General features: G+C 48.6%; 2 protein-coding genes across 2 annotated transcripts; one reads left to right on the top strand and one right to left on the bottom strand.

The window, feature by feature from the left end:
* Window positions 1–6571: 6571 nt before the first annotated feature.
* Window positions 6572–42056, top strand: VPS37C (VPS37C subunit of ESCRT-I). Its single transcript, XM_074336457.2, has 5 exons — window positions 6572–6789; window positions 34680–34778; window positions 37941–38112; window positions 38859–38941; window positions 39725–42056. Exons 2-5 carry the CDS (start codon window positions 34686–34688, stop codon window positions 40454–40456), a joined length of 1080 nt encoding a protein of 359 aa, XP_074192558.1. The 5' UTR covers window positions 6572–6789; window positions 34680–34685; the 3' UTR covers window positions 40457–42056.
* Window positions 42057–45201: 3145 nt separating this feature from the next.
* Window positions 45202–65734, bottom strand: CD5 (CD5 molecule). The gene is made up of 11 exons (XM_019753985.3): window positions 65579–65734; window positions 55419–55457; window positions 52838–53134; window positions 52289–52351; window positions 51221–51556; window positions 49373–49666; window positions 48560–48685; window positions 47708–47761; window positions 46681–46803; window positions 46067–46158; window positions 45202–45655 (listed from the first exon to the last, which is right to left on the bottom strand). The coding sequence occupies exons 1-10, from the start codon at window positions 65628–65630 to the stop codon at window positions 46070–46072; spliced, it is 1473 nt and encodes a 490-aa protein (XP_019609544.3). The 5' UTR covers window positions 65631–65734; the 3' UTR covers window positions 45202–45655; window positions 46067–46069.
* Between the last annotated feature and the right edge of the window lie 46018 nt (window positions 65735–111752).

Raw genomic sequence — 111752 nt, 5'->3', positions numbered from 1 at the left:
GACATCCAGCTGCTCCTAGGGGTTGAGGAGATTTTTTTGACTTCCTGGGGCCTTATCACAGTCAATGAGGATGAAAGAGGGAGGAGCTACAATGAGACACGAAAGGCTTAATGCTCCTGGGGATCCGAGCTAGAGAGGATCCTGGCCTGTCTTGGCTGAGCACTTCATCAGCAGTCACAGCACTTCCCGCATCTTGCTCTGGGCGTAGGTGTGGGGATTTAAATGCTTTGGGCACCACTGGGGTGAAATGGACTCCTGCTCCAGCTGCTAGCACCTCCTCAGTTCACCAGAAATGGCTTCCCCCCTATAATTAGGGTGTCTTTGCCTCTAGTGGCAAGAAGGGGCTCTTCCTGAAGCCTTGGCGTGATGCCTGATGTGATGCTGGAGAGAGCAGAGGGGGTGCGGGCCACCTCCTCGTTATCTGAGGTTGCATTTCCTCTGGGCTTTTGTGTGCTTCTGCTTCTGGTGAAATCTGTGACTTGTCTTTGGAGGATCTAATAGGCACCGGGTGGCCCCAGCCGGTGGGTGTGAGGCACCTGTGGGCGTGTGAGAGCCTAGCGCCCTTGCCTGGGGTTTGGTGTTTTTCAGGTTTGAGTTGTAATATTCCAGAGTTCCCTGTGGAACTTGCCCAAAATCACACCTGAGCTGGACCTCATCCCTTCCCTGTCTTGCTTCCTCCGCTCTCTCACTAATTTCTCTAGGAGCAACTTTGAAATAAATCCCTTGTACATGAAACCTCGTCTCATGGCTGCTTCTGGGAAGCCTGGCCTAAGACCACCCCCTTCTTTAGCAATGGACTGGTTTTATGTTCCCCTCCCATGTGTTCCTGGAGCACCTTGAAGTTTCCCTGGCATGTGGTTTTGCCCTGGCTTGATTTTCTGAAACCCCTGTGAAAGTAACCACTATCACTATGGTGTCTGGATGCCCTCCCCTGTTTCTGGAGGGCAGGGGTCTCACTTGATTCATTCATAAGGAAGTCAATATGGTCTCCATCCATCACACTCTAATTGTCAAGACAAGGCTACCACACAGGTTACATGTTAGGTTCCAGGTATTAGGTTCCAGGCCCAACTGCTATAACCAAAGCTTAATTAACAGAGACTTAAACAAAATACAATTTTATTTCTCTCTCATGTAACAGTCCAGGTGGCTCCACCGTGATGGGGACCCAAATTCTTTCTTGCTGCTTTTCCATCTTCAACATGGGGTAACCGTCTCTTGGTCTAATGTGGCTACTCCAGCACCTGCCATTCCATCTGCATTCCAGCTAGCAGGAAATAGAGAAGGGGAAGCAGGATATGCCCCTTTCCTTAAAGGGTATAACCAGAAATTGTAAATAATTCTTCCACTGATATCTCATTGGCTAGAAGGTAGTCACAAGGGCACTTTTAAGTGAACAAGAAGATAGGAAATGTACTTTCTAGCTGGGTGGCCCTAGACGAGGGGTTTGATTACTAAAAGAAGAAGGAGACAATTAGCAGCACCTGTTACATGCTCCTGCATCAGTGAAGATACGCTGGTTACACTCTGAAGTCATACAATCCCAAATCTCAAGTAGTTCAGTACAACTAAGGTTTAGTTCTCACTCACACCCGCCACAGGTGGGCACGGAGCCCTGCTCATCATAGTCACCGAGGGAGAAAAGCTGACGGATACTTCCTCTTGATGCAGGGGAAAGGGATGTGTGGCAAATTAGACTTTGGTGCTGAAAGACTTCCACCTGGAAGTGACACACCACCCCTGCTCACACGCCATGTGCCAAAGTATCCATGGTCTTGGCAAACCAGGTGGGGGCAGACTGAAGGGTGCGGGAAAGTGTGATCCTGTTCCAGAATATTTATGACAAGCAACATGGCCACCACCCTTTATTCATATGCCTATACTTTATTCTTCTTTGGTCCCTCTCACCCTGCCCCTCAGCCTCTTTTAGTCAGTGGATACAGATTTGGCTAAGATTATATAAGAAGACGTACACAAGGCTGTTAATAAATGGGGAAACCAAGTAAAAAAAAGGAAGAAAAAAATCCAAAAGCTGTAAGAAAGCGTGTTTATAATCACAATTTTGCATTTATACAAGAATATGTATATGTGTGGGTTGTGCATAAATTTAATAAAATAATAAAGGAAAGAAATTCATAAAATATATATTTACCAAACCCAACAAAATAATAACAAAGCTATTATATATATATATATATATATATATATATATATATATATATATATATACATATATACATATATATATAAACATATGTTTTGTTACTTGTTTTATTGATGAAGAGATTTTTTTGTTTGTTTTGTTTTTTAATTTTATTGGGGAATATTGGGGAACAGTGTGTTTCTCCAGGGTTCATCAGCTCCAAGTTGTTTTCCTTCAAGCTAGTTGTGGAGGACGCAGCCCAGCTCCAAGTCCAGTTGCCATTTTCAATCTTTAGTTGCAAGGGGCACAGCCCACCATCCCATGCAGGAATTGAACCAGCAACCTTGTTGTTGAGAGCTCGTGCTCTAACCAACTGAGCCATCTGGCCGCATAAAGCTATAATATATTAATCACATAGTATTATGTTGATGCAAAAGTAATTGTCATTTTTGCAATTATTTTTAACCTTTTAAACCACAATTACTTTTGCACCAACCTAATAATATCAGGTTTAAGTTTGTGTGTACATTATGAAAAGCCTAAAAGAACCATAACTTAAGATAGAACTTGATATTTTTCTCTCACTTAAAACAGATCTGGAGGTAGGCCAACCAGGGCTTGAATGGTTTCTTTTTCCAAGGTCACCTCATGGTCCAATACAACTGCAGGAATTCTGGCCATCACATCTAAAACCTAGATAGCATTTAAGGAGAGGGAGGTGAAAAGACTCACCTCTAAGCTGGATCAGCTCCTTTAAAGCATCCTTCCAAGAAATCCCTCTCAATACTTCTGCTTATATCACAGAGTCACTCAGTCATAACTAACAGCAAAGAAGGTTGAAAAATGCAGTCATAGAGCTACTGGGCACATTGCTGTATAATAAAATATAGTCTGCTTTTAAGGAAAACCAGAGAATGGATAATTTTGTAGGTAACTACCAGCCACTGCCTCAGAGGCACAATTCTTTTCTGGCTGAACTGTTGCACACAGTGTGGGAGCCAGAAGGAAGGAGTGAAAATGGAAATGAGAAATCAGCTTGACGATCTGACTTCCAACTTCAGGAAACACACACACACACATACACACACATAGTTGTCACTGAAGAGCTCTTGAAGAATAAATTGGGGATTATACATACCATATGGCTAAACTTCCTTTAAAAAATGCTTTTCTAACCCAGTTCCCAAATCTTCCTCACTATCTCAGCTTCTCAAACATCTTGTCTGTGACCTCAAACTCTGACATACCTGTCTAGCCTTCTTCATTTCTCATTACATCATTTCTCCATCTAGTCAACCAGAATCACAAGATCCAGTGCCAAGGAGCTAAACAAACAAACAAACAAACAAACCTTTGTAAAAAAGGGTAGGGAGGAAGCATAACGAAAATTTTCTACTTTAATACATTTTGTTCCTGATCAAGTTCATCTGAAGGACTGAGATATCTTGGGATATCTTAGGATAGGAAGATCTGTTTTCTCTCAAATCTCAACCAAGAATGTGACTCTTTTGAGGTTGGAAATGGTATTTGTTCATGTTTGTATCCACAGGTCTTAGCAGTACAGGTATTCAGTGAACACGTGGAACGAATGAATGTCTCTCCATCTGTCTGTCTCTCTCTTCATGTATTAGAGCCACTCTGAATACGAATAAAAATTGGGTGTAATTGAGGCCTGTTATATGGTGACATAGGTGCAAGTGATAGGAGACCAGGACCAGGGGGGTGGGGGTACAGCCAGGGGAATCTGAAAAAAGCCAGAAGTGGAAAACAGAAGGAAAAAAGGCAGGAAGAACACATTTTTCCAATGCCACCTGCCTCAGGTGACTCGAATTTCCTGCCAATTTCTCGTCCTCCCTACTTTGCCCTAAATTCTCTACCTTTGGTTATTCAGGAAGGCCAGCTGTCCCCCACCCCTGCCGCCCGCTATCAAGGAGATCTTGGCAATGACCCATTTGATGTAGAGCATATAGCAGTTTGTCATTTCACCTCAACATCCTCGGTAGACTTATTGTAGGCACAAGTTACTATTTAGACTACTACTAGACAGAAGTCACATTTACAAGTTACTATTGTAATTGTCATTGTTCTCGCATCTATGTAAAATGATGTAAAAAATAGTCTCTTTCGGGCCTTACAGAAGTTACTATCCGGGGGAGTGAATGATTATAGTAAATGCTATGAAAAGAAAATATGTGGGGTGTTTGAAGAACATACAGGGTGTGGGCACTCATCTAGTCTTGGGGATGCAAAAGGGGCATTCCAGAAATGGAGTTTAAGACCTGAAGGGTGTGAGTGACAGAAAATACTAAGTAGTTTATTTCCCTCTCCTGTGACGGTCCAGCAGTGGGCATCCAGTAGTAACCACGGTGGTCCGTGGTATCAGGACTCAGGCTTCTTCTATTTTGTTGTGCTGCCAGGTATAGCCTCTATTTCCATGGTCACTTCACAGTTCAAGATGACTACTGTGGGGACAGAGCCCCAGAGAGTAGTTTACAGGCTCTCGGCCTCATGTGGAAAGGTGCTGGCTCGGCTGTGGCTGATTGGCCGTAGGCTGTGGCCGGTTAGCCGATTGGCTGCTGGTATAACTGCTGCAGCTACGGAGGAGAGCCGAGGACTGCCGAGGATTGCCGAAGAGCCGAGCAGAGCCGAGGAGAGTGGAAGAGGAGAGCCGAAGAGAGCGGAAGAGAGGAAAGGAACAGAGTCGAGGAGAGTGGAGGAGAGTCGTCGGTCGGCTGGAGGAAAGGCAGACGGCAGGTCGCGCGTCCGGTGGGCCCAGCCTCCAGTGAGACCATAGTGGTATGACTCCCCTACCTATGGCCCTGTGGGTGTTCCTTTCTGGCCTCACCATATCCTGCGTTCTTGTGTGGGGAGCGGGAGCAGAGACCCCGCAGGCCGCCCCGCCTGAAAAATGGCGCGGTGAGCAGGCCTCCGCCCACGACACTACTCTAGCTCCAGCTATCACGTCCACATTCCATATGTCAACAAATTACTTGTGAGTGAAAGGCTTGTTGAATATAAACTCAAGCTAACCTATCAATAATGTTTTCTAATCCCTCCCCCCAATTAATATATGTACAGGATGAAAAATTATATAGCACAAAAGGGCTTAGGACAAAAAGTTAAGGTCTTCTGCTTTGGTCCTCCCTACCCCACAGAAGCAGTTTCAATCCAGCTTGCTGGTGGCTGCTGTTAATGCAAGACATGCCGACATTATGTTCAATGTGAAATGTTTGCAAAACCAGCCCTGGCATCCCTCAAATGAGTCACTGGGGTCTCAGAAAGATCAGTAGCTGAGATTGCCTTCTTTACTGAGCTCTACTGCGCCCTAAGGGGTGACCACTGATTGGTGAAGGGTTATCACCTGACCCAAGGATCATTAATCCAGAGGCTACCTGATAACCTATGAGGTGGAAAGAAAGGGAAAGCTCTGTCCAATAGGGGCAATGGTGATTATCTTAGCCAATCAGATACATTCTCTTTAGTATTTGAAATAGATATCTTGCGACTATCTGCTGAATGGAAAGGGTGATAACACAAAAGAGAAAGAACAGAGTCAAACGAGGATGGAGGCCACTGCCCATCCTTCCAAAGAAAAATACTGACTACAGCCCTGGGCTTTATGTTTATGTGATCCAATAATTCCCCTTTTGCGGAAGCTGGTTTGCGTTGGGTTTCTGTCACTAGCAATGATGGTCTTAATTCAGCACCTAAGAAGGTTTTGAATTTGAGGTGTCATGGTTTCCTTGGTCTAAGAAACTCTCCTCCTGGGGTACCTATTTTTACAAAGCTGCAATTATGGACATTGCTAAGAGGCAAAACGGGATGAGATTCACCTCTAGGCCTGGTCGTCCAATACCAGCGCCTGGGGAAGACACCACACATAAGGACGTCTGTAATTTTTAAAGCACTACCCACACAGAATGGACTAAACGTGTATGTAATACAGGGCCTTGGGAAACAGGTTACTTTTGGGGAAACTACTCAGAGTTGTTTTCTGGAGCCTGCCAGTCAGTTCCAGACCGATAGACACTGCTCTTTGCCAGGGGACAGGTTGGTCTGCTGCCACTCCATTCATGGGGCCAAACGGTGTCACAGAAGAGAGCATTTGGTTGGCGTGGGGATGCCGCAGTCTGAGCTCGGCTCATCTACGTGTTGGGATTCCATTAGTTTCCTTTCGGGCTCTTTCTTTGGCGGCTTTGAGGAACCGCCCCTTAGCCGAGCCCTGCCTAACAGCAGCCCCCTCGCCCACCCAAGAAGCCGGGGGAGGCTTTGCGCAGGCGCACTCGCCCAAGGCGTCCAGGTCTGGCCTCAAGGGCGGTGCCCTCCTGGGGGCGGGGCCGGAGGCCCGCGGGGGGCGGGGCCGGGAGTCCGCTTCGCGGGCGGGGTCTTTTGGGCCTGCCCATGGGGAAGGTCCCGGGTGCCGCGAGTGCATCTGGTGGAGGGCCGGTGTCGTAACTCAGAGGCCCACAGGGCGGCCAACGTGATAGCAGGAGGAGTAGCGTGAGCCGCGTTTCCAGACCCGGACGTTAGAAGGGGTGTCACATCCGGCAGGCGGGGGCGGGCCTCACGGCCCCCGGAAGTGTCAGTGTGGGCTGTGGTTTAACCCGCGGCGGCTGTGGCGGCGGCAGCGGTGGTGGCCCCGGCAGGTGAGCGGGGCCCGGGGAGGGGCGAGGACGAGGATGGGGGTGGTGCTGCAATGGCCGCCGGCGCGCCCCCTCCTGCTTGCCTCACTCTGGTAGACGCCGGTGATTGGGCGCGAGGGGCGCGTGACTGCCGCCGAGGGCCGGCGCCCCTGCCCTTCGCAGTGGGAGGGAGTGAGTGAGGGGAGGGCGCGAGGCGCTGCCGGGGCTACCTCCGCGGGTCGCGCCTCCCCACGCCTTACCGCCACCCTTCATTTTCCATCTCATATTTGAGCATTTTGCTGCTCACAGCTCGAGTGACGTTAGAGCCACTTTGCCCATTGTACAGGTGGGGAAACAGGCCTAAGAGTGGGGTCTCACTTGCCAGAGGACACAAGGGAGGCCGTTGGCAGAGTGGGGTCGGGGGAACTGGTGTTTGACTCCCCTGGTCTGTGCCCTTTCCCCAGGGCAGTGAGAGGATGAGGCTGTCGGCGTTGGCTCTGTTCTTATCCTTTCTTCTGGACCCAGACTTGGACCGCCCAGCATCACTGACCAGTCCCTATCCCTAGACCTGCTGGGTACAAAGGGCATTGGGGTGTGTATGTGTGTGTGTGTGTGTAGGGGGGGAGGGGGCGAAGCTAAAAAAATAGTACTTTTCCCCTCACCTAAGTTATAGCTGGGCTAATAATCAAATTAACAGAGATAGATTAACAGGAGAAAGTCAAATTTTGTATGTGCACACAGGGGATTCACATAAGCCATGAAAACTCCAAAGACAGTGAGGTAAAATTTGAGATCTAGTGGGGGTGCCAAAAAAATATATACACATGACTTGAATACATCTTTTGTTATCAGTATATATTATTACAATTTTAATACAGTGTTTTCCTTTCTTAAAATGTGATACATTTTTGGGGGCACCCTCTGTATATCTCCAGAGGGGAGAAAAAAATGTGAATGCTGCTGCCGAGTGCCATCCAACAGAAAGACGGGGATCTTCAATACTGGAGGCAGCACATCAAACCTTAGTAACAGTGTGTGACAAGTTTCATCTTGTTCTGGTGTAGTTAGTTGGGTGTGAGCTACGGTTGAGAGAAGGTATGTTTTCAAGTATGCCGTAAATCATGGATCACGAACAACACATGAACATAAAATGGGCAAACAGTTTTTACCTTCATCATGACAACAGTCCCTGTCACACATCGCTTCTGGTACGGCAATTTCTGTCAAATAAAAAACATTACGGTGTGTCCTCATCCTCCTTATTCATTGGATCTGGCACCGTGTGACCTCTGACTCTTCCCCAAAGTCAAAATGACCATGAAAGGTAAATGTTTTGAATGGATTCATGACATCAAGGCAGCCATGACAGCAGAACTAAAGACACTCACGAAAGAGGACTTACGTTACTGCTTTAGAAAGTGGCAAGATTGATGGGATAAGTATGTTTGAAACCAGGGGGAGTATTTTGAGGGGGATTAATGGCAATGTGTCTTCTGTAATAATTTTTTAAATTTAAACATTCACTGTAGTTTGTGATCACACCTCGTGTACGTATATACGATATATATGATATATGTGAGGTGTAATTGGATATAATATATATGGTATGAGGTAAAATTGGATATATGTATCGTATATATAATTATATATATATTATTTTGGACAAAGGAGAAGTTGGGGAATGGGATCTTAGATTTTAAAAGTGAGAATGGGCAATTTGCAGGTAAGTGAGGAATAATAGAACACACTTGGCAGGTAAATTTTTTCTAGGCAACCCAGAAAACAATTTGGGGGAGGGATTTAGTCAACAAGCTCATGCTTGGAGTCTTCCTGTCTGATGCTAAGGTGATTATGTTAAGGTTCCTGTCCTAAAGCAGGTTTTTCCATCTGAATCTCTTAGGCAGAAAGGAGGGAAGGTCAGAGGGTCATTCTGAGTCTTTTGTTTCTTAACCAGTTTAAAATTGATATCCCAAAAGGCAAAAACTTTGGTCCCCTGGTCGAAAAAACATCCAGCCTAAGAGAAGGGTTGTAAGAGTTTATTTGAGCCAAACTGATGACAGTTGCTGGGAAGCAAAATCTCAGTGGATTGAGAAAATGCTGTGCAAAATGGTGGTTTGCAGTCTATTTTATATATAGAATTAAAGGAGGACGGTTACATGAAATCCATTGGTGGTAGATTAAGGGGGTGGGAAAAAGCAAAGCAGGAAATCTCTGGGATTGGATAAAAGAAAATTGGAAAGACAGGTACTTCTTTCACATAGGTGGGTACAGGAGAGTTAATAGTTCACTTCTTACACCACATAGAGATGGTAATCGGGACAAAAAAAATAACAAGAGGTTCTGTAGTTTCCTACTCTGGTCCGGAAAAAAGGATTACTGACATTCCAAGGGCATGTTATCCTAGATGCAAAAAGACAGTAGACAGGCTGACTTAAGGTAAAGATTGACCTTTGTCAAGGAAGCCACAGGCTAGATGTGACTTCCCGCCATGGTCCACCTTAAGAATTTTATGTTTATGCCATCTTACGTTGTTATTTTCAGGCTCCTTAGCTTGTCAAGTTTAACCTCTGGCCCCTTTTCTGTCCACACCCTTCAGTGTGTATCCATGTCCAGTATGTACCTGGTTCCTCCAGAGTGCAAAGGGCAATGGTGTGTGTGTGTGTGTGTATATGTATACACAGTATATATATATATATATATATATATATATATATATATATATATATATACACACACACAAATGCTCCTCAACTTACAATGGGGTTATGTCTAGATAAACCCATGGTAAATTGAAAATATCATAAATCGAAAATTTAATACACCTAACCATATTGAACATCATAGCTTAGCCTCCCTAAAACGTGCTCAGAACACTTACATTAGCCTACAGTTGGACAAAATCATTTAATACAAAGCCTATTTTAGAATAGTATTGAATATCTCATGTAATTTGTATGCATATCGCTTTTGCACCGTCATAAAGTCAGAAAAGTGTGACTTTGAACCATCAGAAGCCAGAACTGTCTATATCTTCAGTAGGTGCCTGGTTCCTCCTTTTTTCCTCCCCACAGCCAGTAATGCCCACCTTCAGCTCTGCAAACGTCACAGAGTCACTTCCCTTTGCTTCAGCAGTATCCCAGTAATTCTGTTGCTGACTCAGCCCTTTTCCACTCCCTTCATTGGTTCCCTGCCTCTTCTTCAGGAGTCCCGTTTCCTACTGGTGTCTGCAAGATGCTGCCACCTGACTCTCAGTCTGTGACTGTCAGCTCTGGCACTGGAGGTGATGGTGACAGAGGGATTTGGGAAGGAGTGCCTTTCTTTGGCTGTTGTCCAAAGCTGCAACCCTGCACAGGCCTGAACTCTAGTTCTGGATGGGAGTGAGGACTTGGGCAGAATACTGGACCCTGCAGTGAGAGTCATTCTTGGCAGCCACAGCGCCCAGAAAAGCCTTTTTTGCTATATTTCCTGGTTTGGTGCCTTTGTAATTTCCATTAGATAGGAAATTTGCATTGTATACTTCATTGGGGCAGTTTCTGGTGGCTGTTGTTTAGATAGCAACAGCTCTGATTTCTTGCTTGGCTGCCATGTGCTCTTCACACTGTTCGAGGGGCTTTGTGAACATACTGAACTCAGAACATTTTAAAGTAGATCGTGATCTCATTTTACAGAGGAAAACAGAGTCGTGGACATGGTAGAAAATTTGGCTAGGATCACACAGCCAGTAAGTGGCTGAGTTGGGATTTTTAACCTGTTAGTCTCATCTCAAAGCTAATGTGTACTTCCTGGACCTAAAAATCATCTGTGGTGCTTGTTAAAAATCCACCTCTGGAGAATTTCGCTTAGACTGTCTGGCGGGGTCCCAGGACTCTGTATTTTTAATATGTGCACTGGGTGATTCTTCTTGTAAGACAAGTTTGGGAAGCACTGCCTAAAGGAGTTTGTAGATTTGCTGAGCTTGGAAGTGAGATTATTTCTAAGGAATCTTGTTTTCCTTTTGCTTATTGATGTGAAATTGGCTATTCTGACCTAATCTACCATTTAAAGGGCATTGGAATAACTAGTTGTGCCTCATGAATCATCTCCAGATGCTGTTGGCCAGTACTAGTAGGGTTTTTCCAGACTGACATAATCAGGTCATGGAAGACCTGGTTTTAATTTGATTAGATCTCTGTTGTTTGGAAATTCTGTTAGTTTCTGCTCAGGATCTGGAGTTTTTAGAAGGTTCGGATTTGTTCCAGCATGGTTGCCCCCTGTCAGAGAAAGCTCTGTAATGGCAACAGTCTGAGGTTTGGGGAACTTTAAAGGCATGTTTGCTTAGCAGGTGCTTCTTCCACTGCATTATTTTCCCTTTCACCACTCATAGGTTTTCCCTTTTCACAAGTTTATGTGCAAGACTTGAGCAAGTATCAAACAGGTTTGTCCTGAATTGGCTGGGGCTGACAAGTGGTGCCCCTGGGGCTTAGGATGGGCTGGAGAGGAGAGAAGAGAGGAGATACTCAACCTTGTGGGTAAACAGGCAACCCATCAGGTATGCGTAGCACTGAAGACATATGAGTACTTTTTGTCCCACTGCTAATTTAACTGCTCCCTCTGCAGGATTACAAGTAGTAAAAAAGTCAAAGTCAACATTATAGTTATTACTTTATTCTCTTTCTGTCCAGTAAACATTGATTTTTAATTTAATTTCTTTGTAAATGGAGGATATACTTTGTATGATTTGAAGTGATTTGATTTACTGTGATTGTTTTATGGCCCAGACTGTGGTCTACTTTGGTAAATGTTCTGTGAACACTTGTGAACAATGTATTTTTTGCTGTCATTAAGTGGAGTGTTTTGCGTATAAATGTCTATTAAGTTAAGTTGGTTGGTAGTTCTGGTTCTGTTCCAAGTCTTCTATGTCCTTAATTGCTTTTCTATATACTTGTTCTATCAGTTATTGAAAGAGGGGCATTGAAACTAACAATTGTAATTGTGGATTTGTCCTTTTCTCTTTGTAGTTTCATCAGTTTTTGCTTCATGGTTTGCATCTCTGTTATTAAGTACATAAACATTTTGGAGTGTTACGTCCCTTTGATGAATTGATCTCCCTTATCATGAAATGACTCTTTTAATCCCTGGTAATGTTCTTTGCCCTGAAATCTACTTTGTCTCTATTAATATGCCGGTTTTTAAAAAGTTAGTGTTAATGGATTGATATCCAGAATATATAAAGAACTCCTACAGTTCAACAACAACCAAAAAAACCCTGATTAAAATGGGCAAAGGACTTGAATAGACATTTCTCCAAGGAAGGTACACAAATGACCAATAAGCACATGAAGATGCACAACATCAGTAGTCATTAGGGAAATGCAAATAAAAATGACAACGAGATACCACTTTACACCATTTCGGATGGCTATTATCAAAAAAATCAGAAGTGTTGGCTAGGCGGTGGGGAAATTGGAACACTTATTTGTGGCTGGCGGGAATGTAAAATACGCACCTGCTGGGGAAAACAGTATGGCAATTCCTCAAAATATTAAATGTAGAATTGCCACGTGATCCAGTAATTCCATTTCTGGGTATATGTCTTAAAGAAATGTAAGCAGAGACTCAAACATATTTGCACACCCATGTTCATGGCAGCATTATTCACAATAGCCAAGAGGGGGAAGCAACCCAGCTGTCTACTGACAGAAGAATGGGTAAACAGAATGTGGTATATGCACACAATAGAATATAATTCAACTTTAAAAAGAAAGAAAATTTTGACACATGCTACAGCATGGATGAAACTTGAAGAAATAATGCTAAGTAAAGCCAGTCACAAAAGGAGAAATACTGGGTGATTCCTCTTATATAGTGCTCCTAGAATAGTTAAATTCATAGAGACAGAAAGAAGAATGATGGTTTCAGGGACTGGGGGAAAGGAGGAATGGAGAGTTAATGTTTAATGGGTACAGAGTTTTCATTTTGGGATAATGAAAAAGTTCTGGAGGTGGGTGGTGGTGATGGTCGTACAACAGTGTGAATGTACCTAATGTCACAAAACTGTACACTTAAAAATGGTTAAAATGGTAAATTTTATATATATTTTACCACAATTAAAACAATGGATACGGATTTAAAAAAATTAGTGTTAGCATGATGTATTCCTTTACATCCTTTTACTTTTAAACTATTTGTGTCTTTATATTCAAAGTAGGCAGCATGTAGATGGGTTTTGCATTTGTAAAAATCCAATTTTACAGTCTCTGCCTTTTAATTGGGATGTTTAGACCATTTACATTTAATATCATATTAGTATATTTGGGTTTAACTCTTATCATCTTGCTGTATTTTTTTCTCAGTCTGTTCCTTGTTCTTTCTTCCCATTTCCCTTTTTTTCTTGACCTCTTTGGGACTAATTTTTATGATTCCATTTTGTTTCCTTTGTTGGTTTATTAGTTATAACTCTTTTGTATGCGTGTGGTGCTTTAAGACTCATAGTATGCGTCTTTAACTTGTCACAGTCTATCATCAAGTACAAGAACCTTCACATATAGTACAAGAACCTTACAATAGTATACTCTCTTTTCCTCCTTTCTGGCCTTTATACTGTTGTTGTCACACATTTCATTGTACATTTTTCTTTTTGCCATTTTTCATCTTTTTTTTTAAAGTTTATTGGGGTGACAATTATTAGTAAAGTTACATAGGTTTCAGGTGTACAATTCTGTAATATATCATCTATATATCACATTGTGTGTTCACCACCCAGAGTCAGTTCTCTTTTCATCACCATATATTTGATCCCTTTTACCCCTATCTACCACCTGCCTCCCCTTTACCCTCTGGTAATCACTAAACTGTTGTCTGTGTCTGAGTTTTTGTTTCTTCATTTGTTTGTCTTGTTCTTTTGTTGTTTTCAGTTTTACATACCACGTATCAATGAAATCAAATGGATGGTTCTCGACTTTTTCTGTCTGACTTATTTCGCTTAGCATAGTAATCTCAAGATCCATCCATGTTGTCGCAAATGGCACTATTTCATCTTTTCTTATGGCAGAATAGTATTCCATTGTAGATATATATACCACATCTTCTTTATCCAGTCATCTCTTGAAGGGCACTTTTGTTGTTTCCATGTCTTGACCACCGTAAATAAAGCTGCAGTGAACATCGGAGCACATACGTCTTTATAGATAAATGTTTTCAGATTGTTTTGGGTAGATACCCAGGAGAGGGATTGCTGGGTCATATGGTAATTCTATTCTTAATTTTTTGAGGAACCTCCACACTGCCTTCCATAACGGCTGCACCAGTCTGCATTCCCACCAACAGAGTATGAGGGTTCCTTTTTCTCCACAGCCTCTCCAACACTTGTTATTATTTCTTTTGTTGATGATAGCCATTCTAACTGGTATCTCATTGTGGCTTTTATTTGCATTTCTCAGATGATTAGTGATGTTGAGCATTTTTTCTTATATCTATTGGTCATTTGTGTGTCCTTTTGGAGAAATGTCCATTCAGGTCCTCTGCCCATTTTTTAATCGGATTGTTTATTTTTTTTTTTGTTGAGTTGTATGAGTTCCTCATATATTTTGGATATTAGCCCCTTATCGGGGGCACTGTTTGAAAAAATCTTATTGCGTTCGGTTGGCTGCCTCTTTATTTTGTCAATGGTTTCTTTTGCTGTACAGAAGCTTTTTAGTTTGATATAGTCCCATTCATTTATTTCAGCTTTTACTTCCCTTGCCTTTGAAGTCAAATTCATAAAATCATCTTTGAACCCAAGGTTCGTAAGTTTAGTACCTATATTTTCTTCTATGCAGTTTATTGTTTCAAGTCTTAACGTTTAGTTCTTTGATCCATTTTGAGTTAATTTTGGTACATGGTGACAGATAGCAGTCTAGTTTCATTCTTTTGCATGTGGCTTTCCAATTCTCCCAGCACCATTTATTGAAGAGGCTGTCTTTTCTCCATTGTATGTTTTCGGCTTCTTTGTCGAAAATTGAAGAAATGGACAAGTATTGAATTTGATGGCATACAGTCCTTCATAGTATTTTTGGATGATCCTTTATTTCTGTGGCATCTATGGTAACTTCCCCTCTCTCATTTCTGATTTTGTTTATTTGTGTCTTTTCTCTTTTTATCTTAGTGGATCTAGCCAAGGGTTTGTCAATTTTATTAATCTTTTCAAAGAACCAGCTCTTTGTTGCATTAATTTTTTTCTATTGTCTCTTTGGTCTCTCTTTCATTGAGTTCTGCTCTGATTTTTATTATTTCCTTCCTTCTGCTGACTTTGGGTTTCATTTATTCTTTTTCTAGTTGTTTAAGGTATAATGTGAGGATATTTATTTGGGATTTTTCTTCTTTCTTGAGATAGGGCTGTAATGGTACAAATTTCCCTTTTAAAACTGCTTTCGCTGCATCCCCAAAATTTTGGTAGGATGTATTTTCATTCTCATTTGTTTCTATGTATCTTTTGATTTCTCCTCTTACTTCTTCTTTGACCTGGTCGTTCTTCAAAAGTATGTTGTTTAATCTCCACATATATGTGGTTTTTTCCTGCTTTCTTTTTGCAGTTGATATCTAATTTCAAAGCCTTGTGATCAGAGAATATGCTTGGTAGGATTTCAATCTTCTTAAATTTGCTGAGGCTAGTTTTATGTCCCAATGTATATGTGGTCTAGCCTTGAGAATATTCCACGTACACTAGAAAAAAATGTATAGTCTGATGTTCTAGGATGAAGTGCTCCATAAATGTCCTTTATGTCCATTTCATCTAATGTGTCATTTAGGACTGATATTTATTTATTTTCTGATTGGATGATCTATCCATAGCTGTCAATGATGTATTTAGGTTCCCTGCTATAATTGTGTTTTGGTCAATTTCTCCCTTTAGTTCTGTTAGTAGTTGCTTGGTATATTTCCGTGCTCCCTGATTGGGAGCATAAATATTGATGATTGTTATGTCTTCTTGTCGTATAGTCCCCTTTATCATTATGAAATGTCCATCTTTGTCTCTTGTTAGCTTTTTTATCCTGAAGTGTTTCATCTGATATCAGTATGGCTACACCTGATTTTCTCTGAATACCATTTGCTTGGAGTGTGAATTTCCACCCTTTCACTTTGAGTCTATATTTGTCCTTGTAGCTGAGATGTGTCTCTGGGAGGCTGCATATGGTTGGGTTTAGTTCTTTGATCCAATCTGCTACTCTGTGCCTTTTTTTTTTTTTTTTTTTCTCAAAGATCAAGCTTTAATAAAAGTAATCATTGTAACTGCTCCATCAAGGACATTCCTAAGTGAAAGTGGATTTTCTTTGTTCGGCAAGTGTGTGGCAGTACAGATACAAGAGCTGCTAGTGCAGTGCAGGACCACGGCCTGGCCAACACTTTCACCTACCACTGGTTTCCACCCTCAGTGTAAATGTCAACACAGTGGAAAGGGCAGGTAAAGTTTCCATAGTATTATTATGAAAACAGTTTTACTTTGCAGAACTCTCCGAAAGGGTCTCCGGGAACCCTAAGGGCCTGCAGAGTATGCTTTAAAAAACACTGCTGTAAATTAAGAAGCTGACCAGAGAAAATTTATATAAGAATCGCTTTTTAAGGACAGGAATATAAATTTGGGCTTCCGAAACAAATCAGTTAAAAAGTGTCCCAAGGGTTGCTTGTTTTAAGAGCCAAAGGTGACAGAGAAAAGAAAAGCAGCAGTCTTAACCTCCTAAGCAGCCAGACTTTTTAGGGGTCTTTTTTAACCTCCTATATAACAAATGCTTCTGCTACCGTTTCTTCCTCTGCCTGAGAAAACACTTGCTCTAGAGCCCCGAATTTGGCTGTGATCCCTATTACTCCTGAACCACCACTGTGGGATCTTAGTTTATCAACTCATCTCCCTTTTCCCTTCCATTCCAGAGACTGTAAGTAAGTAGATCAGTATCTGAGATGCATACCTCAGGGCACTGTCACTCCCCCAAAACTTTCTGTGACTCTCCACTGACTAACTGCAGTTTTCTCATAGGGTCCCCAGAGACATTTTTGCCTTTAAAATTATCCATATATTACCTAAATTTGATACGTGCTGTTGTATAAAGTACAAAATTGACTGTTAACATTCAAAGCCTTAGAATTTGGTTGGTCCTCAACTGAATTTCTTGCACTATGGCCCATTGATCCTTTTTCTCTATGGTTCTCAAACCTGGCTGTTCATCAGAATCTACTCTGTGCCTTTTTATTGGTGAGTTCTGTCTATTTACATTTAGGGTGATTATTGATATATGAGGATTTCCTATCATTCTGTCTCTAGTTTTCTGGTAGAACAGTGTCTCCATTGTTTTTTGCCTTTTTGTTGCTGTCTATTATTTCAGTGTGGTGGTATTCTATGATTTTTCCCTCTGTTTCTTCTTTTTTTATGTTATATATTGCAATTCTGGATTTTTTTTGAGTGGTTACAATTAAGTTCATGTAAAAGAAAGTTTCATATTTAGAGTATTCCGTTTTCTTCAGCATGCTTACTTTCTCCATTCCCTTGTGCTGACTCAGATCTTTACTCTCTCCCCTTTTATGTTTTTGTTGTCACAAATTATCCCTATTTATGCTGTGAGTTGATATCTGTGCTGCAGTAGCAAGTTGTCTTTTTCCTCTCTCTCTCTCTCTCTCTCTCTCTCTCTCTCTCTCTCTCTCTGTTATTTTAAGTGTTTTTTTCCTTCTTTACCCTGTATGGTATGTTTAAGTGTATAGTGTCCTATTTGGTGTAGGGGTTGTCATTTCCTGCTTCTGTCTGTTGGAAATACTACTCATGGTTTTGTATTCTTTTGCTTTTTTTGTTTTAGGTTGAATAGCCTCCTTCAGCATTTCTTCTAGTTCAGGTCGTGTGTTAGAAAATTCCCTCAGCTTCTGTGGTCTGGAAAGGTCTTTATTCCTCCTTCATATCTAAAGGATATCTTTGCTGGATATATTATTCTTGGCTCATAATTTCTCTCTTTTAATACTTTGAATATTTGGTTCCACTCCCTCCTGGCTTGTAGAGTTTCTGCTGAAAAACCTGAAGATAATCTAATGGGCTTTCCTTTGTAGGTTACCTTCTTCTTTTCCCTGGCTGCCTTGAGGATTCTTTCTTTGTCGTTAATTTTTGACAGCTTCAATATAATGTGCCTTGGAGAAGGCCTGTTGGAATTGAGGTAACTAGGTGTTCTATTTGCTTCTTGGATTCGAGGATCCAGTTCTTTCCACAGGTTTTGGAAGTTCTCATCAACTATTTGTTTGAATATACTCTCTGTTCCCTTCTCTCTTTCTTCTCCTTCTGGTATGCCCATTATTCTTATATTGCTCTTTCTGATGGAGTCAGAAAGTTCTTGTAGAGTTCTTTCATTTCTTTTAAGTCTCAAGTCTTTTTCTTCTTCCATCTGTGTCATTTCCAGGTTTCTATCTTCGATGTTACTGATTCTTTCCTCCATCTGATCAACTCTGCTACCTAAGCTGGCTATTTCATTCTTCATTTCTTCTATTGAGTTCTTAATCGCCAGAAATTCTATTTGGTTCTTCTATAAAATTTCAATCTCTTTGGTAAAAATGTTCATTTTGTTCTTTTGATTGTGTTTCTGAGTTCATTAAACTGCCTATCTGCGTTTTCTTGTATCTCGTTGAGTTTTTTTAAGAACTGCAATCTTGAATTCTCTGTCATTTAAGTGACATATTTCCATATCTTTAAGTTCATTTTCTGGAGACTTTTCATTTTCTTTCTGAGCTACCTTGTTACCTCAGTTATTCATGACAATTAATGAATTATTATTTCTCTTCCTGGACATCTACAGGAGTGGGTTCTACAACAGGTTGATAGGAGGAGGTCTTTCTTTGTTTCCCAGTAGGAATTCATAGAATGTTTTATTTTCTCTCTGACTGCAGCCTTTTATTCTCTCTCATGCTGTAGTGTTATGTTTTCTCTACACTGTTCCGGTTTCTCACACAGTGGGGGTGGGGGCTCCCTGGAAGGTGGGCTTCTCCTCTGTGAGCAGGTCACCTGGGTCTCAGGGCACCACCTCCATGAGGGGATGTGGAGAGCTTCTGAAGTTCCAAAGCTCTTTCTGCACCAGGTACAGAGCCTATGTGTTTCAGCAGCTTTGTTTACTCCTGCAGGGATCCGTCCAGATAGGTGGGGACGGGCCAGGTGGGTTGTAAGAGGTGGCTCAGAGCAATGGCTGTGACCACCAGTATAGCTAATCCTGCACCCAAGGTTCCCTCCCCTTTGCTGGAACTAGTTGGGCTGTGAATAAGTGGCTATGGGCTGGCTGCAGTTCTCAGAACTGCAAATATTCTGTTCTTTTGATCTGACACCGCTACTGTTCCACTTCTAGCACTGGGAAGGTGGGGTTGAGGTGAGCTCTGGGAGGGTCAGGAGGGGTCAGCTAGGCTCGGTGCCTGTGCCTTCTGTCCTCTGCCCGGCAGTAAGGGCTTAAACCACTGTTCTCACCCTTCTTCCCTCAGTCTTTCCTCGAGGTCTCTGCTGTGAGTGTTGGGTTCAGCTGTGTTACATGCTGATCCCTCAGGTGGGACTGTGGGCCATAAGGGGAGCACTAGCAGTCCAAATTCTTCCCATTCCCATGGCTGCAGTAGCTCTGGAATGCAGGGCGCTGGGAGCCCCAAGCTCCGGTCTGCATCCTGTGTCCTGCACGTCCCACGTCTCCGCACTTCCCCCTTCCCTCCTCCCCTGTTCACCGAATTTGCCCACCTTTAGATGATTTCAATCACGCGTCTCTCAGTCTTGCCTGTGTACTGCGCAGGGAGTCCTTTGTGGAGTTATAGCTGTTTAATTTGTTGTAAATTTCAGGGGAAGTTTCAAGAGGCTCACCTCATGCTGCCATTTCTATGATGTCATCCTCATAGCTACATTTTTTATAATACATTGTTGTTATTTTTGCTTTCTTACATGTTTATCATGGTTATCATTTCTGGTGCTCTTCATTCCTCCATATAGATCCAGATTTTCATTTTGTTTTAGTTCTGACTTGAGGACTTTCCGTAGTATTTCTTGTAATGCTGGTCTGTTGGTGACGCATTCTTTCACGTTTTAGATGTCTGAGGAGTCTTATTTTTAAAGCCATTGTTTTTGAAAGTTATTTTCCCTGGATATAGAATTCTAGGTTATATTTTTCTTTCAACATTTTAAGAAGTGGTTCCAGTGTCTTCTGGCTTACGTTGTTTCATATGAGTAACCCTCTGTCATTCTTATTTTTGTTCTGTTCATAATGTGTCTTTTTCTCTTCTGGCTGTTTTTCTTTTATCACTGTTTTTAAACAACTTAATTATGCTATGCCTTGCATTGGTGTAATTTCTTCATGTTTCTTGTTTTTGGGTTAATTGAGGTTTTTGGATCTGTGGGTTTTTAGCCTTTATGAAATTTGGATTTTTTTTGTCCATAGTTCTTCAGATGTGTTCTCTACTTTCCTTTCTCTCTCTTCCTTGGAAAACTCCAGTTATATGTATATTAGGGTGCTTGAAGTTGTTTCACAGCTCTCTGATGCTCTATTCATGTTTTCCCCAGTGTTTTTTTTTTTCTCTTTGTGGTTTGTTTTGGATAGTTTCTATCACTTTTTCTTCAGGTTCACTGATCTCTTCTTCTGCAGTGTGTAATCTGCTGTTATTTCCATTTAGTATACTTTTTATCTGAGACATTTTAGTTTCCGTATCTAGAGATTTGATTTGGGTCTTTCTTGTATTTTCGATGTCTCTATTTAATGTGCTCCATCTTTGCTTCAGCTTCTTGAATATATGGAATATGATTGTAGTAACCATGTTAATGTCCTTGCTTGCTAATTCTGTTATCTATATTTCTGAGTCTGTTTCTACTGATTGATTTTTTTCCCTCATTATGGATCATTTTTCTTGCTTCTTTGTATGTCTGATAATTTTTGATTGGATGTCAAATGTTGTGAATATTACCCTATCAGGTGCTGAATATTTTTGTATTTCTATGACTATTCTTGGCATTGTTTTGGGACACTGTTAAGTTACTTGGAAACAGTTTGATCCTTTAAACGCTTGTCCTTAAAGTTTTGTTAGCTGGGATCAAAACAGCCTTTCGACCAGAGTTAATTTTTCTCACTAACAAGGCCATACCCTCTTCAGTGCTTTACCGATGTTCTGTGAATTTTGAGGTTTTCCCACTCTGACTAGTGGGGACACAAATTATTTTTGGCTCAATTTGAGGTCCAAGCATTGTTACCTGTAATCCTGATCTGTACTGTTTGTACTCAGGTGAAAACTGGAGGGGGACCCTCTGCAAATTTCCAGTGTTCTCTCTTTGTGTAGCCCTCTCCTTTCTGGTATTCAGCCCTGTGAACTCTGGCTCCCTGGGCTTCCTGGACTCCCAGCTCCCTCTCCCCAACTTGGGGAGACTGTCAGGCTCCACTTGGGTACCTCCTCTCTGTGCCATGGCCTGCAAATTCTCTCTAGGCAGTAAGTTGGGGCAGTCATAGGGGCTCATCTTGCAATCCCTCATGCACTGCCTGATACCCATTGTCTGAAACTGTCGTTTCAGTTGTTTGAGGAAGGAGAGTTAATCTGGCCCCTGTTCCTCTGTGTTTGCCGAAAGTGAAAATCTCTGTCTAGTTAGCAGTCACTGAGCGCCTTGCGTGTGCCAGGCATTGATCTAGGTGCTGGGACGCAGGCATGGGGAGACGTGGTTGTGCCCTTGAGGAGCTCTCATTCTTGCTGGATCAACGTGCTGACTCCTACGTCATAAGTGCTACATGGTGCTTACCTGGGAGGGCAGGATGAATTCTGGGGGAGAAGGAGCAAGCAGCGCTTCCCAGAGGAGCTGACATTTGAAGGATGGGCAGGCATTTTTAAGCTGGAGAAAGCATAGGAAAGAAATCCCAAGAGGAGGGGACAGCAAGAGCAAAGGCAGACGGCAGAGCTGGGGACTCCGTGAGGGCCAGGCCCGTTTATATGGCTGTGGAATATTTGCCCACTGATTAGAAGCCTGTTGTTTATTCTGGGCAGCAGGTAGAACAGACGGAGTTGGGGTGGGGTGAGCAGCCCACAGGTAGTGAAGGAAGATCTAACTGGAAAGGGTGGCTCGGGGTCAGCTGATGCAGGGCCTGTTTACCAAGCCAAGGAGCACAAGGTTTTGAATGTAATACCAGAGCACTGGGAGCTATGGAAGGCTTGAAGCAGGGACGTTGTGATTACTAGGGTGCGTGGGTGAGGGCTGGAGAGGGTTGAGACTGTTTGAACGAGGCGGCAGCTGTGGAGAGGCTGGTTCAGAGCGATGTTCTGCACGAGGATGAAAACGAGCTCAGACCTCAGTGCAGCCCTGGCGTTGCCACCTTTTGCACATTTGCTGATGGCCTTCGTGGATTCAGCCTGAGTGCAGAGCAGATATGAGGAGCCTCTGACCTGGTTTCTCCTTTTCTGTGGCTACATGATTGCCCTCAGCACACCTGCCTGCCTCTGCTGGCCCCAGAAGTTCCCAGCGTCAGACACCCCCGACAAGGGTAGGGTCTAGAGCTGTCCCGCCTTACACCAGCCTAAGGTGGCCCCACACGAGAACAGGGAGTCTCATCACCTTGGACTTGACACGTACACCTTGAGTGACCCCGTACAGACTCCTCGATATTTGTCCTGAGTGTGTCTTTGCCTTGACCTTAGTCTTGATCCTTCCCAAAGGGATGGTTGAACCTGCTAGCCTCGCTTGCTCTGTGTGAGGTGGGCGCGAGGACAGACAACTGCAGATGGAGAGCCTGTCCTAGTCATCTGAACAGGTGGAACAAAGGAGAAGCAAAAGCAGTTTGGTGTGAAGTAGCTTAGGATGGTTTTCTTTTCAAGTCGGAGCCATGGACCAGAGAGGGAAGAGGCTTCGCCAAATGGCTGGGTTTTGTTTCGCTGTCAGGAAGTTTCAAGAATGGGCTCTTTATTAAATAACCTGTTTCTTGGCCATCATATTGACTGACACCGAATGCTATTGATCAGTGTTACATCAGCCACTGGAGTTCTGTCCCTCTGTTGACTGATGCCGTCTCTGGAGGAATCTTAAGTTCTTTCTCCTTGGTGTTCAATTGGAAAGTGCTTGAGTTGCAGAGGTAGAAGTGAATAGTTTGAGTGTGTGATGAAAATCATGACCATTTACTGAGCCCAGCCTGAAAGCTGGGCGTTACTTCCAGGCACTAACTCGTTTCATCCTTATAAAAGCCCTGCCTTCTGGAAGAAACTGAGGTATGAAGAGATTGAGTAACCTGCCCAAACTCCCCAGCTGGTAGTGACCCAGAGTGCACGCCTGTCTGCTTTCTAGGTTCTGAGCCTTTAATCATTGGGCTTCCCCTGCAGGCCCAGGTGGGCAGGAGGTGCTGTTCCTGGTGCCATTGGGAGATCTGAGGCTCCAGTGCCCTGTGCGCCAGCCGAGGCGTTTGGCTGGGGAAGGAGAGTAGGTCCCACACTGGTATTTGTTGAGGACAGAGCTGTTCTGAGTTCTGAACATCAACAGGTGCTATTCTTTAGGAGTTTAGTTGAAAGACAGAGGTAATATCGGCCTTTTATTAAGTGTGTACCCACAACTAGGCACTGTGTTTCATGGGCATGGGCTTGACTGAGAGGCGGCACAGGGCTGTGGTGGAGTGTGGGCCCCGAAGCTAGACTGCCGTGGGTGAAATTCAGGCTCTTCAACTTCTCTTTGGCCTTCTCTTCAACTTCTCTTTGCCTTCTCTTTCCATCATCTGTCAAATGAGGAAAACCAAGGGATAAACAGTGGCAAAGGCCTGTTGTGAGAATCACGTGAGTCCTAGGTGTAGAGCGCCCAGGACAGTGCTCTGTGTGTAGTAAAGTGCTCCACACGTTAGCTGTGGTGACTGGCATCTTTGCCCTTTTTACTGGTGGGACATTAAGGCTTGGAGAGGAGAACAGTAGGTGGTAAACTTCCTTCCGCCCCTGCCCTCAAGGAGTCCCCAGCTTGGCCTCCCTCCTCTGCTCTTGCCTTCCCTCTGCCTGGAGGCCTCTTTCCTACTCAGGAAAGTGCCTGTTCATCCTTGAGGCATCAGCTCCTCTGTGATGCTTCCTTGCTCCTTCTCCCAAGACTTCATCCTGCCCTCCCACATGCTCTGTAAGTCCCAGGTAGCTTTTACTGTGCAGAGCCCTTCCTTTCTCTGTCCTGCGGGTGAGACATCACAGCTGACAGGGAGTGGAGGAGGGGGCTTGGGCAGGGGCCAGGCAGGGAGGGTTGGGATCAGCAGAGGTGAGGAGGTAGGGCATTATTCCCTCTCAGAATACTCCCTCTCGCTTCGAACACACTCATCCTATCGTTCTTGCCACTTTCCACAGCAGTTCTGGAAGTCCTCTTCCGTGAGGACTTTAGTTGCGCTGTCACAGCTGCCTTGATGTCCTGAATCAATTCAAAATGTTTACCTTTCTTGGTCATTTTGATTTTGCAGAAGAGCCAGAAGTCGCACAGTGCCAGATCCGGTGAATAAGGTGGATGAGGACACACTGTAATGTTTTATTTTGTGTGACATGAAGCCTTTCTGTTGTGATCACAAAATATGGTTAATGCTGCTGCCAAGTGCCATCCAATGGAAAGGCAGGGATCTTCAATATGGGAAGAGATGTGTTGAACCTTAGTATCAATGTGTGACAACTTTCAACTTGTTCTGTGCAGTCAGTTGGCTGTGAGCTACGGTTGAGAGAAGGTGTGTTTTAAAGGGTGCCGTAAATCATCCTCCATCATGACAGTGCTCCCGTCTCACACATCGCTTCTGGTATACGACAATTTCTGTCAAATAAAAATATGACGGTGTGTCCTCATCCACCTTATTCACCGGATCTAGCAGCGTGCGACTTCTGGCTCTTCCCCAAAGTCAAAATGAATCAGGACATCGAGGCAGCCACGGCAGCGCAACTAAAGACACGAAAGAGGACTTCCAGAACCGCTTCAGAAAGTGGCAAGAACGATGGGATAAGCGTGTTCGAAGTGAGGGGGGTATTTTGAGGAGGATTAGTGGCAATGTGTCTTCTACTGTGATAAATTTTTAAAAATGTAAACATTCATCGTATTGTTTGATCAGACCTTGTTTGTACACCAGGCAAGTGGGAGAAGAGGATGGAGGCGCCATATCCTGACAGTGTTGCCCGACCACTCCAGCCGGAGGCAGGGTGGGTGGGAGGTAAACGGAGGAGGGAGGGAAGAGATGACTACCTTTAGGGAAGGCAGAGGGAGCAGGAAAAAGAGTTTAAAAAAGTGAATCCAGGTAGTTGTAAGGAAGAGACACTGGAGGTGGGAAGCCCCATTTGGAGTTTGCAGAAGGATGAGGATGGATGCATTTAAAAGACTTTGGATATATGGTGATGGAAGGAGAACTGACTCTGAGTGTTGAACACACAATGGGATTTATAGATGATGCAATACAGAATTGTACACCTGAAATCTATGTAATTTTACTAATAATTGTCACTCCAATAAATTTAAAAAAAAAAAGACTTTGGAGCAACGACTAGATAAAGCCTGGTGGCTGTATATCAGGGGGAGGCCTGTGCCTTCGGGATGGCCTAGAGGATTGGAAGTGAGGGTGCTGATGGAAACGGAGGTTGTTTGGGAGGGGAGTCTAGTTTGGGGAGAAAAAAAGAGGTGATGAGAGTAACCTCTGCATTTGGCATGGTGACTGAGCTCATCATTCCAGGGTCTTCTCATTTGGGGGCCTGACTTTGGGAAAAGAGGGCTCAGATGGAATTTTTCAGTGGACTGGAGAAGCATTCTGTCAGTCGTTATGTAAATATTTATGTACAGATGACAATTTTCTGCAAAAGCCTTGTCCTAAGAGACTGGATAATCCCGCCCTCCCACTCCCCCAGGTGTAGGGGCTCGCTTATGTTTGAGGACCTCTGTTCAGATTGGTTTGGAGCCTGTTTCAGAAAGCCACACCTATGCTTTCCTCTGGGACCGGCTCTTTCAGAGCCCAGCCTAACTGGCTGCCTGGCAAGGTTATCAGGCATTTTACACAATAAGGTGTGAGTTAATACTACCTAACACCTGCTTGGTACTTTTGCTAGCACCTTCAGAGGTTCACTTGTTTAATTTTCCTTAAATCCTTAAAACAACCCCATGATGTTGGTGAGATTAGCCTCATTTTACCAATGAGAAACAGAATAAGAAAGACTGAATAATTTGCCCAAGGTCAAATAGCTAGTAAAAGGTCAAGCTGGGATTTAAATCCAGGGACATTCACCTCTAAAGACCTGAACTCTTTCCATTATCTTTCACACTATCTTAACTGTTTAGCATTGGGGGTGGGGAGGGATCTCCAACTCTAACCCTAACTCCAGAAATTCCTTAGAAAGAGTAAAAACTGAAAAGGTGTCCCTTTGGGGGCTTACACACTAACTTTTCAAATTGTGGGACCAATTCGATAATGTTTTGGGCCAGGTGAGGGGAGCATGGTGGTTTGATTTGTTATCACCTCCTGTGGGAAGTCAGGTGACTCAACAGTCTGATACTTGGGTGTGTGGCTGGACTCATTCTATCAGATTGGGTCAACAAATATTTCCTCATTAAGTAGCAGTAGATTAGGAAGGTTTCTAAGTAGCCCTCTTGACATGAGGGGTGGGATGGGGCCAGTTTCCTGTAACACTTGCAGTTTGAACTGTGCAGGTTGCCATGGTAATGACTTCTTAGTATGTTACCATAGGTGGATATGGGAAATTTACAAGAATCTCCTTGCAGTGTGATTTCAGGCTTGAATTAGCTGGCAAGGAAGTGTTTTCTGTTAACGGTCAGGAGGATAGTGATTACAGCCAGGGAAAACAGAAGTGCCTGCCCAGTTGCAGTTCCGTGTTATGATTCAATAATAGCAGTCATTTTGCTTGACTCAATATTGAGCCCCAGGGGTGTCAGGAGTAGCCCCTAATCATCAGATTACTCAGGAGAGGCAGAATAATTAATAGTTGTTGATGCTCAGTAGCCTGCAAAGCCCTGCTCATCCGAGGCACGTAGCCCCCAAGGTGGGAATACCATTATAATGCCCGTTTTCCAGAGAAGGAAACTGAGGTTAAGGGACTTAATCAAGGTCACACAGCTAAGCAGCTGTGGAGCCAAAGTGCAAACCCAGGGCATCTGTCCCCAGATTCTGTCCTTTTCTCCTCTGCATGGTGGCATTAACTGTTTTGACAGAAGAGGGGCACCACAGCCGTCCCTGGGACTGGCGTGCCTCACTCTGATCTGAGCACCGCACGCTTAGGAAATGCTGCATTTTTACTCCCCCCCCCCCCCCCCCCGAGTTTATCCTTTCAAAGGGTCTGATATCAGTTGAAACTATTTGTTTTTGAGCTGAACGATCCTGGCAAAGATCCTCGTTGAGCAAGATCCATCACTGCGTAGCTTTTTCCCCCCATTAAGGGCAGATCTGGAAGGCTGCCCTGAATTTGAGCCCTTCCCAGCATCTCCTCTCCTTGGGGACATTTTGCAGCCCCGCCCCCACATACTCCCTCTTCCTCGCCCCCCAGTGGCCAGAAAGGGCACCACCTCTGGCCTGAATCCACCAGGGTGTATGTAGTGTGGTTGTCTTTGGGCCTCATATCTTCCACTAAATCATGTTCTCTGGGTTCAGGGCACGTGAGATTGATTCAGTCACGACACAAAGTAATGGAAAGAAGGTGAGACCCGGAGATACAAGCAGCACGGGCCAGGGCCCAGAAACTTTGTTTTCCCCTCATCACAGTGTGTGGATTGCAAAGGCCCAGGGGCCGTGAGCCCCTGTGGAATCCAGGACTCCTGTAAAATGTGTCACCCCACCCCGCTGCCCTCCCTCCGTTTCTGTGGACTCTGGCCGCATAGCAGCTGTCTCTCTTAGAGGACATGTGGATTTGAGTTACAAACCACAGTCTCCCCAGGATTTCTGACAACTTTGAATTGGTTACTGCAGCTTAAAAATGGGGAGGTGTCACATAGATCTGCATTTCTAGCTTCCTTTGGAGATCTGGCAGGTCTGGCAAAGCTGGGCCTGCCCTCCTACCTGCAGGAGGCCCTGAGCTGGGCTGGAGCACGTGCTTTCCAGAGGGACACACTCCCCACCCAGTGGCTTGGCCTCTGGTGTGCCTGCCTGTCCCTGTAGGCGGAGGGTTTGTGAATTTGTGATCTCTGGTGGAGGTGAAAACTGTAGAGGAGATAAAACAAATCCAAAAAAGGTGAGGGAGGGGCGGAGAGAGAGGGAGAAAAAAAGAGAAAGAAAAGAAAGCTTTTTTCCTTCTCTGGGGTTGTTAGTGAGGAAACAGTGACATTTTCCTCTCCTGGTGGCGGGAACACAGATTAGCCCTTGCGTTGCCATCCACCTTGTTCCCAGTCTGCTCTCCTTTGAGTTGATGGTGTCGCCCCCCAAAGAGGTACTGTCTCGCTGTACCTGTGAATGCAAACAGACCCTGCCTTCCTCACCAGCCTCGCCTCCCACCTCCCTGCCATGCGGCCCCACAGTGGCTCCTACGAGGCCCTGCGGTCACCTGCTCCGACCCTCTGACTACTGTCCCAGCATAAGCAGCCCCCTTCATGAGGCCCTGCGGGCTCCTCGCACCCCCACTCCTGAGCACTGTCCACCCCCCTAATCCTTACTCCCTGGTCCCCACCTCTGTCATGGCCCCTCTCACCTGTATTCACCGTGATTCATTGTGAACTTTTTTGCCTTTTAAAACCAAACTGAATAGCTGGAGAATTAGCATCAGTTTTCACATTTTAAGGCTGTGTCTGGCACATCGTAAGCACTCCATACAGATTTATTTACATCCCTCTGCCCCCACGTATCCTTCCGTCCTTTCTTTGCGTTCTTATACAGTAATTGGCATGTGTGGGTAGTCATTAATAAACACTAAATGCTTTTTCAGTAAAGGCATGAAGAAAGGAAGGCAGGAATGAAAAAGTGGGAGAAGCCCTGTTTTCACATCCCCTGTCTTGGGTGACTCGGCCGCCCGCTGACTGACTGGGTGGGTGGCCCCCTCCCTGCTTCTGTCCGTTTTTCTGCAGACATTGTTGTGAGCTATCTGTGTGCCGCTGGGAATACAAAAGTGAACAAGACGTTCTCCTTCCCTTCAAGGGGCTTGCCTCTTCTCACCTCACTCTTCTGTCCTGTCCCCTTCCCCCAAAAAGCAGACTCCAGACACTGCCCCCCCCCCGAAATACCCAGCATCCTCCTGGGTACCTTGGTAAGTGGAAGGGGGCTGGCTTAGGCCTGGGTGCCACGGGGTGGGGGAGGTAATTGGACTTTCAGGCCCTCCAGAAACAAAAGCCCAAGAACTCTGGGTCCCCAGATAACTTCTCAGGAACCCCCCAGTTCTCTGCTTTGTGACATCCCTGCTGGTTGTGGCCACTCTGAGAAGTGCTGGTTTGGGTTTTTCTGCCACACTGGGTGACTGGGAGGCTGAACGCTGCCGGCAGCAAGAACGAGGCTTCAGCGGCTCCTGCTTTGTGGGCCTTGTTCTTTCCTCCTCTTCCAAATTAAGGACTCAGAGAAATGTTCGCCACTCTCAGTCTCACTGGGTGGCCCTGAGGACCAGGTGATGCCTCTCTGACTTTTGAAAGAAAGGCACTAGTAGCTTCCACGGGCAGGTGATGCCTTGATAAATCTCCCAGGACAGGCATTTGCCTGCTGGGGCTTGAGATGTTGTCAGACGGCGAGGGTGGGGCAGTTGGCAGGGCTCAGGGGCCTGGGGCTTTTGTGCACCCGTAATCTGCCATCTGGGAGTGTCCTCCTGGCTCCCCTGGGAGGGGAGAGGGAGTACATAGGGCATTGGTGCTTGTGAAATTCAAATACCAACAGCTTGGCTTATGGGACCTTTGGAAATACCCTTGCTTTTCTTTCTGGGCCTCCTTTCATCCCTGAGATAGGGGTGATTAAGCCTTGTGTTCACTTGACTTACTGGAGTAAGTTAGTGGGAGGCTTTGCAAAGGGCTTTGATCTCAGAAGCAAGGGCCACGTGACCATCGCCGCTTCTTCACCCGTTTTATACGTAAGGAAAAGGAGTCCCTAGAAAAGACAATGTTGGGCGTATGTGGTGGGAGTCTGAGCGCCCCTCATTCCAGAAGAGTCCTTTGTGAGGCGCTGTGAGAGGAGGCGCCTGGGGAGGAGCAGCAGGCCAGCGTCAGGGCTCCTAGGTCAAGTGTCCCCTCCTTTGTCACCACAGGCAAGTCACATACCATTCTGCCTTAATTTCACCACCTGTGAAATGGGCATGGTAGATGTGAGAGGGATGTCGAATGAGAAACCAGAGAAGGTGGAATTAGAAGAAAGTGCTACAGCCCACACCCCACTGTGGCCAATCACATCTCAGTTGAAAACTTGCTGCATTCCCACCAGTGTCAAGAACACCAGAATATGCAGGCAGACCGTGAGAGGTCATTTTGATGGGGTGGACCTGTCTGTGAAATGGAGGCTTTTCATACCTGAAACATACCTGGAGTCCTTGAGGCATTTAAGATGCATGGCCTGCAGGAGAGAGGCTTTTTATGGCCACGGGCCTGAGCTGTTTCTTTTCTGAATTTGGGGGTGGTCATCTTTCCCAATCAGGGAGTGCCGGAAATAGTTATCACAGACAGCAGCTAGGACCCCTGTTCTAGAAGACGCATCCCTGGAGTGGGGGCAGCACATCCCCCACACAGAATGGAATCCTCTTCCCCATCAAGGGCCCACGCTCTGGGGGCCTGCTGCCAGGCACAGGGTGGGCTAGTTAGGAGAACTGTGTGTTTCGGTCGTTTTCCACTTTGGGAAGACTTCTCACTGTCTAAAAGACAATGTCATTCTTTGGATCAGCAGGAAAATGTTACAGGGATATTTGCCAGAGGAAGTTCAGGGCAATCAAACAGTCAGCTGTCGGAACATTAGATTGCAGGGGAATATGATCATTTGGGATGGTGGCTGGAGGGGAACGGATCTCAGGGGTCCGCGTGTAATGAATGGTGGGCTGCACACTTCAGCTCACCCCAGAATTGTCTGGGGTGCTCACTTGCTCACTGACTTCTTGATTGGCCTTTCTTTATTTAACCCAGGAAAGTCTCCTTTTTTGCTAAATATCTACAGTCACTTATTACCAAACTTTGGTGACAGTTACATCCTCAGTGCTGCTGCTGTCGTCTCTGTCCCTTGTACAAGCAGCAGCGGCAGCAGCAGCCTCACACAGGTTTCAGCAGCATCGCCCTTTGGGTGACCTGGGGCTTTCAAACCCATGGGTAGGGGGTTTGGCACCTTGGCTTTGACAGACTCATCCATCGAACGCCCACGTTCACTACAAGTTCAAGAAGGATGGACATACACACTAGGCCCACAGAGGTTCATAATGTCAGCCCCGGGGGGAAAACAGTTCAGAATGCGTGGAATACTTGAATGTTTTACAGAGATTTTGTTTTGCTGACGTTCCTATAATGAAAACATACCTTTTCTGAGAGGGGGGGGGAAAGTGGCCAGGGTACTAAATGGGTGCCTCCTCTCAGGTAAGCTCCCACTGCCTGTCCGGTCCCACCTATGCCAAGACGGAGGCATTGAAGGGACATACATTCAGGGTCCTGGCAGAGACTCACTCAGTAGAAACAACGCAGGGGTTGAGCCCCTGCTTTCCCATCCTGCCTCTCGCTGCAGGGACTGGTTGACAAGTCCCATCCTTTCCCAGGTCTTTGCTTTTCCTCCGTCAGATGAGGCCACGCCCACCTGAGTTCCCTTCATTTCTGGAGGAGGGGAAAGTCAGACCATAGACAACTTCATTAAAATGACAACTTCATTAAAAATTAGATTAAGAACCATGGAGATTCTCAAGTTCTGCGTCTGGAGGAAGACGTAGGACTCGGGGTTCCTGTAAGGACTCCAGGTGAATCTGATGCACGTGGTGAGAAAGCCCCCCGAGTGGTGATGGCACTGCCATCTCGCTGCGTGTCCTTGGGCGGGATACCTCCCTCTCTCAGCCTCATCTGACGTTGGGTCCCAGCGATACTCACTGTGCAAGGTGGCTGTGAGGGTCCTAGCAACGGCAAATACTGAGGCAGTGCTAACGGTTACAGGCACGGCTGTTCTAACAGAGGAGAAAGTAAGGCGCTACAGGTGAAACAGCGAGGCTGGTAAGGGTCAGGGGGGATTCAAACCCGGGCAGTCTTGCTCCTGAATTGATTCTCCTAAGTGTGGTTCTCAAAATCCCTGGGGGTTCCCGGGCTGTCATGAGGTCAGAACACTTTTCATAGTCTAAGACATTATTTTCCTTTTTACTCTTCTTGCTTGCGTGAGGATACAGTGGAGTTTTCAGAGGCTACATGGCACATGATCACGTCACCCTTCTGGCTGTCAGTGTGTGTGCTTGTGAATTCTTGTGTTGTGAAAATCTCACACTTTTCATTTTGAATATAGTCAATACTGATAGCTAAAATCCACATAAATGAAGACTCTTTGGGATCTTCTGTAATGTTAGGAGTGAAAGGTGTCCTGAGACAGACTGTGCAGTCTGCTGCTGCCTTAGGTGTGGTACTGGCTGAGCGAGGAGCGCGGCACCTCCTGTGTGTGGCAAGTGGTCGACGGGGAGAGCGGTGCCCACCCTAGGGAACTGCGGCTCTGCCTGGGGCTCTGCTGTGCTGTGTGTGTGTGGTTGGCCAGCTGCCCAGGCTGGGGTTTCCATTCTCGTCCCGGGGTATCTCGGTGCTCAGCCTGGCGTTCTGTGGCAGGTCCCTCCCTGGGTGGAGTAGGGCTGGGCCCTGCTGCTTCGGGGGCCCCACAAGTTCTCGGTTGGGCTGTCATGGAGGCCTTAGGAATAAATGAGTTCTGTGATGCTGAATTCTTTCACCAGCACTTGTTCTAGGCCAGGCCTCATGCTGAGCCAGTGCTCTGCCTGTTATCTCATTGAACCTCGCACCAACCCATTGTACAGATGAAGAACCTGAGGCTCAGGGAGGTTCCATTTAGGTGAGGTCCCGCAGCTGGTTAGTGGCAGGGCCCGGGACTCAGACCAGGTCTGTGACCGAGCCCTCGCCCCTGGCGTGTTTCAGATCTTCAGGATGTTGCTCCGCTAGTCCAGTTCCTGGCAGATGGCACAGTGTGCCATGTACAAGCACCATGCCTGGAGTTTGGCTGCTGCTGCGGGCCCGTGCGGTCTGCTGTACCAGGCCCCAGCTTTTAGACCACAGGTTCAGGAGCAGCAGGGTGAGCTGTGGATAGAGTGCAGATTTGAATTTTGACTGTGGCATCTGGCAGTGGGACGGTTGTCGCCACCTTGCAGGATTAGGGATAGCGCATGTAAAGCTTGAACAGCGGTGCTCAGTAACCAGGAGCCTCTGTGTCACAGGACTAGCAAGGAGCTGTTGTCTTTCTCACAGTCTGGCCCCGGGTCGGCTGCATCAGCATCTCCTGAGAGGGGCTGGATTTCTGGGCCCCTCCCTGACATAACTGACACAGAGCTCCGCGGGTAGGGCTGGGGCACCTGTGTTTTCAGTGAGTGTCTCCTGGGGTTCCAGTGCACACCAAAGCTTGGCATTCCTTCCTGTGAGGTTGGGGGCTCCGTGCATCCCTCAGTGGATGGCAGGCTGTGGAGGTGACCCTGTGTGGATAGCTCTTATCGGTAAAGTGGCTGTATACAGGCGTATGTCACCTGGCTGTGGTTCACCAGTGGGGGTGCGTGTTTTTTGCAAATTGAAGGCAAGATCCCCCCACCAGCAAGATTGCCATTCACTTTATTTGCGACACTCGCTTGTTTGTGGTGGTCTGGAACCGAACCACAGTATCTGAGGCCTGCCTGTTAGTCGTCTAACCTGGAACACTTTTGAACATGAAAGGGGGCACCATTAATAGCTATGTTGTAATGTGAGGAGTAGAGCAGGACTTTCCTGGAAAATGGAGGCGTGTGGTCAGTATTCGTTTCTCTTTCCACCTTTCTGATGACTCTAGGAGATGCCTTTCCCTTCCTGTCACAGGTGGGGAAACAGAGACCCAGAGAAGGTTTCTTCTGGCTGTAACCTTGTTCCTTGATTCCAAAACACGTCCCTGGCCAGGTAGTAGGTACTGCTCAGGGGAGCACGGGGAGTGGGGGACTCCAGATTGCCCGTGGTGTTGGAATTTTTAGAAAATGAACATAACCTTTGTCAATGAAAAAACCAACATTAAGGCTATAAAACGCGTATCTAGAAAAGATAAAACACAGACACAGGATCCTGTCAGCAGAAGGAAGCCAGCACTTGGTGTGTATTCGTGTGTTTATGCTTCCTCTCCTTCTTGGTCCCTGGGGCCTGGCTGAGACCCCTTGTCACACAGACAATCTCTCAGTGTCCCTCTGGGCAGAATGACAGAGGGAGAGGACTGCTGAAACCAGCTTTTTCTCAAAGTAGACATTCCATTCGGGTCTGTCAATTTTTTTCCCTCCTGATTGCCGTAGAGGCCAATTGGTGATTTTTTTTCCCCTGTTAGGATGGGGATGCGAATATGACAGTCCATTTTTGTGGCATGTGGCTTGGACTGCAGTTGCAGAGAACACTTGAGGGGACCCAAGATTGTGGGTCCCCTAAATATAACAAGCAGCGACGCACTTGAGCCTGTGATGCTAGCCCGCAAGGCCCCTGCGTGTGAAGGTTGGGTGTATTTCTGGTTCAGATGGAAATAGACACCTACCAGAGGGCCTGCTGGCATCAGGGCTCACAGGCTGCCTTGGGCCAATTTTGTCTCCGTCCCTGGCTGCCTGGCTGTCTTCTGCCTTTTCCATCTGCTCCTTGTGGAGCTTCATCTGTGTTTTCTCTCCGGCTGCTGGGTGCTTCCACATACCCTGCTGTTCATGGTTTGGGGGGGGAGGAGTGGCTCCTTGGTCTCTGGGGAGAGGGGCTGGGCAGGGCGGCAGGAATACACTCAATGGGACCTTCCCTCCCTTGAGCCTCCCTGTGGAGCGGAAGCGTCCTCGGGAAACTCACGTAGCAGATAAGATGTGTGGGCTCTGGGATCTCTTCCATCAGTGTTATCCTGTGTTCACAGGCAAAGATGGACACGCTGAAAGACAAGACCCTGGAAGAGCTGGAGGAGATGCAGAATGACCCGGAGGCCATTGACCGGCTGGCCCAGGAGTCCCCTGAGGTAGAGGACGCCACCCTGGGCCCAAAGAAAGGCCAGCAGAGGGGACTGAGGCCCTCCTTAAAGCCGCTGGCTTGTTCATCTCCCTATTCTGTGGCCTTCCCCCTGGGTTGGGACCCAGCCAGAGACACCCCTGAGGTGTCAGCCCAGTTCCTGGTGACTCTGGGAGTTCTGGGGGGCAGTGCCGGCGAGTGTAGGGTCCGTGCGTGAACCTGCCCCAGGAGTCCTTGCCTGCCTCGCCCCGGGCCCCTGAGACCCTGCAGCTCAGGAGGAGCCATGCTCCGGCTGGGCTGTGGGCTCACCTGCCGGTCAGATCCTGTTTCCTGCCACTGGCAGCCAAGCCTCTCAGCCCCTCATCACATTCCTCATGGGAATGAAAACTCTTCTGTCAGTGCAGAGCTTTACACTTTTATAAAGGGCTTTCCCTCCCTCCCTCATTCCCTCCCGTCTCCACAACCCTGTTGACTCCCTTGCAAGGTAAGAGAGGCCGGCGATGGGATGTGGTCACAGAGCTGGATACACGCAGTTATGCCTTGAGTGGCTGCAGCCTGTTCACTGTACCGGAAGCCACTGCCTGCTGCTCCTAATGCGAGGGAGGGACAAACAAATCTGCCAAACTCCCTTGGTTAGCATTTGGAGAGAGTGTGTGTGTGTGTGTATTTTTTTTTCCTGATGCACAGGTGTGGTGTGTCTCTTCTGTGAATTCATATGTTCACCAAAACAAGGAAGCCACCCCATCCAGCCCCTCCTTGCGTCCGCTTCCCCAGAGCACTTCCCTCTCTGTAAGGGGATGCACAGTGTGGACGTATTTTCGCTGCTGGCTGTGCTGTACTTTCACTGCCCCCACCCACCCACCCAAATTAGCAAACTTCGCTGGGGCTGGAGGGGCGGAGTGTGAGGAGAGGTCTGGGGACTCGACGTGGCCGCCCTGCCACCCTGAGCTCATTCAGCGGGGACATGAAGCAAGGCTTGTCTTGGTGAAATGCCACAGGTGGCTCCTGTGGTTCATTAGGCTGTGAGCACTGCCAGGGCCTGGCTCTGCGCTGGCACGGCGCAGGTCTCCACTCCTCCACATTCACTTCTTCGTCAGTCGCATTAAGCACCAAGGAAATCTTGAATCTGCCATGAGCGCCGTGTTACAGGAATTCCAAGGCCGGCTCTAAAGCGCACGCTTCGTAGAAGCAACCCTTTACACAATTAGAATTAACTGACACCCAAGCTGGACAGGCCGATCGAATCTGTGGCAGAATCACGGAAAATGTAAGCAGAAACCCCTCTTGGGCAGACGGCAACTTGAATTCTGTGGCGTGCAACCATGCCCGACGATGTAATCAATTTGGATTTTCTGAAGAGAAGAACATTCACAGGATCAAGGGGAACGAAGGAGGGTGGGTTTCTTAGACTTCCAGAGCCCCTCGGACTAGCTTTCTGCCACGGACCGTAGAATAGAACAGTAGTTGAGTCGTGTGGGACTGTGAAGACAGAGATGGGAGCCGTTTAGTTTGGGATGTGGACATTGCTTGGAGGAAAGGGAGTGAGTAGGGGACATCTCTTCACGTAGAAGAATGTGAATGAGGGTTCGAAACATGGCAGGTGGGCCCCTTAGGGCAGGGTTAGAACTGTTTCGCTGGCCTCTTATAAATGACGGGTGAGGGGCTTCATAGTTAACCCCAGTGGAGAAAGATCTGGGGGGCTGTGGAGAGAGGGACAGAAATGGGTAGGACAAGGTCTGGGGGAAATGAAACAGCAGAGATTTATTGGTTAAGACCCAGGGAAAAGACAGTGGACATTCATGGGGCCCCCTAAGGGGTGGCTGAGCAGAGGGCTTCAGGCCAGTAAGGCTCTTAGTAACAATGAGATTGAAACTCACCGGTGTCATTGTCCCTGAGTCAGTGTACTTGACGAGTGACTTAAGGCAGTATTTGTGGCAGCAAACCAGACTGCCTAGTTATGGGGCACTTGCCATCATGGGCAGACCCCACCCTCCCTGGGCCACATCCTTGGAGGGAAGGTTGCTGTGATGTCCCTCTTTCCAGTGTGTTCTCAGGGCCCTCTGATGGGATTGGCAGGAGGGCAGGCCTCCCAGAAGTCCCCACTTCCAGGACGCCTGTGACCTCCTGTGTCTGGTGGGCGATGAGCCAATCCGGCTTGGCTCCTCACGCGCTGCCTAAGGCTGAGAAGCTGCCCTGGTGGCTGCTGTGGGGAAGCTCGTCTTAACCCAGCTGCGTGCTGAGTCCTCTCTCCTGGTGCCACGTGGTGCTGTGGGTCCCACTGTCTCAGGGGTGGTGCGTCTGACTCTCTGCCCTCCTCTCAGTAAAGATGACTCCCTGATAAATGGACGGGGCTTCAGGCCATAGCAGGTCTGGGAAGGGTTCCCGTGGCTGCCACTGTCGCAGCTGGTGTCAACAAAGGACCTGGCTGAGGGACAAAGCGCTGCTCCGCTTGTGGAAGTGCTTTAAGGGGGCACATCCAGGTGCAAAGGTTGGCATTAGGGCCTCAGGTGGCCACAGGTCACCTTGTGTTGGTGGGAGTCCCCTGCTGGCTGTGGGGACTCCCCTCTAGTTCTCGGGGCCCCTCAATTAGCTCATTCGCACAGCTTCTCTGCAGAACACACATGTGGCCTATTATGCAGGGACAAGTCTCCTGAATCAGTGTCACAGCCTGGCCTTGGCTTTCTCACTCCTCAGAGTAACTTCACTTTGGAGCCTTACTGCATATCTGGCTTGTGGTCTGGCCTGGGCCGCCTCAGTCCACCTCAGTAGGTCACTCAACTCTGAATCTTGTGGGTACATGGTTGAGACTTTGGGTCCCTCCCCTGCTAGAAGGCCTGTGACTTTCTCATATAAATTGGTCCACCTCCTCCCTGGAGCTCTGCACAGCCTGTGGCGGGCCTGGCTCCTGCTCACCGTGTGGTCTCGGGCAAGCTGTTAACTTTCAGTGTCAGTTTTCCACGTGTATCTACCACACCGGCTGTTGGATAAAGATGCAACGAGGTGCCTGGGTCAGAGTGCTCGGTCGGGGTTTGAACGCAGGTCCATCTGGCGCGCGCTGAGGGCTGAATATTGTGGTTCCCCCACCACAATGTGTCCCAGAAGCCCCTGGTCCAGCCTGCCACGCGGTGGGCGCTGGTGGTGACTCTTATGGTCAAGTGTCCTGTTCTTGTAGGTCCAGGACCTGCAGCTGGAACGGGAGATGGCACTGGCCACCAACCGGAGCCTGGCTGAGCAGAACCTGGAGTTCCAAGGTCCCCTGGAGATCAGCCGCTCAAACCTCTCGGACAAGTACCAGGAGCTCCGGAAACTTGTGGAACGGTGCCAGGAGCAGAAGGCAAAACTGGGTAGGGGTGGCCGGATCCTGGGAGTGTGCTCTGGGGGGCTCTTCTATTAACTCAGAGTCCCGTGCAAGTTGAACTGCTGGAAGAGCATGGAAGACTAGATGCCCTCTCCCTTCCCCAGGACAGGAAAGGGCCAGCACTTACTGAGGGTCACCATGTCCCAGCCCTGTGCTCAGCGCTTTCCAAACATTTTTTCACAACAGCATCTAAGGGTAGGTTCTGCTGTTACTCTCATTTCGTAGATGAGAAAAAGGAGGCTCAGCGAGATTCAAGAACTTGGCCAGGGTTACACAGCTAGTTAGAGGGGGACTTGGGACTCAAATCAGAGCCTGCGCTGCGGCTGTCACCGCAGCCAGCTCAGCTCTACAGAGCTGGTCCCGCTCATCATCTCTGAAGGTGGGAGGGGCTGTCCCTGGCTGGATGGTGAAGAACTCGGTGCTCAGACAGGTGAAGTCAGCCCCTTGGAGGCAGAGCAGGGTTGGGGGTGGTTGGTGGGCTCCGAAGCCGGGGTCTTGGCTTCCCAGGCTGGCGTTGGGGAGGGTGGTTAGCCAAGGTCTGGGCTGGGCTCTGTTGAGCTCCTCTCTGCTCAGGAAGGTGACCTAAGGGAACTGGACCAAAAGGGGCTCTGCTCCAGGGTGGGGGGGCCTCCCGCAGACAGGACACTCTGCAAGCCTTTGCTGAAACCTCAGCCTCCAACAGTAAATACATAGGCACTTATGAACTGTTGAACTTTCTGCCCTCCTTTCCAGAGAAATTCTCTTCAGCTCTGCAGCCAGGGACCTTGTTAGACCTTCTGCAGATTGAAGGCATGAAGATTGAAGAAGAGTCTGAGGTGAGATGGCCGTTGACACCCTCTCTCCCTTGAAGGGTGTCAGCACCTGGAGCAGGAGCCCTTGTATGCTGGGTGTCTGCAGCGGGGGTGGGGTGGGGGGTGGACATGGGGCTTCAGTAGGTGGCAAAGATGAGTGACACCTTTAGTTCCATTGGAAGCCCTTTTGGACGCAGAGAGCAGGAACCCAGTCTCATGGCTGAAGCAGAAAAGGGCGACTGATCGCCAGGTCATGGGCAACTGGCAGGCCTGGATGGGAGGGCGGTGCTGCAGGAGCCCCAAGGACTGGCGCCAGGCCTGCAGCCCCTCCCACCCAGGCTGCCCGCTCTCCTTTCTGCTGCCCTCTGAGCCTCTCTCGGTCTCTGGGCAGGCTGGCTCCCTCCACTTCTCCATGCACTGGGTGGGAGAAGCTGCCTGGGCCTCCCAGCCCCTGCGCTGGCCTGCACTAGGGACCGAGCAACTGGTATTCATCTAGTTATTCAACACATACATGCAATAGCCACTGGGAGCCTGGCACAGGGCCAGAGGCAGGGGACAGTGTTGACCATGACAGATAGCCCCTGCCCTCCAGGAGCTGACATTCTGCTGAGGGAGACAGAAAACAAATGAGCTCTTTATGTCAGCAGTGATCAGGGCCAGAAGGAGAAATCCCCAAATGGGGGCCAGAGAAGGTAGGGAGTTCCTGAGGAGGCTGAGCTGGGGGGGCGCGGCTGACCTTCATCCTGGGAGTCAGGGGTGGCCTTGTTCCCAGGAGGCCCCTGTTGTCACCAGACCTCTGTCTTCCAGACCATGGCTGAGAAGTTCCTGGAGGGTGAGGTGCCCTTGGAAACGTTTCTGGAGAACTTTTCCGCCATGAGGATGCTGTCCCACCTGCGCCGGGTTCGTGTGGAGAAGCTCCAGGAGGTGGTGAGGAAGCCGAGCGCTTCCCAGGAGCCCGCCGGCGATGCCCCTCCTCTCTGCCCGGTCCTGCCTCCCCGCCCGGTGCCCCAGGCCACGCCCCCTGTGGCTGAAGAGCAGCCCGCCCCGCCACTGCAGCCCTCGGCAGTGCCCCCCTACCCTTTGCCCTACAGCCCGTCCCCCGGCATGCCTGTGGGCCCCAGCGCCCACGGCGAGCTCCAGCCGGCCCCGTTCGCCGTGGTGTCCCAGCCCTCCTTTCCTTACAGTGGGCCTGTGGGCTCCCCTTACCCGTCAGCCCAGCCGGGACCCAGGGCTGCTGCGGGCTACTCCTGGGCCCCACACAGGAGCACGCCACCCCGGCCTGGCTATCCCGGCGCCCCCACTGGTACCCCTGGCCCTGGGTACCCCTTGGCGGGGGGCCGGACACCCAATCCTGGTTATCCTCAACAGCCCCCCTACCTCTCCACAGGAAGAAAACCTCCCTACCCAACACAGCCCCAACTCCCGGGCTTCCCAGGCCAGCCTCCGTCCTCAGGCCCCCCGCAGCCCCCCTACCCCACTGGGCCTGCCCCTCCCTATGGGTTTCCACCACCTCAGGGTCCCGCCTGGCCTGGGTATTAGACACCTTTCTGGCCCTCGGCCCTTCCCTGCTTCCACCTGTACCACAACCTTTGGCCCACCTACTGCTGAGATTCGAGGTGAAATTGGAAGTGGAGTTAGCACTCCCCGTGGACTGGGGGGGACCTAGCAGGGAGCCTGCAGACCCCCGCCAGGCACTGGGCAGTGTGACCGGCTTGGAGGCACCAGCAGCAGTGAGTCACAGGCCTTTCCCTCCCAGGGAAGCGGTGCCTCCTCTCAGTGGCTGGCTTTCACCTGCCTGGTGCTTCCAGGCTGGAGATAAGCCCTGTCTGTGGGTGTCTGTCAGCGAGCCACGCATGTGTGAACACCTTGTGCTCACACTCCCAGACACCTGAACCCAGTGCAGTTACCTCCGTGACGGGCTGGCGACTTCGGCCCCCGCTCAGCCCCCTCCCCTGGGATTTGGCATATTCAGCGTGGTGCCCACACCAAGGGATGCAGTGCTGTGTGTTTCTTTGGTCCATTCAGGGATGGCCTGCCCCACGCACCATGGCTAGGGCTGGATCAGAGGGAGAGAAGAGTTAGGAAAAACACTCCATGATTTCTAAGTTCCATAAAGCCATAACTGAACTCGGATGTGCTGATGACAGATAAGCTTGACCTATGTGCTGGTTTGAGTGACAGCAGCAGGGCCAGTGCAGCAAGAACAGGGTTGTGAAGGTGGACCCCAGACCTTGCTCGCACTGGTTAGAAAATCCAGGGGGCTGCCTTGGACCTTCTGGCTGGAGGAGAGTGGGCAGCTCGGGCCCAGGAGATTGTGGTCACATTGGGGCTCGTGTAGGAGTGCAGGGCCCCGTCACCTCCCCAGCCATGCTCTTTTCTCTGGGCCTTCCTCTGGGCCCTCCGCTTCCGGTTGACTTTTCCTGAGGCCCGCCCCTTCTGCCCACTCCTTTAGTGCCTTGAATCTCATTTGCAGCAGCCCCTTCCTTCATCCCCGTCCTCTGGCTTCCCTGATGTAACTCTCCCCCAGCCCCAATATCCCTCCTAAGACAGACATCAAAAGATGCCCTAACAGTAACCTCCCAAATGGTGCTTTCTAAAACACCATCACTATGCTGGAGTCCATTTCTTTGCATCTCTCTTGTTTTCAGAATGTAAAGGGCAAGGATTGTGACTCCGTGCCACATGCAGCCCTCAACACATTGGGGGTTTTAAGCATATTCAGTCATAAAACTGACAATAGACCAAAGGGGGTGTGATGAGCAAAGCATTAACTTGGTTGTCCCAGGTGTGAGCCAGGTCTCAAGGGCAGACCCTGGAGCTGCTATGGGTTAGGAAGTCATATGTGCCTTGAAATGTCCACTACACGAGTCCCCAGCATCTGGTGGCCTGGGGTGCTGGGGGCCAATGAGGAAACTCGACCTGGTGCCTGCCCCCGCCCGCCTGCGTGCCGCAAGCAGGTGCGCAGACGAGATGCTCCATGGGCACCATCGGTTCCTTGCCAATTGTGCTCGCTTCTAAGTTATTTATAAAGAGAAGTCACTAATGGACTCTACTGGTTTGTGTGCTTCGGAACTGGATGAACAACTGCCTGTATGTTGTATAAATAATTGCCATAATAAATGTCGAGGCGTTCCATGCAGTGTTGTGGCTCCCGTGGATTTGAGAAGTGGAGAGGTGGCTGCTTGGGACAGCAGGGAGGGGCAGGCATTGATTTCTTCCGCAGTCTGCAGGATCAGCTCTGCTGAAAGGCCCCTGATTCGCACCCACAAAGCCCCATCTACTTGGGCCTCCTCATTTGGGCTGCTGCCCTCATGCGCCTTCACCCCCAGGCCTGTGTTACAGCATTTCCCTTTCCTGTTCTGGTTTTCCTTGTTAGGCACTGTCATGCAGGAGCCTGCACGTTTGCCTCTTCCTGGGCAGACAGCTTGGGCCCTGCGAGGCCACGGCCCCTGCTAGATGCTGTGCAGCGAGCACACTCCTGCCACCTGCTGGGCTGACGGGCACCTCTGCTGCCAGCCTGCGCCTTCCCGTCCGGTTTCTGTACTGGGATGGAGGGGCAGCAGGCTCATCAACTGGCTAAGGAGCCTAGCGGTCTCCTGCCATCGCCCAGCTTGCCTCCCTTGCTAGCTCCCCAAACCCAGCTGGTTCTCATGAGGCCTGGGAGGAGCTTGTGCTTTCAGCAGGAAGGGCAGCTTTGGGGGAGTCAGCAGACCAGGTTTCTGATGGACCTTCAAGTCAGCCCTTGTGCTTTTTCTTCCCTGCAAGGTGACAAGGGTAGGCTGCCTGGACGATGCCCGGAGATGCCAAGTCACCAATATTGCAAATGGCCACATGTGTGGTTCCCTGATCAGGGCACACCCCCTAGAGGGACGGGGCTGGGTCTTCCACCTGGCTCTGTCTGACCTGGCTGCAGGGGCTCCTCTCATGGCTTTGTGGTACCAGACGTCGTCAGGCTTCGAGAAGCCACAATCCTGAGAAAAGCTGGGGGCATCTGAACCCACATTTGAGAGCCCCTGGGCTCCGGCGAAATGTTTACTGCCTTTTGCCCCCTCCTGAACTCTGCCCTTATCTTGAATGTGTCCAGGACACCCAGGAGAACTAGAAGACAACCTGGCTTTGTAGGAAGAGGATGAAAATCTCACCCAGGGAGCACAGTCCTGTCACTTAATTTGGGTTGGTCCCAGAGTGGTGGCAGGGTGCACAGAAGGGCTGAAGCGAGGGAGTGCCACCTTCTAAGAAAGGACTTGGTTCAGATGCTTCAGCTGGTCACCCACTGCGTGGCACCCCTACTGGTTCTTGCTCTCCCTTCTCTCCAGGCCCTCCACACCTCAGATCTAGCACATCCTGGCTCTCAGACACTCCCTCGCCCCCTCCCCACCCAGCATTCACCTGGTGAAATCAGATCACCTGGCACCCTCTGCCAGACCACAATGGGCCTCTTGCTACAGAGTGGGCTGCATGGGGGACTGACCCTAAGTGTCAAAAGCCTCAGAGATCCCTAGCTTAGTGAGGACACTTTGCTGAGTGATCTGGGGGTAGGCCATCTGATGTATCCTTTCAGCTGTCAGGTTCATTTAGTCCCACTCAGTGCTCCCCGAGCCAAATGCTTGACAACTCCGAAGCCACACTTGTGGCTGGGGTCACAGTGAGCTTTCCTTTTGGGTCTTCACGGTCCGTGACTTAACGTGAGGAGAATGTGCTAGAATCAGGTTGCACACTCAACCACCTCTGAGGGTCAGGTGAATAACAATTTAGGGGAATGGGCTGGGGTGGGAGACAGGTGAGCGCTGCCCTCTGGCTGAGGGGCAGCCCCTGCTCTGCTCTGGCAGGTTGCTGTTTGGCAGGAATGTGGACGAAGAGGTCGCCCAGGTCCCATCGTGGCATCTTGTAGGGCTGAGGGAGTGGCCTGGAGCGCTCACTGCAGGAGCCGTACTAACTGTCAGCCTGTGGGCTGGGTCTCCCCACCAAGGCTGGACTTTGGTAAAGGCGCCTCCAAGGCTGAGATCATTCCCACTCGGTTGCTTAACCAGACCTTTTTGGAATGCATCTGCCACCATTTAGAAAATGTCTTCTAAAGAGACATTTGCGTGCAAGCAGCGTTTTTTGTGGGAGAGCTGTTCTTAAAGTAGGCTGTGGTTGCCCTGAGGCCCCTGTGTGGTGGTCAAGCCAGAGATGAAAGAGCTTTTATGGAGAAAGGCTCTGGTACGGGACTCCTGGTGCGTCACGTTTTCTGCCCCCGTTAACAGAAGCTGCTGAGCTCCCTTTTGAGGACCCCTCTGCCAAGCACAGGATGGTAACTGGTTGTCCCTGTTTCTGGGTCCCCGGCATAGTCAGGGGCAGATCCGTGCCCTGGGCTGGGCGACTGGGCTCTTGTAGGACTTGAGTCCTGAGCAGGGGGAGAGCGGGGAGCCAAGTTGGAGGGTGTTGGTGGGGGCAGAGGGCTGACCAGGCTCTTCTGGCATGCTAGTGCCTCCAGCTCCCTGATTCTGAGAGCACCCCCTGACCCCAGTATCCTTGTAGTAACCCCCCTGCTGCTCTCTCAGAGTGGCTTCTGTGGCTGGGACCATTGACGTCCCTTGCTCCCGGTGGATACAGTGACCAGTCATGTGGGAAAAGGCCCCAGACCCGAGATGTGATCTCACGCTCCTTCGTCTTCTTAGGGAACCCGTGAGGCCCGGCACAGCTTCTCCCTTCACCAGACCCTCAGTTCTCACTTAGACCTCCTCCTCTTTCATGTAGTTAGGGAAACCCGGGCACCTCAGAATTTGGTGTGTGTCTGGGCTCCCCGACTAGTGGAGGAGACTGTTTCCATTGAGGGAGTTATTTAACCCACAGGAACTTTTAGCCCTTTTCTCTGACGCTCCCTTTTCTCAGAAGCTTAACTGTGATCAGTTGAAACCCCTTTAGCTTTGGACTTTTAACTGCTCTATGAAGCAAAATGCCAAATCGACTAGGATTTACAAGCCGCCCCCCCTCCATTGTGGAGGGCCCTGAGGTGGCACTGGAACCCTGTGGCCTTGACAGCCAAAGGTCCTGCTCTCTGTTAGGAAATCTTGAAGTGAGAGGCTGTGGGGGAGGGGTGGTGATGGGACTCTGGGTCAGGCGGCCACGTGAAGCCTGGGCGCCCACACGAAACCCTTGCTAGCAGCTCCTGTGACGTGTTAAGCTGTCTTTGTGTCAGGTGTGCAGCCCTCGTGGTCCCACAACAGGCATCCCTTCCCTTGGGCACCCCCAGGAGGATCCAGGGGGTGGACCCTAGACTGAGGAGGCCGGGCACTTAGTTCTCAGGAAGTAAAAAAAGCGTTATTTACAAAGAACATATTAAAAATACACTAGCAAACTCCGCCCCCACATTTCCCCCAGTTGTGAGCTTCCCCGCAATGCTCTCTGGGATCTGAGGGAGGAGACAGCCCATTCTCCTCCGGTGCTGCTTCCCACACACGGGGTGGGGGCCCAGCCTGGCCCCCACATGTCTCTGCTTGGGGGGTACTTGTTTGTTGGTTCTGCCTTTTCACAGTTCCCACACTTGAGGGGCCAGCCAAGCTGTTTGGGGGGCTTCACTGGGCCAGGCTCCCGCAGGACGTGTCAGAGCTGGCCTGCAACTGCAGGGCAGTAGGACATGTTGGAAAGGCCTTTCCCTCCATCCTTGTTCTGGCGGGGATGTCATTTCCAAGCGGTGAAGGCAGTGTTCTCAGGACAAAAGGTCTGACTCTGGATGTTTGTTCCTGGTTCCCAGTTCTGTGGGGCAAGAGGGAAACGTCAGAGGAAGAAACCTCACACCTGGAGCAGGTTCCAGGAGGTGGGGGACAGACCCCAATGTCAGGGACAGCTCTGGGTCAGGGGCTTCTTTTTCCTGCTGGCAGCTTTTTGGGGGTGTAAGTCCATCAGGAAACTCCTAGGGGCTGTTTTGGGTGATCTTCTGAAGTGATGTTTAAAAGGTGGTGCTAAGGTTGGTGATTCCTCTGCTTTAATTACCAAATCAGTTCCCATCACCCAAATCATTGATGCTTATTCTTTCCCCTTCCATGAGTTAAGACGCTTGGAGTCCCCCATTCGTGGGTGGGTAGGGTGGGCAGGCGGTGAGTAGCAGTGGCTGGCGCTCATCCCCAGGGCTGTGCGGGACGCCTGGGTGCCCAGCGCCGGGCTCACCTTTCACAGCCTCTGAGTCCCGTGCAGGTCGTAGTCACTATCAGAGGAGTTATCGGGCTGGGTGGAGACACGGTGCAGGGCCCCTTCCAGAGCTGCAGAGAAAGGAAAGAAACCACTTGCAGCGGGCTTATCCCACCAGGCTACGCAGAGACAGCCCCTCGGAGCCCAGAGCCCAGCGGGGGTCGGAGGTCAAAGGGGCTTTCGGAGCTGGTGGCTTGACAGCCCTGGATCTGGATCAAATCAGCCACGTGTTCACGAATGATGCTGAACTCTAGGCTCCCTGGGGCTTAATTGTTAGTGCCAGTCAGGGAGCGTGATACTGGGTCCCTGCAGGCCACCGGGTGGCTCTGCTCTGCCTCGCTTACCATCCAGCCTGCAAGGCCCTGCAGTGAAGCAGGCCTGTGAGGTCATGGCCATGCCGGGGTTAATGGCGTCCCAGTGCCTCTTCTCTATAGTTGAGTGGCCTGTTAAGGCTGCATCCCTTCCACACCCTGCTGTGACTGTCGGTTTGATCCCCACTCTCCCTGGGGCCCCCATTCTCCCTTTGGGTGATCACACGATCTCCGCTCCAGGCCTGCTGTCACTCCTAGGAGCGCGCGCCCGCTGGTGCTTACCTGGGTAAGCTGAGACTTGGGAGTTCCTGGGAGGCTGACTGTACTCGTTCTCCACGTGTGAGGCTATGGGGTTCTCAACCTGGGACCGGCGGACAGTTGCCGTGTGGTTTCGATGGAAAGACACTGAGCAGATAGATGCAGGAGGCAGTGTCATTAGACCTGCTGCTGTGACTCCTCCTCCCCCTTCCCAACAGGGGCCCAGAACTTTAATTTCCTGTTCCCACTGTGCCATGGGGACGAGGGCAAGGGCACCCACAGCTCCTTCAATGTGCCCCTCTTTGCCTTTCTTCTGGGACAGGTTCATACCAGCAGGGGTCAGACTTAGAGTAGCTTTGGGTTGGTCAGCAAGCTGATTGGCTGGTGGGCCTCCAGTAGGTCAGTTAGTCAATCATCAAGCATTTATGAAGCAGGGGATTGAAACACAAGGGATAGGGCAGATGTACTCCCTGCCTTCCCAGAGCTGAGGGCCTTTATAAAAAAGACAACAATGTGGAACCTTCTTGGGGGATTTGGCCCTTGATTTTGTAAAGGGGGTAAGAATGTGGAGTGGGAGGGAGAAGAAGGTCTGTGGTTCCGTCCACGAGGGTGGGTTTAGCTGTGGCTAGGAGCGAGGAGGAAGGCTCGGGGGTGGGGTTAGGCTGGCTGCATGAAACGATTTTAAAACTGATATTTTAAAGTTATTTCATTATAAAGACATTCCATGATAAAACTAGCTTGGACAACCCTTCTTAATGGGGACATTAAAAGATGGGGACAACCCAACTCTTTGGAGATGAACTATGCAAAAATGCCCATTAAGGTTCTAGTAAGTCCCGAAACAAAGAGCCCTGCCTAGCTTTCCTTAAGTCATGGATTTCCAAATTGATTTGATCGTGGAGTCCTCCTTTGTGAGTACCACCTGTTAACACCTGTTGGCACAGTCACACCTTGGACGAGCATGGTGGAGCTCAGAGGCTTCAAGCTCCTTCCTGAGTCTGGTGGGCACTGGCTGGGGCCAAGGGAGGACCCTGCCTCTGGGGACACTTACTGTTCTGGTTCATTCCCGTTGGGCCAATCCACTGGCGCTGCTTCCTTTGGCGGACTGGGGGAAAGAAAAGGCACATCAGAGTGGGGGCAGGTGGGGGGGGGAGTGTGGGAGGAGGCGGCAGGTGCAGCTGAAGGGGGGCACTGTTGGACTGTGTCCCCTGAAGTCTTTGGGGGCCTCAGTTTTCTGACTCGCCTGGGCCAGAACTGGACCCATCTAGTGCTAAAGGAGCGAGTGTGCTGAAGAGGCTGGTTCTCCAGGAGAAATGACTGTTTAGAACCAGAATTAAGACCTAGAAGGACGCTAGGGACCAGCCAACATTGTCCACCTCTGGGCCTTCTCTTTTCAGCCCCTCTAATCTCACTTCCTTGTCTCTGAATAATTTTCTCCTGAGTTCTGCAAGATAAGGCTAACAGCCTGCTACAGACACTAGGTGACTAATCGCCCATTTGGTAGATGAGGAAACTGAGACTCAGAGAGTTAGGGGCTCAGTTAGCATCATGTCCAACTGGTAAATGGTAGACCTGGGTCTGGGATGTGTGTCTCCTGAGGTCAGAGGCCGTGCTGATGACCCGCTGGGCCCATCACTGTCTAAAAACTGGCCCTGTCCTCCCTTTGGCCTGGAGTGGGTCTCAGCTGGGCCCCAGGAACGGGTGAGTCCGCGACTATGATGTTCCTCACTTTCTGTTTCTGTTACTTTGGGCAGAACAAGGCCAGCAGGCAGGAGAGGGGTGGGGCTGGGTGATGCAGCAGAGGTGCTGGAGGCGGAGCCCCCCCTCCAGGGGACGAGTGCAGCCCTCCCATCTCCCCACACAGGGGCTTGAAAGGAAGGTGGTTTGGGGCACCTGTACCTACATTTCTTCACCAGCTTCTTGTAAGCGAGAGGGCCGCACATGACCAGCAGCACTGCCAGCAGCACGAGGGCCAGGATGATGCTGGCCACTGCGGCTGCACCCAGGCCTGCCGGGTTTGGGTCCTGGCCTGGGGGAGGCAGAGGAGTGAGGTCAGTCTCACCCCCTGGGTATCAAAACCACCCATTCAAGATGGAAGATGATGGCTGGCTTCCCCAGTAATTCACCAGCATGTGTGGAGGGCAGTTATCTCTCTGGCTGTCTCTCTACCCATCTGTAGAATTTTCTGCTGCACATTCACCCATCTACCATTTATCTTCTAACAGGTCACCATCCCGCTATGACTTGCCACTCTTGTAATCAGCTATTTAACTTTCTACCATTTGCCATTTATAAGGGATCGCCCTGCCATCATATATGGCACTGATGTGTGATCATATACCAATAGCTAGCTATCCATCCCTCCATTTCTGTCTTTACTGCGCTATTCAGTTACCGTGAGTGTAGCAAACACGTAGCGTGTACCCCTTGCTTTTCTATCCTCCATCCTGGAAGAGTAGATGATAGAATGGGGTTCTGTCACTCATTAGCTGCCTGACAGTTATGACCAGTCCCCTCTTTATGGCTCACACTCCTTGCTGCCTGAGTACTCTTGCTCTCTCATCCCCCATGTGCCATCTCTCCATCCTTTTTGGGGGGTCGTGAGGCTCTCTGTCTAGCTCTTGGGGCCTAGTCTTCAAAAACATGCTCACTGACTGGGTCTTAGAGGGAAAATCCACAACTGCCCTCCGCCCACCGTGGGCTGTGGCCAACTCACATGTGACAAACACCCTCTTGCAGGGTCTGTGGTCCTGAAGCTGGTGGCACTGGGACAGCTTCTCTTGTTTACAGATGAGCCCCTGGGCGGTCTTCTCACCAGTACCCAGCACCTGGTAGGAGCTGACATTGCCGCACTGCTGCTCCCGGCACACTTCCTCCCACCGCACTGCTGCCTTGGCCGAGCGGCTGTTACTGCACAGGGCTTTCCACTGCTTGCCCTGGCGCACCTCCACGGTGCCTGAACACATGCCGCTGCCTCCCACCAGTCGGCTCTGCACCTTGGGCTGGAAATCTGGAGAAGCAATGGAAGATGAGGTGACAGGCACGGAGAAACCTCCCTCAGCCCCGAGCCTGCATGCCTAGCCCCATGCCATGGGCAGAGTGTGGGCCACGGCAGGGGCCAGCTCACAGGGGGTTAGACACCATGTGGGACAACCTTCCTTTCTGTCCTTCCCTTTTTCTGGCATTCTTTCTGGCACTTCCCTTGTCTCTGGGCAGCTGTCGGCAGCTGTCCTGAGACACCACAGCATGGGTACTTTCAGTGAAGAAGCTGGCAGCCACCAGCAGGGCGTGGCCCCTGACCAAGTGGAGCTAAGAGAAGAGCAATGGGAAATAGGCTCCACTTTCCTCTTAGAATGATTCTGTCATTCCCTTGCTGCTCCTTGGGAGGCAAGAGGGCTTTTCAGAAAGGAAAACTGAGGCCCAGGAATGGGAAACATCTCCGCTCCATTACGGGTATATGCCTGTAATCACCAACACACTCTAGCTCAGTGGCCAGAGCCATGCTTCCTAGCTTTGTGCATATGAAGCCCGGACCTTGCTGAAATGCAGATCCTGACTCAGGAGGGCGGGGTGAGGCCTGAGAGTCTGCATTTCTACCCAGCCCCCGAGGGCGCCATTGCTGCTGGTCCGGGACCACACTGTGAGTAGCCAAAGCTTAGACAACAGGCTCTAGAGTGACCCCGCGAGAGTGGAAATCTCAGCTAGTGCTCTATGATATTGGGCAAGAAATGTAACCTCTCCAAGCCTCAGCTTCCTCATCTGTAAAGTGGGGATAATAGTAATACCACCTCCGAAGGCACTTGTGAAAATGAAAGAACGTCCTGGATTGGTCGCTGGCAGGACGTATGACTCCTTAAAGTCTGGACTCCACCAGAACACTCCAGCTGATAGGAGCCCACTCCGTCCCAAGGCAGGCTGATTATTCTTCTGCATTTTGAACTGTGGTCTCTTTCCCCTCAGATTCTCCATTGATCCTGGTTTTGGGGTCCCACAGACCAGCCTCATCGGCCTCCTCCCCTCAACCACACCAGCATCGCCAGTCTCTGCCTGTGGTCGGGAAGCCTGTGCAGGAGGCCCTCTGGGGGACCTGCTCTGGTCTCCCTCTGCCTGCTGTGCCCCAGGGACCTCCCACCTCTCACCATCACTACAACCTCACCGGATTTATAAACTCCCCTCCTGCAAGGCTTGCCCCCCACAAGTGCTCCATCCTGCTCGGGCCCTTGGCACAAGCCACGATTCCCGCCTAGAAACTTTCTCTCCTTTGCTCCGCTGAACCCATGCCCCTCTCCTCCTTCAAAACCCAGTGGGAGACTTTGCTTTCTCCTGGAAGCTCTGCTGAGCCCACGTCCCCATGTGGTAGCCCAGCCAGAGGTGCATTCGGGCTTGTTCAAGTTGCTTTGCAGAGACTCCCGAGGAATGAGGTGTGAGTGCCCCTCCTCACCCCACCCTGCCCCCTACATTCCTCCCCTTGCGTTCTCCATAGTGCCTGGTGCCCCCGCTACACAGGGGCTTTGCAGTGACTGCCCATTGGGGGCGCCCATGGGTCTTGGTCCGGCTCACTCACCAGAACAGACGAGGGCGAGAGTTTGGTCGCCCTCCAAGGGCTGGACTTTTCTGAAGCACTGCTCCAGGGAGGCACAGCTTGCATTCTGGATCTTCCATCGAATTGGCAAGGGCTCGCTCTCCCCTGGGGCTTGTGGCCTGGTTGCCTCGTCGGCCTCCGTCAGGTGCCGTAGAAAGGTGCCACACTGGAGGGCCGCACAGATGCGGTTCCCCAGGTCCTGGGTCCAGTCCTGGTCCTTGTAGCTGATGGTGCCACCCAGGCTGCCATGGTAGAACATCAGGATGCCCGCACACCGCAGGCCCCTGGGCCCTGGCAGCAGCTGCAGCCTGGGAGGAGCTGGGGGCAGAGAGGGGATGGGGTGTGAGTCAGCGCAGACAGCCTGCAGTGGGGCCCTCCTTGCTCCGGGCTCTTTGGCTCCAACATATGGGCAAATGACTGACTGGCTGATGGCGCTGGGAAGTGGTGAGGTTCCCAAATATTGCATGGGATAAATCTTCCACTAAAACTTTCCATGTTTACCTGAAATTCAAACGTAACTGGGCATCCTGTGCTTTGTTTTTCTTTTTTTTCCTCCTTCTTCCCCCCCTCCCCCCGCCCCGTTCAAGCCGTTGTTTCTCAGTCTAGTTGTGTAGGACACAGCACCCTGACTCATGCTGGTGTTATAAGCCTTGCGCTCCCCCCAGCTGAGGCAGTCAGTCGCCAGTCGTCAGTGGGCTGCTCAAAGCAGCTCACGGCAGCTCTTGCTGGCTGCCAGCCACTCACACTGGCTGCCGGTCACTCACTCCAGCTGCCGGCCACTCACATTGGCCACCGGCCGCTCCTGGCAGCACATGGTAGCCCACGGCACCTCACGCCAACCTCTGGCTGCTGGTGGCAGCCCAGCTCCAGGGAGAGCTATTATTCACATTCTTAGCTGTAGAGGGCGCAGCTCTCTGGCCCAAGTGGGAACCGAACCGGCGACCTCGGCACCGTGCTCCAACCATCTGAGCCATCAGGCCAGCCCGTATCCTGCGTTTTTAATCGCTAAATCTGACACCCTACCCTCAGGAGGCCTCAGAATCCTCTTACCTGTGGGCTCCATAGTGGTTGTGGGCGATGGGCTTGTGGGAGGAGGGGTCGTCTTCGGGGGCTCTGCAATGAGACACTCTGGTGAGGAAGGAGCAAGGGACCCCCGGAGGGAGAAGGAGTGGGGAGAAGGGAAGAATGGAGGGTGTGGAGAAGGCGGGGGCAACCAGCAGTGTTGAGAAGGACGTGGAACTCATGATGTAAGTACCACTTGCCCCTGAAACCCACTTTACCCACACATTGTCTCTAAGCCTCCTGTGAGGTGGGCAGGACCAGCCATTTTACAGTTGGGAAAATGAGGTTAAGAGGAGACAATGAAGTTAGCAGCTGGCAGAACCAGGTCCATGACCCTTGCCAGCCTGCCAGACAAGTACCAGCACCCTCTCAGCCTTCCCCTCCAGTTCCGCACTGGTGTATGGTTTGGGGAGATGTAGTTGTAAATCAGGGAACCCCTTCTCTTTGCCCGCTCACGCCCCAGCTCACAGGCCGTGGGCAGCCTCCTCGGGTGTGGTGCCCAGGCCAGGGAACCCATGTGGCCAGCTGGTTACCCACCTAAGCAGATCAGGCCCAGAGGGTGTGTGCTATGGTTTGCCTTGCTGGCGTTGCAGTGCTGGAAGGTCGCCAGTTGTCCGTAGCAGGTGACCTGGTTCTGGGGACTGTTGAAGGAAGGGAAGTGGGCGAGGGCCAAGGCCTCCCCACAGTTCAGCTTCCGGCAGAGAGCAGAGGCTTGCTTGAGATCCCGCTGGCTGTCCTGGCTTTGGCTGTCAACCGTGTGCCACATGCCACGGAAGTAGATCTCCAGCTGGCCTTGACACGGAGAGTTGGAGCCTCCTAGTCTCACCTGGAGCACTAGGGGTCAAAGAGGTGGTGGAGGCGGGGTCAGTCTGGGAAGGGCCCTCCGTGAGGGCCCCCCACTGCAGCCCCATCTCTGTGTGGGCCCCCACACCCAGCCAGGTTCCCTTCGGCCCCACAGGCTACCTGCCTTGACCTTGCTCCTGTGAGTACCTCCTTTGGGACACTGCACGGACATCTCAGAAACTCAAGGTGGGGCTGCTCCTGACCCAGGCAGCCCCCTGATGCTGGGCTAGGAGGATGGGGCTCAGACCTCAGAGCCCATGGGAACTTGGAGCAGAGGGCAGGGGTCATCAGCACCCACTGTCCAGCAGAATCTCCCCACTCCTGGAAATTCTGTCTCAATGGATCCAAGATAGGGCCTGGCGCCTGTTTCTTTTTCTCTCTCTAACTTTTAAAATCAATTTTATTGAGGTCCAATTTACATACAGTGAAATGCACTCTTTTTAAGGTTATTTGTTCAGTGGAATTGGACAAATGTGTATATGCCTGTAATCACCAACACACTCTAGATATGGAATATTTCCATCACCCGGAAAGTTCCCTGAATCCAGCCTCAGGCAGCCATTGATCCACTTTATGTCATTAAACATTAGTTTTGCCTGTTCTAAAATGTCACAGAAGTGGACTCATTCAGCATTTTTTCTTTTTTTTTTTTTTTTCCTCCAGTCTGGCTTCTTTGGCTCAGCATTTGAGGTTTTTCCTGTTGCTGGACATAGCAGCAGTTCCTTCCTTTTGATCGCTGAATACGGTTTCATTGTGTGGACAGGCTACAATTGGTTCATCCATTAAGCATTTGGGTGCTTCCAGGGTTTGGCTACTATGAACATTCATGTACTTTGTCTTGGTGTGGGTGCCATGTTCCCATTTCTCTTGGGAGAATACCTAGATGCGGAATTGCTGGGTCACAGGTAGAGACACAACTTGTGTGATTTCCTAAAGCTCCAAGAAGGAAAAATTAAGCATATGTATTTGTATTTGCATAAAGAGATTCTGGAAGGATATGCAAGAAACGAATAAACGTGGTTATTACCTGGGGTGTTAGGGTGGAGGAAGGACTGAGCAGATGGAGGATAGAGATGGAAATGAGATTCTTCATTGTAGATCTTTTTGTATGTTTAAGGTTTTAAGCCAGGCAACTGTGTTACTTATTCAAGAAAAAAAAAAAATTGTTTTGAATGTGAAAAAGTCTTCCAAGTGATTCTGAGGTGGAGGTTTTCCCTGATTGGGAATTTGTTGGTCAGGCTGCTTTTTTTTCTTCCCACAGATGAGGCATTTGGGGACCAGTGCACAGGGCTTGAGCTGGGCAAGGTCACCTTGCCAGTTAGAGCCAAAGAGCCAGGGGAGGGGGCTAGTCCCCACGCCTGATATTGGCATTTTGTAGCTTTCCTTCCAGCAAACTGACTCACTGAATTCTCACCAGGGAAGAGATTTTCTCCCCATTCTACAGGTGGAGGAAATTGGGGCTCAGAGGCCAAGCCACCTGCTAGAGCCCAGATGCCATTGCAGGGTTCCAGGGCCCGGTTCAGGGCCTTCCAAGGCCTCTGTGGCTCTGTGTTTGCACAGTGACTTCATGAGAGCCTCCAGCCACATTTCTCCCCAAATGCACTCAGCCTGATATTATCTCAGGAAATATGAAAAAGAGAGGTCTGTGGTGAAATGAGTCTGGGAAGTGCTGAGCTAAATATTTAACAGGTTTCTTTGCTGCAGGACTTCTCAGAGCCTTTACTAGGCCAGTGTACACTGTCAGTCTCCGGTGGGTGATGTGTTATTGCCTACACTTTGTCCAACGTGTCCCATGGGACCCTGTTCGGGAAACATTAGCCTCTAGGATTAAAGTCCAACTTTAAAGGCAGGACATTCAAGACATTTTACAATTGGGTACAGCCTCTCTCTGCAGCCTCAGCTGCGAACATCTTTGACCAGGGAGCATCGGGCAGGACTAGGTAGGAAACAGGACTTTGCAAGGTGCATCTATAGGCCAGTATGTTTTCTGTGCATGATGAGTGAATCATAATGATAATTATCATGAGAACTAGCATTTGTGAGCATCCACGTGCACACGGGCATCGTGAAGGTGTGTGTGTGTGTGTGTGTGCGCGCGAGTGTGTGTGCGTTCACATGCACATATGGGGTGGGGTTCTCTCTCTCTGTTGGGTGGGTTCACTCATGTGGAGGGGCCGGTTTCTTAATTGTAGGAATCCCTACAGCCTGACGGAATCACAGCCCTGTTCCCTCTCTCCCCACCTCCACCCCAGGCCTCTGTGCGATTCTTCCTTACCTGAGTCCTCCTGGTTGGACCTTCTGAAGCAGGAAGTGACTGTGGAAAGGAGAGAGCAGTGTCAGGAAGTGAAGTCTCTCTCCCGCTCCCTTCACCCACAGGCTGAGCAATGGCCTTTTCTGCCTCCCCCTGCCCCACAATTGTGGGGTTCAGGGGTAGGAGTTTTCATACTACCTGTCGTAACCCCTACGTGGATCATGAAATCAATTTAGTGGGCTGCAACCATCAATTTTTTTTCTTGTTTTAAAAGTTTACTTTTTAAATGAACATGCAGTAAAAAGGATTTTCCTTTAGTGCACAATTCTGCAACTGTTAATGAACACATAGGTCTGTGTAATCACCATCCCAATCAAGGCATACAATAGTTCCATCACCCTCAAATTTCCCCCTGCTATCTCTTTGTAGTAATATGCAATATTGCAACCATTGACTTTTTAAAAAATATGTAGTGATGCAACCATCAGTTTTTTTAAAAAATGAAATGGTCTAGAATAGGGGATGCCAGAATGCACCATGAGTTGTAAGGCCAAGGGTTACTTTTTGTGTGTTAGGTTGCAAAGTGAAAATGTCCTGTATGTTGCTTCCAGTCAAAAAAGTTTGAACTCCATAGTTCTAGAGAATCAGGAAATGAGCCAGCAAGGGAATCCAAGACGACCTGGCTACTTTTTAGTGTTCCCAAGGCAGGACAAGAACGACAGCAATTTATCTTTCACAGCTCCCAGTTTCTGAGGAGGATATCGAAGGTCAAAGAGATTTTGATTCAAAGCAATGTCAAAGGTAGCACAGCCAGTTGGCAAAGGAGCCAAGGCCACAGCGCCAGCAAACATGGTCTGTAGAGAACTGGCCTTCTGACTGGCATGGCTCCTGCCTGGGCCCAACCAATAGGAATGTGGGTGATTTGGGAAGTCCCACCTCCTCCCAGCCCCACTGTGGGAAGAGGGGCGTCTTTCAGCAGAGCAGCCTGTGGCTACCCTATCTGTGGTGGGGTGGAGGTTTGATCTGGGTGGGAATGGGACGGGGTGGCACGCCTGTGTCGTCACCCAGCTTTATCAGTCACAGAACAGGTGTTTTGACTGCCATCTGTCTGACGCATTGACTGACTTCTCAATTGGGAGCGGGACAGCACTGGGTCAGGGTAACTACTTTATGTAGTAAATGGCTGGTTTAAGTTGCCTTTGAGAAAATGTTGCTGGGTGTTGACAAAAAACAACAAAGTGTGTTTTAAAAAGCCTGCTCCTGCCTGAGTGTTCTGAACTGGTAGTAGAATTTTAAGGGGAAACCTGCCCCTGCCAGCTCACCTTCTTCTCCAAACCAAGACTCCTGGTAATGAAGTCGTCATTGCCCTGTAGTGTTTCCCCCGTCTTGGCAAGAGACCTTCATGGTTGTCCTGGGAGTCATGGGTCTCACAAGGGGAAGGTATTTCTCACACAGAGGAAGTGTGGGGCCCAGAGCAGTGACCAGAATTCTGGCCTGGGTGGGAGGGGTTTACCAGCTGTCAATCATCTGATCCGTGCAGTGGTCAGCAGACGCCGGAGGACATGGTGGAGATGTCCACGCTGGCGTGGTGAGAGAGGAGGCAGGAGGCCCTTTGCCTTGCCTTCACCTCTGTCTCCTGTCCTCACTCCCACCTCCCTCTGGACCAAGCTTCCCATTGTGAATGGGGCTGTCTACTTTTAGCTAAGACAGGCTAAGCCACGAAGGCTGAGGCAACTTGAAGTGGCACTTATGGGGAGAGGGAACCCAAAGATCCACCCTTGAGTGCTGTATGACACAGAACGGGTTTTCAAGCACTGACGCCTTTCTCTGCTGCCAGCTCTGCCACTTCCTGCTTCTGGGCCCTGAGGAGCAAGTCTCTTAGTCCCTCTGAGCCGTGGTTTCCTCATCCACAGCATGGGGACAAAAATAGGACCAGCTCTATAGTGACGCTGGGAGGATGAGATGACATAATCTATGTAAAGCACTTAGCACGGTGGCTTCCTGGCTCATGTTCAGTGCTCAGAGCTGCTGCTACTGACTGTGGCACCGGTTGGGCCTGGGACAGATGTGGGTAGGACTGACGCCTGCCGGGAGCTTTCCCATTGGGAGGAATCCCTGTCCAGGACGCTTGGAGAGCCGGCTCATGGGGCTCACACTTCCCTTTCCCACTTGAGACGCTTGTATTCCCAAAGTCACCTCGGTCAACATTCATTATGAATAGAAGCTACCAATTATTGAGCACCTACTGTGTACTCGGTGCCAGGGGTGGTTCCTTACAGACGTCATAGTCAGTCTCCCACACAGCACCACAATATGAGTTGAATATGTTCTAGGAATAGATGCTGGCAGAGGACAAATGTCCCGTCCGGGGCGATGCTGCCAGCAACTGACTAATCCTGGGTTTGCGCCATAAGCCTGCCTCCTAAACCCAAGCTCTTTACTTTCTGCGACCCAATCGCGCCTTCAAAGTGCCACGTTTGGGGATGCAGAGGTGACCATGACCTAGAGCCTGACCCTGAGGTGCTTGGGTTCCGAGACCCTGACGCCCCTGGGGGTAAGGACTGGGCCTGATCGTCCTGGCGGATGTCACACAGAACGGCTCCAGCCCTGCTCAGACAGCACTCTCAGGAAAGACTGAGCAAGCTGAAGAACCAAGGACAATTCTAGAAAAGAAAATCCCCCGCTGAGAACGCCATCTATGCGTTCTGGGGCTCCGCCTTCTTCTGGGTGCCGTCTGTCCTCTGTGGAGCAGCACTTCCTGTCCTGTCCCTCCAGCACCATCATGACTACCACCACTGCCAACACTTTCGTAGTTTGCACCAGGCATGTCTGTATGAGACCTTTCTCACACCTCACCCAGCTCCACGAAGTAAGTGCTAATATTCGGATCCCCGTATTATAGATGAGGACTGAACGAGATTCTCTAACTACCCTAAGCACCTGGTGAGAGCTGGGGTCGGGATCTGAAGTCGGGCCATCTGGCACAGATTTTGTGCTTTTTGACCTCTGGGCCAAGCTACTCTGTTTCACCAATTCTTGCATGTTCTTGGTGTGTAAACCTCATGAAAGGGAATAAACCCGTGATTCTGTTCAGTCAGTGAAACATGCCATGGAGAAGACTTTCCCACGAACTTGTTGTGTGATATTGGCAAGCCATTCAACCTCTCTGGGCTCAGTTTCCTCATCTGTAAAATGAGGAAGTTAGCGTCCACGATCCCTCACCTTCCTCCTGGTGCAAATACCTATGACCTCGAATCTTTAGTTTCTGAGGTATCTCAGGGAACTGCAGGGGGTGGGCAGAGGTGGACAGTGACATGCGTGCCTGGGGGTATCCTGGGTGCTTATTCATTCTGTCTGTTCAGGGAGGCAGTCAGGTTTTGATTGTCCTCAGCTTATTTTCATTCTTTTAACTGCTTTGCTCAGGGTTCGAACCAATGCGGTCCTTCCCTTGAACCTGGCAGACTGTGATTGGGGTCCCTCTGACCCCCTTCCTGCTACAACTTACCCCTCTGGCCCCTGCCTGCAGCCCGAGGCCTGAGGATCTGCTGCGGCAGAACCTGCAGACAGAAGCCTGACGACCCTGGAGACCATGAGGGACACGAGACATACAAGCATTATGCCATTTCCTAACCTGCCGTCCACAAGGACACTCCAGCAGCTGGGGCTGGGAACAAGAATTCTCCGAAGACCGCTTCCCTCCCCGGCCAAGCTCCCCTGGAAGCCCCGTAGTGTAGGACTGAGCCTGGCCATGTCCAGGCGAAGCTCAGGGCCAGAAAGCCAGGGAGGGTTAGAAGGCCTCTCCTTGAGCACCTCTGTCATTTCTGCATTTGTGGAGATTTAAGCCTTTAGACCTGCCTGCCCCATGAAGTCTGTGTCAGGAGTAGATGGATTCTTGAAGGCAGCTGAGACATTTATATCCTCATCCCTACCTCCCCTCTCCTCTTCCCCACAACATGCCGGGTGGTTCTCACCCTGACTCTGTATGGCAACCCCGCAGGCCTCGATAGGACATGGGTGAGTTTATTTGCTCTGACCAGTGTTTAAAATTTGAGGGGCCGTTTTTAAAAAATATTTTTGTTTTGTTTTGTCTTGTTTTGCTTTATGTAAAAAAATCCCAAGATTCAGATGTTTTTGAAAAATAGGTCGTTCTGTCATCCTAGGCCGTGTCACTGCCAGCCCCAGGCAGTGGCCTGTCCTTTCTGGTTTGCCAGCGCCCGTGAGGCAGCCACCTGTCGCCCTGCCCTGCTTCTGGAGAGCCCCCGGCTTCAAACACAGGATGGTCTCTGCAGCAAAACGTATGAATTTTCACACTGAGCTGGATGCGTCAAGATTATAAATAGCCTCCTATTCACAGGTCAGGGTTTGCACCAAATGCGCTTGCCATTTACATATATATTTTTTGGGTTTTGGAATTGCAGATGAGTGTTTGCGGACCTGTGTGATCAGTCCCACTTTACGGTACTCAGCAGAGCCAGGATTTATAAAGCCCAGGCTGGCCTGCCTGCCTGGATCCAAGGGAGCCTGCGTTGGCAGCCCCTACACACTGGGACATGGAGGCCAGGATGTGGCCTGCTGAGGGTCCAGTGGGTACCCAGGTCCAAGACGGTGGGGGGTGGATGGGACATTACTGATGATGACAGCAGCGACAGTGAACGTGGATTGAACGCTTACCCTCCACGGACCCCAGGGCAAGCAGAGGTTTGTCACAGGAGACCCCATTTCAACTCCAACAGCCTCATAGGAGGGGGCTGTCATCACGCTGTTTCCCAGATAAAACAATGGACTGAGTTTGTGTGGGTTGAAGTCAGACGGCCTGTTTGTCAATGATAAAACAACGATCCCCCTAGTCGTCTGTGAATGTCTCATAGATTTACAGCAAATTCCATATGTCTGCCGACCTTTGGGGGCATTCTGGGTTCTCCTTTCTCCTCTGATGACAGGCTGTCCCTGCAGATCAGAATCCCCTCTTTTCCTGAGCCGACACTAGTCAGGGAGCCATGTCTAACCAGCATCTATATTGGGGCGTCTGGGAAACAAAGATCACAAGGGCCCAAATTCTGTTTCTCAGCCAGAGCCCCAGATGAAGTGGTTGCTTTATGATTAGGAGGCTTTTTATGTGCAAAACACTCAGAGAATCATGCTGGGCTAATGCCAGGAGAGCCCCCAGCATGGAGTCCCAGGAAGGAGTCTCTAATTTGGCTCACCCAGGAAAGCGCTCACCCAGGATAGCAAGCAGATTTCGGGCAGAAGGAATGACCTTCACGATTTAGCTGGCTGTTGCTCTCTCTCCCTGGTGGCCTGGTGTGTCTAATTGAATTTGCATGCGTTTCATGCTACATGTGTGTCTCCACTAATTGAATTTGCATGTGTTTCATGCTACATGTGTGAGCTACATGTGTGGCTCACAGTAGCAAGCCTTTTGTGTTCAGAGCTTTACATATCCCAAAGCTGTCACACACAGGGGCTCATTCTTTCCACACACAGCCCTGTGTAGAAGGGACCACGCTCGCCTCCATTTTCAGATTAGGCATCTGAGGTTCAGAGAGGCTGAGTGATTTGCCCAAGGTCACACAGCTCGCTGGTGGTAGAGTCAGGGCAGAAACCCCATCCCAATCACTTTACAGGGCCCCCCATGGGAGTCTACCACTGGGAGACCCCAGAGCCTGCTCACCCTGTGGTACAGATAGGGGAAACTGAGGCAGAGGAGAAGGAGGGTAAACTCCGGAAGCCTCTATGGGAGTCTAGTGGCTCATAGGACCCTTGTAATCTCTGCAAACTGCCACCAGTTTCCTATCCTGTTCCCACCACATCCCTACCAGTTGTGTCTCCCAGGGAGGAGGGAGAATTAGGGTCCCTCTGGGAGCCGTGAGAGCCCAGCTCCGTAAGGGTACAGACTGATGATGATGACAGTAGGGGTGATAATAGAAATTACAGAGGAAGTGGCACAGGGCCACCATCCCTTATTTGGAATTCAAAACCCAAATCAAAAGTCTTTCTAACGCATTTGGCCAGAGGGTATTTGTAGCCTTTAGGGGTCCCTCTGAGTATGTGAATTCATGCTTCATTGCAGAAGTGGGAATGGGTTTCATTAGGGGGTGTTCCCTGAGACCCCTTTGGTGTGTTATGAGCTCAGCACATGCACAATTTACCTTCTACAATCTGAGAAATTCTGAATCCCGGAACTCATCTGGTCCGAGGTTCAAGATAAGGCCTTGTGGACCTGGAGAAGTGAGAGTTACCATTTCTCTCGAGGACACTCTGCACACTTTCTCCTCTGCTCAGTTTAACGGAGAAAAAGCCCCAGTCCTCACAGAAGCCCCACAGCCCCCTCCCCACCCGCCTGTGGCCCTCTGCCAGGAGTCCTCCCCAGGCCCACACAGTGTCCTCACTCCCTCACTTGTATTAGCTAGTATTAGCTAGTATTAGCTAGTATTAGACTAGTATTAGCTCAAACATTATCTTTTCGTGTGGCCCACTATCCCCCCAGGTACAGCATGCCCCCCCAGCACTCCAAATCCCCCAGCCCATACCAATCTTGACGCCAAACACCCATACAATCACTGACCTACCATGTCTCTTATCTGTCTGCCCATCACACCTCGACTATTATGTTGTATCCACCAGGTGGGGGTTTCCATTGCTCACTGCAGTGCCCCCAGCACTTTAGAATGGTGCCTGGCACATAGTGGGTACTCAATATATACTCAATATATAAACAAATGACTGAATTAGATTTAATGACTGCATTGAATGCTATTGTCCTTTGAGGCGGGCACAGTGGTTGTCCCCATTTTATACATGGGAAGGCTGAGACTCAGAGAGGTGTCCTTGTCATTAGTGAGTGGTCAAGTAGAAATCAGACCCAGATTTGTGCTGCTCCAAACCCCACAGGCCTTCACGCATGTGCACACAACACACATGCACACACGACACACACAGCATGAATGCACACAGCACACACACATGCTCACACATACACTCACATGCACGTACGCACACACAGTAGGTGTTCAGTCAGTTTTGTCAGGTAGAGTTCGAGTTTTTCCCTGGTTGCTGTGTGGAAAACCCCTCTGAACTGCTGGAGCAGAGTAACCAGAAGGGCCAGTGTCAGTCCCTTAGGCCCCTGGTCCCTCCATTCCTCACTGGGGCTGCTGAGGCCTGCCTAGAGCCAGCAAGGGCCTCAGCCTCTGCAGCCAGGGACAGTGGGCTGGGCGGCCTGCTTGCAGCTGGAGCCCCCCACCCCCCGCCCCTTGGACTGGGACAGCCCCTCAGTGAACTCGGTCACTTATCTCAACCATTGCTGTTTCCTTGGTTGCACTTATCACAATATTTGTAAATATTTTGGGCGGTCATTTACTTGTGTTCTCTAATGGGTCTCCTCTGTTAGCCTGGTACACACAGTACCAGATCCATGATGGGAGGGACTCCTGTCTTGTTCATTGCTGTATCCCCAGTGCTTTGCACGGAGCTGAACACATATTAGATGCTCAATAAATACTTGTGGATGAATAAATGAAGGAAGGAACGGCCTGTGCAAGAGTGTTGGGGAACAGGAAGACTGGTGGCTAAGCCAACGTCTGGTAAGGCTCTCCTCCCTACCAGGCCCTACCTCCCCTTGTTTCCTGCTGACTCTGATAGTAATTATTATTATTATTAATGCTTATTAAGCACTTACTCTACTGTGTGCCAACATTCTTGCTAAAGCTGTACGTGCATTGGTTCATTTAATCCTTATAAATCTCTGTGAGGCAGGGACCATTACTTTATTCCCATTTTGCAGAGGAGAAAACTGAAGTTTCCAGATAGGTCCAAGGTCACCCAGCTGGCAAGTGGCAGACTGGAATTCAAACTGCAGAGTCCATGACTTTCTCACACCCCAGTGCTGGCTTCTGGAGTCCCAGTGGCTGGTCTTGCCCCGGCCACGCAGTGGTCAGGGCTGCCTCCCCACCTTACCCCTAGTAGGTGAGCCCCAGGCAGGTTAAGGCTCAGGGCAGTGGCAGAGGGGAGCAGCTATGGGAAGCCATGATCACTGTGACCGCAGGCATGCCGTGGACATCTTCTGCCTACAAAGGTCCCCAAGTCACTGGTACAGCGGAAGGCCAGCCAGGAGGCCGCAGCATCCCCAGGGCTGTGTTGGCGAGGCGTCTCTGCTTGCAATGGCTGGAAGAGTGCCGGTGCTGTTTGCCTCCATTCCCAGACCTGGCCCTTGATGACCCCCAGCCCTTGGTGGCTGCATATCTGCTTGTAGCGGTTGTGTCTGGAGGCCATTTCCCTGCTTGTGGGAGTGGCTTTGGTGGGTCTTTGCTCTTAGCTAAGGGTACAGAGGGGCCTCCATGAGAGCAGGAGTTCTGGGCTCGTGTCGGCTCTGCTGCTCACTAGCTGCTGTGCCCAGGGCTTGTTACTAGACTTTTCTGGATCTCAGTTTCCCCCACTGTAAAATGGGGACCATGGGACCCCCTACATCATAGAATATTGTGGAGCTTACAGAAGAAAATGGCTTTAAAGGCATTTTGTAAGCTGTGGCCCACTGAGCAGTAGGAATGTTTATTACACATTTAAACACACATACACACACACACACACACACACACAGAGTGGGAACCACATGCTCCTGGGGTTCCAGATGGTTCCCGTTGTGCTCGGGGTGAAGGCTCTGCCTCCAAGTCTTCCTGACTCTGGGCTCTGTTGGGCAAAAGGGCCTGCACGGTCTGGCCAGGAGCCTCACCCCTGATGGGATTCAGGTCTCCCACGGAGCAGGGCCTATACCTCCATACCCAGCTGGGCGCGTGGCCAGCCCCCTGACCCAGTGGGGCCAGAGGCCACAGATGAGGGGTAGGAGGGCGGGCGGCAGGTGGAGGTGTTAAGGGCCTGGTCCTAGGACTCCCCAGGGCCAAAGAGGTCACAGCAGCTCCGCAGGAGCGTCCCTGAAGGCGGCCAGGGACCCATCTCTAGGCCTCTGCCCTGGGGACAGAAGGCATTTTGTACCTCCTATCGGTCCACGTAAGAATACACATATAAATGTGTGCACATGTGCCAATACCACATATATGGGGGACAGTAAGTCTACATCTGGAGGCATGTCCAGCCCATGAAAACACACACACACACACACACACACACACACACCTATTTACACACACATTCACACCTACTCACACCTGCACACCAACTTCTCTGCGAAGGACTGAGGGTCCCCGCTGAGACCTTTCCTTCCAAACTGGGAAGGCTCAAACTCCCTCCTGTCCTGGAGTCAAGCACCTCTCTCCCCTGCCACACCTTCCAAACCCTTGAGAGTTTGGTCAGATCTCATTCAGTTCACCCCTGCATGTTATAAATGGGAGATGGAGGCCCGGAGAGGCTTGGGGACGTATCTGAGGTCACACATGGCCAGGCTTAGAACCCAGGGCTCAGGCCGGAGCACGTACCCTGCCATTCCCTGTTCCCCACCCGTCCTCCTCACTGGCCAGTGTCAGTGATGGCCCCAGCAGCAGGGCTCCGGGCCTGAGCTAGTGTCCCAAGTCCTTGGGGATGGAGGACTGCCAACTTCCACCATCCCACCCCCAGGCCCCGGCAAGCAGAAGGCCCAGATTGTTTCCACAGTGGTCTATGGGGGACAGGTTCGGAAGTCTCTCCTCTGGACCGAGTGTGTGCTCACACCGTGGCTGGCAGGCCTGGCTGGGGCACCGAGACAGAAGCAGAGGGGCTAGGAACTAAGATGTTCTTCTTTGACATCTGCTTAGGTGCGTCCTCAGAGGCTGTCCCCAACCTGCGTCAGCCACTCTGCCCAGAGCATCATTGGAACTGCCCAGGAGATGGCGATTTTCTGGTCTCCAGAGGCATCCAAGTAAAGGCTGGACGCTCATGGGGCAGGGGGACCTGCAGGGGGAAGCCCGCATGAGTGGGGGCTGGACGACTTGATTTCTAGGCTGAGTCTGATTTATCATGGATCTCGCCTGGAACGGTACAGTAAGGCCCTCAGCAGGCTGAGAGAGAAGCAGAGTTGGGGTACTGGGGTGGGACAAGCGGAGCTGAGAGCTGAGCAGGGGCTGTTGGCCCCAACCCCCCCGTGGTGCTCCAGAGAGGTGACAATGCGGACCCCAGAGACAGACCAAGGGAAGAACTGACATTTCCTCCTTGCACCCTGAGCCCAGATACCCTGGCAGACGCCCCAGCGGGGTACTCACCCAGCATCCCCAGCAGGAACAGGGTAGCCAGCGGCGGTTGCTGAGACCCCATGGGTGCAGCCTCCTCCTGCCTCAGTTTCAGCAAGCTTGGCACCGGTGGATGAGGCTGTCTGGCCCCTGGCCCTGTGTCTTCGTCTCAGGGAGGAGGGGAGGAGCAGGCAGGCTCCGGTAGGGGTGGGAGCTAGAAGTGTGGGGCCTGCGTCACCCACGTTTGAAGTTGAACTGTCAACTTCCTCCTGGTAAAACCACCTGTCCCAGTTTGAATGGCAGGCCTGGCTTCTGCCAGCTTCCTGCCCGAGGTGCCCAGGGCTGGTGCAGTGCCCTGACCACGACACACTGGTGCAGGGCTCCTGGGATGGAGGCAGCCTGGCGCCACTGAGGGCAGGCCTGAGGGGATTGAGGGGCGGGGGTCCCACCAAGATGGTGCTGAGCTGTGCTGGGGTGGTGGGAGGTGGAAAGTGGGAGCAAATGATACCCTCCTCTCCCCTTACGGGGATGGGGTGGGAGTTGGAGGTGAATGCCCACCGGTCAGGTGGTATTTAACCAACAAGCACAGGAGAGGGCTCCTCTAGGAGTGCTGGGCCTTTGTCAGTGTGTGTGTGTGTGTGTGTGTGTGTGAGATCTCTGTGCTGATGTTGCTCCCAGAGCAGCTGGAATCAACCTCTGGCCTATTGAGAAAGAGGCAAAGTAGATGGGGGGAGCCTGAGACGGAGGAAGGGCTCCTGCCCTCCAGGGCCTGGGCACATCCTGGCAGGGTAGACTGAGGCCCAGACCCAGGCTCCTTCGGGCTTCTTGTAGTCTGAGCCATTCATGGCAGGCAAGGGGACATGAGGACAGCTGAGTATGAAGGTTGGAGGGCAGGGGTCTGAGCCAGCTCCCGGTGGCATCTCCCACATCCCCCCTCTTCCCATCAGCTCCCGGTGCTCCATGGCTGGTGGGGGATGGTGCTGTCCTTCCGCCGGCCAATCAGATCGTCTCAGCAGCTGCCCAAGATGTCACTTAGCTCCCCAGTGTTCAACATTTCCCAGGCTCACTTACTTGAGGCCTGGAGGATTTCGGGTGCTTGAATCATTTCACCGGAGGAAAGAATTGAGGCCTGGGATCAAGGACCGAGGACTCCCCCAACAGGTGTGATTGGGGGGTCACACCCACCATCTCAGGCAGGATTGTGAGGGGCCTCTTCATCTCCTCAGAGGCACTATTGCCTCAGCCCTTCCAGGCCCTGCCCCTGCCCTCACAGCCATCCCTCCTGTCCTGTGGCTCTGGAATTCCCATACTTTTCATTCATTCGTTCCTTCTTTCATTCATTTATTCATTCATTCAACAAATCTTTGCTCCAAGCCAAGCACCGGGGACACAGAGAGGAATGCTCCCTGCCCTGCGTACACTCCAAAAACCCCTCTGGGTAATTTTTTCCCTAAAGACTGGGTGTTTAGGAAACTTTTCTTGGTCATACTAGCTGAGTGTGTTCAGTGGCCCTTCATCGCCTGTTTCATCACACTCACAGTTCTAAAGGAAGAAAGGATTTCATTGAGCACCTACTGAGCCAGGGGCGTGGCCTCTTTTCATTTTCCCAATCATCATGGGAAGTGGGTGGAGTTTTCCATCGAACAGATGAGGAAATTGAGGCTCAGAAAGAACCAAACTTGGCCTCTGGAGGTCAAAACTGAGATTTGAACCCACGTTTCTCTCAGTTTACAACGCTTGCCACAACCCCCACCCCCACTTAACAAAAGCAAAGAAAACAAACAAAACACTTGGCTTTCTATTTGATCTCAAAGTCTTCATCATAGGCAAGGTTATGGTTTCTAATCTTTTTTGCTTGTTTTTGGGAAATGGAAAGCAGCTCAAGGCTGCCGTCCAGCCCTCTGGGGTGGGCACCTGCCCCCATCCCAGTGTAAGGGGTCCCTGCACTCCCAAAGCCTTCCCCCACTTTCCAGCTGCTGCCCCTAGGCTCCCTCCTCTGCCTCCTGCCCCCCTACCTCCCTGCCCCCACCTCCCATTAGTTACCCCTCTCTTCACCCCTCCCAACCTCTAGGCCCACTGTCCCCCTCGCAGACCCCAGATCCCTGGCGGTAGTTTCCTGTCCTCATCACTCTCATTTTCCATGACACAAGAGGAAGTCAGCTGAGCCGGGCTGGGTTTTCCATGCCGCCCAGCGGGGTGGAGGCCAAAGGTGGGGGCGGGGGAGGGGTTAGCAGCCCCCAGGGCCAGGCATCAGTACCTCCTTGGCCTTCCCTGGAGAGGCACCTGCCTGTTGCTCTGGCCACACCAGGTAACCACGGGGTGTGTGTGCATCTGTCAGTAAGTCAACCCCACGCCGCCTCAGCCTCTCTGGGCTCTTTGACTCCCCAGCACCCCCAGGATTTGTCCTCTTCACCAGGGCAAAGGGGGCACAGCATTCGCTTGGGGAAGGGGGAGGAGCTGAGGGCTGGGAGGGAGGGAGGGGCATCAGGAGGAGAGGAGGGAGGACGGGAAATGTGACTTGTGCTTAGTAGGACCTCAGTGTTGAATGAATAAATGAATGCGTATAAGATGATTCCCAAAGACCAGAGGATGGCCTGGTGGCCAGAGGAGGTGCCTCAGTTCTGAGATGGGAGCCAAGAGCCCTGCAAGTATTTGTTTGTTGAATGACTCAGTGACCTGAATCTTTTGAAACCTGTATTTGGTAGCCTGGAAAGGGGAGACCGTTGAGGAGAGCAGGCTTTGCAGCACCCCCACCCTAGCTCAGAAAATGCATCCCCTCCCCCAGCTTTGTTCCTGCTCAATCATATCATGGGTGGGGGGTGGTGAGAAGGGAGAAGGAGGGACACAAGAATGGGGGCTGGCCCAGGAGGGCACCTGTGTTCTGGTTCCACCTCTGCCCCAAATTGCCATGTGGCCACTCAAAGCCTCAGCTGACTTATCCATAAAATATGGGGTTGGATGATCCCAAGGCCAGGTGTCTTATTTTAGGAACCCCAGAGTTGGTGGGATTTGTCTGTTCTGGGACCTGGAGGGTTTGACTCTTTCTCCTGAGAGAGAGGGTGCCAAGTGCTGGGGCTTTTGGGGACGGGCAGAGGGCAGAGCATTGGGGGGTGCACTGGATGGGGGCGTGCTGGCTCTGTACAGTGGCTCAGTGTGTGCACATTTCCAGTCCCCGGTGGGAGCGGGGCCCAGAGAGTGCTATCAGACAATATTGGCCTTGCATCCCCGTGGTGAAACCTTGAGTCAATGACTCACGTGAGTCACCTAAACTCATCTGTAAACTGATGGTTTATGGTTTGAAGATGAAGCAGACTAACCCGTGCAAAGAGCCTAGCATAATCCCAGCTCCAGGCACCATGGTTACCTGCATAACCGTAACCGGGTTAGGAGGATCATTTCAGGGTGGGGAGGATAGGTTTTGGGGGTCCAGAAGCCTCCTTTCCATTCTGACTAGGTGGGCAACCTTGAGCACGTCATTTCCCCTTTCTGAGTCTGATTATCTTCCTCCGTAAGAATGGGATAAGGCTCGATCCCTGTATTGCAGGGCTTCTGGAAGTTGCATTCTAATGGTATGAAGGGCTTGTAAACCCTATTGCTGCCCTGTGAATGTGAGGGCTGGGCCACCCCAGCCTCCTCGCAGGGGCTGTGTGCATGGAGGCCCAGCAGATGCCCTGGAATGAGCTGACTGGCCATTCTCACTCCCACCCCCACCGGGCCTGCTGCAGGCCTCCCCGTGGAGAGTGTGCAGGAAACACATCCCACAGCCCGTGGCCCCACGGTGCGTATGAATCACATGTCTCAAGGACTCAGCGTTCGTGGTTTCTCTTCTCTTGCTTCTGTAAGTAATTTTGGACTTACTCAACTATGGAGCCTGTTTGATTGAGAAAATAAAGCCACCTAGTAGATACAGTAGGATAATTGTTAATCGAGCCCATTTTTCAGATGTAACTGAGGGTCAGAGAGGTTGTGTGAATTCTCCAAGGTACACGGCTAACCGACAGTGAGGTTTGGCTGGACCCCCAGGTCTCCTGGCCTGCGGACGATCCTTTCCCAGCACAGCCTCTCTCACTCTTCTCAGGCTGGTGCTTCCCCTGCGTTTTTGGGGCCTCGGAGGCCCACAGACCCAGCTGTGTGTCCTTGGCCCATTGCTAACGCTCTTGGAGCCTCAGATCCCTTCTGTGAAATGGGCAGAACAGAGCCTGTTTTGAGGGTTCAGCATTTCTAAAGTCCTTGGTGCTGTTGGAAGCTCTCTTTTTTTATCCAACCCAAGCCTTCTCTCTCCAGCACCCAGCACCTACCACAAAGCTATTTCTAGAACAAATGAATGAATGAATGACAAGGAGGCTTTCAGCATGGATACATGAAACAGACTGACAAGCACTGCCTCCCCCCGCCCACCCCCAACCCGAGCTTTCAGTCTACTGGGAGACCACCCGACAGGCAGCTGGGATGGCAGCTGGGACAGCGCAAGAGAAGGGCTGGGCCTAAGGGAGATGCAGGAGGAAGTGGGTCTAATCCATCCTCTGGGAAAGTCCAGGAAGGATTCCTGGAGGGGGCAACATCCGGGCTGAGATCCAAAGGGTGAGTAGGAGTTTGCCAGTTTGGCAGTAGGATTGGTGTTCCAAGCTGAAGGCAAAGCCTTCTGGGTTCTATTAGCGCAATAACTATGTTACTACAGGTGAGAAGGGTCTAGAAGTTGGGGGACCTGGGCATCATTCCTGACTCAGCCCCTCACCCGCTCTGTGCCCAGGGGAAGCACCAGCTTGAGAAGAGAGGGAGAGGCTGTGCCTAGGGTTGTGTGTCTCTCCCAGGCCTCGGTTTATCTAAGAAATAAAGGAGCTACACCAAATGGTCTGTGATTCCTCAAACTGGGAGTAGAGACTTGGGATCTTATTTTAAAAATACCATTTTCCAGAAGCTGAAAAATCGAGACAGCCTTATTTTTGAAAAACAAAATGGCAAAAGCCACATTTTTAAAAGCTCATGCAGTGTTACGTTTAAAGAGCTCTCCTATACTCCCCAGGGTGCAAGGGAATATACATGAGGGTGTTTAGACCACCTAGGAACAATGAAAAATGGGAAGAAAGGGCTCAGGGCAAATCAGTCCCACCCCAACTCCACTCTGGAGTGTGATACAATCTTCAAGTAAGAGGACAGAACCGCAATGTACTGACATGGAGAGGCGGCCGTTCTGTTCAGGGAAAAAACAGAAATTTCAGGACAGTTTGTGTACTGCAATCTTATTTCCATTAAATATAAAAATATGAGTGAATTGAAAAGTCAGATACAATGTTTCTACATTCACAGAAAAAGGTTTTGCAGAATAGTCTTCAAAATAATGATAGCACTAATTGTGGGGGAGAGGGTTCAGTAGAGATGGTAGAGTGAGGTTCGTTTGGGCTTTTGTTTTCATTTTATGCACTTCTGTATTTAGTTCTTTTCAAAGAATGTATATTATGATTTTATGATAAAGTAAAACAATGTAAAAGGGATCTGCAGAAAATCTTTTAAAGAAAAGCGTCCCATGTATTTATTTGTATAGTTATAATATATTAAGGAAAATTATATTATAAAAATATTATATACATTATATATAATATATAATTACATATAATTATATGATTATATATTATATAATATATGATCATATAATTATATAAATATTTATATATATTTATAAATATTTATATAATTTAAAATATAATTATATAATTTTATAATTATATTTATATATAAATTTTAATATAATTTATATATATTTATAAATTATATAAATATATATTATATAATTATATAATGTATATAATTATATATTGTATATCATTATATAAAAATATATATTATATATAATATATTATATAATGTATAATATTTTTATGATATAATTTTCCTTAATAATAAAAAGAATGAATGTTTACCGAGAAAAATCAGCAAATACAGAAGAGTATAACGAAAAAATAAACCACCCACAATTTTACTGTTCAATGGGACCTTATATGTGTTAACATATAAGGGCATATATTTTCATTCTTTTTGCGATTTATACTTATAATTATACTTTGTTTCAAAATTAGTATCAATATATCTTTATATATAAAAGATATATATGTATATATAATATATAAAGATATATACACACAGATGTTTTTCTACACAAATACATATATTTATAACTTGCTTTTTCTCTTAAAATATATCTTGAGTGTCTTCCCATGCTATAGACTTGTATAACATGATTTTTTTAAATGACTGTACATTAGCTAATATATAAAAGTCCTGATGTTTGTTTAACTTCATATTACTGGACATTTGTGTTATTCTCTCTCTCTCTCTCTCTCTCTCTCTCTCTCTCTCTCTCTCTGCTGTTAAAAATAACTCTATGGTAAATAATTTTGCACAAGCGTCTTTTTTCATATCTTTATTTCCTTTAAGTAGAATTATTTGATCACCCCAAATTAGTTCTGGTAAATCTGAATTCTGATTGGCTGAATTTACTTAAAAGGAGACAGACTGAACAGGTTTACAACCATTTTCAGGGTCAAGTATTTTTAATTCTGTGAGTGTGCACTCTGGGACCCCCTGAAAGTTAGTAAGGGAGGGGTCCAGGCACACCCCAGAGGGCAAACTTGAGATATTATTAAGGCATTGTTCATGATTTATTGAGTGTCCAGGGCTCTCCCATGATGATGTCTGTTTGTCTAGTGATCTGGAACCCTGGGTGGGAGGTCCTGAAGAGCTGAGGCCACTGGCCCTGTTTTAGAGATGAGGAGCCTGAACTGAGAGAGGAATGGAAGAGCCCAAGTGTGGTCAGTTTGGCCTGGGAAAGAGGCTGGTCAACAGAGGCAGCTCTCGTCTGGTCTGGGTGTGGCGCAGGGCCTTCCACCCAATCCTTACCCACACGGAGCTCTCACCTGGATGTGCATGCCAGCAGGCCCCAAAGCCTCCAAACGGGTTCCATGTCCTTAATTTCTTTAGCCTTACTGAGGGCAGGGCCGTGTTTGTTGACCCTATGAGATGGTCTGGAAGTAAGTATTTATCGGCTCTGTACGCGGTGATAATGGCAACGGTGATGAACATGGTGGTGAAGGTGGTGGTGTGATGATGTTAATAATGGTGATGATGACGGTAGGATGATGACATCGATAATGAAGATGATGATGATGGTGCTGATGATGTCAGTGAGATTTGTGATGATGATGGTGATCACGGTTACCATTAACTACGGGCCTTTGCACAAAGCGCTAGGGCCTCTGAGTAACTCATTATCTTGTCTTTTTCCAGCGTGAGTATTCCACCATCACTGGGATGGAGAACGCTTTGAGGTGGCTCACAGATGAACATCTTTATCTTAATAGTTTTGTGTTTTAATTTATATTAATTTAATATACTAATGTGAGGAGGAAGACACTTTCCTCTACCTTTCTAGGTCCTTTCATCTGGTCTAATAATTAATTAGACATGAGACAGACTAACAAAAGAAAAGGACCAAATAAATTACATACATATGTGGGGGAACTCCACATATATGAGAGAGTCAGAGACCTCACATATGACAAATTCAGAGACAGACACTTAAAATTAGGTCTTTATGGCATTCCAAGCTAAGGATGAGGTAAGGCGCCTTGAACTTGAGAGGGAAGGAAGGATGGATGCAGGATAAGAAGAGCAGATGTTCAGTGATTATACATTCACCCTGTCCTACAGATATGTCCTACAGATATGTCATTATTTCTGGTAATAACTTATTACGGGCAAGTCCCCAATTTAAGTTCTTTGAGGGAGAGGTGAAAGTTTCTCTTAGGCTCACAGGGTCTCAATTGACTCAGTTTAAAATAATCCATGTGCCAAAGTGGCACATCCTGGGGAGGCCTGTTCTGAACGTCTTCTCTAGAAAATAGGTAATTAACACACCAAACACATGATTTAGGAGTGACATAAAGTTTTATTTTTAGAGTATTTAGGTAAAACTACTGAGTTGATTTAAAAGAAAAATATTAATACTTGGTACTTGGAAAAGCCCTATATCGTGATGGTGGAATTAAAATGGTTGACATTCGGGACCGTTAGGGGCAGATACCATTGTCATCCCTATTTTGCAGAGGAGAGAGTGGAGACTGAGGGTTTAATTAGCGTGAGATCACCCAACATGCAAGTGGCAGAACTGGGATTTCAACCAAGCTGTTAAATTACAAAAACATTTTATATAAATATAGGATACACACAGAAAAGTGCTTATATCATACATGCATAGCTCCAGCGACTTTACAGACTGAACACACCAGTGTTACCAGCAACCGGGTCAAAAAACAGAAACTGACCAGCACCCAGAAGACGCCCTCAGGTGCTTCCTCCCAACACTCCCCACTCCCTGCCCAGGTATCCACTCTCCTGACTTCTCTCATCATAGATTTTTTTTTGCCTGTCCTTACTCTTTATCTAAATGGTATCACACAGGTTGTACTTTTGTGTGTCTGGCTTTTTTTCACTCAACATTACACTCGGGAGATTCATCCACGTTACTGTGCATAGTAAGAGCTTGTTCTTTTTCGTGGCCATGTAGTATTCCATTGTGTGATGATTGCACAATGTATTTACCCATTCTACTGTAATAGGCACTTGGGTCGTGCAAAGTCCATGTTTTTTTAACCTTGAGGCTCTGCGGCCACCCACAAATACCTACACATCACATTGTAAACTGGACTTGCTCTAAAGAGCTAGAGATCAAGTCGGGGTGTGAACACACAAACCCACAATTGCAGAGGCAGGTGCTTTCCTAAGTGCAGGGCTGCCTTGAGGTGGCCTGGGTGGTGAGCGGTTCGGACAACCTTAATGCTCTCTTGTGGCATTGCACTTTACAAAGCACTTTTCCCAGCAGCATCTCCCCACCCCAGTCAGGGGAGAGGGTGCATTGTCCCCTTGCTAGAAACGAGGAAACTGAGGTGGCAGGAAGTGACTCCAGCACCACATGGTGAAAAAGAAACAAAACCAGGATCTGAACTTGGATCTCATGATACTACGTGTTTGGCTATTTGCACCTGCTTACAGCTGCCTGGTAAAGCTGGGGGGGCTTGTCAGGCCAAGTAGATCCTCTTAGTCTGGAGATTTGAGCAGCCTTCTGAGAAGGATTCAAAGCTCAAACAAGCCCCTGGCTTTTTGGAGTGAGAAGCTGACTTCCTTTGAGCCTCACTTTATTTCATTTGCAAAACAGGGGCCGTCTGTGCTCCCCTGCAGGGGGAGGACTGAGGTCCCTTGTGGGCATTGACAGTGCCTGACTGGTCCTCACTGTGCCTTGAACTTTCACATTCATTGTTGTAGTCAATTTCATAACCACGCTGGAAGGAAGGCAGCGCGGATAACTTTTGCCCCCGTTTTTCCGAGAGGTGCACTAACCTGCCCATAGTAACAGGGTGGGTTAAGTGACCAACAGGGACCCAGCCCTCCCCATGACACTGGGCCTTGTCCACCAGGCAGGCCTGCTTTTAGGACATGGCCAGCCCTGGGGTCTTGGAGCCTGAAACAGGGGATGTGGAGACCCAGAGATGTCAGGGGCATCCCCAGGACACACAGCAAGAAGGGTCAGGCTGGATGGGAGCCCATGGCTCCTGCGTGCCCCTATCTGCAGGATGGGGCCAGTACGGGGAGGCTGGAGGATGTGTCACCGAGAACCGCAAGGCAGACTAGTTCTAGGGCAGCCTCCCTGGTGGTTGGGGATAAAACAGGCTCCTAGAGCCCCCTTTTTATTATCCGGAAAGCGCTGGCATTCACCAGCAGCGCGACCTCTGCAGGATGGGAGTAATGATCGCATCCGCCTCATTGGGTTGTCATAAGGCTCAAATGCTGGAAAGCAGGCAGAGCTTTGAGAGGGGCTCCTGGCCTAGACCCCCGGCCCCAACTCTGCTAATGAGGGCAGTGCACATCGGCATTCACTGGGGTGTTGGGGACAGGTGAACCAACACATACCTCTTCCCAGATATTCCAGGAAGGAAGGTGTTGTGAAAGAAATATGATTCAACTGTCAGAGCAGATGGAACCAGCACATAAACTGTGACCATCAAGTGCTGTCCTACGGATTCTGTGACAAGGCTACTCTGGTAGGTTTTCACCACGCTGCAAAGGAAAATGTGCCCCATGGCGTATAAGCCACACCTACCTGTGGGCCTGCACAGAGGGGCGGGGGCTGCAGAGAAGCCCCTTGTCTGGTCTGTGTGTGTCTGTGGGGGCTGCCTGCCCTCTGTGCTCCTGTGAGGTTGTTCTGACCCGTGTGCAGGCCCGTGATGAATCAGGCACTGCGGAGGAAGGCCCCGGCTTGATGCGGGGGCAGTGCACCCACGGGTGAGGTCTGGGTGGGGCGTGGGAAGGAGTGTCAGGGGCGGAAGGAAGCTGGAACTGGTCCTGCCCCCACTCTCACCCTCAGCCAGGCTCTGGCCTGGGGCTCCCTCCCCCAGGAAGGCCTCCATGGTTCCCACTCAGCAGTGAGGTGTGGCCTGCCACATCTCCCTCCATCTTCTTTTCTCCTTTTAGCCCCCCTCCGACTTCCCCTTTCCGACAGAAGGGATGGACAGAAAATTCTGTAATTCAGAGAGCTCCGTTCTCCAGGCTCTGTTACAAAAGTATAGCCGGTGTGGCCACAGATTGTACTGCGAAGTTCCGGTCAAATCCAGATAGTAGGATTTGTGGAGGACATAGGATACTTAAATATTTAATATCCCAGGGGCAGCCAGAATGACGCCAACCAGGATGGGTGTTCAGGAGGAGAGCTGCTGGGCCTCCAGCCTAGTTTCTGCTTTCTCCAGGGGCTGCCCCTGACCCGGAAAGTTGTCTAGGGCATCTGAGTTGTGGTGGGGCAAGGGTCCGGACCCCCTGGCCCAGGTTTGCACATCAGGGCTCCATGAGCTGTCTGGTGTCATGTGTGTGCATTTGTGCATTTTTCTGGGGAGAAGACCCCCCCACCTTTGGTCAGAGTGTCTGAGCCTCCCTCGCACCTCAGAAGGCTGTACCACCGCGGTGCAGGACGAGGCCATGCAGTGTGGAAGCGTGGTTTCGTGCTTTGTTGATTTGCTGGGCTTTGCTGCAGAGACTGCACCTTCTCCCCACTTAGGAAACCGCCGTTTGAGGACCCGGGCTTTGTACTGTTTGTCTGTATTGCTGGGCTCCGTCTGCAATCGATTGTTCTGCCCGAGGTTACAGCTTGCTTTCATTTGCGTCAGCTCCCTGGGTCCTAGGATGAGGAGCCTCTGACATGTTCTGGCTGCTGGGGTTCCCAGGTGAAATGATGAAATGAACCCCCTTGTACAGAGAAGGGAACTGAGGCCCCCGAGGTCAAGCGGCCGGCACAGGTCCAACACGGCCAGGCCAGAATGGCACCTGGGACTTCTGATTCTGGCTCTCGGGTCTTTTCATCCCATTATTTCCTAACCTCAAGGTCTTCCCTGTTGCCGCGGCAACAACAGAATAGGGGCTAGAGGGCGTTGGTTACTATGTATTAGACTGTCCCCTGCATGGTGGGTTTATCGGGTTTATCGACTGCTCACCATGATCCTGCAAGCCTGGGATCTTGTCACCATGGGCTTCTCACACTCCAGTCCACAGCCCACTCATTTCAAGCAAAATCGAAATTCAGCGCTTCAAAAGTAAGCCACTCTGAGCACGTCTGACACCAAGCACCTGACAGAGAGCCTTCCCATGCTTTATCTGAGGCCCTGGGGGAATTGGAGGAGCCTGGGGGTCAAGAGAGGGAATCAGACCCAGCAACGATTGGTCTGAGAGAAGAATGGCTGAACCTCATGATCGGAGAAGGTGTCATGGCCCTTTCTGAGGGTAAAAGTTTCTTTTTTGTTCCCTAGGTGTGTGGCCTGGGAGCCGTGGGTTTGGAAGCACTTGGAATGACTGGGCAGGGAGGGGGGCGGTGGTGGGGGGAGGACTAAGGGGGGCAGGCTGGGGGCGGCCACTCCCACGTTCTCAGGGGGAAGAAAAACCTCTAAGTGACAGAAATGTGATAGATCTGTTATCAGCTACATGAACTGTGAAATGCAAGTTCCTTTCCTATATGCTCTGACACTGATAAAATTCAGACATTTTATGAGAAGCTTAGAAAATAAGTAGGTTGTAGGTACTACTTGCCAATCCAGGTAACCTGCTGCCCTCACCTGGATTGGTTTGCAGTGTATGGGACCTGAGTCCCAAGGTGGACCAGGGGAGCTGGCCTTCTCAATCCAGCCCCCACCCAGAGGCCCACAGGGTGGGCCCCTCTCAAGGTGTCTACGGTCCCTGCGTCTCCTTCTTCCTAACACTCACCCCCACCCCTCAGGACTGGTCTCTGTCTGACTCAGTTTCCCTCCCCAACCTGAGACCAGGGAGCCGGGTTTTCTTTTCTTTTAACTACTTTTTTTCTGATTAGAAAAAATAATACCCATTCACTACCTCTTGCACAAAGATTGGAAGATACATAAAATATATAGAAAAAAAATTAAACCATCCCCCAAATCCCACCACTCAGAGATCCCACGGTCCCCTCTAGCTGTGGCCATCTAGCTATGGCTGTCACTTCTGTGCCCCTGACCATCCAGCTTAAATCTAACCTTTTCAGCACAACCAGTTAAATTTATTTGTTCACTTCAGCTTTGCTTTTTGTTTGTAAAGCATTTTTATTATTGTACAGGTTGCATGATCACTGCAGAAAATTCAGAAAGCAGAGAAAAGCATTTTCTTCTTTAAAGTAAAGAAAGGAAACTCATCATCTACCTTTCCGAGGTGATCACTGTGAACAGTTCAGAATAGCTCATTCTTGTCCTTGTGGACATTTTTTAAAGCCTGTGTTTCCACAGTTGAGAGCATGTTACATAGAGCATTCTGGTCCTGGTTTGCCCTGCAGCAGTGTAAATAAGCAATAACCCTGTTAATAGAAACCGTGGCTCTCACGGGTGGCCTGTTGTGTGCTCAGGCTCTGTGGGCGCCATCTCTCTTAATTTTCTCACGACCTTACAAGACAGCGGCTATTGTTAATTTCACAGACGGCAAAACTGAGGTGACCTTGTCTGAGGTCGGGAAGCCAGCCTGCCTGGGTCTGAGCCCAGACTCTTAATCACTAGGTTACGTCTCCTCTGAAATTTTAATAACTTTTCTAGTTCTATAGAAAAGTAGCAAATGACGATTGTTAACGGTTTAGAAATTACTGGACCACATAAAGAGTATCATCCCATCATCCCCGATGTTTCTGACATTCGACAGATTTTTGTGCATGTATGTATAGTCCTCATGTTTTTACAGTTGATGTTATTCCGACTGTTCAGTTTTGAATGATTTTTTAAAACTTAATCTTATGTTATAGATATTCCTAAGTCATTAGACCCTCGAGGAAAAACATAATTTTTATTGATGGTTTATCAGTCCATGGAGTGAAGGATGATTAGTGAGTGTGTTCCCTTCCCAGAGGCTGGAATTTCAGGCTGGGATCTCTTTCTGAATTTATAAATAACTCAGGGATTAATAACTTCCTGCATTGAATCTGTGTCTGTATTTCTGGCAATTTCTTTAGGATGCATTGCCAGAAACTGAATTACTGGGCCAAGGGTTTTTATAGCTCTTAATTTCTATTGCCAAAGTATTTCACAGATGTTTACTGTTCAGTGAGCAGCATCCATTTTATTCCTAATTAGATGCCTGTAAGTATTGCTCTGGTTTAATTTGCTTTGCTTTTATTCCTAATGAAGTTGAAAATTTTAATGTGTTTGTTAGTCACTTTGTGTCTTCTTTTGTGAATTGTCTAACCTTTTTCCAATCCAACTTTTTGAAATGATAGCGGTGGTCTCTATCTACACTGTCCGATAGGGTAGGTACCAGCCAAATGTGGCTGTTGAGCCCTTGAAATGTGGTTAGCTTGAGACACTGAATTTTAAATTTTATTTAAACGTAGATTTAATTTAATTTCTTTAAGGTTTTCATTTAAACCTAAATTAATTTCAATCTAAATTTAAACAAACAAACGTGGCCCATGGCCACCATCTTGGCTATCGCAGATCTAAGCCTGTCCCCAGTTATGGATCAGAGTCTCTCTGGGTGTTTTGTGTTGATTTGTATGAGCTCTTTGTATATTACAGCTATTAATCTTTTGTCGAAGACATTTACCCCAGCTTGCAATTTGACCTTTAATTTTTTGTTCACATTGTTTACGGAGTGTCAGAATGTTAGGTAGCCAAATCTCGTGATCTTTACTTTTGTGGTTTCTCCCATAGCTTTAGGCTTAGAAAGTCCTCCCCCTCACAGAGGTTTGATAAATACTCTCTCTCATCAACTTTATTCGAGTCTTTCTGTGATTTTTTTTTTCCTTTAGCCCTTTAATCCACCCAGAATTAATTCTGCTGTGTGGTGTGGGGTACAGCATGCCTTAGTCACCTCTTTGCCTGGCGCAGAATGTATCCTCAATACTTTTTTATCTCAGATGGGACACTTTGGTGCCTGCTGAGGTTGGGTCGTAGGTGGGTAAGCAGGGTGAAATTAAATAGTAGATAAACTATCACTACTTGAAACATCGGCATATTTTTAAATTTGTATGTTTATGAAAGGTTTTAAGAACATAAGAAAATGACTCTGATGTAATGTTATGTTCAAGGAAAGATACAAAAATCATACGTACAATGTAATAGCACCTGTTTTAAAAATGCAGTGAAAATATTGGAAAAATATTCCAAAATATTAATAATGTCGGGGAGGAGGAGAATTTCCCCCTTTGTCGATCTGTATTTCTCATAGCTGGACTAGTAATAAAATACTAACATTAACACACGACTAGATTAGCAGGAGAAAAACCAGTTTAATACCGTATGTGCGCACAGGAGAATTACAGCGTGTTCAGATCATAAAATGGGCCCTAAAGAAATGACTGAACCACACCTTTTTATATTTTTTAGAGAAAGAAACAATAAATTTGTGAGGCATGGACAGGACAATGAAAATTATTGCTGATTAGAAATGAATCTAAGCAAGGCTTGGTGTTCATTAATGAGGAATTTAAACAAAGGAATAAATTAGAAAAGAGGCAATAAGATTTGATTAGATAGAATTTTGAGTTATTTAACTTTAGCAGTCAGGCGCGTCTTCCAAGTGCCCAGAGAGCACCTTTCACACAGGACATTTATTTCCTGCATTCAAGGAGAGAGAGATTCAACATGCCCTTTTGGCACTGGCTGCTGGTCTAGTATCTTTAATTCAAAGCAATTAAGATGCCATTGTGGGATATTTTGGGGTGACACGCTTTGGGCCCCAACGTTAGTAATTATCTCTGCGTGGTTGGTATTTTTTTCCCCTGCTTCTTAACATTTCTATACTTCCCCAGCTCACTATAGTACTTTGATGATCTGAAATCTTAGATACAGCCCTTGGAGAAACAATGCATGCACTTGCCACCTCTAGCTCCCTAAGCCTTCACCTGCCAAATCAGCAATTCACACAGCCCAGCTCTGGGTTTAGGGAGGGTGGGCTGTAGTGGGGAGGGTCTTCCTGGCTTTCAGGCCAGACCAGCGGGGACTGAATTTTTCTCAGCACTCTCAGCATACGAGGGCCTCAGGCAAGTGATAGAACCCAAGACTGTTTTCTCATCTGTAATATAGAAATAATAGTGACTTTGTGTGGGGCCTGTGAGGACATACTGTTTTGTTTTTAGTTACACACACACACACACACACACACACACACACACTGCACAATGTGCAACGTTACATGTATTATAGAAACATATTCAAAGAATACCCACATAAATTTTTAGAAAGTGACATTCCCTCATCTCTGTCATTCACCACCAAGCCCACTCCCCAGATGTAACCTCGGCTAAAAGCTTGGTCTGAACCTTCATTTGTTTATTTGCTTTTTCACAAAATGGGATTATGTTCTAGTTACTACTATATAATTGCTTCCTCTTTTTTTTTTTTTTCACTTTCCAATGATCTGTCCATGACTTTCCATGGCAGTACATGCAGATTTATGTCATTCTTTTTAAAGGTCTGCACAGTTGTCCAAAATAGGAATGTGCCATGACTTATTTTCTCTCTTCTTTAACACTTAGCCTGCTCCCCCGTTACAGAGAGGCACAACAAACATGTCTTCAGGCACATATGTTTAGTATCTTTTAGGATGGATTTCCAGAAGTGGTATTGCTTTGTGCGTCTGAGTGTTCAAAATTTTGAAAGATAATGCCGAGCTTGTTCTTTTAACAAAGTTGAACCAGTGGACGTGATTACTGTCCAGGTGGGGACACTGCTCATTTGCCACCTCTTCAATTCTGCTTATTATTAATAGTTTTAATTTTTACCAATATGATAGGTAAAAAGTGTCTAGTTTTGTTTTAAATTTTTATTTCTTTAATCGTCGGTGAAGGTTAACATTTTTTTCATGTATTTTTCACGGGTTTTGTATTTCTTCATTGGTTAATTATCTATTCATATTCTTTGCCTCTTTTTCTTTTGGGTTGTCTGTCCCTTCCTGGTTGATTTACGGAAGCTCTTTATATATGATGGATATTAATTTTTGTATATTGCATGTGTTGCAAATATTTTATCCCAGGCTGCCATTTTGTTTGCAATGACTTATTTTTAGGGTGTCTTTCACTGTTTATAAGTTTTACATTTTTATGTGGTCAAACTTCTTTCTCTTTCTCTTTATGGTTTCTAGTTTTTATGTCATGCTTAGAAAGGCCCTTTCTACATTAAAGTTATAAAAAACTTTGTAGTCTCTTCCAGTATTTTTATTGTTTTATTTTATTACACAGACATCTTTACTCCACCTATATTTTTTTGAGTGTGGTGTGAGATGTGACTTGTTTAATTAATTAAAATCATCTTTAAAGTTTTTATTTAAATTTTTTTTTATTCTCCAAAAGGAGAGCATTTGCTTCAAAACCGCTATTTGAAAACCTCACATTAGTAACACCACCACATTATTGAATTTCCTTATAAATCTTAGTCTTTTTGTGGATTTTCTCTTCTTTTCCATTAATTAATCTATTCCCAAAATGGCACGCCCAGTTTTAATTTCTGTAAATCTGTAGATTTAACTACACTCTCAATATATGGATGGACATTATTCTCCTTTCTCAAACATTACTTAGTTATTCTCACTCATTTTCAAATCAATTTGTCAAATCTCCCACCCCCGGAAACTCCCATTAGATTTAAATTTCAATGACTGCATGGATTGATTTGAAGTAGAATTAACACGATTATAATATTGAACCTTACCATCAAGGATCTGGTATTAGACTAAATAAAATTTGTGCTCCGGGCCTCAGTTTCCCCATTTGTAAAGAGGAGGTTGGATCAGATGTGAACTTCCCTTCAGGGTCTATAATTGAAAACAGCAACACCATCAATAGTAATAGTCATTATCGGACCACCATGCTGAGTACTAGGGCACAAAGATGCAGACAACAAAATTTTGATCCTCCAGAACCCCTTCATCTAAGGGGACATTCACCTGTGCAAGAAATTATGGCCAGAATGCCCGACTAATGTGTTCTAGATTCATGGACAAAAATAGATAAAAGAAAAAGAATAAACCAGTGGACGGTGGGAGCCGCGGCTGTCAGCCGGGCCAACATCTCCGGGAATGTTTTGCAGATAGCACAAATGTTCACCATCGTTAGTGAAATTTCAGGACAACAAAATGAATAGTGGTGCCTGTATCTAAATCCCTAGACAACTCCGCACTTTTGGGGGTACTTTTCTGTTTTTCAGTAGCCAGCTGGTTGTGACTGGTCGTTTTCCTCTTACACAGACGGCTGTATCCAGGCTTGGACAGTCACAGCTTCTTAGGGTCAGGTGGAACCTCACAGGCAAACTCTTTATCATGTAGACCAGGAAAATGTGTCCCAGAGACGGGGAGAGACTTGCCGAAAGTCACACAGCGAATTGGAGCCGGGAGAACTCCAGAAGGCTGTGTGGGCGCCTTGCCGTTTATCCTATTTCCCTCCGGGCCTCTGGGGTTTGAGGGCACAACTCTCCTCAGTGGGGGGGCAGTTGCAACCCTGCCATCCAGCTCCATGCTAGGTTGTCCAAGGGTCTGTAGTACGAATGGATAAGTGAGCAGTGGGAGCTGGAGAGTGGGGACCGCTCCCCATGGGGCAAACTGATACCACATCCTGCTGATTCAGGCCTTTTGGGGACTTTTACCTAGAAAACTCCCCATGATGCACTGCACATGGGTCAGGGGCCCTGGCTTCTGGATCAGGTTCTGACGAGCAAGCCTCTGCTCTGTCCGGGCCTGCAGCAGAGGACTGAGCAGATGGTTCCTAAGCCCCCACTGGGGTCTGAGTCACCAGAGCTGGCATTTCTGTGTTCTTTGGCCTCTTGGCTGAGTGTGATCACAGTCAGGGTATGTGCATGGGGGGGTGACGGTGGTCAGCGACTGAAGTCGGCCCAGCATGGGGACAGAAGATCAGGGAGGAGTCGGTATAAGAGCCCAACTCTCACACTCTGGAAGCCATCTTGATTCACCAAGTAGCTTGTCTCCCTGCCAGGACCAAGCTCTCTGGTATTGGCGTCTCTGATTCCCCCACATGGGGCGAAACCACTTGTGGTCCATCTGTGTCCCCTCTGCTTCAGGCAAGACCCACAGAGAGCTCGACGCCCCTCCCCCCATGTCACTCAGTCTAAGCAGAGAAGCCCCCCCCAACTAGTGTCTTCATCTGGTAGGTGACGCCTACAGAGTGAGACTTGGGGCTAATTAACCTGAACCCGTGTGGACTGGCCCTCACCCTCCAAAGGCAGGAAACTGAAGTCCTGTACCGTCACCATCACCTCCCTCCTCTGGGACTGCCCCAGGTGAGGCCCACTTCTTCCCAGAAGCCAACTCCCTCTCACCCTGCATGGTGGTGAGGGGGGGTCCTCTGGCCCCATTCCTGTAACTGGGCCCCAGCTCGAGCTCATGAACTGAGATGTTTATTTTCAAAGCAGTGATGTTGGTCATCTTCGTGGATGCCTCATTCATTCTTTTATCCGTTCATTGAATAAGCACCTGGCCTATGCTGGGTACCTGCGTACAAAGATGAATGGACCACAGTCAAATTAGCAGATTCTGATCCTACCTGGATGAGTGCCTTCCCCTTGGTGGTGGCCGTGGGAAATTTGGTAAACTTTCCCCAGGCTACCCGGGAGAAGTGTTTCTTGGAGAGGGATTGGGTCCCATCTGGAGGCTTGACATGGGGGTGGCTCTGCGGACCAGCGAGGGTCTTTGGGCTCCCTCTTGCTTCATACCATAGTCCCTAAATCAGGGCACCGCTTGGCAATTCCACGGGGCCTGGCGTGTCGCTGGGCGCATCTCTTCTATGACTTGGTTGGTCTGTGGTCTGCTCTGGCCACACTGAGGACCACACTGTCCCGTGAATCAGGGCGGCCCCCAGAATTGCATTTGCTGAGCCTCTGGTTCTCACTTCGGGTGGGCGACTTTCCTCCCCCAGAGCCACCAGCACCACCAGCTCTGCAGGAAGTGGTTCATCTCGCTGTTTTTCCCTCTTCAATCACACACACAGACTTGACACCATGGAGAGGAGAGGCTGGGTCAGAGGGCCAGGGCCTCAGCTTAGACTATTGTAGACGGGTGGTGCCAGGGTCGGGCTGCAGGGATAGCCCTGGAGCCCTGGGACGTTTTATGTCTTTTTCTAAAATGGATGCACCCTTCTGTTTTAGTTACTAAGAATATGGATCTACGCTAGTTGTAAAGTTACTCATAGGATACAGAAAAGAATAAAAAAAGAGAGTAGGTTACTTACAGGCTCACTAGCTAGAGACCAGCCCTGATGATGTTTTCGGTGTCGTCTTTCTAGATGCTTTTCTGTGCAAACATATGCAGCTTTTTAAAAAACAGAATGGGCTCATGCAACACATGGTTTTATGCTTCACACTGTAGTGTTAACCATCTTTCCCTGTTAGGAAATGTGGCTCCCGCTCGCTGTTTTCACGGAAGTCATGATTTATTCATCCCATTCCCATTGTGGACACTCAGTTGGTTCCCATGGTTTTCTTACCAGCTCTACTCTGATGGGAATCCCTTAAGGTCACGTGGCTGGGGTATTTGTCCCTATGTTCTGATCAGGATCTGCTTTAGGCTGGGGGGAACAAAAACGAATTTCCTGCTGTCCCCCTCCCCAGCCCCAGGCTTCCAGTTTCTGGGGCAAGAGCCCTGAGGGTTTGTCCTCTGTCCAGCACGATCACTGTCAACACTGTGTCTGCCTGTGCTGCTCTGCGGGAAGTTGGCGGTAGAGATAGGGCGGAACTGAGCGAGGGCCAAGCTTGGTGTCAGGGTGGTGGGGGTGCTCCTCCCTTCTCCAACCTGTGTTATTGGGCCTTAGCCTGGGTCTCAAGGACTCAAGGAGACTGAAACCATGCTCAGGGCTTACATGAGAGCCACACTGAGATATTGATGGCAGAGCTCTTTGTAAATTGTATAAGGCAGGATAGATGTGAGGGGGACGAGGAGGCAAGGGGCATCTTAGAGGTTGAACAAGGGGGGTGGGGAGAGCCATGGGAACCGAGGGGTCCCCTGTCCCTACCTCTGATGGGACAAGGGGACCTGCTGGAGACACGCGGTGGACCCGCGATCCTGCTCTGATTGTGGCATTGAGGGGCCAGGAGGGAATGGAAGAGCTTTGCTGCCGAGGCTGTGATTCCAGAGGGAGGTCCCTGAGCCCGGGTTCATTCATTTATTCAGCAACTTATTAAGTGCCTACTATGCACCAGACACTCACTGTTCTTGGTGTTGGAGATATGGCAGTGAAAAAAACAAACCCCAACACCCCTGCCTTCATGCTTCTCATTTTCTTAATTTGGGAAGACAGACAATAAACAAAATAAATAAGTAAACATGTATTGCGCACCAGATGGTGATAAACGCTATGGAGGGGAGTTGGGAGAGAGGAATGGAAATTTTAAATAGGTTGTCAAGGAAGGCCCCACCAGAGGTGAGGGAGAATGCCATGCAGGTATTTGGGGGGGAGCTTTCCAGGCAGAGGGACCAGGCCATGCAAAGGCCCTGAGGTGGCAGCAGTACAAACAGGGTAGAACAGTAGGACATGAGATTGGTGAGGTGTCTGGCCTTCTTACAGGATCCCCTGTGTGCAGTGCAGAGAATGCAGTGAAGCGAGCGAGGGCAGAAAGCAGGCAAGCAGTGACAGTGGCTTGGACCAGGGTGCTCGCTATGGAGGTGGTGGAAGTAGTCAGAGTCTGGTTACATGTTGGAGGTGGAACCAGCAGAAGTTCTGAATGGATTGCATGGGGGACGTGAGAGAAAGAGGAGTCTGGGTGACTCTGTGGTTTTGGGGACAGAACACTTGGAATGATCAAGGAGCCCTGCTTCCAGTTTGCTTTTGACCACGTTGCACTAGAGATGTCATAGAGCATCCCAGTGGGGACTCTGAGTGGGCAGTGGGCAGTGGGAGATAAGAGTCTGGGGCCCAAGAGAGAAGTCCAAGTTGAGAACATGCCGGCGTCCTCACTGTGGACACGGGAGGGACCGTGGCGGTGGCAGCAGGGTTGTGTGAAGTCACTGCCCTCCCTTTCTCTGCCCCTCAGCTGTGCCTCACAGGAGAGAGCCAGACAGTCCCACCCTGGAGACCACCCCACTTTGCCTGTCAGCCACCCCCACTCCACCCCCCTCCTGCCTTCCCTTTTCAGTCACCTGTTGTCTCTGTGTGGGTTGCGGGAGGGGGTTGCTATTTTGGGCTCCCTCTGCCCCACACTGAGCAGAGGAAAGAGCACAGGCCATCAACGCCAGCCCCAGCTCGCTCCAAAGAAACTAGGTCACACTGATCCTGGGGCCGGTACACCCCAGGTCTGGCCATGTCTGTCATTGATCCAAGATCTTGTTTGTCCCTGTTCCCAGCGGGTGCCATCTGGGCCGCATGAAGCTCTGGTCGCCCCTCTGCTTCTCTGTTGAGTTCAGAATATGAAACGACCCACTCTCTGTGGGTTCCAAGCATGGGCCATGGAAGGGGTCTTGTGTTCGTTGTATTTCCATTGATGGACTTGTTTCCCAGGCTGAGCCGCGATCTGTTCATTGTGATAACTAGGAAATACAAATGGGTTTGCAGAGCCCCCCCTCCCCCGTCTCGTGTTTCACAGGAAGGATTCAGACTCAGGCAAAACTGTCTTTGACTGAGTCTTTCATCTTTTGATCGAGCAGGTTAGCTCTGAAACAGATGCGTAAACATACCCTGTTAATGATTACACAAAATAACTTTGGGTTATAACACACACGCACATAACCACTGCCCAGCAGGAGATCTAGAACATTTCTGTCCTCCAATAGGCTCCCTTGTGCCTCTTCTCATCAACAGCCCCCACTCCCATCCTGAGCTAAGCCGAACTCTGACTTCTATCACGATTGATTAGTTTTACCTCTTCTGGAGCGTCAGATAAATGAAATCAGAAGGTGTACTCTCTTGTGTCTAGTTTTTTTCACTCATCATTATGTTTGTGAAATTGATCTGCATTTTTGAGTGGAACAGTGGTTTGTGCTTTTTTTTTTTTCATTGCTGTCAGATTCCATTATATGAATACTACATTTGTTTAGTGTTAACGATTTTGCTCTAAGCAACACGAAAATCTGGACACCATGTCTCTTTCAGCATTGGATCCACAGAACCTGGCATGAGCCTGGCACAGAGTTTGTCCCATAAGTGAATGAATCTTTATTCTTCCTTCAGCGGACGTTAGCCAGGACTGAATCTGAGCCACACAGTGTGTGGTCACCATGTTTGTGGACCGCCTCTCGGTCGCGCTGGGATTATCTGTTCTGGACCAAGTAATTGCTCATGAAAACCTCTGGGGAGGAACTGGAGTCCAGTCTTGTCCTTCCATCCTGCTCCATGCAGGGCGTGTTCCCTCTACCATCAGGCCACCACCTTGTTACAATCCTGGTTCTGGAGTTGCTTGAGCCCCTGATGTGACCCCTCGGTCCTCACCTTGGGGAAAAGGATGAAGACACCCCGACATTAAGTTGTCTGATGTAGTACACGCTATAGAGATGACGTGCATAAGCCAGAGTGAAGAGACTAGATGCTAGAGCCTTGCTGTGTGACCGCAGCCACACTGCTACCCTCTCTGGGCCTTGCTCCCCTCTTCTGTACAAACTGTCTGGCTTTGTCCCATTTTGGGTTCTCTCAGGGCTTATGCCCACTGTTGCCACAGTTGGCTGTGGGAGCCTGCAGGATTGACAAATGGGGGACTTTTCAGAATGTCCCTACTCTGTTGGCCACTGAGATGGGCTGATGGGGTCCACAGCTGCCATCCCCGAATCACCTCTCCAGGCAGAAGGCTGCTGCTCAGACAGGCATGTTGCCGATAAGACCGCTCCCCGCAGCCCTGCCCTGGCCCTTGTCTTTGATGGTGAAATGTGAAATCAGGAAGCGGCTGGTTCTTGAGTGAAGTTGTATCGAAATGAATCCTTCAAGGCAAATGGGATCTTGATTTTTTTCTGTTGCGTGGTTGCTGTTTCCTGGGTGGAAATGTAAAAGATGACAGGGTGCTTTTAATAGAAAACCAAGTGAGTCAGACGATGGAGTAAACATAGGGTGGGAATGTTAACACTGGACTCTCGGTGGGGAGAAGGGCTCCGCCAACAGGCCCCGGGTCTTCTGCCTTCATACACCGAGGCTGGGTCTGCACAGTCTAGACATCTGGGGGAATCCAAATGAACAGAGGCTAGCTATTTTGTCTACTCTGGGAGCAAATGCGGGACACACATATAACCACGCCACTCCTGTGTTTATAACACACCCAACTAATCATTAGCAGCATTCGCTTCTGCTGAGTTCAGATGCAGCTCAGATTCACTCCAGCATAAATAGTGTTTCATACCATCAGATCTGGTACGTGAATTGAACTCTGTTTGTTAACTCTGGTCTGTACAGAGCCAAGCAATATGAAAACGTGGAAACTTGTGTTGACTGAGCTTATTTTTTTTTTTTTTTACACTTTTATCCAGGTCTTTGGCGCAACGTAATCTAGATGCTCAGTAGGTACAATCTGAGAGCCCTAGAAAGGGCCCCCCCAATGCCTCCTGAAATGCCACTGTCAGAGAGCCATTGCATGTGATACCTTTTAAAAGTAGGAAGTGGGAGGATATTTCGGAGTCTGCAGTATGGGTTTTGTAGCTTGAGGAAGGGTGTTGAGACACGTCAGAGCTGGGGAACTTTGGGAGGGGAGAAAAGGAAAGATGGAGGGCTTGGCTCTCTTGGCTGACTTCTCCTATTGGGTTGGAGCCAGCCCTGGATTCAAAAACAAACAAATCGCAAAATGGCACAACACAACAGCAACGTGCCTCTCACATCTGTAGGTCACTTTACAAAGTGTTCTCACAGACACTAACTTTTTTAATCCTCTCACCCTGAGAAGTAGCATTATCCTCATTTTAAAGATGAGGAAACAGTTACAGAGAAGTCCAGCCATGTATGCAGTGCCACACAGCCAAGAATGGCCCAAATTGTTCTGTGGGACCCCAGGGCCCATGACCTTTCCACGGCTGGGTGAGGTGTCCTCATTGATCCCCCAGTTCTCGAGTTCCTTTTCTGCTTCTTACCTGACCACTCCGTCAGTGTGTCATTGCCTGTTGTCCCGTCTGCTGACTGCATCCCAGAATTGAGCACGGTAATGGCCTAGGTAAGAGGAAGACGTAATCGGTCTTTCTCCCTGGTAGTGCCGTGGGGCTCGGCCCCATCACCTCCCCTTTCGAGAGACGGCCTTCTCCCTTGCGTTCACCCCAGCCTTCCTTACCGTGCTGCTTCAGGTTGAGAACGGAGCAGGCAGGACAGGTTGGGGGCTTGGCAGTGAAGTGAGTCTGTGGAACAAGTTATGGATCCGGCCTCTGAGACTGGATTGCTTTTGCCCTGAAGTGGAATCAACTTAGTAAATGCCTCAGGGCCTTAAAGTTAATTCCGAAGGGTATCTCCCTTGTTTTTCCCCTGGGCACTCTCCAAGTTATTTTGGAGGTTTTCTGTGGACCTCAGGCTTCCATATGAAAATAGACTGCTTTTTAAGTGAAACTTGTATCCTGAACTCCCCGGGAGAAAATAGAGAAAAGATTTGCTGCAAAACCAACCCCAATTCGGATCGTGCATGGACAGTCCTAATGGGACTTACGTCTCCTAATCAGTTCCCGCCTCCGAGCTTATGCTCCATCCAGTTCTCCTTCCACACAGATGCCAGAGTGATCTCTGTATAACAGAAATCTCGCCACGTTGCTGTTGCCCCTCACCCCCCACTCAAAACCCGGTATTCCAAGCTCTTCAGGCCCTCATACCCACCAGGCAGATAATATCAGTGAACTAACTGGACCAGACAGGGGAGGCATCAGGGAGTGGTGGGGGCTGCAGGAAAATGGGGGTAGGGGCTGGCTACACTCCGTCTAAAGAGAACCGTCCTACCTCTGATTACTCCATGTTCCCACATCCTGAGTTTTCAACCCAACCCAAGAAATCTGGGTTTTTATACGAACTCTCCCAATTTTCAAATGTCGGTTTATCTTTTTCACAAAGCACCATGTGGGCCACCAACAAAGTATTTCTGTGGGCTGGATGGATGCCCACATGTCGTGACCTTTGCTTATGCTATATGCCCGCAAGATGCTGGCAGATGTCTGTAAATGCCAGGCTCTTTCATCTCCGTGACTTCTCACGTCCTGATCCCTACACTGTCTTGGTAGGTCACCTTGTCCTCATGCTGTGCTCACACCGACTGTGTGACTTTGGGCCAAATGAGGGAACACGTTGGTGATTCCATTCCCTCCTCCTTAACGGGAAAATAATAATGGCACCTACCTCAAACAGTGAGGAGGAAGATGACATGAGTGAATAAACTGTTAAACTGTAAGTGTTAGAACGTGCTTGGCGTCAATGTAGTGCTAAGACAGGGTCAGCTGACATCATCATTGTCATTACTGTCATTATCGTCCTTCTCTTGGTTGTCACCTCCTCTGAGAAGCCTTCCTAGACTCCTTGAGGACGGACCTCCCCCCTTCCTTGATCCTGCATCACCTGTGCACCCACATCCCAGCACCCATCTCACTGTATTAATTGTCTGTTTGCTTCTCAGTCTCCCCTGGACTGCGAGCACCTAAAAAAAAAAAAAAAAAAAAAGCACTGTATCTTTGTTTCCATATAAGGTATGACAATTAAATTCCCGAACTCATCCTAGAAAACTTGCTGCATACCTCATTGCTGAATATCACTACGGTCACCTTCGAAGTACTCCCCTTGGGAAGCTATGCTCCGATGTCAGCAACTAGTCCACCCTTCAAAGCAATTTTGGAACTCTTTTTCTGGAATGGCCATCAGAGCTGTCGTCATATTACCCTTGATGTCCTGAATATCATCAAAGTGTCTTCCTTTCAATATTTCCTTTATCTTTGGATAAAGAAAGAAGTCAATGGGGGCCAGATGAGTATGGAGGGTGTTCCAATACAGTTATTTGTTTGCTGGCTAAAAACGTCCTCACAGACAGTGCCATGTGAGCTGGTGCATTGTCGTGATGCAAGAGCCATGAATTGTTGGTGAAAAGTTCAGGTTGTTTTCATCTAACGTTTTCACGCAGCCTTTTCAGCACTTCCAAATCGTGAACTTGGTTAACTGTTTGTCCAGTTGGTACAAATTCATAATGAATAATCCCTCTGATATCAAAGAAGGTTAGCAACGTCGTTGCAACAAGTTTGCAAACTTAATTGTCAGACAGCGTATACCACACCCAACTGCACTCCCCCGGAAGAGGCCTTCATAGAGGCTTACTGAGTGGATGGACCTTGAATGAATGGTGGGCTGGAGGTCTGATCAATTATATATTTCAAGCCAGGCCAGGGATGTGCTTCTTCTGGAGGCACACAGAGTGGTCTTGTCTGGCTCCACCATGGTGTGACATCCATCGCTCCCAGCAGCTCCCTTTGCCAATGGAAGCCAGGAAACAAGAAGGGAAATTGACAGACACTGACCAACCCGTTTTCACTTCAGGTGTGAATGAGAGGGACTGAGCCCCTTGAGGGCGGTGGTGGTGGTGCGGAGGGGAGAGGGGGTTGGCGTGAGTCATGGTGTGTCATCGAGATTTTTTTGGATGCATCTTTCAGTTTCAAAAGCATGAAGCACTATTACTATGGGTTGAGAACCTGGAGAGCCAAATGACTGTGTCCCACATGGGACACTGCTAATCTTGTCTGGTAAAGTACCTGGGAGTTTTCTTTGCTCCAAGCGAGCGTGATGGCTGAGCTGTGGGGCCTTACAGTGATGTTATGGTTCCATACAGTAGTGTTCCTGAACCTCTGAGCCCTGACTAATTCTTCTGCCATTGAGCTGGTGTTTAAAAAAATAAAAAAAGAACATAAAAACCCTCTGTGGTCACAACCAAGATGTGATGATAGACTTTGAGCCCCGAGAGTCACACCCAGCCCACTCCGGCACGTTTCGGGGATGCTGTGAAACTCAGTCGAGCTGCCTGTCATCATAAGAGAACCAAGCGAGTGGGGGTAAGACATTCAGATCAGCATGAGTTCTGTTTCTCACTGGTTGTACAAACAGGCATTTGCCGGAAGCTGCCTCGGTGGGAACGAGGTGGAGCTTAGTGGGGGCATTGTCAAGTTTTTGCTGGGAATGATGGAGGTTTTTTCCATTTTCTCATTTTCCATTACTTGAATACAGTTATGACCTGGGACTTTTTTTGTGTGGGATCCTGGCTGCATGTTTATGATTTTCAGGAGTTCTGGTGGGAGTCAGATGGGGTGCGGATGGGGTGAACCTGAAACTTGCCCCAAATTTGTGTTCCATTCATCATTACCAATAACCCACATCATATGGCTAATGTGTTCAAGAGAAGCATGGCCTGGTTGACAGAATATGGGATTTGGAATCAACTGGGCCTGGTCCCTCCTGGACAACTTGGTTGGACAAGTTCCTTTACCTCTCTGAGCCCCAAGCCCTCAGTTTTAATAATGCATTTGTGATACAGGATTAAAGGGACAGTGTACACATGAGTCCTGGGACAGAGTGGGCGAAGCGTGATTGCTATCCTTAGTGCCCCCGCGCCCATCCCCACGCTCCAGGCAGACTGACGTTAAACCTGGAGAAGGTCAGCCTCAGGGCCGTTCACTTGCATGGATCCTTTCATGGCCCTTTATTTAATTTTAGTTGTGTATTGTTGGATCCTTTTTAAAGAGGGCCCCCCAAATTGTATGTGCTTCAGGCCCAACAAAACCTGGATCCATCCTTGGTTGTGCATCACCAACTGTGAAGAGCTGGCTCTGCTGACTCAGTGTTAGAATCTTGGCTTTGTTTGTAGCTGGGGTCCAGCTCTTGACAGTCTTGTTCATCTTGTTTGTAGCTGTTGTGAAAAGTGTTTATTTAATACCCCAAATGAGGATCATACCCCTGGGCCAGTCGCCCTGTGTAGATAACAACCAGATAGTCCTTGCTAGAAAATAAAATGTCCAATGTGATAGTCATGTGAGTTATCTTCAGCGGCAGAGAGCGTGAAAGTGTGAAGGGCTTGGTCCTACGTGGGGAGTTTCTCAGCCGACTGTGAGAATACATACATGGTGCTACAAGATCTCTCAGGGGGAGTTTCAATTGGCCGACAACTACCTGTGAGGTGGGCAGAACAGGGGTCACTATTCCCCCCGTTAGCAGGTGCACAAACAGACCCAGAGAGACCAAGGAGTTCTTTGAAGTTCATAGTGTCAGTAAGAGGCACAGCCAGGATTCAGATCCAAATCACTGAATCTCCAAATTTAGTGCTCTTTCAACTGCCATCACATTGCTTCTCCAAGAGGCTGCACACCAGAAAGACCAGGGTGCTTTTGCTGACAAGTGTTTGCTCTTTATGGAGCGTGACCCCCTTTAACTCTACCTACTGTGGGCCGGCGAGAACTGAAGTGACTGGAGGGGTCTGTGGGCGGGGCTCTGTGCCACTGAGTCACCAAGCCCTCTCAGCCCAGCCAGGGGCACGTGGCTCTTCTGGGCTTATGGACGAGGCTCTTACCCTCCCCCGCCCTCTGTCCTTGATTGTCGGGTTCAAGGTTAACCTGAAGAAGTTGGCAATGGTTCAACAATTGGAAAACCAAATTCCCACTTGAGATGTGATGACCCTTTGATTTTGTGACTATTTTTCCTGGTTAACTGTAGTCTTAAACATTTGGTATGCCGTGAGGGAGATTTTCTTGTGTTTTGATTAATGCTGACTGTTACCCATCTAACGGGTTAACGTGGGACATTAGCTGCAACTAACCTACCAACAGGGCTTCGGTCGGGGTATATCAGTGCTAGAGACCCAGGCTGGGAAGACCCCTAGAATGTCAGGACTAGAGGAGCTTCTGGATCTGTCTAGTCCAAGTGTTGCCAACTCAGATGCCCACAGGGGACAGGCAGGTGACCATGCCATGTGAATCATTTCAGGGATAAGCCAACAGAGAGTGGCAGGGCTGTGACATTCAAATAAAACTTGCAGACTCTCTGCTGACCAAACAAAACTTGCCATACTGGGCAAAAGTGGCCCGCGTGCTCTCCGTCTGGGACTTGACTGTGGTGAGACCTCTTCATGACACCAGCAGGAGAACCGACGTCCTGGGTGGCAGAGTGGCTTGCCCAGCGTCCAGTTAGACCATGAATAAATTCATGAGTCTCAGTGTTGTCTGTTGTTTTAAAATTTACAAAAAAAACCAAAATCACCTTGATTTGCATATAAGGTTTTTAGAGTTTATTAAGTGTAGCCACACAAATTATTTGGGTGGGTCCTAATAACATCTTCGCTTAAATACGAGGAGACTGAGGTTCAGAGAGTTTAGCCAAGTTCAGCTCCATGTTGGGTAACCCGAAGCTCTGCTTGCCCGGGACAGTCCTGATTTACACGGTTGCCCTGCCATCGTTATTAATTGCCCCTTTACTCCCCAGAGTGCCCTGGCTCGGGGTGTAAGTCAGGCCACGATAGCTGTAAGGTCTCTATGGGCTCTGGGCTGGGCCGTTTTCCCTGACGTGCGGCAACCAGCCAGCACCCGGCCGAGCGCTTCTGATCCCTGTCTGTGCTCTTCCCTCTGCCGTCTCCTGGTGAGAAGGACGGCAACGTGGGCACCTAAGAGAACCTCAGGAGGGTGGAGCAGTGCGCTGTTAGGAAGAGCACAGGCTCTGGTGTCTGTCTGACCCGGGTTCAGTCCAGATGCTACCAACTACCTGCGTAAGTGACTTCAGCTCTCTGGGGCTGTTTTCATAGCTGTATCTGTATAATGCAAGTAATGCTAACAGCAGCCTAGGGATTAACCGAGAGACTGCACGGAGACCACTTAGCACACACATGTGCACTGACACTGTTAACACCACAGGGCTGATGCTGAGTGTTTGGAATCGGCTCACCCTGGGCCCACGGGGAGAATGTCACGTTCTAAGATGCTCAGCACCGTTGGCAGCGGCCATCACGGCTGGTGGTGATGGGTCATGGCCTCACCTGTTTCGTGCATGAAGCCCGGCGCTGGCCCACATCTCAGGATTGCTGGTGCCACGTGCTCGAGCCATGTGGGAGCTCAGTGGGCTGGGGTGGGGGAGGGCCGGGGCCCTCTGAGGGGCCCACTGTGATCTTTGACTCTGCACTTGTCTCACTGAAGAGGTGGGTTTAGAACTGAGTGGCCAGAGTGGGAGGGTGGCGGGTTAGCAAGGGTGCATTTTGGGATCCAGCTAAGACGTGTTTTCCCACGAACTGCCCCAGCTGTCAGGATACAGAAGGGACTGCAGGCAAGGAAGGCTCAAAGCAGGTGAGCTAGCCAGGGCCACGGGGCCCACGGGACATGTGGGTCTGGGGGCGTTCTGCCGGCAATCCCGGGAAAAGCACCCATAACGTACCAAGCTATGGAGGAACCCCAAATCCAGCCTGGCTCCCTTCAGGGTCCAGTGGCTGTGCTTGGCTGGGTTTTAGAATTCCCTGGGGAGCTTTAAAAAAATCCCTCTGTCCAGGCTGCACCCAGACCGTTAATTCAGTATTCTCGGGGTGGCCACAGACATCTGTGTGCTCTGAGCTCAGCTCTCATGCTGCAAATTATGATCAGACCCATTTGTTACTGTGACTACTAATTCTTGTTGTGAGCAAATGGGATAATGCTGGAAAAGCACTTTGTAAGCCACCAGGGGCCAGGCAGACATAAGGGCGTAACCATCAATCCACCCTCTGGTACCTGAGGGCAGCCCTCTGCTGATCAATGACTGTCATCAGATGCGCGCCCTGCTATTTACTGTTTGGGTGGTTGGTGCCCCCATGTCTGGTCACTTAATGACGAGATGAGGAAAGGCATCTTTGGGGTCTTCACGGTGCTGACGTGGGGTCTACACTGACCAGAACTTGCCTGCAGTGGTGTGGTGACTGACCTCGTGTGGCCCACAGCTCTAGGTGGATGGGCCAGCGCTGTCAGCCTCCAGCCACGTGACTTCTGCTCCCTAGGCCTCAGTTTCCTCCTGTGTACTTGGGGGTCCAAGTACCTGCCAGCACAGGGTTGTTGTGAGAAGTCAGTGCAAGGCTTCTGCTCGGCGGTGCGCTTTGCAGCGTCTGAGCTGTGCGTCTTTGAAGCTCCAGCGTCCGGCTGGGGGCTTCTCAATTTTTTCATTACTTCTGACTCAGCAAACTAATGACCTCCTCTGACACCTGGATCTTTCTTTAGTTTCGTTGCAATTTCCCTGCTTTATTTGGGGCCGGTGGTTCTCAAACTTCTTAAGAAGTATCTGAGTACCCTTTTAAAATGCCGCTTCTCTGTTTCAGTCAGCCTGGGGGGGTAGGCCCAAGGATTTTCATTTTCACAAGGGTCCTCACTTGTTATTTGAATAATTTCCACAGCCCAGTGTGTGTGTGTGGCGGGGGGACAGAGCCAGTCCCCTCCCTCTGTCCTTTCCTCCCTCCCAACTCCTCACTCCATCACTTAATTATCTCCTTTGGGCATGTGAACTTCAGCTGTGGCATAAATAGACCAGGTTTGACTCCTGTCCTGCTGAGGAAGATCAGAGCCAACGGTAGAGTCTAATCTGACACTCACAGCACTGTGACAAATGGCTGTGAGCCGCAGTAGGGACAGCACTTTTGTACACAGTATCTGAATTGATCCTTACAATTGACACTACGTGCCAGGTACTTTTTAAAGAACAGCTTTATTCAAATATTATTTACACACCATAAAATGTACTTGTTTAAACTGTACAATTTAATAATCATTAGTAAATTTACAAAGCTGTGCAACCATCATCACAGTCCCGTTTTGTGACGTTTCTGTCACCCCAGGAAGATCCCTTGTGCCCACTTGCAGTGTCTCTCCATTCCTACCCCAGATCCAAGCAACCACCAATCTACGTGTGTCCCTCTAGTTTTGCCTGTTCAGGACATTTCGTATAACTGGAACCGTACACTCTGGTCTTTGCGCCTGGCCTCTCTCACTTCGAATGTTTTTGAGGTTCGCCCAGCCTGCCACTGGTGTCAGTGCGTCCTTCTTTTTACTGCGGTAGTATTCCATGTTGCTTATCCACTCACCAGTGGACGGACGTTCGGCTTGTTTTCTCTCTTGCCACTAGGTTCTCATACTGTTCCTGTGACCTTTTACAGCAGAAGAAACTGAGTGCTGACAGTGTTACCGAGCTAGGGCTCGCTGCCCGATGGGCAGAGAAGCCAGGACTGTGCCCCGGCTTTTGAGAAAAGAAAGTTCGACTGGCAAGGAGACAGGAGGCAAGGTTCAAATCTGTCTCCCTGATCCAGGGTTCGAGGCGGGATTTTAAGGGGTTTTGACATTGGACCTTCCCGGACAATGGACCTTTCTTTTCTGCAAGGGCTCCGGCGCTGAAGTTCTAGTCATGTCCCCAGTCCTTTGGTCCCGTAGAGGGGAGCAGTTAAGGGTTCACAAGTGTTACTCGTAAGTGGTGTATTCAAGGTTTAAACTTTGGTTCTGGGTCTTGTTAGAAACAGGATAGGGCCAGTTTGAGCTGGTTCTATGGTTACAAAGGTGGTTGCTGTCCCCATCTTACAGCGGCAATGTCTCGCCTAGTTAATATGTTAGGAAGTGTCAGAACCAGCTTCATGCCCTGTCAGCCCAATTCCAAACCCAGTCCATGGTCCCCTAAAGCCGTGACTTCAGCTACGAGCCCAGCCAGGACAGCCGATTTCCCATTTGATTTTGAAAGGCCCTCCGGCTCCTCCTCCCGCTCCCCCCCCCCCCCCCCCAGAGGCACTCAGCACCAGCCAGCCAGCCAGCCACAGCCAGCTGTGCCCGAGGTTGCTGAGGCCTGGAAATCAATTTCAGTTGAGTAGTGGCTCCCTCCCTCCCAGGAGACAGGGGCTAATTTCCTGCAGAGGGAAGGAGGACTTGCAGTTCGGGCTTGACCCGGCTCCCCTAGCCCCCAGGGAAGGCTAGAAGTGCACTGAACTACGCTTAGGCACAAGCTGCCCCAAAGGACACAGGCGGCATGTGTGACCTCTGTTTCCCCTTCCATGGTGTTGGGGAGATGGTGCTGGCCATGCTGGGGACTGATTGTCCATAGCGCTGCCCCTGGGATATCCACCTTCCCAGGTCTTCTCTGGTCCCTAGGGCAGGACCCCGCCAGTGTCCAGGGTCAAGCCATGGCTAGGGAGATGGGGGCAAGGCAGGGTGGCCCCTCTGTGGGTCGACCACCAAGCCCACCCGCTGTGGTCATGGAGGGACAAAGACTGGGCTCACCTTGTTTCCCCAGGTATGGAAGGTCTGCTCCAGGAAGGCAGGGCCAGGTGGGAGCAAGGGCCTGCCCAGACCCACCCCAGGATGAGGTACGATCCAGTGTGGGGTTCAGGTTTGCATGTGTGAGCGCTGGGCTCTGCAGCCTGAGGGGTCCTGGTCAGGAATGGAAGTGTGGGTGTGATGGGGGTCCCTAGGCCCCTGACCTCCATGCATTGGCTCTACTGAGCTCCTGTCTCAAAACTGTTCTCTTGAGAAGACACTCATCTCTTTGAGGGGGGGCAACAAGGGTTGGGGGGAGGGCACTGGACAGGGGCTTGGTCTGACCAGCTGGGACCCTGGACATGTCACTGTCCGTGTGACTCTGGTCCAGGCACGTCACCTTTCTGAACCTCAGTGTCCGCACCTGTAGGATGGGGGGCCGGACACCTGGCCTGCCTCATGCTGAGTGTATTCCCATCACCTGTAGGGAAGACAAAGCAGCCTGTGACTTGAGCAAGAGAGGGCCGTGGGCTCCGTAGGGCCTGCTCAGCCCCTCTCATCTTCCCGGACTCCTTCCCACGCCCGGAAAATAGTACCTGTGGAAACTAGGCCTGAAGGAGGAGAGTTCTATCCAAACACTTGGAGTTGAAATGCTCACTTTTTAACTCCCTCTAGACATGATCTGTTTGTTTCAGCTGGTGATTATGAGTCAAAGGCCCAAATATGTAGAAAGCCACATTCATGTAGATTTTAATGAAGCCATAGGGAGCTGGGGTACAAAATGGCCTTTTTAGGGACTGGAATGGGGAATCGCAGTGATTCTTCTACCTTGGCTGTGCCCTTATGGCATTGAGATGAGCAGTTAGTTCTGTTTGAAATAAAAGATACCGTGGAGTGAGGGTTAGGCAGCCACTGAAACCCACAGACAGTTTGTAACGACAGGAAGTACTATTGATACAGCGTAAGGTGATGCTTCCAGCTAAACATGAGGATTTACAGTGTAATCACAGCTACATCGTGTATTTTATGTTGTAAGTTATAACTTTGCATTTTTAGTTTATAGAATACTGAATATATAATGTAGGAGTATAATTTCAGTTTAAAAATATTAGTTACTCATTATTTACTAAAATGAATGTTTATACACTTAGTGGGCACTCACTGTGGGCCAGGGGCTGTCACAGTGTCTTATCTTATAGAATCCTCACAACACCCTTGGAGGCAAATTCTCCTTTTCTCCCCATTTCACAGATGAGGAAGTGAGGCTGAGGGCCCTTAAACGATAGGCCAAGGTCACATGGCTTGGAGGTAAAGTGACCAGAACAGTACCCGGGTTTTCGTATCTCCAGTTCTCTTATACTTTATGCTGTTCTACAAACACACAGTTCATCTGTGTCAGTGGAGGGTGGTGGGGGGTGTGAAGACTTGAAAAAAAAGATGCCTAAGTGGGAGCATTGATTGTCTCAGGGGTGGACAGCTTGTGGTCAATTAAAATTTCTTTTAGGTGACATTTCTAAAATGTCAACATATGCTGTGTAGGGAAGATTAAAAAAAACAAAAACTTTACCTTCTTAAGTTCATCGGCTGGTGCCTGTGAATCAAACTGATAAAAGACAGATTAATAGGACAAAAAGGTTTATTTTGCATGAATGTGAGGGCTTCACAGGAAAGAAATGAAAAACCAAAGAAGAGGTTAACCCGGGAGCTTATATACCATTTTAACAAAGAGTGATAAACTGTGGAAAAGTAACTAGACAAAGGAAGGAGGGGTGAGTTTCTAGGAACTGGTAAATTATGGGAAAGTAAACATGTGGGGGAAACAAATGGAAGATAAGGGTAACTTAGTAACATTTGTTTTGCAGACTTAGGTTGGTGCCTTTTCCATCCAGAAGGGTCATCCTCCTCTTCCTGGTATGGGAGGGGAAGGTAAATTTACAAATGGGATTTTATGTTACTCCGACTAAGGGAAATATGTGTCAGGCATATTTCCTGATAGACATTAGATAGACAAGAGGAGAAAAGAGCTGCTTGCTTTCAGCTCAAAACATTCTTTACGCCTCGGTGGCATATTTTGGGATGGCATATGAGGTCTGACAATTAAGTTCACGAACTTGTTGCAACAATGCTGCTAACCTTTTTTGATATCAGTGGGATTATTCATTATGAATTTGTACGAACTGGACACAGTTAACCAAGTTTACTATTTGGAAGCGCTGAAAAGGCTGCATGGAAAAGTCAGACGACATGAACTTTTCGCCAACGATTTGTGGCTCTTGCATCACAACAATGCATCAGCTCACACGGCACTGTCTGTGAAGGAGTTTTTAGCCAGTAAACAAATAACTATTGGAAAATTCTCCCTACTCACCTGGTCTGTCCCCCAACGGATTCTTTCTTTACCTGAAGACAAAGGAAATATTGAAAGGAAGACATTTTGATGACATTCAGCACATCAAAGGTAATACAACAATAGCTCTGATGTCCATTCCAGAAAGAGTTCCAAATTGCTTTGAAGGGTGGACTAGGCGCTGGAATCGGTACCTACTTCCCAAGGGGAGTACTTTGAAGGTGACCGTAGTGATATTCAGCAATGAGCTATGTAGCACTTTTTCTAGGGTGAGTTGGTGAACTTAATTGTCACACCTCGTACTCTGATTTTTTTCAACTGTCTATTACATTTAAATAGGAAAAATGTGATTACACTTCTTGTTTCAAATGTACTAACTTTAAGGATATAATCTAAAGGAGAAAGATCTTTGTATTTTAATCTCCACTGTAGACTTAATTATCGGATAAGAAACCGAAGTGCCACTGAAGTCGTGATTAAAGGAAGAACTGAAAAGCCACTTAGATCAAGCAGTCATTAAAAAATGACAGGCCAGGAGATGGTAGAGCAGCCCAGGATAGTGCTGGGATGTGACACGATGTGACACAAGGCAGAAACTGGTGAGGCCACATCGGGAAACAGTCACATAGAGCAGGGCTGGAAGGAGCCAGGCTCAGGGCACATTGGTCAGTGGGGGACAAAGTGTGGGGCTGCAGGTGGCTTCTCTCTGCTTTGGGCTCCTGCCGTGGATATTTCTTTCGTGCTGTTGTAAAACTTGGTGGGTTCAAGGGCGGGAAAATCAGTCAATTCATTTAAAAAAGGAAAACAAAGAAAATCATACTAAACAAGTAATTTTTCTATCACAAAGCATCATTTCTTTACAAAATAAGAAAGAATGAAAAAGAAAAGGGTCCTCTTCCCACAGTGATGAAACTGTGGTGGTTGGTTTTACAAAGAAAACAGAATTCAGCTGAACGTGCTGTGATGGTGTGTGAAAGATAGATGTCAAAGTCTTTGAAAACTCAGATATAATAATAACCACAGAGCATCGACAGCTAAGGTTTACTGAGCACTTACTGTACGCCAGACACAGAGCTGGGAGCGCCTACAGAGCTTACCACACTGTCACAAAAATTTGATGGTGATAGCAATGATAAGTGTGTCACTATTAGCAGCTGGCATTTGCCCTGTGCAAGAACTGGTCGGAGCGCATTTGTGTTCACTAAGCGTTCACTTAGCATTGCAACAACCCAGGGAGACGAGGAAACTGAGACACAGAGAAAGGAAGCAAAGAGCTACCTCATAGTATGAGGTGGGTGCCATGATTTGTTCCACCTCCCAGGAGAAGAAATTAGAGGCTGAGTGAGGTAAAGTGACTAACGCAAGGTCAGAGGTACATGTGCAGGAAATATTGGTGGAAGGACTAAATAAATATGTTGCTGGGTACACATGGCTCTTAAGAGTGTTTCTTTAGAAATCCCGGGGGTGCCAAAAAAATGTATGCACATGACTTATATTCATCTTTTGTTATCAGTATATATTATTGCAATTTTAACATAGTTTTTTTTCCTTTCTCAAAATGTGTATACACTTTTTTGGCACCCTCTGTATTGTCTTGTGATGCTGGGCTGGGCATAAAGCCTTATCTTAATTTAAACCACTTGTAAACACTGCACAGTGAGAATGTACGAACACTCTTGGCCAAGGCCAGGTCTTAATGGCAGCTTTGGCTGAACCTGAGTCAAAAAGAGAAGGTTGTATGCAGCCAGGCAGGTAGCTCTCTCTGTGATCTCCCCTGAAACCAGGCTAGCCCCGAGGTTCCAATGGAAGGCCCACTTGGCTTGCAGGTGGGAGTGGGGATTGGAAGCAATGCTAGAGATAGGTGGAAACGGAGTGGAGGAAAGAGTTCCCACCAGGGCCTGGATGGGTCAGGAAGGCTTCATGGAAGAGGAGGAGCTCACTGAGGCCTTACCTGGCGGATGGACCCAGGGGACGGCATGCCAGGTGTGTGTAGGGGGACAGCAAGCACAGAAGCTTAATGGCCAGAGAAGGAAGGTGATGTTCATGCGTCTGGAGCAGGTGTGTCCCTGAGGTGATTTCTTGCTTGTGTCTGTGCAGGAGCGTGGGAACTTCAGACAGTGGGAGGTTTTTGTTTCTTTTGCTTTGTTTTTGAATTCAGACTTTCAGTCAGTCACCTTACCTGGTAGGCCACTCATGTGGAGTTCTGGCTCCACAGGAGATGGCCTTTCAAGGGCAATTTTAATTTACTGACTTTGTCACCTTTCCCTAGTGGGCAAGAAGGAGAACAGGTCTGTTTTGATGGTTAAGAACAAAACATGGAGTGGCTGAAGAGGCCGCAACACACTTTGAAGTTACAGGAATCGGGGTGACTCGGATCAGCTCCTCTCCTCAATGTGTTGCCTTCTCCTCAGGTGACCCAATTATCAGCATCATAGCAACAGATGTGTCCATCTGTTAAATGGTGGGGCATTGGTTTTCTTCTGAGCGTCCTGGTGGCCAAAGCAAAGAAGTAAACTCAGCAGCCTGAGGACCCTTTCTACTATCTTGAAAGACTTCTCATTATCTCAGTGAGCTATCAACAACAAGTTTCGTGGAACTGTTTCTTATAAAAAATCCCTCAATGCCTGAAGGTCTGGCCCAAAGCACAACTCAGTGAAAGCAATTCTTCAGGGGCCAAAGCAAATTAGTGCCTATGAAGAGGCATTAATGATTGTCATAGCGGAGATTTATGTATAAGAGGATTGGGCCTTTCTCAGCCTGGTTTCTAGAGTCAGAGACATTGTTTAAAGCTGGGAATTTTGACAAAGGTTTTCCCTAAGTGCCTTTAGGAACTGCCGAGTCCTCAGAAATGAAGAGATGCATGAAATGTGCTTAGTAGAACAGTGCCTGGCACATAATAGGTGCACAATGAAATTCATTTTTGCTGCTGTTGGGTTAGAGCTAAGGTGCCCAGTTGAAGCTCATTCATGTGCTTGCCACACAACATCAAAATCTCTTTCCTAACAGACCCGTTTTAGGAGCTTTTGCAGGGGATATAGTGTTGCTAGCGGTGGATTGAGAATAACACAGAACTCAAGGCATCCTGATGTGTGCATGTCTGAGGTTCAAGGAAAGACGCCGGAAAGAGAGAGAGCAGGACTCTCGGAGCAGTCTGCAAAAAAGAGAGGCAGGTGACTACGCAGCTGTTCTTCCAGTGATGCTGGCCTGGCTGACGACAGAGTTGCATTCCAACGTGTGTATGGCCCAAGGTGGCATTGGAAGTTACCTTCTAGTCAGTCACCTCCAGATTGGAAAATAGGTACCGAGTCTGGCAGATATTTGAGGGCTTTCCCAGTATCATTTTGGAGAGGAACCCTATTCTTAGCTGTACCATTTATTCTGAATTACACTGAACACGTCATATTCTTGAAAAATAGGCGACCACCTCAAGAAATCAAGGAGTGATGCAGCTGGAGTCATTTCAGGGTTCACCTATGTCCCCCATGTCTTCATCTTACAAAGGGGGAAACTCGGCTCTGATGGGATATGACAGTAGATACGACAATTAGCTTGCAGGCTGACTCCCAGTCCAGCTCACTTACTGGTACATTAATTACTAAGTGAAATATTGCAAAGAACCTCATGGTTGGTTAAATAAATAATGGTACACCCATACAACAAGATGCAAGGGAGGAAATATTTTCATGCAGACCATTAAAAAGAATGAGGTGGATGGACTTTTATTGATGTGGAAGGATGTACATGACATATTGATGAGTGAAAGAAGCGGTTTGCAAAACAGCATTTTTCGCTGTGTGTGTATCTGTTATTGTACAAAAAGATGTTAGCTGTGACTTGCTCCAGGCAGTAGGATTTTCAGATTAGTTTTACTTTTTTGTATGTTTGGTGTAGCATTTAGCCTTGCTTCTTTCAATGGGTATGGATTTGTTATAATAAGCTATATTAATTTTGACAACTGTTACTTGCTCATTTAAAATAGGTTTTAAAAATCATCAAAGAAGTACATGTTTATAGTGGAAAACTATTTTTTAAAACTAGAAATTTAAAAAAGTCCCATTCGGGGCGGCTGGATGGCTCAGTTGGTTAGAACGGGAGCTCTGAACAACAGGGTTGCCGGTTGTTTGATTCCCACCTGGGCCAGTGAGCTGGGCCTTCTTCAGCTAGATTGAAGACAATGAGCTGCCGCTGAGCTGCCAGACGGGCAGCCAGATGGGTCAGTTGGTTGGAGGGGCAGCTGGATGGCTCAAACCGTGAGCTCTCAACAACAAGGTTGCCAGTTCAATTCCTGCATGGGATGGTGGGCTGCGCCCCCTGCAACTAAAGATTGAAAACGGCAACTGGACTTGGAGCTGAGCTGCGCCCTCCACAACTAGATTGAAGGACAACGACTTGGAGCTGATGGGCCCGGGGAAAAACACACTGTTCCCCAATATTCCCCAATAAAATAAATAAATAAAATTAAAACAAATAAAATTAAAAAAAGAAAGAAATTCTATTTCCTTTAAAAAAAAAATCTCATTCAACCCCACCATTCAGAGTCTGACGGGCAACCGTTAGGTTGTTTACTGTACCCCTTGCTGGGGTTTATAAAAAGAACCACTTCTAAAAACTGCGTAGAATCCTATCTGGTCTACATATCAGAATTTACTAAGTGGTTTTCCTGGATGTTGGACATCTAGTTCTAGTTTTTCCTTATGATACATACAGTGACATAAAAATATTTACTAAAAACCTGGTTTCCTAAGAATATTTAATGACGTATTGCTAGGTTGAAAAAATATAGGATGTAAAATTCAATGAATTTTTAAGCGACACGTGTATTTAAAAACACAGTGTTTCCGTGTGTGTGTTTATTTAAAGAGCTGAACAGATGTGAAAATTTTCAGAAAGATGTTTACAGCCAATATTTTGTTTTTAAATTTTTGCAATGAGGAAGTAATGCTTTTATAAACAAGGAGATATTTTAGGAAGTTTATGTGACATTAAAAAGTACAATTAAATCATTAAATACACACAACTGCCCAGCAAAGCAGACAGGGAATACTAGCATTATGGTCGTTAGGATTTTGAACTAAATTTTTGCTCTTGTCCATATTTTCTAAATTTTCTACAACAAATACCTGTAGCTTTTCTAGCCAGGAAGTAAACCACACCATTATTATAACATGCCTAAAATGTCTAGCTGACCCCTCTTGTTATTTTCACATCAAGGTGTCCCAAAACCCAGGAAACAGGACAAGCTTACTTTAAACCATTGTTAGTTACATTTCCACTCTGTTTTCTTCTACCTCTAGACACTTTTTCACTTGAAGTACCTCTAAGTTTGAAGCAATGGGTCCAACTGTTAATCTGAAAAGGATGCAATAAGTAATCGCTATTTTACGTGTATCTCCAGACATTTTGGACACTCTGCAATGTACTTGTTGCACTGGAGGGTGAAGAAAAACATATTGAACATCGTATTTGAAATTTGCATATGCTGTATAAAATAAGTTTAGCTGATGGGGATATAAACACGGTGCAACCACTTTGGAAAATGGTTTGATGGTTACTTATACAGTTAAATATGCACCTACCATACATGAAATTCCTACTTCTAGTTGTTTACCCAAGAGAAGTGAAAGTGTATGTCCAGACACAGCTTGTAGATGAATGTTCACAGCAACGCTGTTCATAAAAGCCCCAAACTGGTAGCCACCCAAATCTCCGTCCACAGGTAAAGGGACAAATGGTGGTATATCCATATTTCAAAACAACGAAAAAAAGACAAACAACCAATAACATGACACCAGGGTGAATCTCTGAATATGGCATTAAGGGAAGAAGGTAGAAACAAGGGTGCTTACTATACAATTCTATTTTTACAGGATTCTGGAAATGGCAAAAATAAGCTACAATGACAGGAAGCTGATCAGTGCTTGCCTGGGGCTGGGATGGAGGGGGTGTGAGTGCGCAGGGCATGAGGGAATTCTCTGGGGATCTCTATCGTGATTGTGGTGATGGTTACATGGATATATACATTTGTCAAAACTCATTCAATGGTCCACTTAAAATGGGTACATTTTGTTGTATGTAAATTATACCTCTACCAAGTTGATTTTTTTTTTTTTTTTAATTGAGTTTTTTCTATACAGAGCCAGCTAGACAACTAAGGATTTAGACGGAGGCAGCAGAGTAATAAAACAGATCCAGGGCCCTTCTGAGGGTGGGGCCCTGCACCAGTCCTACACCCACAAACGTGGCCCTAATTCTGTTTCCTGACTTTTCAGATACCTTCCGATACTGTGTGTGTGTGTGTGTGTGTGTGTGTGTGTGTGTGTGTGTGTGTGATGCTACATAAATGGGATCTCACTACAAATGCTGTTTTTAAATTCATTTTTTAACTCAATAATATACTGAGGTCATCTCCTCAAGCCTAGCTCAACAGCATTCCACTGTGTTTGTGTGGGGGGCTGTTAATCAGTGTGCCATGACTGATACACCACTTTCCTTTTGAAAGCATTCAGGATGCTTCCCATTTTTCACAAGTCTTAGCACCCTGCCCGCACACGGTATTGTAGGGCTCTGTGCAACAGAAATTTCTAGGCTCTTTTGCAACAGCCTGCCTCACCCCACCATCTCTGTGCGTAAAGGTTGTTTGCCTTTCACATTTCCCTTCCCACTTGCTTTTTGTCTTGAGCTCTAAATAGAGTAGGTAGGTCTCTATAATCTACTGTCTTCCGTTCAGAGGCTTCTGCCGCCCTTCTCCTCTAGGGTCCGTGGGACCTGACCCCTGGCCTCTGACTTATGCCTTCTGGCTGCAGAGACCTTGAAGGAAGTCCACAAGGCTGGACCGGGGTTCCTGAGGGCCACGCAGTCCATGCTCCTGCCCCGGGGAGGATGGTCATGGACCGTTCCCAGCATTTCCCTCAGCCCTGCCACGCCCTATAGAGGTTTCTGAGTCTCAGGATTTCCAGAATCTACCATGAGACAGTCCCACAGGGGAGGGACACCTCCACAATTGGGAAAAAAAAAGGAAGTCTCAACTTATATTTTTACCATATACAGCTTGATGTTAGCTTCCCACGCCAGTAAGTCTCTCAGGCCTCCTGCTGCTGGCTGTACAGTCAGCCGAGGTGAACTGATGTGAGCAGCGTGAGGGGTTGGGGTCACCCTCTGTCCTTTAGGCAAACGTTCATTCAGCACGTATTACGTGTCTAACTATGCAGCCCATTTATAATGGCCAGGGTGTTTTGAAATGGAAGTGAATGATGGCTTCTGACTAGCTTCACGGCCTCAGGAAACTCACCTGATCCCCTCGGCTTCCACTTTTGCTGTACGATGAGCTCTTTGCATTAGGTGATCTTTAGTGTCTTTAAGGTTTTGTCCAGACCCCCAATATCAGGGTTGTGGCTCTCCCCCTCCACAACAGGAGGCATTTTCCTCAGCTTAGAATGACTTCAGTGTGTCCTGCCAGTCTGTCTGCCCTGAGCTCCCAGAGTACCAGCAAATACCTCCTCTGCAAAGAGAAGACCAGCTAAGGGGGTGGGGGTCCCATGGTGGGGGCTGCCCTGGGAGCAGTGGCGGCCGAAGAGTGAAATCTGTCGTTGTATCTTGGCTGCATGTGTTAGTGTGTGCCTCGAGCAATCTGGAGGAGGGCTCTCAGACTCCATCTGGACTTGGGTCTCGGGAAAGAGCGCTGTAGTTGCCCCGTAGTTCTGCCAGGGGAGGGGATTTGGACACTGTCGACCATCAGCAAAGCTGGCACTAAAAGTCGTGCAGACAGATTTTATTCAGTGATAACTGCTGCACGAGGTGGGAGTGTACAGTGACAACTGAGCTCAGCTGTGACTCGTACGGGCGGGGGGGTGGTGGCAGGTGATTTAAAAAAAGACTGAGGGAGTAGTGAGGGGCACTGGTGGGGGCTCGAGCAGTCAGCAGCGTGAAGGTCATGTGCGTCTGCTCACCAGCATTTACCCGTCAGCCTCTACCTTCCCACAGAGACAGGGAGACAGAGACCCGCCATTCCCAATGATTTCATTCAAAGGAACGGTTGCTAGGTCCTTGAGAGAGACACTCCTGCGTGGTGGGAGATTCATGTACATCTCAGAAGGACAGAGAAAGGATTGACAATGGTCAGTTGTTTAAATAAATGCTTTGTGGAGAGGGAGGTCACAGGGCTTTCTCAGGTGCTGGCTGAAACAAAAGATAAATTCTTTGGGCCGCCTTGAGCTCTTCCAGATAGGAACTCAAGGGGTCTGGTCATCCAGGATGTGGCTTTAGGCTACTAGAAGCCACACGGGGGCTCCGTCAGGTCTCCTAGAGCAGGGGTTTGGACCGAATAGTTCATGCCAAGAGTCCTTGCAGTTCTCGACACAGAGGGTTTGCCTTTCTTCATCCTTGGCTGGGCTGCTGGCTTGCTGTTGGGAAGGAGCCCGGGTAGCCTTAGAGGAATTGATTTCCAGACGCTCGACGTCCTTCTGTGTGCCTCCCACTCCACCTCCTTCCTGGCCTCTTGCACAATCGCTCGTCTCCCACTTTACTAAAACGATGCAGACCTAACCCACCCCCAATCTTACTGGGTGGAAAAACTACTGGGGCACCGACAAAGGGACAATTTGAAGTCTCAACGCTGGTGATGAGGACGTAAATGACTCTAAGAGAGAGAACAAATCATTTTGCAAGTCAGATGGTTTCTAGCTTTTATTTTCGACAGAATCTTAAAAATGAAAAAGTAATTTGATGTGAGATTGCTCTGGGAGGTTTGGCCTCTAACTTGGGCACCGTGGAACAATTCAGCGGCATCACTATAAAGAAATTCCTTCTAGTCCCATCCAGTCAGCGCTCACATCTATAAAAATGAACGAACAAGATGCTAATACCTGCCTTGTTTTAGCAACAAATAATATACATTAACTAAATGAGGGGGGGGAATCTAAACACCTTTATTAAGAGAAAGATACATTTCCAGTAAAATTTAGTTTTGGGGGCTAATATTGATCAAAATTGTAATACCCATGTTATTTTGATTTGTGTGCTAATAGTAATGGGAAGGACAACAGAATCTACAGGGAAAATTTTACCAGCACCTTATGACTGACCACAGGAAATGGTCAATTTTAATATTTTAATTTATATACATTTTTATTTCAAAGAATGATAGGCTGATTACTAGCAGATTAAAAGCAGGAAACTATATCAGGATAATATTTTATGGAAGGACTAGAATAAGAGTTCATCGAGAAAAAGGAATAATGTAAAATTATTAACTGTTAAAAAATGGTTTATTCATATATTTTAAAAATAAGTGGTGGTTGTAGAGGAGGCAAATTTTTACCTGCACTCTCTCGTGGAGGTTTTTTTGACTGGGCCCGAGAATTAAACTGACATGAGCTAGATTAACAGGATTATATAAGTGTTATGTGACAAGGGAGCTTTCATAAGGAATGAAAGCCCAAAGAAATGGCGGAACCTACATGCTTTTTTATAGCCGGTTGAACAAGAGAGGCAACTATGGAAAAGTAACTAACTGTTATAGGAGGCTAAAGAAAAATAATTATTGTAACAAAGCCTGTTTGTAGAGGATTCTCTCCGTCAAGTCCTTGATGATAAGAATATTACTTTCCTTGTGGTGTAAGAGGGACATCAATTATATGGGAATTTCATCTGCTTTTGAGAAAAAGAAGGAAGATCAGAGTGTTTTTTTTCTATTTGCTGTTTTTCAAGTGCTTTTACTCAAAATAACACTTATATCAAAGTGATATATTTTGGGGTAGCATATTCTGCCATCCTTCAACACCCACATTCACAGGGACATTAACTAAAATGTAGAAGCAATCCATTGACAGATGAATGGCTAAGCAATATGTGGCATATACATATAATGGACTATTATTATTCAGCCTTAAAAAAGAAGGCAGTTCTGACACATGCTACAACATGGATGAACCTTGAGGACTTTATGCTAAATGAAATAAGCCAGTCACAAAAACAGATGTACTATTTGATTCCACGTATATGAGAGGCTTAGAGTAGTCAAAATCATAGAGACAGAAAGTAGAATGGTGGTTTCCAGGGGCTGGGGGAAGAGGGAATGGGGAGTTAGTGCTTAATGGGTATAGTTTCAGTTTGACAAGATGAAAAGAGTTCTGGAGATGGATGGTGGTGATGGTTGCATAACAATGTGAATATACCTAATGCCCCTGAATGGTACACTTC

Source organism: Rhinolophus sinicus, chromosome 14, assembly GCF_057876585.1.
Source record: "Rhinolophus sinicus isolate RSI-liver-muscle chromosome 14, RSI-T2T, whole genome shotgun sequence".
NCBI lineage: Eukaryota > Metazoa > Chordata > Mammalia > Chiroptera > Rhinolophidae > Rhinolophus > Rhinolophus sinicus.
This window is presented reverse-complemented; position numbering and strand designations above follow the sequence as displayed.

Excerpts from the sequence above, each read along its gene's own strand:
- VPS37C (XM_074336457.2), top strand. The coding sequence starts at position 34,686 with ATGGACACGCTGAAAGACAAGACCCTGGAAGAGCTGGAGGAGATGCAG. Across the intron at positions 38,113-38,858 it reads GGAGCAGAAGGCAAAACTGG|AGAAATTCTCTTCAGCTCTG; the intron begins GTAGGGGTGGCC and ends CCTCCTTTCCAG. Across the intron at positions 38,942-39,724 it reads AGATTGAAGAAGAGTCTGAG|ACCATGGCTGAGAAGTTCCT; the intron begins GTGAGATGGCCG and ends TCTGTCTTCCAG.
- CD5 (XM_019753985.3), bottom strand. The coding sequence starts at position 65,630 with ATGGGGTCTCAGCAACCGCCGCTGGCTACCCTGTTCCTGCTGGGGATG. Across the intron at positions 55,458-65,578 it reads GTTCCTGCTGGGGATGCTGG|TCACTTCCTGCTTCAGAAGG; the intron begins GTGAGTACCCCG and ends TCCTTTCCACAG. Across the intron at positions 49,667-51,220 it reads TCTCGCCCTCGTCTGTTCTG|ATTTCCAGCCCAAGGTGCAG; the intron begins GTGAGTGAGCCG and ends TTGCTTCTCCAG.